The sequence below is a fragment of the Balaenoptera physalus genome (genome assembly GCF_965194825.1).
Source record: "Balaenoptera physalus genome assembly, chromosome: 1".
NCBI classification, from domain to species: Eukaryota; Metazoa; Chordata; class Mammalia; order Artiodactyla; family Balaenopteridae; genus Balaenoptera; species Balaenoptera physalus.
The window spans coordinates 80,951,831-81,073,726 of record NC_138882.1 but is presented as its reverse complement, the minus strand read 5'-3'; the positions used below and the strand labels follow the sequence as shown (position 1 = coordinate 81,073,726).

Here is a 121,896-nt window from a genome sequence, read left to right as displayed (position 1 = left end):
TCAGTAGTTGTGGCTCACGGACTTAGTTGCTCCACAGCATGTGGGATCTTCCCAAACGAGGGCTTGAACCCATGTCCCCTGCACTGGCAGGCGGATTCTTAACCACTGCACCACGAGGGGAGCCCCCTTTACAGGTAAATTTTAACAATTGACTTGTCAATTAGTTTTTACCATATATAATTTTTTCATATGAAAAAGAAGTGATCCCAATGAGTATACTTTTAATAAAAATATAAAGTTGGGAAACAATAATTTATTTAATTGTGGTCTTAGAATAATGAAATTAAATTGGCTTAATGGAATTTACTTGGTATACTTTCTCATAGATATTTTAATTTGAAGATTTAAGTAGAGCAACTCCCAAAAGCTGGAGGAAATAGGATTTTTAGACTACAAATGCAACGTAGAGATCTCATTTAAGGCTGACTGTAACTATGGGAAAAAATATGGAGGAAGTAACTCAGAGTCAGATAAAATCCTACACTTACAGCAAAGTCTTATTACAACGTTCCCCACATTAATGTAGTTTACTTACAAGGTACCAAATTGAGTTTGCCTACTCTTCTTAAAGTGGTGGGTTAAGATGTGTCCCAACAGATGAACAGCTCTTACTGCAGGTGACTGTCCACATCAGGCACTGGGGTTTTGATTCAGAATGGAGGGAAGCTTAGCTACATAGAATTTTCAGAAGAATTTCGTTTTAGACACCTGAGAAGCTGTAACTTGATGCTTGTGAATGTCTATATTTCACCACTAGATGTCACCGGGAGATAAGCAGTTACTGATCAGACTGTAGCTTATTGGAAGTTTTCTTATGAAAAAATTGATCGATTTTGTGAATATATTTTTTGTTTGTTTGCTCATAAAAACCTGGTAGTATCAGACACCTCTTATGTCCTGTGTCACATCTTCTAGCCCTCTATTTTTTCCCCAGCCATTGCTAAGGCAACTGGTTAGAGAGCCTAACTTGATCTGCACTGGGTATCTTGCATTTTTGCACTATGGCTTTTCTCATGATGTGGTTGGGACACCTGTGAGCAGCTGCTTATCACGTTTGGATGCTCAAAACTGCAAGTGTGTGAGAATTAACACTCCTCGGGGCAATCCTTGACGATTAGGGAACAGGGGTCATGGATATGTGCTCCCCTTATCTGCCTCAGGCTGATAACACAGAGCCACAATCTGCGGGATTCATCAGAGGGTTCCAGTGGGATCAGATCCTAGTTTTCCATAGTGGTGGCCAATCTGATAATACACCATTTTACTGGCTTTCTATCCTTTCCTGTTTTACTGAGTGTCCCACTCCTAATACCTGGCATCATGCCCCTAAATAAAGTCTTACCTATAAAGCTCCCTTTGTCATTGCAGTGTACTTTGACTTTCTCTCCTTTCCTATTTTAGATCTGCTTTCCTGAAGGGACATAAGCACAATCCACTACCCTGATAAAGAATATTTTCAGCTGCCAGAAATCTCCCTCTTGCTTCCACTTCCCAGTTAACATCTTTTAAGGACAACAAATACTCTGATCTCCATGTCCAGAGTTTAGTTTTGATTCTATTTTTGAACTTCATGTTACTAGAATCATACAGTAAGACTTATTTTGTGTTGGCCTTCTCTCACTCAACATTATTTTTGTGATTTTATTCATGTTGTGACATGCAGCAGTAATTTATTATTTTTCATTGCTGTGTAGTATACCATTGTGTGAATATACCAAAATTTATTCATTCTACTGTGGATAGACATTCAAATTATTTCCAGATTTTAGGTGTGTTGGACAATGCTGTTTTGAACATTTTTGTACATGTTTTTTGTGAACATAAACACTCATTTCTCTTGGAATATACATGTAAATGAAATCCTGGGTCACAGGTTATGTATAATTTTTACATTCAATAAATACTGACAAACAGGTTTTCAGTGTTTATACCAATCTACCTTCCAGCTTATCCACATCCTAATTCATATTTGATATATTAACCCTTTTAATTTTAACCCTTCTGGCGTGGGTGTAGAGCATCCAATTGTTATTTTGGTTCATGTTTCCCTGTTGACTAATTGTACTTAACATATTTTCATATGCCTTTGAGCTATTTATATACACTCTTTTGTGAAGTACCAGTTTAAGGTTTTAGCTATTTGTGTGGTGTGTGTGTGTGTGTGTGTGTGTGTGTGTGTGTGTGTGTGTGTCTATGGTGGGGAGAGGATTCAGTCTTTTAATTGTTGAATTGAAGTTCTTTATAATTTCTGTATACAAATCCTTTGTTGGATATGCATTGTGATATTTTCTGCAAGTCTTGGTTTACTCTTCACTCTCTTAAAGTTGTATTTTGATGAAAAGGATTTCTTGTTAATGGGATACAGTTTATTGACATTTTTCTTTATGACTCTTTTATTCTACTCTTGTAATTTATTTACCCCTACCCCAAGGTCATGAGATATTCTCCTTAATCTATGGTTCTCAAACTTGAGTGGACATCAGAATCATCTGGAAGGCTTTTTAAAGTGTATCTTGTTGGGACCCACCTCCAGAGTTTCTAATTCTTTAGGTCAGGGAAGAGGCCGAAGAATTTCCATTTCTTATGACTTCCAAATGATGCTGATTCTTCTGGTCTGAGGATCCCACTTTGCAAGCCTCTGTACAATTTTATCTTTGAGAAGCTTAACTACTTTACTTCTTACATTTATATCTATAATATACCTGGATTTAATTTTTGTGTACAGTATGAAATAGGGGTAAAATTGTATTTTTTCAATATTAGTTAATTGATTAATAACACTGATATGCAGTACCAATTGTGTTGTAATTTCAGTGTCCATATGTAAGTATATGGGTCTGTTTCTGGACTCCTTATTCTGATCCTTTCTTCTATAAGTCTTTCCTTGCACTAATGCAATGTAGTAAAGTAATCTTATTTACTCTAGGTTTATACTAAATCTTGATAACCACTAGAGTGACTCTTCCTACTTTTCTCTTCTTCTTTAAGTGCATCTTGTGAAAGGAGAGGAAAAATATAATGTTGATTTTTGGGCTTAATAAAGAAAAGTGAGACTTATTTCTACATGTTAAAAAACAGAGATGTCTATTTAAGTGTAAATACTGGGGTGACAATTATTAATAATAAAACAATACAGAATTATAGACTTTTTGGAAGTTAGAGGTTACTTTCATAAGCCATAGCAACAGTCTCTGAAGTCTAGATATCTATAGGACACATCTGTTAAAAAACAAATTTGAGGGCTTCCCTGGTGGTGCAGTGGTTGAGAATCTGCCTGCCAATGCAGGGGACACGGGTTCGAGCCCTGGTCTGGGAAGATCCCACATGCTGTGGAGCGACTAGGCCCGTGAGCCACAATTGCTGAGCCTGCGCGTCTGGAGCCCGTGCTCCGCAACAAGAGGGGCCGCGATAGTGAGAGGCCCGCGCACCGTGATGAAGAGTGGCCCCCGCTTGCCGCAACTAGAGAAAGCCCTCGCACAGAAACGAAGACCCAACACAGCCATTAAAAAAAAAAAAAAAAAAAAAAAAACTATTTAAAAAAAAAAACTAAAAATCAGTAAGACTTTGAAAAGTGAAAGAGGTAAAGTGAAGAAGATTTTGAAAGTGAATATATCCTGTGTTATGGGCTGAATTGTGTCTCCCTAAAATTCATATGTTGGAGCCTTAATGCCCAGCATCTCAGAACGCAGCTGTATTTGGAGAGAGGACCTTTGGAAAGGTAATTAAGTTAAGATGGGGCTGCTAGGGTGGCCCCTAATCTAATCTGAGTGGTATCCTTATAAGAAGAGGAAAGTCATACACACAAAGAATCAAGAGGATGTGCGTGCACAGAGGAAGGATGGTCTGAGGACATTGATGTGAGAAGATGGCCATCTACAAGCTGAAGAGAGAGACCTCAGGAGAAACCAAACCTGCTGACACCTTGATCTTGGACTTCTGGCCTCTAGAACACTGAGAAATAAATTTTTGTTGTTTGAGTCACTCAGTCTGTGGTAGTTGTTACGGCAACACTAGCCAACTAATACATCCCATGTTGGCAAAGTTTCTTTTAGGTGAGTAGCCATTAAGCAAGGTAGACAAGTAAACAAGCATATAACGACCATAGCAGGATAATAATTAAACTTTTAGGCAGCATTTTCAGAACATATGAGGGAAAATCAAAGTCTCCTTAAAATAGTTTTCGTAGAGGATGCTCTTAAGGAGAACTCTTGAGTAAACATATAGCAAAGAATGGTTTCACCTACTTTCTATCTGATTATGTGTCCCTACAAAATAAACTGGGAAAAAACGATATTAAATGTAATTGGCATGAGAGGAGGCACCTAATAGATGTGTTGACTATTATCCTTCTTATGTAGTGATTCTGAAACAGGTAAGAACCATTAAGCAGCATGGCCAAGAAAATGTTCTCTGACTGTCCAAGATTCTCATCGGCTTCTCATGGAAGAGTTAAAGTTGATATCTAACACACAAGGTGTTATATGGGTGCTCGTTATGTACGTTCAACCTTCTTGATATCTTCATCCATTTCTGAATTACAAACCACTTGAAATATTCTCATGGATATATAGTCTCAATGCCTCAGTCCTACGTGATTATTGAAGCCAATATTTGGAGGTCTGAGTGAGCAAGGCCATGTAAGCAGTACAAATATAGATAAAGTGGATTTAATGAGGCTCATTCCACCCCTGTACTTTCTCTCACAGTAGAATCATCAACCTCTACATTTATGGTTGGTTCACAACACTCTGCATTTATGGTTGGTTCACATGTTTCTTTTTCTAGAGTGTGAGCTTCTGTCTTCTACTCTTTCTCATCTTAGTGTTCAGCATGTCCCTTGGTATTTATTAAATATTGATTAAATTATTAAGAAAAAACTGAAATCTAAGAGAAAGGAACTTTGCTTTAAATTGATTTATGTTCTAAGTTACTTACATCTTTGAGCTGCTTTCTTCACTATAAAAAATTAAGATTATTTTTCAAATCATTAATTTGGAGCTTTTGTTTTTAATGAATCTAAAGATTTATGCCTTTTATTAATTCTGGAAAATTCCCAGCCATTACTTCTTCAAATATTTCCTCTTCTCATTATGTGTTTTGTCTCCTAATGAAATTTCTATTGGGCTTATATTGGATTTCATGTTAGTCTTCATATCTCTTAACTTCTTTTTTTCATAGTCAAGTCTTTAGTTCTGTATTGCATTGTGGGAAATTCTTCAGATATCCCAATCTAGATATATTTTAAAATTGCTTTCTCTCTCTTTCTTTTTTTTTTTTTTTTTGGCTGTGTTGGGTCTTTGTTGCTGTGCATGGGCTTTCTCTAGTTGCGGCAAGCAGGGGCTACTCTTCATTGCGGTGCGCGGGCTTCTCATGCGGTGGCTTCTCTTGTTGCAGAGCCCGGGCTCTAGGCGTGGGGGCTTCAGCAGTTGTGGCTCACGGGCTCTAGAGCGCAAGCTCAGTAGTTGTGGTGCATGGGCTTAGTTGCTCTGCAGCATATGGGATCTTCCCAGACCAGGGATTGGACCTGAATCCTCTGCATTGGTAGGCAGATTCTTAACCACTGTGCAACATGGGAAATCCAAAATTGCTTTCTCTTTTTGTTGCTTAATCCATGCATTGAGTTTTTAATTAAAGTGTTCAGAATATTTATTTCTGGAGGCTTAATATGCCTGGTAGTTTTTGGTAATGTCTCTTTCTCTTCTGGTATTATTCCTTTTATATCTTTAAGCTTTTAAAATAGAATTTCCTCTATGTGTGATTTCTTGAGGGATTTAAACTGTTCTTTGTTTGTTTGCCTACCATCCTTCATGATGGAATATTTCTTTCTGTGTTCTCTAAGTTTGGATTGTGGCCTCATGTTAGGAAAGGCTTTATGTGTGGGAATCCTTTGCAGCTTGTGTTGAAGGTGCTTCTCTTGAGATCATCTTTTCTTTAAATTTCACCAAGTATCACAGAATATTACAAACTTGAAATCACCTTTTATTTTAATTTGTTGGATTTTGTATTCCAGGATCACACAAGCAGAATATTTTTGAGTTCCTATCTCAGATTTGTGATCAGTAATTCTCAGAATGAGAAACAAACAAACAAGCCAATATTCAGTAAATACACAGGTAAGCTTTCTTCCCTGTATATTTAGGTGTAAATCTTTTCACTGAGATGAGAGTACAGCAGGAAACTCAGCTGCAAATTTCATTTTGTTTGCCTGGTCTCAAGGCCTTGTCTCCTGATCCAAGTAACCACAATAACCAAACCCCTATGGAACCCACATGATGTCTTGTATGCCCAAGTATCATTTCCTGTTTGCATCTCTGGGTTTCCATTTTTTCTATTTTTTGTTCCCTTATTTCATCATGAATGCAGCTATGTATTCAAAAAAGAATTAAAAGGCATTTTTTATCTTGAATTTCTGGCTCTTTTCAAGTTGTAATGTGACATTTTGCCAAAAATAGAATCCACAACTGTGTATTATGTATTTATACACAGGAATTCAAGAATCATATGGTAAAACAAGGCTTTAGATTTGCAAGTGAGGCAGAAAGAAAGGATTGAGATTAGATTGAATAGGTAAGGACTATGAGAAGATGGAGAGGAGATCCTGGGAGCTGAGATAAAGGCTTAGTGGAGAATGGCTGGGAAGACACGGAAGAGTGAGAAAGAAGGAGGGAGAAGCAGAGCGGGGAAGGAGGAGAACACACAGGTGGGAAGGAGCAGGAGCACAGTAAGGCACAAAAATGTTAGAGCCATTTCCAACGTTTAGAAATTCTCATATGAATTTCTAATTCATATTTGAAAATACTCAGTTCTTTCCACTCAGTCATTTTACAGATAAGGAAACTAAGGCCAGAATGCTGATATGATTTCTCCAATTCACTGTATCCAGCAGTTCATTTTGACTTTCAGACCAAAGCTCCTTTTAGTGGAAAAGATTTGCTGTGAGGGGCGAGAAGCACACAGACCAGATTCATGAAGCCAGAAAGGCAAGCGAAAAACTTGAAGCAGAGAGGGAGAGAAAATGAGGCCAGTAAAAGGCAAATGGTTATAAGAGGCAGTGGATTTCTCTAGCAGGGAAGTTGAAGTTTATCTTGGTGGGGAGGGGAATGCAAGATGACTGTGTGAGACCATGTGGGGAGGGGAGCTCACATCTGTGTCCTGGGGAGGCAGGAATTCAAGAGCTGTGATGGTGTTTGGAGGAGCACCAAGTAAGAGCTGTTAGAAAGAACATGAGAATGCTGGTGGCCTAAGCACCAATGAGTCAAGTCTTGACCAATGAGTCAAGAAGGATCCCCAGGCTGTCTGGTGACCCAGGGAAGAATGCTGGACACCCCTAGGATAGCTAGGGTATCCTGCCATCTTGAGTTCTTTTTTTTTTTATTAGTTTTTATTGGAATATAGTTGCTTTACAATGTTGTGTTAGTTTCTGCTGTACAGCAAAGTGAATCAGCTATACGTATACATATATCCCCTCTTTTTTGGATTTCCTTCCCATTTAGGTCACCACAGAGCAGAGTTCTCTGTGCTATACAGTATGTTCTCGTTAGTTATCTATCTTATACATAGTATTAACAGTGTATATAGGTCAATCTCAATCTCCTAATCCATCCCACCTCCCCTCCCCCTTGGTATCCATATGTTTGTTCTCTACGTCTGTTTCTCTATTTCTGCTTTGCAAATAAGATAATCTGTACCACTCTTCTAGATTCTACACATACGCATTAATATACAACCCATCCCAGTTTTCTCCTCTGGGGTTTCCTGATACAGGGAGCACATAATTATCAGTGACCTGTATAACAACTTCCTTCTCTCCCAATTCTTTTCTTTTTTTTTTCCTGGTCATGGTCACCTTCCCCCTGCCCACATTTTATCCCTTGATGTTGGCATCCAGTTCTGCTCTTTCTCAGCTCCCCGTGTTCTCAGTATTCCTCAGCCAGCTCCTGAGAAGGCCCTGTCTTCCCCTCCTTCAGATCTGTCCTTTTCCTACATAGCTGAGTGTACATTCAGGAGTGGAGCTGCCTGGGACGCTGCAAATCCACAGTGGGGTCACGACTCAAGTACCAGCTGCTTCCTGCTCCCTGATGAGGATCAACTCTGCCCACAGGAGCTGAGCTGAACAGCTTGTGGCTCTGCTCCACTTCTCTTTCCAGTCCTCCTCCCCCTCCCCTCCCAGCCTCTTCCCCTCCTCCTCTTCCTCTCCCGTGCTTCCTCCTCTCCTCCTCCGTCTGTTATGTCCCTTGGTGTCTCTGCACAGCTCCCAACCTCTTGGTTCCAGACTCCATTCCTCAGTTAGTTAACTCTCTTTTCTCTTCTTCCCACTCAGACTCAAACTGCCTTCTCCTCACTTTCCCCCAGTCATGGTGAAGGGTATAAGCACTGGTGGCTACATAATTTTGGGGACCTGTACAAAATGTAAATGTGGGGCCTCATATTTAAAAAGCAAGAAAAATGCTTTCAATGGTTCTAAAATATAAACCTATTTCCTTTCTTTTGAAGTCAGCTCCCTTCTCTCTCTCTCTCTCTCTCTTTTTCAACCTATCTTAGTGTACTTTTTTTCATTTGTTTGTTTTAATTGGCTAGTGTCACTGTCTCTTGGGCAAAAGAATTCATAGGGCAAGTGCAGACCCTCTGAGGCACCTGGGGGCTTCCCTCTCCTTGCTTTTTTTGTGTGTTTTTAATAACTTTTCATCCAAATGCAGACATCTTGTGTGCAACAATAGACACTGAGGTAAAGAGTGTTTTTATCTTTATTTTCTTGGCCTCAAAATGAACCTGTCTTTTTTTTTTTTTTGCTAAGCATCGAGTGTGTGGATTTCAGTCAATGAGTTAGGAGTTAACTGGGTTTGTGTGTTTTGTTGTTGTTTCAACAGCCTTCAAATTCCTCTGGCATTACCTTGTTTGTATAGCAGCGTTACTTGCTAAAGAGTTTTTCTTAATGTCTGCTTCACTCTCAGGCTTTGATATTTCCTTTGTGAGGTGCCTCAAGAAGATTTATGGTCATACTGCTGCTTCTCTTGCAACAGTAGAATGCTCCTATTACTCTATGCTTGCTCACCTGCTTGGGACGGGAAGTGGGAGCATTATCTTTATTCTCACTCAGTCTCATTATTAGGCATTGTCTTTCAGTTTTAGGGCTTGGGCCTCCTAAGTGTTCCTGCCTTCCTCTCAGCAGTATGGAACCTCTAATAGTTGAAGACAGGATGTTTCAGTGTCCCTTCCCCAATTTTTCCTCTTCCTCTAATTGCTGTGTGTCTTCACCTGTGTCCTGAAGACAATAGAGCTTTTTGCCCTCCCCCACTGTCCTCCCCTCCCTCACCAGGTTAAGGTTTTTTTCTGTGTGGGAGATAGTGGAGAAAGATCTGGTTGAGACTTCCTCCCTTTCTCAGATCTCAGGCCTGTACCACGAGGAAGGATTTCTCTGGCCTATATCCTTGTTTCCAATCTTTCAGGAGCCCCTGGTGAGGTCCATGGAAAAATCCTAGAGATATAAGTGAATTTCCCTTGTCTGTGACTCTTAGGGGTTCTATATACTTATGCTAGCCTTTAGGAATTTATTAACAATTTTAGCTGAATTATTCTTGCTGGCTTATATAGCATCTGGCATCTGTCCCAAGTAAGCAAGGGTTTGCAAATCCTATTTCCTTGGAGGAATCTGTCTTTCCTTAAATTTTGGGTTAGTTGGTTACCTTGATACTTCAGTGCTGTGATGGTTTCAAGAAAAGTTGTGATTTTGGTTATCCAGCTTTTAAAATTACAAGTATTCAAGTGAAGCTCTTTCCAGCTTTCTATGTTCTAATTTTAACTTCCCCCCAATTTTTCCCCCTTGAATTAGTCTGAGATAATTTCTGTTTACTTATGCACCAATAAATAACAAAATAAGTAGCCTAAATACATTTATCCGGGTGATAAATAGAATAAAAAAATATTTAAGACACTTTAAACAGTTATAAACACCATGAAAGAGGAAGGTCAGCATGTCCAACAGAGACCAGTGTACGATAAGGCAGGCATGGAACATTCAAGCAGGACCAATAAGAAGAGAATCTTGGATAAATAACCCCAGAATATTCTATTAACTTCACTTCCCACATATTCTCACTGGTTTCTTACTATAAATGTTGACCTAAAACAAATAGATGACCAGATATTTCTCCAGCAAAATTGGGTTTATTCAGGATGAGCAGAGAATTGCAGTCCGGCATCTGCAATAATGGCGAGCCACATAAAAGCTTGAGAGTCCCCACTTGGGGCCTCTGACACTATTCAATTGAGGTTTTTATTTATTAATTTTTTACATTAGTAATAGGACATTTACAGCAGGACCCTTTGTAAACTTCATGCTTATTAGCATATATTTTAATTCTAAGTAAAACTCTAAAGTTTCTCATTTCATCAAATAGGGTTACAAGTAATGCTTTCTGATTTTTTTAATCATCTTTATTGGAGTATAATTGTGTTACAATGGTGTGTTTGTTAGTTTCTGCTTTATAACAAAGTGAATCAGTTATACATATACATATGTCCCCATATCTCTTCCTTCTTGCATCTCCCTCCCTCCCTCCCTCCCTATCCCACCCCTCTCGGTGGTCACAAAGCACTGAGCTGATCTCCCTGTACTATGCAGCTGCTTCCCACAAGCTATCGGTTTTACATTTGGTAGTGTATATATGTCCATGCCACTCTCTCACTTTGTCCCAGCTTACACTTCCCCCCCGCCGTGTCCTCAAGTCCATTCTCTAGTAGGTCTGCGTCTTTATTCCTGTCTTGCCCCTAGGTTCTTCATGACCATTTTTTTTTTTTTTTTTAGATTCCATATATATGTGTTAGCATACAGTATTTGTTTTTCTCTTTCTGACTTTTCACTCTGTATGACAGACTCTAGGTCCATCCACCTCACTACAAATAACTCAATTTCATTTCTTTTTATGTCTGAGTAATATTCCATTGTATATATGTGCCACATCTTCTTTATCCATTCATCTGTTGATGGACACTTAGGTTACGTCCATGTCCTGGCTACTGTAAATAGAACTGCAATGAACATTTTGGTACATGACTCTTTTTGAATTATGGTTTTCTCAGGGAATATACCCAGGAGTGGGATTGCTGGGTCATATGGTAGTTCTATTTTTAGTTTTTTAAGGAACCTCCATACTGTTCTCCATAGTGGCTGTATCAATTTACATTCCCACCAACAGTGCAAGAGGGTTCCCTTTTCTCCACACCTTCTCCAGCATTTATTGTTTGTAGATTTTTTGATGATGGCCATTCTGACTGGTGTGAGGTGATACCTCATTGTAGTTTTGATTTGCATTTCTCTAATGATTAGTGATGTTGAGCATCCTTTCATGTGTTTGTTGGCAATCCCAACTAATTTTAGGAGGCACTATTTTCATTACACCAAAGCCAGCAAGAATTTTTCCAGGAAAAAAACCAAACCAAATATTAAAATAGTAGCCATTAGCAAATTTCATTTATGTATATTTACTCAGAAATATCTATAACTGACTCAAATTAAATACTTACAAATGGAAACAAGCACCACATAAAGTGGGATTTATCCAGAGAATGCAAGGTTTGTTTACCAATAAAAGTCACTTGATAGAATCCCTTACTTTAAAAGATTAAGGAAATAAAACCATGAAATCATCTCTAGAGTTATAGAAAAAGCATTTGATATATTTAAATATCCATTCTGATAAAACATTACTAACTCAGAACAAAAGGAAACTTCCACTGTATGGTCAAATGTAGCTACACACAGCCTGCTTGAGGTAAATTTAATTGTGAATGTTTAAAAGCATTCCAGTGAAAATCAAATACAAGTTGTCTGCCTACTATAATCTTCACCATTCAATAGAATACTGAGTCCTAGTTAATCCAATAAGGCAAGAAAAATAAGGAGGGATTAAAAGAGAAATTAAAGAAAAGATATTATTTGAAGGTCATGTGATTGTATATAAGAAAATAAAAAAAATAAGTAAAATGTTGGGAATAAAAAGAGAGCTCAGGAATTATCTAGATAAAAATTAACATAAATAAAAACTGAAAGGATTTCAAGAGAATAGGTATTCTTTCAGATGGTATGATTTCTACCTATAAAACTAATAGAATAAAAAGGAAACCATTAGCGCTAACATGAAAGTTTAGCAACGAATGTAGACACAAAATAAATATTAAAAAATCAACAAACTTTTAAAAAATATAAGTAACAAACAAATAAAATAAGATACCATTTATAATAGCATCAAAAACTATAAAATAGCTAAAAATTAGCAAAAGAGAGAATATACAAGTATTCTGCAGAGAGATTTTAAAAACTATTAAGATTATGAAAATATTTCTGATTAATAGGAGTTGTATGGAAGAAATTATTATTATAGGAAATTACAGTTCTCTTTATTCTATAACTTCAGTAAATTCCTAGTTAAACTTCTAGCTGAATTTTTCTAGGTACTTAGTAAACTTATTTTTTTATATTGTATGGAAGAATAAATGACTACATAGATCTAAATTATTTTTGAAAGAGAAGAGTAAAGGCTTATTCACAATGGAATAAAGTCTTAAATGCAAAAGGCAATACTAGAAAGCCAGCAGCATATAATATGGCAGAATATTGTTATGATCTATTAGTGCAGATAATTATTTCTTAAATTAAATTTCCAAACTGGAAAATCTAGAGCCTTGGGAGAATTGGCCTATGGTGGGTTGTCCCACCCCATTCCCTATCCCATGTATACATGCACAGTTCCAGTTAACCAGTGGGCCTTCGAGGGGGCCTAAGTGCTGGTGTCTTTCCCTCCCAGCCTTGACCCCTAAGGGCTTAGTCCCTCCCAGAGCCTGTAACTAAGTTAGGTCTTGCTGGGCAGGGGTCCTGTGTTCTCCACCTCTTGGGGGACAGGAATGGGCATGCCCAGGGTGGGTGGGGAGAGCATAGATGTTCCACTGTTTTGCCTATTGTTACTTCTGTATCACAAGCTGTATAAAATTGATGTTTTTTTGAAAAAAAAAAAAAAGATTAATTTAAACGTAAAAATTGTTGAATTTTACTTTCTAAAATTAAGGCTTTCTCTTTAATAAAGTATACACCTAACAAAATTAATGGGTGAAAAACTGAAGGAAGTATTTGAAATTTTTAAAACAAAATGTGTATATGTATTTTGTACATATATAAAAAGAGTAATATGTGAAGCTCTTTAAAAGAGTGCTGAGTGAACTACATTAAGAAATAAAGAACACATATAATACTATTTGTTGAAATTAAAGTTACACTTAAACTCATTGATAGAGAAATGCAAATTAAAACAAGATCTCATTTTATACCACTAAGTTTATAAAATTAAAAAGCTGCAGCAGCCCGGCGTTTGCAGGGTTGTGAAATAGATGGAAATCTCCATACATTGATGGTGATGACGTAATTCTGAAGAGTTTGCAGTAGCAACTTGTCTAATGACATACATATTGACCCTGCAATCCCACTTCTGAATATGTGTAATGGGAAATGTTTACCCAGCTCTAAGAGAGAACATATGTAGAGATGGTTATCACAGAGTTTTTATGGTAGTGAGGGGTTGGAAGCATGCTAGCTGTTCATCTCAATGGAAACACCTAAGTAAAATGCAGTATATGCACACTATGAGATTTTATGTAACAGGTATTGATAGAAACAAAAACTTGACACAGAATAATAGGGGAAGGTCTTTAAAAGAGTGCTGAATGAAATAATGTTAATAGGTGAAGCATATACAGTATAATACCATCTGTAGAAATTAAAGTTATAGACATCAAACAATACCACATTTTATAAGAACACCTAGCAGGATAACATATTTATACATTAGAATGTGGGGAAGAGAAGGATATGGGGATAAATAAATAAATATTTCACAAAGGAAGTCTGCTTGAACAAATGGTGTCCACGAGCCATAATGGAGGAGAATGATTAAGTCAACAATCTGCACTTAAGATTCCAAAGGTAAAACACAACATAACAAAATAAATATTGGAAAATGTTTAATGAGTGAATTGGGATGATGGGTTGCAGCATAAGTAGTTCCTTCTCAGGGAAAAAACATAAAAAATGGAATATCCTATAAAATACTTGTTTGTCTAAGAACAGAATCAAAATATCTGCAACATTAAAACACTGAAAACATGAGTTTTTGTAATCATCAAAGGCTACAGGATTGGGATAAGTTTCTATACTTTACCGCTGGGTGGCAGTAGAGACTAAAACAGTTTCAGCATTCTCATTATTATTCAAAAATTAGAAGTGTTAAGGCCCCCAAATCATCATACAGCTTACAAATCCATGCTTAAATTCACAATAACATGTTATCTCTAAAACTAATTGAAAACCACTTACAAAAACATGCACATAATATTAAAGACATATCAATGAAAATATAGGAATTGAATCCAAAGGAAGATATGGCCAGTAAGTAAGATGAAATTAAGAATGTAGTAAATTAAAAAAGAAAGTGTCATGACACCCTATACACCCTATACATGTGGGTCATGAATTATTGGAGGACTATAAAATGATTAAGGCAGGATCAATTACACATTCACAGTGTCTAGAAGAAACAGACAAACAAGTTGTTCAGGGAAGGTATCACTCTTCCTGGTCCTGAGGCCACAAGGAAAATTCTCCCATCAGTTCTTATAGAGAGTAAACTATTTGGTGCAGTGAAAAATGTTCTCAAGGAGTATTCTTTCAGTAAATTTTATGGGGTTCACAGGTCCGTTTTAAGTCCCTTAAAGTAAGGTGATCATGCCAGCCTAAAACAAAAAGTGGGGAAAGTAACTCTACACAACACGCAGGATCTGGTCCACCTGTGCAGCTCTCTGATGTTCTGGCAAACTCAATGGCAGATCTTATATAATCTACAGGAATGAGTAGACTCTAAGTCTCCCATAAATATTGTTTATGTTGAACTAATTTGAGTTTTTTTTTAGCAGCAGAGACTTTCAGATTATGTACTCTAACATACACCGTATATATGACAGTTTTATATTATCTGTTAAATGCAGAGCAATAACTTTAATAATCAGTGGAGTTGTAGGTGGAATTTGCAATTGCAAATTTCTTGTGGCTTTTGGAGATCTACTCATGGACTGTTGTTTGAATCTTAGGTTTGCTCCCGGGAGGCTGATAATATCTGCAGTGAGGACCAAGATTCTTCCTGAGATATAATTTAGTTCTGCTCTAATACAGAGGCACTTGTTGGCCTACCTACAACTCCATCCATCCTCAATGCACAACCTATTCTACTTCAGAGAGAATGCCAGATACAACTTTAGAAGGGAAATATTTAAAATGAGTATGAGCCCTAATTTGGGTATAAAGTGTCCTAAGAGAAACACTCATGGGCTTTGAACAATGTTACTTCCAGGTGACCTATTCAAGTTACCAACTATACATTTATGTACCTAAATAGACAGATGAATTACCAAATGGGGTTATATAGCACAGACAACTGGTTGTCTCCCAGAATCTATTTTGCACCTCCTCTAGAATAAATTAGCAACCAATTATTAGCTGGGCAGAATAAAACTACATCTCTTAGGGACCCTCTTAGCTGGCTGTGGTTATGTGACTGAGGTCTGATCAATGCAATGTACAGCTCCTGCAAAGTGGATCTGAGCAGTAGTGGTGGGGGGGTGAGTGTGCTTGGCTTATTCCTTTTTCCCTACTGTCGGCTAAAAGGTGGATTTGATGGAAGTACCTCTTGCAACCAACTCAGAGAACAGGATGACCTTTGGAATGAGGACCAAGCACGGCAAAGACCAAAAGAAAACAAAAAAAAGCAAAGACAAAACCCCCTAAACAAAAGAGGAAACTGGAACCAAATCCCGGACACAATGAGATGCCATAACAACCCTGAATTGCCTACTTCTAGTCTTTTCACAAGAGAGAGAAATATAACTACATGTTTTTAAAGATATTGTTCATTTGAATTTTTTCTGTCACTTGCAGCCACATTTGATCCTAACTAATGCAGGATGTTAGCTGAATATCAATTGATAACTTTGGCTTTCCTTTTGCCACTGTGGCCGTGAGTATGCTCAGGCTTCAGAAGAGGCTTGCTTCCAGTGTCCTTTGCAGCAGCAAAAAGAAGGTCTGGTTGGACCCCGTTGAGACTAGTGAAATCTTCAGTGCTAACTCCCGTCAGCAGATCTGGAAGCTGATCAAAGATAGGCTGATCATCCAGAAGCCTGTGACTGTCCATTCCCAGGCTTGAAGCTGGAAAAATACCTCGGCCTGCCAGAAGGGCAGGCTTATGGGCCTAGGTAAGTGAAAGTGTACTGCCAATGCTCGAATGCCCAAGAAGGTAACCTAGATGAGGAGAAGGATAAGAATTCCACGCCGGTTGCTCAGAAGATACCATGAATCTAAGAAGATTGACCGCCACATGTATCACAGCCTGTACCTGAAAGTGAAGGGTAATGTGTTCAAAAACAAGCAGGTTCTCACGGAACATATCCACAAGCTGAAGTTAGACAAAGCTTGCAAGAAGCTTCAGGCTGACTAGGCTGAGGCCCACAGGTCTAAGACCAGGGAAGCACGAGAGCAACGTGAAGACGGGTTCCAGGCCAAGAAGGGGGAAATCATCAAGGCTCTGTCCAAGGAGGAAGAGACCAAGAAATAGGTTCTCCCCCTCTTGTCTGTACATAGTGGCCTCAGCAATTACATAGATCACTCATTCAATAAAATGAGACTTTAACTGCCTAAAAAAGTGTTGATAGCTTTGGTTTATTTATTTTTTGCTAAGGCTAAATCAAAATTTTCACAGTAACACCCATGTTATCTGTATCTAGTTTTATTTTTATCTGTATATTTTTTAAGGCAAAGGAGAAAATGCAACCAGTCATTCCAAAATTTATACAAAAAGAAACATGTTAAAAATCAGAGTGAACTTCTGGGAAAATAGTAGAGAGAAATATTTCATAATTCATCTCACTGAAATAAATCCAAAATAGAAAAAGGAACTTCCTCTGTACTGAACCTAGAGAAGAACTGTAACCTAAAACAAAACCAAGGAAAGTCTATAACTTATAAACAAGGTTGGAATAAATTTTTAGCATACATTTTCACTCATTTTAAATGAAATGGAAGGTCGGTGGATGCCTGTAGTTTAGGATAATAAGTTGAATTCATAAGAGAATTAATAAGGGCTGCTGGGGCCTTTGTTAGTAGACAAGTACAGAGGGAAAAATTGTTATGGAAATGGAGAACAAATTAATCTGTGAGAAACCTTTGGCTTTAGAAATTAGGGAATGCCCACGTGAGTCTCTGGCCTCGTTAGTGTGTAGTGACCCATATGGTTCAACATGGAGCTTTTTTTTAATTTTTAATTTTTTAAAAAATTTTATTGGAGTATAGTTGATTTACAATGTTGTGTTAGTTTCAGGTGCACAGCAAGGTGACTCTGTTATACATATATATATATATCTCCAGTTTTTTTTAGATTCTTTTGCCATATAGGTCATTACAGAGTATTGAATATAGTTCCCTGTGCTATACAATAGGTCCTTATTAGTTATCTATTTTATATATAGTAGTGTGTATATGTCAACCTCAATCTCCCAATTTATCCCCCCTCACCCTTACTGCCTGGTGACCATAAGTTTGTTTTCTACATTTTTGACTCTATTTCCATCCTGTAATTAAGTTCATTTGTACCATTTTTTTAGGTTCCACATATAAGCGATATCATATATTTGTCTTTCTCTGTCTGACTTACTTCACTCAATATGATAGTCTCTAAGTCCATCCATGTTGCTGCAAATGACATTATTCCGTTCCTTTTTATGGCTGAGTAATATTTCATTGTATATATGTACCACATCTTCTTTATCCATTCTCTACATGGAGCTTTTTGTATGCCATGTAGTTGCCTTTTTATTGTTGTGGCCTGGGCAGGTTGTTGTAGGACTTTGCTTCTCATGTCCATTTGAGGGTTTACTGTGGCAATTTGCTGCTACTTAGGATGGATACTTTGTCCAAGTCAAGTGGCTATTTTTATACAGATGAGTGTCATAGGTCAGTTTCTAAGGAAACATACTTAGGTAGATGTCTGCATGCAGAAAGCTTGCTGGGGGTGCTTTCAGGAACAGCAGGACTGAGGAGAAGGGGAGGTTGAGCTGTGATGCAGTTTCAGTAGAGGATTTAGTCAAACTCACAGAGAGTTCTGGAGCAAGGGTGACCCTTCAGAGACTTCCTAAAACTAGGTAATGGGACTTAACTTTTTACTCACACATTTGGTATGTGCTCTCAGGGAAGGGATGTCCCCTTGGACAAAGCAACTCTCCCACTGAAGGCAATGCCTGGAGAGGGACATGTCTGTGAGCAGTCAGCAGCCAACGCTCCCTCAGGCTGAGGGAAACACTCATGTTTGTCCTGAAGGGGGTACACTGGTGGCTCCACAGCATCCACTAGAGCAAAAGCGTGTTTCTATGGAAGTAGAGATTTACTTGCCAAGACTTAAGTAAACACACAGGCCTCACAAACAAAGTTAGTGTTGAAAACACAGGTCACAAAGCAAATCTTAGGAAATGTGCATGAGATTCTATGAGCAATGACCTTCACCTAGGCTGCCTCAGGAGGAATGGCTGAGACAAATTATCTGTTAAAGGAATCAGAGACTCTTAGATACAGATTATTTTAAAGCATTAGGCAACAAAACAATTAGTGCCAGTTTTTGCCTTGGTTTTCAGTCTGGACTAGGTGTGCAGCTTAGATAAAATGCCTCAAATTTGGTTCCTCTCCTATATTATTTTGAACTGGCTTCATGGTCAAGGAGACCTGTGAAGAAATTCACCTTGAATTCACATGTTTTATACACATGCTCAGGGGTCACTTCCCACTATAGAGTCTCAACTTGCCTATACCAGCTTTGTTGTTGCCTAGATTTCTGAGACATAAATTGAGGCTCCACACATGAACGGATGGTAGGGTTTATTAATGAACAATTAAAAAAAAAAAGTAGAGGCCTTCTGCTTCTAGAAATGGTGGACTATCTAATTTGAACCAACTCTCTTGTCAAGGACAAGTAGAAAACGCAAGAAAATATAAAATAAAATCCGCCTGAAGACGTTGAAGAACAAACAAAGGAGAAATAAATTACTGGGTCAATATCTAAGAGAAGACAGAAATTCACAGAATGAGCCCTGTAGTTGGGGCTGCTTTTCCAGTAAGAGCATCTGCTGATTCCATGAGAGGCAGATAAAAACACTGAGAAGCTCAGCAAAGCTTTCACCAGACTTGCAAATCTTCAAAGATATCACTGGAGCCTGAACTTTACGTTATCATCTTAAAGGGCTGTATCTGAAGTAAGTGTGAAGCAGAAGGACAGCAACTTTGCATTCTATATACTTTGATCTGTGCACATTCTTTTTAAAATTTTGGTAGTAGAATATATAGTAAAAGCCTATCTATAAATAGTTTTAAAATATCATACAAGAATGGTACTATTACTTTTCAGTCTCCAACAAAACATTGGAGTGTATTGAAAATATAAATATGAAATTAAAACCATTGTTAAATATAAGAGAAGAAGTGCTAATGCCTTCATGGGATTAGGAATTCAATTTGTGGTAATCTTCAATACTTCTTTGGAAAATTTAAAGATATTAATAAAATTATGGGTTCCAGAAAACAAGCCAAATGTATACTTCCAAAAATATCCTTTAAGTTGATGGACTTAGTACTAGTTTGGCATGGCATTTTAGTAAAATTAATACCATAAGCAGAATGATATTAGAATCCCAATCCAATGTACTTAATTCCTTCCAAGCTTCAAAGGATTAAGGCATTCTTTAAAGAAAAATGAAGTGATATGTCAATAAGAAGATATTATGGATATTAACACATTATAATTTTTAAAATTTGACTCCAAATCTTACAATATAAGGTCAGTCTTTGCTTTGCATAGTAGTGTGGGACTCTAAAAAATGATCATGCAAGGTGAAACCAAGCAAAAGACCTAAATACTCAATGGGAAAATTATGATCATTCCATCACCTTTAAAAATTTTTGTCAAAACATTAAAAAACCCTCTTACTGTTGGTTATAAATACACAGTTGACCCTTGAGCAATGTGAGGGTCACAGTCATAAAATCTGTGTATAACTGTACAGCTGGCCCTCTGTGTCTGTGGTTCCATATCTGTGGATTTAACCAACTGTGGATTGTGTAGTACTGTATTTATTGAAAAAAATCCATGTAAAAGTGGACTCACGTAGTTTAAACCTATGTTGTTCAGGGGTCAACTGTATAGGGATATTGAAAAAAATAGTAACACTAGTATTAATTTAACATGTTGTCACTGAAAACGATAAAAATGTCCAGCCTTTAAATGTTTTATCTTCCTGTAAATATTTACCAAGAGCGGTTTGAACCATGCTTGCCTTATTCTCATTCTATAACTTATAGATATGGAGTATCTTTTCTATGCCTTGATGAATTTTCATAATTCTTTCTAAGATTGGGCCAGCTTCCAATTTACACTTTGAGTTTTTGATACATTGAGAGTTCTTTAAATGTGAAGTTTTCTGTAGGCGTCACTTCATCTGGGACACCTTCATCCTTCTCATCACAATTATTTTCCTCATTTATATTGATAAGTTTGCCTTCACTAAGTTCCTCTAGGTTCATATCCATAATTTCTCAACCAGTGGCAGCATCAACATTTCCCAGGTCTGCTATTTCTTCTATGACTTCATTTACATTCAATTCAAATCTCACTTCCAGCATTTTCATTTTCATCTTTCTTGGCCGATCCCCTCTTTCTATTATTCTTCATTTAAATGTCACATGGATTTATTATTGGAATACAAGGAGATAACGCAAGTACAGTTGACCCTGGAACAACGTGGGGTTAGGGGGGCCAACTCTTTGTGCAATTGAAAATCCACATGTAACTTTACAGTTAGCCCTCTGAACCCACAGTTCTGCATGTGCAGATTCAACCAACCTCTGATCGTGTAGTACTGTGACTGTATTTACTGAAAAAAAAAAAAAAATTCACATATAAGTGGACTCATGCAGTTCAAACCATATTGTTCAAGGGTCATCTGTACACATTTTGCTGTCCACGCGTGGAACAGAATTAACAGCCACTGACAAACTGTGAAAGAAGTGTTGTGATTGGTCACTGATGTCATTGGTTACTTACTGATTGCACTTTTATTATTTCCATAGTCATTCATAGAATGAAGAGTTACTAGTAAAGTTTGTGCTTTCTTCAATTACTAATCTTTAGTATACTGTGGCAACTGAAATTGAGCCATGTTGTTGGGGGATTGGCATTATTTAAATAAACCGTGGTAACTGAAATTTGTGTATACTGAAATTGTGCAAAGCAAGGACTGCCTATATTAGAAAAAAGAAGATTGTATTGGTCTTGGATCCCTAGAATTCAGGTTTGTGTTTGCTTCTGCCAAGTAACCAGTTTGAAACCAATTTTCTTTTTCAGTTGTAAGATACTTAGTATTTAAAAGACACAACAGAAATGACAATAAATTTCACTTTTTAAAAAGCTGACAAACAAGGATATATTGTACAATACAGGGAATATAGCCAATATTTTATAATAACTATAAATGGAGTGTAACCTATAAAAATTGTGAATCACTATGCTATATACCTGTAATTTATATAAAATTGTACATCAACTATACTTCAATTTAAAAAAGCTGACAAAATTCTAGAAATAACACATCATCCAGAGAAATAATTTAAAAATGATCATTTTATTTAGAGAACATGGAAAGATAATCCAGTCTGTTGTCTAGCATAAGTTGATCAGAATTGTTTTTCTTTTTTACTGATTGCTTAGAAAAAATTTTTATGTATTCTATGGGTTTGGGCAAATATAGAGTGGCATATATCCATCATTATAATATCATTTAGAGTATTTTCACCATCCTAAAAATCCTCTGTGCCCTACCTATTCATGCCTCCTCTCCTGGAACCACTTTTTTGATATTAATTTCTTGGATTGGGCATTCCAAATTAATTAGAGTATTTTCAATGCCAAACTCATGTGAGGCAAACCCGTGATTAAGAAATTTCATAAGAATAATTTAAAAAATTCCTAGGCAGAGCATAAGGCAACCATAAGTTTCCTTGTTATTTCCCTTTTCAGCTGGATGGATTTTTTTTTAAATTTCTTTTGGTCCAGTTTCACTGAGGGTGTAGTAGAAAGTCTCATGACAACTTGCATTTTTTTTTTTTTTGGTGGGGGGGGTGATCTCAAGACATTACCTCTTCACCCATGTTGCTACTGTAGACAAAAGCCTTGGGAACCAACCCTCGACAATGCCCTGGGAAGCTTCTATTTCCCACTCTTGTTTTCAATGTCTTATTTGATTTGCCTCTTGAAGACTTTCTTATCATCTTGTAAGGTCAGCATATGCATGTATAAATAATTTATAAAACTATAGCCTACCTGGTATATCTCTGTTTTGTGGTAGTTTTTTCTTGTTCATTTCTTGGCTTCTATTTTGCAAAAAAAAAAAGCATCTTGCCTGTTGTTAATATATTTACGCAAAGAAATCTAATGGTCTAATGATAAGGCAATGCTTTATGTTTCAAAATTTAGCCAAGGTGGTGAGCAGCACTTAGAATGAATGGATAAATTAGGGAGCAGTGGTGACAAAATAGAGATGAGACCTTGGGGACTCAGATTAAGGGTAAATAGAGAACATTATGGAGCCATAGAAAAGTAAGAAATGAGGCCCAGGAGGCACCAAAAGAAAAGACTATGTAAATAAAAATGAATGTGAACACAGACCGAGTCAAAGAATGTTAAAGTTGAAGCAGAATTGGAGAATGTCAAGTTCTTTTAGTCCAGTCATTTTACAGTGGGAGAAATTGAGACCCAGGGCAGTGATCAATGCATTCTAGTAAGTGATTTACCCTAGATCTCAGGGTGGGACCCTTCCTACTGCTGTAGGTGCGAGATGGGGGAGGACACAGAACAGAGGCAGGGACTGCTGCTGGGAGCCAGAAAGTGGAGAGAATAGCTTGAAGACGTGCTAATGGGGAAATGAAAGCCCCAGTAAAAGGCGTGTGGTTGTGGAAGGCAGCGGGGTTTCTGGAATAGGGAACTGTGCAGAGGGTGAGGTTTCTGCTGGCAGAGAGGGGATGAGGGGGTAGAGTGTGACACTGAGGCAGGGACAGGACACTGGAGTGCTGAGGACAGCGCTCTCTAGCAGGAATACCACCCACTGAGGTGACCTTGAGGGAGGGCCAGTTAAGAGCCCAGGGAAAGGCAAGCATGAGGATGCCTGTGGCCTGAGCACCAATGGGGTGAGAAGAGGGAACTTGGGGAAGACTGGTGACAGAGGAAGAGCACTGGGCTTCCCCAGGACAGCCAGGACCCTCAGCCAGGCTGGATTCTAATCAGAGGATGTCCCACCCATCTCAGATTATTCTTTGGGGGTCGTGTGTCTCTAGAGGGCCTATATAAGGGCCATCTCCTTCTCTCTCTATTGCATTTCATACAGATTTCAGACTCTTGCATTTATGTTCATAAGTGTTCACTGGTACAAATTGTCTTGTCAGTTTCCCTTTTTCACAGATCCCACTCCTTTCACCTCCCCCACCCTTTTTCTTGTGGAATGATATATGTATATATATATATATATATGAGCCTTTTTATATAAAATTGACATACATAGTAGGAGTTTGGATTATTTTTCATGAAAGTAATTGAAATATTTTAAGCATGAGCTTGACATGATCAGGTGTACATTTTTATAGCAATTCTGAACCAGAGTGCTGAACAGATAGGGAGAGGGTTTGGATTGCTTTGCACAGATAAGGGATTGTGGCAGTGACCTGGGTCACATATGATAAAAGCAGAACTAAATGATAGTGAGGTTAGAGAGGAAGAGGAGGATTTTATAAATTATGGAGAGAAATGCTGTGGTGACTATGAGGAGTAAAGGAAATTTAAGTTTGCAAAGAATGCAGGTTTCTAGGTTTCTGCTTGGATGATTGGATGGGTATTACTCTGTCAGGGGATGGGGCTGATACCTTCTAGTTCCCCTGAAGGAGAATTTTCCCTCCATATTTTTTGTTTCTTTTCTCAGTCTTATTCTTTCCCCTGAAAATAGAGTGAATTAGCTCACTGGTGAGTCCAGGAGAGAAACTGGGTTTGTGATATGTCTCAACAGTTTCTTCCTGCCCTTGGCCTCTGGAGCCAAGCTGGTCTCAGAAGTGTCAGTTCTGATCTCCTCCTCCATCCCCTGACTCAACCAGAAACAGGCCCTCCGGTGGGGTGCTTAGAAGTTTTCTAGTACTGCCCGGACTAGGTGAGTGTATTAGTCTGCCTGGGCTGCATAGCAAAATACACAGCCTGGGTGGCGTAAACCACAGACACATTATCTCACAGTTTTTGAGACTAGAAGTCCAAGACAATTTGATTTCTGGCGAAGGCTGGCTTGCAGACAGCCACCTCTTTATGTGTCCTCATATGACCTTTCCTCAGTGCATGTGGAGAGAGAGAAAGAGGGAGAGAGGGAGAGAGTTCTCTGGTGTCTCCTTATAAATTCCCACACTTAGGACATCATTTAACCTCAGTTACTTCCTTAGAGGCTTCATCTCCGAATATAACCCCACTGGGATTTAGGGCTTTAACATATGTACTTTGGGGCTCGCACAAAAAAATCAATTTATAACAGTGAGTAAGACCACTTCGATATTCAATACCAGCAAGATTACTTGGATTACACACTTAAGGGAAATTCTCTAGAAACTTTATTAGAAATAAAGTTGAAAATTTGATCCATACGTCTTATGCTGTATATCTTTATCTCATCTGGTTCTGAATTCAGGAGGTTGGAACTGAGCAGGACTCTGCAGGGCCTTTCTGGGGACAAACCCCCAGTGTTCTCTGCCTCTTGTTTGTAGAAAAACTTTAGCCTTCTAGGTCTCCCCCAAATTCCAAGGGACAAATTTAATCAGAAAAGTGAGAAAATGCAGAAACAAAGGAAAATAGTCAAGCAAGACAAGATAATAATAGTTTAGCCATAAAATGAAGTCAAGGACCTTTAATTCCTCCTCAAGGGACACAGATAATATCCTGAGCCATATCCTTGTGCTGTTTTGCAGATACTAAAACCTCTGTCAGGTGGAATAAGTTAACTGCATGCTGACCACCAGCACGTTAACCCCAGACTGGTTGGAACCAGATGGTTGATGATTTTTAACTCCTGAAATACCACCCAGTTATTTCACTGCCAACCCATCAGAAGGATGCACAAGCTGATGATGCATATGGAGACCCTCTCCCTCACCTTGTCTTTAAAAACCCTTCCCTGAATGCCGTCAGGGAGTTCAGGTCTTTTGAGCATGAGTTGCCCATTCTCCTTGCTCAGCCCCATGTTGGGCACCTTACAATAAACACTGTACTTTCCTTCACCACAACCTGCTGCTGGTAGATTGGCTTTACTGCGAGTTGGGCAAGTGGACCCAAGTTCGATCTGGTAACAATATTAACCAGTATAGCTAGTTGTGTTGCAGTTATAAATAAACTTGAGAATCTTAGAGGCTAAATACAACACAGTATATTTCTCATGTAGGCAAACTTCATGTAGGCCAGGCAGCCCTTCTCTGCCTGTATCTGCCATCTGGAACAGGTGACCTCCAGGGTGGCCCTGCATGGCAAGATGATCAGTTGCAATAGTTTACATGATTAGGCCTGGAGGAGGCTTACGTCTCCAGCACAACACATTCCATTGTCCAGAACTTAGTCACATGGCCCTGACCCAATTACAAGGGAGAAAGACTATAGCATTTTTAAGATAGGCCCATGGGCAAAAAAATGTGATAAACATGTAACATTATATCAGCCATAGCTTCCTAAAACCACAAACTAAGTGTTTGCCATTGGCAAGAAGATTCAGTAAAGATGAGATCTGGTGCCTGTGAGTGATTTAGATGGGGCTTAAACTGTGTATGGTTCTTGGATGAGTTTGTAGCTCATAGAAATTGCCAAATATCTGTGGCCATAACAGAAAGAGCTCATTGAGCGTAACTTTGAATTTCATTATAAATGTTGACAAATTTGAAAGACTAATACGTTCACCAAATACATTTTTGAGCCCTTTCACTTTCTCTTCTCCTTCTGGGACACCTACAATGCAAATGTTGGTACACTTGATGTCTCAGAGGTCACTTAAACTATTCTCATTTTTTATTTGTTTTTCTTTTTGCTATTCTGATTTGGTAATTTTATTATTCTATCTTCCAGATCACATATGCATTCTCTCTCACCTAGTCTGCTGTTAATCCCTTCTAGAATGTTTTTCATTTCAGTTATTGCATTTTTCAGCTCTGACAGGTTCTTTTTAATAATTTTTAGTCCTTGTTAAAATTCTCACTGTGTTCATCTATTCTTTCCCCAAGTTCAGTCAGCATTTTTATTACTAAGGCCTTGAAATTTCTATCTGGTAAATTATTTATCTCTGTTTCATTAGTTGTTTTTTCAGGTTTTTTTTTTCTTATTCTTTCAATTGAAACAAATTCCTCTGTCTTCTCATTTTGTTTAGCTTTCTCTGTCCTTATGAAATTAAGTGAACCAGTTACCTATTCTGGTCTTGAAGGGGTGTCCTTATATGGGAACATCCCTGTGCAGTTTGAATGTGCCCAGTGGCTTTGGTGGGAGAGCTTGATCTGAAGTGAGCATGGGTCACATCTCCCCCGAGGGTGTGCTGGCAGCTGTCACATTTTTGGGAGGTTGGGCTGGAGATGGAGGGGCTAGAGCCAAAGCCAGGTGTGGGCTGTGGCTTTTCTTATGTTCAGTGGCTGTTACCTCCCTATGGGGAGTGGGGTTAGATTCCAAGGTGCTGGAGCAGAAGTTTTAAGTTTAGGGTCCCAGATGGTTCTCTTCCCTCTAAATGTGCACTTCTCCCCTTCCAGCAAGGTTAACTTTGCCTCAGAGGGGAGTGGCACTAGAGCAAGTGTGCACACAGTGGGGGCTTGGGCATGTGCCAGGATGGTCCTGGCACGCCAGTCAGAGCTCGAGACAGCTCTTGATCCACCACCTCTGTGAGTGCCAGCAATGACTGTCTGTGCAGATGCAGTGGCGGTCAGAGCCGGCTCTGTTCCCCTCATCTGCATACTCTCCCCAGCAAAGGCACGGACAGCCTTCATCCTAGTGGGGAGCTGTGCTGGAGCTAGAGGGGCTGGGGTGCACGATGGGGCAGTTGCAGGAAACTGGCCAGAGCCCTGGGTGTTTCAATCTGCTTCCACCACCTTGTTCCTGGGAGTAAGCAAGCATGCTTGAGCTCTTCATGAGCAGAGCCTAGGTTTCTCACAGCCCTCCTCTAAGTCCCAGTGGTTTTCACATCATTTAAGAGCACTGGTGTTCCTGGTGTCAGACCCCAGGGCTGGGGCGCCCAGTATGTGGTTCCAACCTCTCCCTCCCAGGGAAGATCTCTGAGCCTGTGCAATCACCCTCCTTTCCTGTGTGCCCTCTTAGGGGCTTAGGTCCTGACCTGGTCACTTCTCTTCCCTTTCTACCTGATTTTGTGTGGATTTTGTTTTACAGCCTTGGTTGTAGAAGAGTCTTTCCGCCCATCTCCAATTTGTTTTCAGCTCCACATGTAGATGTATTTTCAATGTGTTCTTGGGGGGGAGGTGAGCTCAGCGTTCTCCTACTCTGCCACCTTGATCTCCTCCCCTGTATGTACTCTTTGTATTTGCCCTTTCCCTGCTCCAGCATATGGTTATAAGTCACCCATGTTGTTTATCAGTGTATCAGCAGTCTATTCCTTTTTATTACTGAACAGAATTCCATGTATGTATATACTGTATTTTGTTTTTTTATCCATCCACTCTTTGCTAGTCATATGGTTTGTTTCTTGTTTGAGGCTCTTCAAATCCATCCATCATTGTTTTGTTTGTTTTAATTTTTGTGTTTTTTTTGTTTGTTTATTTTGTTTAGTTACCTGCCTGGACTAATTCTGTAGATTCTGGCTGCTCTGCAACCAGAATGCTGATGTCTCTGCTCATTTTTAAAAGATATCTTTTCTTTCCTTTCTTCCTTCTTTTCTCCTCCTCCTCCTCCTCCTCTCCCTCTCTCCTTCTATGTATCTTTCTGTCACCCTTCCTGTCTCCCCTTTCTTTCTCCTTCCTAGTCTTCTAGGAGTCATTCTTTTTTGTTTTTGTTTTTTTTTTTTAGTTATCTGTGAGATATACATTTTAAAGTAATAACTAGAATTATGACTTATAACATTATACCAGAACATGTAAGATTTTCAGAAATTTCATGTAATGCCTGAAACATTTATATTAACATATTTCTATACAAATAACCCAAAGAAAGTTTAGGATTAGTTGTTTTTTTGTTTGTTTGTTTGTTTGTACTGCAGGTTCTTATCAGTCATCAATTTTATACACGTCAGTGTATACATGTCAATCCCAATCGCCCAATTCAGCACACCACCATCCCCACCCCACCACGGTTTTCCCCCCTTGGTGTCCATACATTTGTTCTCTACATCTGTGTCTCAACTTCTGCCCTGCAAACCGGTTCATCTGTACCATTTTTCTAGGTTCCACATACATGCATTAATATACGATATTTGTTTTTCTCTTTCTGACTTACTTCACTCTGTATGGCAGTCTCTAGATCCATCCACATTTCAACAAATGACTCAATTTCATTCCTTTTTATGGCTGAGTAATATTCCATTGTATATATATACCACATCTTCTTTATCCACTCATCTGTCGATGGGCCTTTAGGTTGCTTCCATGACCTGGCTGTTGTAAATAGTGCTGCAATGAACATTGGGGTGCATGTGTCTTTTTGAATTATGGTTTTCTCTGGGTATATGCCCAGTAGTGGGATTGCTGGGTCATATGGTAATTCTATTTTTAGTTTTTTTTTTTTTTTTTTTTTATTTTTAGTTTTTTAAGGAACCTCCATAATGTTCTCGATAGTGGCTGTATCAATTTACATTCCCACCAACAGTGCAAGAGGGTTGCCTTTTCTCCACACCCTCTCCAGCATTTGTTCTTTGTAGATTTTCTGATGATGCCCATTCTAACTGGTGTGAGGTGATACCTCATTGTAGTTTTGATTTGCATTTCTCTAATAATTAGTGATGTTGAACAGCTTCTCATGTGCTTCTTGGCCATCTGTATGTCTTCTTTGGAGGCTAGGAGTCATTCTTAAGTCAAAACAGCTTAGTGGTAGCCAATGATTAATCAGAGGTAGTGCCTTTACATTTTAATCAGTAAGGCTTCCACATTTTACTGAGGGGATGTGTGTGGACTGGAGCACACATTTACCATTCAAGCAGTTTACAAATCTACCCTGGCTTCTACTTTTTCTTTGTGCAAGGTGTCATGTTTGGTGGGGGAGAAGTAGTTAACTGTGGTCCTTTTTGGTCTCTCCTTAGTTTGTGTGCAGCTTCCAAACCTCTGGGAATAAGTGGGAACTTATCAAAGTCCACTATGGCTGTCTCACTTCCCAAGTGTCTTTGTTAAATTTTGTTTGGTCTCTTCTTTGCCTCAACCATCATTGCAGCCTCAGGCAGCTGTACTGTTGACCTTTGATTTTTGCCACCAACTGCTGTTTTCTACATCGTACCTGGGCATGGGTCTCTCTATGGAGTTCTAAATCAGGTGTACCCTTCTGGTGACAGCAAGACTACTGGTCCTCAGCCTATGGCATCACCAAGTCAAGGGAAGTATGGGAATAGCCCCATGTTAATTTGTCCCCATAGTTCTTGCTGAAGTTCAAGTAGTTCTTCTTGAATAAGCTCTTCTCAATCTGTTGTATGCCTTTGGTCATTTTTCCAGAATTCTGAAATTGATTATTTTGAAAATTTTGTCCAGTATTATCATTGATATTTGGAGAAAGGATTTGCTGAGATCATTACTCTGACATTCAGGATGTCCTGCTGCATGTAGACATTTCATAACATTATAAAGCAAACAAACAAGAGTTTCAATTCCTAAAAATTAAAGCAAAATGCAGCAAGGAGCTTAACCACTTATAAAGTTTGTGACACACCAGAAGTCAGGGACGATTTCAAGTGACTGTAAAGCTTAGAAATTTGCTTGTCTCCAGGGGATATACTGTAGGGTAAGAAAACAAATCTTAAATTACCAAAAATTATATTGTTACTGGTAGTGTTTTTATTGTTATTCTAAGACTATTATGTATGTATAGTCCAGTGAGATACAGTGTATAGTGGGATAGGTGGATAGTATAGAGTATACTGTACAGTAGGTTAGGTGAATACATAATTTTGTTGATTCGTTGGGAACCAGGATTTTCTGTGTGGGAGAAGGGAAGTTGATGTGAGACAGATGAGTAAAACTCTGTAGTTTTAAACTAGAATTAAAAGTATAAATATCAAATCATGATATTTAGCCTTAAAAAAAAAAAAGGTCCTGATTACTTAAAAAGCCCAGAAACCAAGACTTAGGACTCAGATTATGGCTTCCACATAGTATTTTCCCACTAAAAGGAAGCAAAGCACCTTGGAGAAATGGCTAATTTCTAGTTTGGGGCAGGAAGTTTCTACAAGAGTCTGGAACAACTTTGCCATGTCAGAAGGTAAAGGAAAGCTCAACGATAAAGGCATGTTGAAAGAATTCATAAGCAACTGGCTTGAAAGGATCCCATGTCACAGATGGGACAATTTCAGCCTCAAGAAAAACAATGGTTAGGATAGATTCAAGCGTTTCTAATATGCTGAAATTCATGAGTATGCAATAATGCAAAAATTAACTCACTGGAAGCTGTATAAACAATTCATTCTCTCAAAAACTGGTAAATATATGGAAATAATCAAGTACTTATTCTGTCTTTGGTTATCTCAGGGTAATGAGATAGTTATTTAGGAGAATGTATCTTTTTTAGAAATATTCTAACTTAGAAAGAAGATGTGATACCTTTACATATCCCCTAAAGAAGTACCAGATCTAGGCCAGTTGTTCTCAGGGTGTTTTCAGGGATACCTGTGGATTTCTAGAACCCTTTCTGAGGGTCAATGAGTTCAAAGCTATTCTTATAACAATATCAAGATGTTATATTTTAGTGTACAGTGTTTTCCAGAGACTATATGACATGTAAAGTTGCATGAGATTGTATTTGGAAGCAGATATGAAAATATAGCTTTCTTCTACTAAGTCAAATGTTAAGGAGAAATGCAAAAATATTTAAAACATTCTCTATTATTAGTTTATTTTTAAGTAGTTAATAATACATATATAAAAATACTAGTTTCTACTTCTAATATAGCATGTGCCTATCTCTCTATCTATCTATCTAGAATTCCATCTCTCACATATTGCTTGTGGGAATGTACAACTGTACAGGTGCTATGGAAATCTGTTTGGATGTTATTCAAAGTTAAACACTGAGGTAACCATTTGACTCAGCAATTCCACTTCTAGGTATAACACCCATGACGGGTGAATATAGATGTTCAAACAAATATTTGTACATGGATATACATAGAAGCCCTATTCACAATAGTGAATAGTGAATAGTAAATAAGAGGAAACACACAAATGTCCTTTCATTAATAAATGAATAAACAAAAGGTGGCATATACTTACAATGGACTATTATTCAGCCAAAAAAGGAACAAAGGAGTAATACATAATGCAACCTTGACGTACCCCCAAAACCGTATGCTAAGTGAAAGAAACCAGACACTAAAGGACACACAATGCATGATTCCATTTATATAAAGTATTCTAAATAGGTAAATCCAGAAAGAAGATTATTGGCTAGTAGGGGTCTTAGGTGAAGGAGAAATGGAAGGTGATGACTACTTAATGGGTATGGGATATTTTTGGGGTGATAAAAATGTTGTGGAAGTTGTTAGAGCTGGTGGTTGCACAACATAGTAATGTACTACATGCCACTGAATTGCACACTTTAAAATGGTTAATTTTTTGTTATGTTTCACCTCAGTAAAAAAAATGGATAAGCAATTATGAGATACTCACACTATAATATGAAACTCCAGAGTCTAAGATGTTCCATTATAAAAGAATGGAAGAAAAGATGGAAAACCTTTAGAGAGAAAAAAATTGCCTGCAAAGTAGTAACAAATAGACTGGCAGAAGTTTCCTCATCAATAGCAGATACAAGCAAACAATAAAATAGAATTTGATACTAGAACTTGAAATCCAGATTTACCTGAATGTGTATCTATTATTCAGCTATAAGGATCATATGAACCTCACTCTATGCACTCTTAAAAGATAGAGAACAGCAAGAAGAAAAGTAAATGCACAGGAACAATGTCATATTAAAAAAAAAAAAAAAACTGAAACCCAAAATCATCCAGTTTGGATTGAATGGTCAATAAGGCAAAAATGCAGTGGGTTTGCCAATCAGTCTGTGTCAGAAGTTTAAATCTCTCTGTGTCCAAGTAACTGGGAAAGCAGGTAAATTTTCACTGAAAAGATGTCCCTTACATATCAACTTTGAGGTTTTCCCAACATTTAAGAATCTATGGATCCTAGGGCTTCCCTCGTGTCACAGTGATTGAGAACCCGCCTGCCAATGCAGGGGACGTGGGTTCGAGCCCTGGTCCGGGAAGATCCCACATGCCACAGAGCAGCTGGGCCCGTGGGCCACAGCTGCTGAGCCTGCGCTCTGGAGCCTGCAAGCCACAACTACTGAGCCCACGTGCCACAACTACGGAAGCCCGCATGCCTAGAGCCCGTGCTCTGCAACAAGAGAAGCCACTGCAATGAGAAGCCCACGCACCACAATGAAGAGTAGCCCCCACTTGCTGCAACTAGAGAAAGCCCACAAGCAGCAATGAAGACCCAGTGCAGCCAAAAATAAATAAATAAAATAAATAAATTTATTAAAAGAAAAAAGAATCTATGGATCCTGGACAAGACTAAGCCAAGCAAGGTTCCTGAGCTAAAAGGAAGTCTGTGAACTCACTTCCAATTTTGGAACAAGGTAGGATGGGTGATGACAATTTGAATGGTGAAGAGGTAGTTCAGAGCTACTGCAGGTGCAAACAGTAGGCACTCAATAAATACTTGTTAAAAAATGAATGCGTGTATAAATAAATAAGTAGGTCAAAATATACTTGTCATTTTTGGGTCTATTGTTAACTATTAGCACTTGGTTAAAAATCACAAAATTAAAAACAAAAAGTAATACCACAGTCTACTCATGTGCTTCAGTTTTCTCTCTTTAGTTTAACATCTTGTCAAAAATCCAGAAATAGCAAAATTAAACCCACCAAATCAATAAGTAATATTTAGTAAGAGTTTATTGTACATATAAAAACAGTTCACAAACTGGGAGCTTTCAAATTCAAAGCTCGGGAACGTGAAGTTATAGAATGACTTACAGAGTAAAAATGAGGAAGTTATTAATTTTTACAACGATTGGTTATTACAGTGGAGGTTTCCAGATGGCAGGGGATTGGTTAAAAGTGATAACCTCATGCCATTTTTAGGAAGATGACTTATGTTTCTTTTATGATTGTCAGAGCCATTTACAAAAAATAAACTAGGTTGAGCTTCATGAAATGAAATACTTTCATTTACATTCATGAAGTAAGCTGGATTTAGTTTTTCTTACATGGCTTAAATGTTTTTGTCTGTTCAGGAAATTCTTAAATCCAGGCTCCATTTGTATTTAATTTTAATAATCTTAGGTATTGTGACCACCACTCAGACTGTATAGGATTGCACAGAGTAGCAGCTCTCAGGCAACCGTTAGATACCAGCTCACTTGGGCGGCTGCCTTGTACTTCAGTGGAAGGTCCTCTGTCGTCCTGCAGAAATCTTATTTCTGGGCCTGATGTGTGTCTTCCTTGCTTTTGGAGTAGACTTAGGATATTTGTTGTATTTATTTTTGTAGGGAACTTAGGGAAATCAGAGGTAAATTTTCACATTTTCAACCCTATCCTCTCACTCTACTTTTCACCAATAAAGGCAGGACCTTTTCTTCTGAGCCTCTTCATTGGAATAATCGGGATTTTGAAATATTTGTTTCCACCCAGGCTTTTGTTTTGGCGGCGTGGGCCATTGAGAGAGGAGTCTTTATAGTATTAGTGTGGAGTGGCTTGTGAAAAAATTAAGTTCTGAGTGCCCCTTTTCCTGGCTATCATCTTCATGTCCCAGTGAGTGTTTCAGTACCTTTAGTCAAGTTTCAGCCAAGCAGGGGATAATAATGGTGATGGCAACAATGGTATGAAGAGCACAAGTGCACTTTTTCATTGTCGGACTCCCTGAAATGGGGGCTGGAGTTCTCAGAATCTCCCTTTCTCTGGTGCTTTTCAATTCTCAGATCATGTCTCTCTGTGAACGTACACCAAAATAGTGTGGGCACTCACACTGATCCATTTGGTATTCTTTCCAAGGCTACCTGCACAACCTCTCTTTTGCTGCCACACACTGTCAGTGCTATATTTGCTGTGTGAGAGAATTAATCTACTCATTATGGCTGCACATCGCCAAGTTCTTAAAGTTTGTTCTTGCCAGTGAATGTACAGTATATCGTATAAACTGAATCTTGGGTGTCCTACCCCAAACTCAAAGCTTACAAAGTAAAAAAAAATGATACAGTGTCATGATGTACAGGCAGTTAATATTATGTCTCTGCTGTTGTCTGTGGCCGTTACACAAGAAGTGGATTAGATTATACTATGTACTGGATTCTGGGAATATTGTTCAAACTTGAATACTTTGGAATTTGAAGAGTTATTCTGGAGCTTACAATTAGTCAGTGATAATCTTAAATGAAGTCTATTCTGATTTGTTTCTAGGAATAAAGAATGTTACATTACTCATTTTGCATTTTCTTATCTATGTAAATAGGATCAATTAGTGAAAACCTCTTACACTTAAGATGTTTTACTATCACATTTCTGCTAGATGATACATATCTGCAAATTTGGAATTCTTTTCCTGAGTGGAGAAATCCAAGAATTTTCCTTAACGCTAACATATTGCTTAGAGTCCAATTGTTTCACTCAGTGGATGCTAAATATATTGCTAAAACATGCAAAGGGCATACAAAGAGAAGATAAGAGATAACATCTTAGGACAAACATCTCTGAACTTTTGGTGAAAAAATGCCAGGCTACTTGCTCACCTAGCAATGCTTTATTTGGTGTTAGGAAAGACCAAAATGTAGATCGAGATTATAAAATAATACAAAAGAAGAAGGAGGTCCTACCGCCTACTACAAAAATTATCTTTGACTTGGGCTGGAGCCACACATAACTCCTGAAGCTTTACTTGTCTCATGAAGATTTGTTACTGAAAGACCCAAAGGTCAAGAACTACTGAAAAGAAGTTCATATACCAGTAGCAAATGTAATTTTCATCTTCAAAAATTGCTATGGTGTAAGAGAATTTTGCTCAGAATATAAACTGCAGTATTTATCATATTTAATTCTGGCATTTGGGTCCCAGAATCAAATACGATAAAGCAGTGATTTAAATGCTTTGCTGCATGTAAATGATTGTCAACACACACCCACACTCAGAAACCATAATGTGGGTTAGAGAGACCAGGTAAGAGGGATGAGATAAGAAAGAGGGGCCATTGAGAACGTTGGGAAGAGGTAATGACAAAGTGCCAGAGGAAAAGGGCAGTGAGGAGGGAGGTCCAGTTAGGTGTATAAACCAAAGGAATTCTTCTAGATTAAAAGAGACTCGAAGCAGAGCAAGTGTTTAATATTACCCTCTTATTTAACAGATGTGGAAATAAAGGATTAGGGAGGTGAAATAACCTTTTAACATCACATGGGAGCTTTTCCGAAGTAATAAAAATGAAGGAAGCTGAGGTCAAGGAGAACAGCTGGAAGCCAGAGACATTAAAAAAAATCTACAAGTCAAGGGCTGGAGCGGAAATGAGAGGCAGAGTGGGAGCACAGAGCTGTAGAAAACACAGTATTTCTGTGACGTGCGGGTGTGGGTGTGGGTGAGGAAGAGATTTGTCAGTTGAAAGAGAGAGGAAGTCACTATAGAGTATTGAGAAAAAGGTTTGCTGAAATTAGAGATCAAACACCAGCTCTGAGGGTCAGAAGTTCTACTTCCCAGTGAAATGCTGCTTCTGCCACTTCTATTGCTAGCAGTTGTCGTCCCAGGTGGTGACAATGAAGACGGTAAGAGTAACTCTGGCAGTTCCCAGAACAGGTGCAGGGGGTCTGGATGAAAGCATGCTGCACCTATCACTAAGGGTCAGGGCCCTCCTGTCTCCAGCCCTCTCCCCCAGTTCTGGAGGTTGGGGATGGAGCTAGAAGCCTTGGGGCAGGCAAATGTCTTAGGCTCTGTGTTGTTGTTCAGACTCTGGGTTCTTTATCATTTCATCCTGATTCTCTCTTCCTCCTCACTCTTCTTATGCTTCCACCACCCACAGCCTTCCAGGGGCCAACCTCTTACCATGTTATCCAGATTTCGACCTTTGCCAACAGCACCTGGGCACAAACTCAAGGCTCAGGCTGGTTGGATGATTTTCAGATTCATGGGTGGGACAGTGACTCGGACACTGCCATTTTCCTGAAGCCCTGGTCCAGGGGCAACTTCAGTGATGCGGAGTTGATTGAGCTGGAGGACCTATTCCGAACCTACTTCATTGGATTCACTCAGGAAGTGCAGGACTATGCCAGTAAATTCCAGATTGAATGTGAGTACAGTCCTCTGCTCCGGGGAGATTCTCAACGGTTTTTCTCTCTCCTGGTTAAGGCTATTACTCTCTTGCATCTTGGTCCCGTCCTCCCACTTTACCCAACTGCATGCACACACTTCTCCAGAGTAGTCTCCAACTCTGACTCCACACCTCCACTAAGTATCCCAGATTCTTCCTGTTTCTTGCACTCCAGTGTGATAAATGAAGGTCCCCCTTTGTAACCATCTCCTGGTTTGTTTGTGCATAACTGGCTTCTCTCTAACCCCAAGGACAAAGCCCTCACTTCTCCACTCTGTGCCTGAGTGAACTGAAGTGTGACTTCCTCCTCCTCCAATCCGTCTCCTCAAGCATCTCCTGCCTGATCCCTTCTCTCAATGTAACTCTCCCCTTCACCCTGGAATGCTGCACTCCTGATTCCATCACATGCTGCTCTCCTTCTCTCCTCATGCCCACCCTACAGCCTTACAACAGACCATCTCCACCATTTATGACATGCATACCTCTCCCCAATGCTCTTCTTTCTGAAAAGGCTCTGAATACTGCAATTGGTTTTTGAGTCATCTCACATCTCAGACCTTTCTCCCACCCCCCAAATCCAAAGCCCCACATCCTCTCCCCATACCTTTCTTTCTTGTTTGCTTTTTAGTAACTTTGTCCCTGTTTTCCTTATATCCAGACCCCTTTGTGATCCAGGGTATAGCAGGTTGTGAGCTGCATTCTGGGAAGTCCATAAGAAGCTTTTTGAGGGGAGCTTTAGGAGGACTGGATTTCATGAGCATTAAGAATCATTCATGTGCACCTGCCCCAGAGGGCAGCAGCAGGGCGCAGCAGTTCTGTGCACTCATCAGTCAGTACCAAGGCATCTTGGGTATCATAGAGACGCTCCTCTCAGAAACCTGCCCTCGGTATCTCCTTGGTGTCCTCGACGCAGGGAAGACTGAACTACAGAGGCAAGGTTTGTTCTTTTCTCTCCACAAGACTTTTCTATTTCACGTCCTGCCACCTTCTTTGAATTCAAGAGTAGGAGGTACCTAAGGAGAGAGGGGCTTAATCAATAAATGATTTGGTTCCCATAGGAGTAGAAGAGGTCACTGTCCAAACTTGTGGGTTTCTGAATGCCTATGCTCTAGGTTAGAGTCATAATCTGACAGTCTCCCTGCCTCTTCCTGCCCCAGTGAAGCCTGAGGCCTGGCTGTCCAGTGGCCCCAGTCCTGGGCCTGGCCGTCTGCTGCTGGTGTGCCATGTCTCAGGATTCTACCCAAAACCCGTGTGGGTGATGTGGATGAGGGGCGAGCGGGAGCAGTCTGGCACTCAGCAAGGAGATGTCTTGCCCAATGTTGACTGGACTTGGTATCTCCAAGTAACCCTGAATGTGACGGCTGGGGAGGAGACTGGCCTGAGTTGCCGAGTGAAGCACAGCAGTCTAGGAGACCAGGACATCATCCTCTACTGGGGTGAGTAAGGCATGGGTCCCAGCTGGGAATGGGAGGAGATGGTCCTCAAGCACAGAGGGAGGGACTGGGAAAAAGGAGGGATTTGATAGATGAGATAGGGAGGGACAGGGGGAGAAAGGAATGGAGAGAGGGATGGAGAGAGAGACAGAGAGTCAGAGAGAGAAAAAGAGACAGAGAGACAGAGGTTGAGATTTATTCCTTGGGACTACAGTTCCAAGAGGAATGAAAATAGATGATCTAAGGTATAGAAGAGATAAGAATGAAGGACTTATAGACTGGGTAGGATGGGGTAAGAGGGAGAGACAAAGGGTGGCTGTGAATATATGATATCCAGGAATATGAGAGAGAGAATCACAGATGCCTATGCATCAGAAGCAGGTAATGGTAGTGCTGACACTCAGGTGGGTAACAAAGCCAGGAGAACTAGAGAATGGGTTTGAAGTGACATCCCTGTGTCCTCTCCCAATTGCCAGGTCACCGCACCTCCGTCAGCTTGATATTTTGGGCAATATTAGTGCCCTCCTTGGTCCTTTTGATATGTCTTGCATTATGGTTTTTGAGGCGCTGGTGAGTTTTCCTTTTTAATCTTTCTTTTTTGTTCATCCTCTCACTCTTTCCCTCCATTTTATCTATTACATACTTTAGCCTCCATATTTCCAACAGACCCTTTCCCCTTTCTTCCCCACTCCCATCTTTAGGTAAATCTATTTTTAAAAAATATTTATTTATTTATTTGGTTGTGCTGGGTCTTAGTTGCAGCAGGCGGGCTCCTTAGTTGCAGCATGTGGATTCCTTAATTGATGCAGGTGGGCTCCCCAGTTGCGGCTCATGGGCTCCTTAGTTGTGACATACAAACTCTTAGTTGCAGCATGCGTGTGGGATCCAGTTCCCTGACCAGGGATCGAACCCAGGCCTGCTGCATTGGGAGCACAGAGTCTTATCCACTGTGCCTCCAGGGAAGTCCTGATAAATCTATTTTTAAAAAGTCGTGGTAAAATATACATGACGTAAAAACTTACTGCATTAGCCATTTTTAAACGTACAGTTTAGTAGTATTAAGTACATTCACTTTTTGTGCAACCCATCTCTAGAACTTTTTTATCTTGTAAACTAAAACTCTGCCCATTAAACCACATTCCCCATTCCTTGCTCCCCTAGTCCCTGGCAACCACCATGCTACTTTCTGTCTATATGAATCTGATTACTCTAGGTACCTCATATAAGTGGAATCATCACTATTTGTCTTTTTGTGACTGGCTCATTCCACTTAGCATAATGTCCTCATAATTCATCATGTGATGGCACGTATTAGAATTTCTTTCCTTTTTAAGGCTGTTTTGTTTATCCGTTCATCTGTCAAGGGACATTTGGGTTGATTCTACCTTTTGGCTCTTGTGAATAATGCTGCTATGAACATGGTGTACAAATATCTCTTATGTAGAACGATTTTTTGCTTGTGATCTTAACAGGTCCTATCAGAATATCTCATGAGCCCTCATCATGTCTCCATTTCCATTTGGGATCAGTAACCAGGAGTCCAGAAACTCAATTTGTCAGCCCAGGAGTCAATCTCATCATATTTCATCAAATAATCATCAGATTTGGACAAATCAGAGTGCCCATAGTTTGTAAGATAAATCATAATTTATATACTAGCAGAAAAATAATTAAAAATTGTTATTATGAGACAATATCAATAGTAGGATCCACTCAGATTTCATAGATGTGAGGTGAGAAAGAATGTACCTCGGAATAAGTGAAATGATGTCCATGACTTAACAGTGACATCCCTTTGGCTTCTTATTTGAACTTTTTTTTTGTGATTCTGCTGAAATATCATTTGTTAAAGTGAGCTAGCTATAATTATGCCGAGATAATTGTATTTGCAGAGATGCTGAACAATTTTAACATACTATCTCTGTCTCTGCTTGGATGATTTTCTAACCATGAGGGCCAGCTGAGCAGCTTCTTTCTCCAGGAAGCCTTCTTTAGTGCTACAGTGGAAGTAACCCTCCCTTGTGTGGTGTCATGCTGAGATCCACATTACTCTGTACCCACAACATTGCAGGTCTTTTTGTTTTTCTTTTCTTTCTACTTATAAGTTCCTTGAGAGAAAGGCTTGCTCTAGGTGGATCCCAGGCAAGATCTCTCACTCGCATATGTATTTGTTTAGTAAAATAATCTAAGTTGTTATAACTGCCACATTAATGGTCTTTTTTTTTTCCTTTTTCAAAATTATCTCCTTCCTTTTTCTCCTCTTTAGTTGATATTCTAGATTTTCCTCTTATTGAGATATTCTCACATAGCAAAAAATATCATACTCTCCTTGTTTCTGCCCTGAACTCCTCTGGAGAAAACCACTTCTGCCCATATTATAACTATAGTTTACATATAAAGATTAATCAGAAAAGGATCCTGTTTCTCATTTTCCAGTGAGAATGCATGAGAGGCAGGATGGGTGAGGGATAATAGTGCAGATGGGTTGTTAAATATTCAAGCAAAGAGTCAAGAGGGCTTTTCTTGCTCTCAGGGACTTTGATATCTGTGGTTTATCAAGTCAGTTATATTGTTGACTCTTGTTTACATTTATCGATTCTTTTGCTTATTCCACAGTTTTCTAGAAACCTCATTAAAAAAATCCAAACTCATTTAATTAAAAGAGTAGGAAGGGGGAAGAGGGGAGAATTTGGGTATATATATATATTTTTTTTTTTTTTTTAATTTACTGTTTGTGTTTAATACACATCAATTCCATAACATGAGAAGTTACTATGAACCAAAGCATAAATACACAAACACAATATACAATCCAAAATAGATGTACAGCATTCAGGTATGAAACAAAAGAGAAGGTTCGTTCACACACATAGTAGCTTGAGATCTGTTGGATATGGTTGTTCCAGTGTAGATTTATAAAGATGGAAAAAAAATGACTTTGGTTATCAAGACTATTGTGGCCATATTAGATTTGGAACATCTAAGAATCAGTGTGTGATCATGGGAACAAAAGACGTAGATAGTGTCTATTTTTAAAAAGGTTTCCGTGCATCAAGGCAGTTGTGAAAAGATTTACTTTCCAAAATCAAACCCACTTTAGGCTTAGGACCAGATTCTAACTATCTAAAAATATTGATTGATAACAGAAAGTGTTCCAAATGTGGCTATTCTGATTCAGTTTAAAAAAAAGTATTTACAGAAAAGAGTATAAAAGTTTTTCTGAATTTAATGTAAGCAAGCTTCCAGTCTTCCCTTGCCAAATATATTTGATTTATAGTTTAGCTCCTTCACATATTTGCTTTTTTAATTTCAAGATTTGTCAATCTTACCTGCAAAACAGATCATTTTTTAAACTGTAAAAAGTATTCGACATATGCAGAAATAAAAAGCATTTTGAAATTAGTTGAGATCCATGTAATTCTACTCTTTGTTATCTGTTTAGCTAAATGAATCTAGTGCTCTTTTTGAATAAGAATAGTTGATAAGTATAGAAGCAAAATGTACTCATTATGCTTGGATTTGGGGTAGATTCCAATCCATCATTGCCCTGGTACATATCAATGACTATATAAAAATTCAAAGGCAATGTCAAACCCAAACCCCAAGGGAAAGATTTCAGTTCCCAAGAGAACAGTGATAGCTTAACATAAAATTTTCTCTAGGGTACACCAGCATTAAATTAGTACTGCTGAAACAACACATTGAGGATTTACAGTAGCACCTGGAAGTTCCTTCTAATGTACATATAAATAGAATCACAGAAGCTTTCTGTTTTACCTCATTGTTTTATGGCCCTATAAATTTAATGAGCCAAATGAAAACTGAATCTCTGTTCTACATCCCATTCTTTATCTCTAAGTAAGATAAAATCTATTCTCACTTTCAAGGTAGAGTTTTATGTGTCCATACTTCTTAAGCCACATTTAAGGAAAACATCTCTTAACTAATTTTGGATGTTGTCTCTCTTCATCTTGTACAGGAAACTCCAGCAGATTTAATATTAGCATTCATCATCTAGGCAAACGCTTCACATGCTCTTCAAACCAATCAAATTTGGGATCCTCAACAGTTTCTGTCAATAAAATAAGGTGTGGAACTAGCAGATTAATTCAATGAAGACCTGTTTTTTTTTTTTCCCTTGTCATACTGGATGTCTGGATGCCATCTGAATTGGGTTTAGAGGATGGGGAAGTGTAGATGTTTCTTGGCCTGAGTCTCTTAACAGTAGAGATGTAGAAGGGAGATGGAGATCTCCAAGAGACTGGCTGTTGACTGCAGAGCACAGTCATTTGCTTTGGTGGTGGCGTTCGCTGGATTGGGGGCAGTTGAGGTATGCTGGGAGGAGTTACTTGAAGGTGTTACAACAGTTGTTTGATTTGAATAAATCTGCGTAGGTAAGAGCAGTGTCAGAAGCAGCAGCCCCAGTCTGAGCCTGGCCACCATCTCTCTGCCCATGTCCACTCTGCCGGTGCGCAGCGCATCTCACTGGATGCGGGGTGCGTGGAGGACCGCTGGCTCCAGGCGGGCGCAGGCAAGGTCTGGGTATATTTTTTGAGGGATTTAGGAAGGGAGGTCAGAGCAAGTGGAATTTTTCAGAAGCCAGGAGTACTAGAAGCGGTTCTCCCACCTGGACATTTTAGAACAACATGGACTTTAGGATTTGGGCAGGGTAGGAAATGACTGAAGACATAGTTTTTTTCTCTCTGCATTAACACAGCTGGTTATTTCTCCAGGATGCATTAAACTCCAACTCATCTTATAGAGCCGACATGCTGTCCTATGCTTCACTGCTCCCTCAGCTACAGGCCAGGACCCTGATTAGAATGTTTCTTGGAGTGTTGACTATGGACCACCAGCAGGAGTAGTACCTGTGAGCTTGTTAGATGAAGACATTTTCAGGCCCCACTCTAGACTTACTGAATCAGAAAATCCTGGAATGGGAACTAGAATGCTGTGTTTTAATTAGCCTTTTAGGTTATTCAGATCAACATTTAATTTTAAGAAACTCTTGTGTAAAGATTTCTCAGGCTTTGGACTGTTGACACTTTGGGATGCATAATTCTTTGTTATGGAAGGTTGTTCAATGCACTGCAGGAGTTTTAGCAGCATCCCTGGCCACTACTCACTGGATGCCAGTAGTACCTCCCCAGTTACAATAACCAAATATATCTCCAGACATTTCCAAATGTCCCTCAGGGGCAAAATTGACCCCAGATGAGAACCAAGGTCTAAGATAATGAACAGAATTTCACCTCCCACCTCAGCACTTAGTTGGAATAATTGGTGATCCCACTTAAATAAAGCAATAGTTTATAATTGGTGGTTGAGGAAGGAGGGACTCTGTCTCAGGGGTATGATGCCTTCAAAACTCCAAGTTGCTATAGAATTTTGTTCCACAGGTAAAGCTGGCCCAGGAATGAAGTTCACAAATAGAACAGAATGATGACAGAGCCAAAGACCACATGTGGAGACTGACCTACCTCTGGATATTTTAGTTATATGAGCACAACAGATTTCATTCTTCCTTTTAAAAGAACTGAGTTAGAATATTTACTTGCTTAAAAATTCTGATATTACTATGCTTTCTGATGTCTTGTAACAGCTTTTCCACATTGTTATTATCTTTCCTTGTTTTCTTTACTCTTCTTATTCTCTTTCCTCCCCCAAGTCATCATCCCTCAAAGGTGGTTTCTTGGACTTGTGATTTTCCTCTGTGTCCTTACCTTGGAAAACCTTAATTTACCCATGACTTTAACTATGACCTCTGGATGATTGACTTTCAAAAACAGATCTTCAGTCTCAGAATATAAGGGCTTGTCAACTCTTTTTATATGAGAGTTTGTGTGCATGTGTATGTGTTTGTGTGGTTTTTGCTAATCTATAGGAATATGTTAAAAAATATTTTGTCCTTGTTTCCAGTATCTGTGTTAAATTAACTTATTAAGTTTAATATTTTATCTGTAGGTCCTTTTGGATTTTCTATGCATACTATCATGACAGCTCTAGGTATGAAAATTCCAGTTGTTTCTTTTCAATCCTCATGATCTCTTTTATTGCATTTTCTTGCCCAATGGCACTTGTTATGAACAGCAGTACACTGTTGAATAGAATTGACATCTGGCATTCTTATCTTTTTACTTGTATTGGATAAGAATTATTCAAGAGTTAATATTAGCTATGATAATTGCTGCAAGTGTTTCATGTATACTTTTTATTAGATTAAGAACACTTTCAAAGTTGCTAAATGTTTTTTATTATCATTATTATTATGGCTGGCTACTGAATTTCATTAGGGCTTGAAATGACAAAATCTTTTACATATTTTTTTTTCCTTTTAATGTTGTGAGTCACACTTATTGACTCTCAAATGGTAAAACAAAATTGTGTTTTTGCCATTTATCTGTCTTGTTCATAAAGTATTTGTGGATTCAGTTTGCTAATATTTTGTTTATAATGTTTTTTAGTTCTTATAATTTCTTTGGTATTTTGAGGGTTTTTAACCTCCTAAAACAAGTCAAGAAATCTTTCCTCTGTTTTTATTCTCTGGGAGAGTTTCTGTTATATATTTATTTTTAAAATAAATATTTGGTAAAATTCAGTAGTGAAGACTTATGTGTTGGGAGTTTTTTGGGGGGGACGGAGTTTTAAATTTCAGTTAATTTTTAAAAATAAAAATAATGGGGCTTCCCTGGTGACACAGTGGTTACGAATCTGCCTGCCAATGCAGGAGATAACAGGTAAAAGCCCTGGTCCAGGAAGATCCCACATGCCATGGAGCAACTAAGCCTGTATTCCACAACTACTGAGCCTGCTCTCTAGAGCCCACGAGCCACAACTACTAAGCCCGTGTGCCACAGCTACTGAAGTCCGCATGCCTAGAGCCCATGCTCCCAAGAAGAGAAGCCACCACAATGAGAAGCCTGTGCACCACAATGAAGAGTAGCCCCTGCTCGCGGCAACCAGAGAAAAGTCCACGTGCAGCAACGAAGACCCAACGTAGCCAAAAAAAAAGTAAATAAAATAAAATAAATAAATTTATAAAAAATAAATAAATAAAAATAACTCTTTTCAAATTGTCTATTTCTTTGTGTCCTCTTTGGTAAGTTATGTTTTTAAAGGATTTGTCCAAGTTGTTCAGATTTCTAATTTACTGTTGGCTTGTGCATAATATCTTCTTTTTATCATGTTAATGTCTATAGGGTTCATAATTATGTACCCTGCCTTTTTTAACCAGATCTTAGAAATCGGTTCTCTCTCTCTTCTTTGTTTTCTCTCTCTGATCTTGACAGGAGATTATCAATTTTATAATTTTTTCAAAAACTATGTTTTGAGTCGTTGATTATTTCGATGATCATATCATTTTCTTTATTATCTCCTTCCTTCTACTCTCTTTGCATTTATTCTGTTGTGATATAAGGACTCTGATCACCCAGTTCCAATGTGTGAGGGAGGGGGTTTCCCCACACATCCAAGAAGCAACACTTTGGACCAGCTTGGGTGTCTTATAATTCAATTCAATTCTGACACTATCTACCTGGATATAGCATCAGATTCCACAGTTTAAGGGTTCAGACCTACAAGACTGTGGGGGGCAATCAGGCTTGCCAGTCACAAATAGATTGGAGGTTCCCATGACCTCCTTCTTAGATTTGATTAATTTTCTAGACTGGCTTACAGAATTTAGAGAAACATTTACTTATTAGATCACCTATTATAAAAGGATAGTTAAGAGCTAGATGGATGAGATGCAAAGGGCAAGAAATGGGGTAAGGTGGTGGCGCTTCCATGCCACTCTAAGCCTGCTGTTCTCCTGACCTCAATGTGTTCACCAAACTGAAAGCTCTTAAAGCACCATTCTTTTGGGTTATTTTTGGAGGCTTCATTACATAGGTAAATTGATCAAATCATTGGCTATAGGGTTAAATTCAACTGCTAGTCCCTCTTACCTCCCTGGATGTCAGAGGGTGGGACTGGAAGTTCCAACCCTCCAATCACATGATTGTCTCCACTGACAACCAGCACCCACCCTTAGGTTATATAGGGGTTTTCCAAAGTCACTTCATTAACTAACAAAAGATATCTTGATTGCTTTCAAAAGTTAGGAAATTCCAAATGTTGTAAGAACTCTCTGCCAGTAGCGGCAGCTCCAAAGGTCAAGAACTACTGAAAAGAAGGTCATATACCAGTAGTGTTACAGAACACAAGTTTGTGTGCCTGATGCACAGTGAGGCCGAACAAACTGAAACGTCAGAGTTCGGAGCAGAGAAAGATTTATGCAGGGCCAAGCAAGGAGAATGGGTGGCTCATGCTGAAAAACCCCAAACTACCTGATGGTTTTTGGGGGAAAGTTTTTATAGGCAAAATTTGGGGTGCAAGGTGTGTGACTTTCTTCTGTTCAGTGGTGAGGTAACAGGGCAGTGTTCCAGGAATCTTGTGCTCAGTCTGAAGTTGCCATCCTCCACCTGGGGTGGGGGCCTTGCAGAAGAACTTAAAGATATTTTTATGTATATTACTTGAGGCAGAACCAGGACACTTTCCCAAGGCTGCCCTATTGCTTCTTGCTTGCGCCTCCTTTGTTTCTGAATTCTATCCTTTCCCTGATTAACAACTGTTTGAATCTGCTTTCTGGAATTCATCGAGGGTCAAGGAGCTGAATGAAACGTAATTTCTACAAACAAGAAATGGGGGCCAGAAAGGCTTTCATGCCCAGGAGGCCCAGGGTCCTGCTCAGTTTCAATCCCCCTTTTCTTTAATACTTCTCAATATTGAAGAGAACAGGTGTTGGATAAGAAAGGGAATAACATATTGGGTATAGAGGTTAATCATAAACTCAGCAGAGGAACTCAGGTGTAGGGGGACTTGGTTTCCAATCCCACCTTGTCTTTCAACCTTCCCCAAATCTTTCAGAGAACATGAGGACAACCACTCTGGGGACTTCCTGCTGAAATGGGGCGTGGTCCTGCCTCAGTTTGGGGAAGGGACACCAAATTATAAATATCCCTGAGTTCCAAGTCCTGGATTTGAGTTTGGTATGATTAAGACCTCAATCCCTTGGTCCGCCAGTTTGGTGCAACAGACCCAATTCAAACTAACTTTAAGAGAGAAAACAGATCTCATTCCCTGAGGAAATCAGGAGAATAAACCTGAAACCTAGTCTGGACCCAGCACCTTGGGGAGACTTGTAGCCAGATAGCCAGTCTTTTATCTAAGTAGGTTTTAACTTCTGATGTTGTATTAACATATACACAATAGGAGCTATTGGCCGCTACACAGTCTCCTTTTTTTCTGCCAACATCTGATCTACAGAATCTTATTGTCTAAAAATTTAATTGTTACAAGAGGAAACCTTGAAAATGTAAAGCTGCAGCTACTAGCTGCCAGCAGACACTGCTTTGAGAATGGCTAGTGGTGTCCCCTAGTCTGACACAGCTCAGAAAATTCAGCAACCCAGGAACATATCGGAGGTCACATCCACAATGGCCACCTAGTATTACCTTGGATGTCTGAACCATGGTTACTCTATTTTGACTTTCAAATGCACTTTTATCCTCAATGGCCAAAGTAGGTGTACAATGCATGTCTGAAAGGTCACAAAACAGGCTACTTTGGTCAGTAAAGTTTAAGTTAAACCATATATAAGCCAGAATGACTTCCCCATACTTCAATGTGTGCAGATTCTTCCATCATTTTAACTTTTGATTGTAAGTCTTTCAGTAGAAAACTTTGATGATCAAAATATCCATTCCTCAATGCTGGGGTGAGTCAGCTGCTTGCCCCAGCCAGCAGCTGGGGTCCTAGGCCTCCTTTATATTTGCCTAGTTATCCACATTGGGGGAAAACTGATCAGATATTGTGAACAATCTCAGAGGTATGTTAATAGGGAAACATTTTAGAGGCTATATATATATATATATATATATATATATATATATATATATATATGTATATATGTATATATATATATTATATCTATATCACCCATTTGTCACACAAGCATTTGTACATGTGCTTTTAGCAATAGACTTAAAGCAAGCAGTGTCATACATCATGAGTAGTTATACTCTGTGATAACTCTACTAGGTAATTTTCTTGTCCTCCTGAATATTAAGGCAAAAGTGTGCTTAACACAATAGCTTTAAGAGAACTAGAATTTAATATCTATTGAAACATATTATTTTTCTCCCTAATTACCCTCATCTCCAACAAACACAGCCAAATCAAGACTAATTTGTTTCCAAAATAAGTCCAGTCTATTGACCACATAGGCTCCTCCACACTGGCTTTGGTGGAACTCCTCAGGAGTCTCAGACTGAATTCCCACAAAGGCCTCTCAAGGCCAGGAAATCCATGCCAAAGGCCTGCCATCAGATTCTGCCTCAGTGGACTTCTCTTTTCTAGAGGTCTCCAAAATATCAAAATTCTTGCACATGCCAGGAGATAGTTTTTCCCATTCACTTGATAAGCCTCCTCAGAACCCAAGACTCTCCTATTTCTGGAGAGACCAGGCAGAGAGAAAAGAATAGCATTTCAATTCTATCCATAGAGGTGTAATTTACCCAATTGCTGTTAAGTCATAGTAGCTTGAAGGGAAGGGCTTCCCTATATCTGGAAAACATAGATCAAAACCAGTAATATTCCAGACAAAAACCCATAAACATTATAACTATATTCACCAGTTCACTCAGTAACTAATCCTTTTGTTAACTTTTTATGAAGCCACCAGGTTTTCCATCAGGATTCTTTAATTTCTTACCCAGTTCAGTGGTATAATCTGAAATTTATCAGAGACTTGTACTTGTCAAAATTTTCTTCCTATGAATCTTCTTGAAGATAAAGCACTTTGGCAAAAGCATCAGAGTACAACAATAACTGTCTTTAAATGACAGAAAGATTTAAAAGTCATGGTTAAACACCTGATTATGATGTAATCAGTAAAGAAACTTGGTTACAATAACCAGAATTATGACTGGTAACATTTTATCAGGACATACCAGATTTTTAGGAATTTCATGTAATTTTTAGAATATCTGTATTAATAACATTTATCCATACAGTATAACCTGAGAAGGCTTATCATTCATTTGACAATGCTTTCCCTGTAATTTAACACACCAGGTAATCAGAGTTAATTTAATATTTCTCTGAGATGCCTCAGGGCTACTTTGAAGCATCTCAAAAGTAGCTGGAGGTCAAACTTTTAGAATCTGGCAGACAATACTTATTCACTTAACCAAAGTGAAAAGATTTCAAAAGCAAATACAGATCACTTAAAGGCAAAGAAATTCACACAATTTGTTATCAAAAGCAGCATTCCAAGAAAACTTTGTTCTCTTAACAGAGAAACCAAATGCAAACCAAATCCAAACAGCCCACTTACAACAAAATCCATTTACCCAACTAAATTTAATCCAATCTTAGAGAAACCTGAGATTCACAGCTCTTCTCAGTATTCCCTTTCACAAACATTCTACAAATTTCTGTATCCATATCACCTTGTCCCTTATTTTCTTTTCCATTCAGAAACCACCAGCTGTAGGAGAAAATTGCCCTTTTTCCCTTTAACAAAATGCAGTTCCATTCCTCATACCTTCTTTAATTGAAAACATGAATCTTCCTTTCCCGGCACACTGAAATATTTCCCTTATTTAGTAGCTTTAATTACATGTTTAAATTAGAATCCTCAACTCTAAAAACCTTAATTTCTAGTGAAAACTAACAAGTAGGCAATTATGAACTGTCTTTCATATTAGCATTCTGTAGATTGCTAAACATAAATACCAACAATAATTTCTCAAAATGTGCTTTCTTATAGAGAATATCTCAGGGTGGCACCAAACATATTCATCAATTGTCCCTTATTTTCTCTGCAAAGGGAAACCAATGTTTGTTATTAATGTTTCAGTATCTTATTTTATTTGGAAGTGATCTAGCTATTCAATAAACTTCCATCATTTAAACTCAATGTGGGTCCAGAAGCAACCCAAACAGTAAGAGTCCTTCCTCTCTTCATACCATTTACCCTGTTTTTTACATCAACAAGAAGATCCCTTCCTTGTTTCTGAACATCCATGCTGTCTTTCTATAGCAAACCATGCCTACTTGCCATCATTTCTCTGGTCTGGACCTAGGTTTCTGATCAGAGCCCTGAAGCATTAAGGGTTGACTGGCCTGCCAAAAATGGGCAAACTTTGGTTGAGCAAAAGTTTTATAGGCAAAATCTGGGGGGAGGGATGCAGGGTGTGTGACTTTCCTCTGTTTGGTTGTGAGGTAGCAGGGCGGTGTTCCAAGAATCTTGTACTCAGCCTGAAGTTGCCATCCTCCACCTGGGGTGGTGGCCTTATTTCCTGCAGAAGAAGTCAAAGATATTGTTATGTATATTCTTTGAGGTGGAACCAGGACACTTCCCCAGGGCTGCTCTATTGTTTCTTGGCTGCTCCTCCTTTTTCTGCATTCCCTCCCTTCCCTGATTAGCAACGATTTGAATCTGCCTTTTGGAACTCTGCGAAGGTAAAGGAGGCTGAATGAAGCCTATTTTCTACAAACAAGAAACATGGGACGAAAAGATTTTGTGCTCAGGAGGGTATCACAGTGTCCTGCTCAGTTTCAGTAGAATGTAATTTTCAACCTCAGAAATAGCTATGGTATGAGAGAACTTTTCTCGGAATATAAACTGCAGTATTTGTCATATTTAATTCCGGCATTTGGTTTCCAGAACCAAATACACTAAAGCAGTGATTTAAATGCTTTGCATGCATGTAAATGATTGTCAACACACAACCACACTCAACAACCATTAATGTGGGTTAGAGAGAAAAGTTAAGAGGGATGAGATAAGAAAGAGGGGCCATTGAGAACGTTGGGAAGAGGTCATGACAAAGTGCCAGAGGAAAGGGGCAGTGAAGAGGGAGGTCGAGCTGGATGTATAAATCAAAGGAATTCTTCTAGATTAAGAGACTCGAAGCAGAGCAATTGTTTAATATTACCCTCTTATTTAACAGATGTGGAAATAAAGGATTGGGGAGGTGAAATAACCTTTTAATATCACACGGGAGCTTTTCCAAGGTAATAAATATGAAGGAAGCTGAGGTCAAGGAGAACAGCCGGAAGCCAGAGACATTAAAAAAAATCTACAAGTCAAGGGCTGGAGCGGAAATGAGAGGCAGAGTGGGAGCACAGAGCTGTGGAAGACACAGTATTTCTGTGACGTGCGGGTGTGGGTGTGGGTGAGGAAGAGATTTGTCAGTTGGAAGAGAGAGGAAATCATTATAGAGTATTGAGAAAAAGGTTTGCTGAAATTAGAGATCAAACACCAGCTCTGAGGGTCAGAAGTTCTACTTCCCAATGAAATGCTGCTTCTGCCACTTCTATTGCTAGCAGTTGTCGTCCCAGGTGGTGACAATGAAGACGGTAAGAGTAACTCTGGCAGTTCCCAGAACAGGTGCAGGGGGTCTGGATGAAAGCATGCTGCACCTATCACTAAGGGTCAGGGCCCTCCTGTCTCCAGCCCTCTCCCCCCATTCTGGAGGTTGGGGATGGAGCTAGAAGCCTTGGGGAAGGCAAATGTCTTAGGCTCTGTGCTGTTGTTCAGACTCTGGGTTCTTTATCATTTCATCCTGATTCTCTCTTCCTCCTCACTCTTCTTATGCTTCCACCACCCATAGCTTTCCAGGGGCCAACCTCTTACCATGTTATCCAGATTTCGACCTTTGCCAACAGCACCTGGGCACAAACTCAAGGCTCAGGCTGGTTGGATGATTTTCAGATTCATGGCTGGGATAGTGACTCGGACACTGCCATTTTCCTGAAGCCCTGGTCCAAGGGCAACTTCAGTGATGCGGAGTTGATTGAGCTGGAGGACCTATTCCGAGCCTACTTCATTGGATTCACTCAGGAAGTGCAGGACTATGCCAGTAAATTCCAGATTGAATGTGAGTACAGTCCTCTGCTCCGGGGAGATTCTCAACGGTTTTTCTCTCTCCTGGTTAAGGCTATTACTCTCTTGCATCTTGGTCCCGTCCTCCCACTTTACCCAACTGCATGCACACACTTCTCCAGAGTAGTCTCCAACTCTGACTCCACACCTCCACTAAGTATCCCAGATTCTTCCTGTTTCTTGCACTCCAGTGTGATAAATGAAGGTCCCCCTTTGTAACCATCTCCTGGTTTGTTTGTGCATAACTGGCTTCTCTCTAACCCCAAGGACAAAGCCCTCACTTCTCCACTCTGTGCCTGAGTGAACTGAAGTGTGACTTCCTCCTCCTCCAATCCGTCTCCTCAAGCATCTCCTGCCTGATCCCTTCTCTCAATGTAACTCTCCCCTTCACCCTGGAATGCTGCACTCCTGATTCCATCACATGCTGCTCTCCTTCTCTCCTCATGCCCACCCTACAGCCTTACAACAGACCATCTCCACCATTTATGACATGCATACCTCTCCCCAATGCTCTTCTTTCTGAAAAGGTTCTGAATACTGCAATTGGTTTTTGAGTCATCTCACATCTCAGACCTTTCTCCCATCCCCCAAATCCAAAGCCCCACGTCCTTTCTTCATCCTTTTCTTTTTAAACAATATTTTAAAATATAAATTTATTTATTTATGTATTTATATATTTTTATTTTTGGCTGTGTTGGGTCTTCGTTGCTGAGCGCTGGCTTTCTTTAGTTGCAGAGAGTGGGCGCTACTCTTCGTTGCTGGTGCCTGGGTTTCTCACTGTGGTGGCTTCTCTTGTTGTGGAGCATGGGCTTTAGGCATGCAGGTTTCAGTAGTTGTGACACATGGGCTCAGTAGTTGTGGCTCACGGGCTCTAGAGCGCAGGCTCAGTAGTTTTGGCGAACTGGATCAGCTGCTCTGCAGCATGTGGGATCTTCCCGGACCAGGGCTCGAACCCGTGTCCCCTGCATTGGCAGGCAGATTCTTAACCACTGTGCCACCAGGGAAGCCCCTTCATCCCTTTCTTTCTTGCTTGCTTTTTAATAACTTTGTCTCTGTTTTTGTTGTATCTAGACCCCTTTGTGATCCAGGGCATAGTAGGCTGTGAGCTGCATTTCTGAGAAGTCCATAGGAAGCTTCTTGAGGGGAGCTTTAGGAGGACTGAATTTCATGAAAATAAAGAATCATTCATGTGTGCCTGCACCAGCGGGCAGCAGCAAGGCGCAGTGGTTTTGCACACTCATTACTCAGTACCATTGATCTGGGGTACCATAGTGATGCTCCTCTCAGAAACCTGCCCTCGATATCTCCTGGGTGTCCTCGATGCAGGGAAGGTGGAACTGCAGAGGCAAGGTTAGTCCTATTCTCTCCCCAGAACTTTTCTATTTCACTTCCCACCACTTTCTTTAATTTCAAGAGTAGGAGGTATCTAAGGGAGGGGCTTAGTCAATAAATTATTTGGTTTCCAAAGGAGTGGAAGAGGTCACTGTCTAAACTTGTGAGTTTCTGAGTTCCTATCCTCTAGATTAGAGTCATAACCTGACACACTTCCTACCCCTTCCTGCCCCAGTGAAGCCTGAGGCCTGGCTGTCCAGTGGCCCCAGTCCTGGGCCTGGCCGTCTGCTGCTGGTGTGCCATGTCTCAGGATTCTACCCAAAACCCGTGTGGGTGATGTGGATGAGGGGCGAGCGGGAGCAGTCTGGCACTCAGCAAGGAGATGTCTTGCCCAATGTTGACTGAACTTGGTATCTCCAAGTAACCCTGAATGTGACGGCTGGGGAGGAGACTGGCCTGAGTTGCCGAGTGAAGCACAGCAGTCTAGGAGACCAGGACATCATCCTCTACTGGGGTGAGTAAGGCATGGGTCCCAGCTGGGAATGGGAGGAGATGGTCCTCAAGCACAGAGGGAGGGACTGGGAAAAAGGAGGGATTTGATGGATGAGATAGGGAGGGACAGGGGGAGAAAGGAATGGAGAGAGGGAAGGAGAGAGAGACAGAGAGTCAGAGAGAGAAAAAGAGACAGAGAGACAGAGGTTGAGATTTATTCCTTGGGACTACAGTTCCAAGAGGAATGAAAATAGATGATCTAAGGTATAGAAGAGATAAGAATGAAGGACTTATAGACTGGGTAGGATGGGGTAAGAGGGAGAGACAAAGGGTGGCTGTGAATATATGATATCCAGGAATATGAGAGAGAGAATCACAGATGCCCATGCATCAGAAGCAGGTAATGGTGGTGCTGACACTCAGGTGGGTAACAAAGCCAGGAGAACTGGAGAATGTGTTTGAAATGACATCCCTGCGTCTTCTCTCAATTGTCAAAACACCTCCCTTCCCTCAGCTTGATATTTTTGGCAATATCAGTGCCCTCTTTGCTCCTTTTGTTATGTCTTGCATTATGGTTTTTGAGGCACTGGTGAGTTTTCCTTTTTAATCTTTCTTTTTTGTCCATCCTTTCACTCTTTCCGTTAATTTTATATTACATCCCTTTAGCCTCAATGTTTCCACCAGAACCTTTCCCCTTTCTTCCCAACTCACATCTTTATGTAAATCTATTTTTTAAAAATTGTAATATATGCATGACATAAAACTTAACCATGTTAGCCATTTTTAAACGTACAGTTTAGTAGTAGTACGTACATTCACATTTTGTGAACCAATCTCTAGAACTCTTTTCATCTTGAAAAACTAAAACTGTATACTTGTTAGACCACATTCCCCATTCCTTGTTCCCCCAGGTCCTGGCAACCACCATGCTACTTTCTGTCTATATGAATCTCACTAGTCTAGTTACCTCATATAAGTGGAATCATCACTATTTGTCTTTTTGTGACTGGTTATTCCACTTAGCATAATGTCCTTATAATTCATTCATGTGGTGGTATGTATTAGAATTTCTCTCCTTTTTAAGACTGTAGAACACATTTTGTTTATCCATTCATCTGCCAGTGGGAACTTGGGTTGATTCCACCTTTTGGCTATTGTGAATAATGCTGCTACGGACATGGGTGTACAAATATCTCTTATGTAGAACGATGTTTTTTTTGCTCGTGTTCTTTTTTAAAATTTTATTTTATTTTTAAAATTTTTATTGGAGTATAGTTGATTTACAATGTTGTTTTACTTTCTGCTGTACAGCAAAGTGAATCTGTCATATATATATATATATATATATATATATATATATATATATATATATATATATATATCTCCACTCTTTTTTTGATCCTTTTCCCATGTAGGTCATTACAGAATATTGCGTAGAATTCTCTGTTGTATATAGTAAGTCCTTATTTTATATATAATAGTGTGTATATGTCAATCTCAGTCTCCCAATTTATCCCTCCCTCCCTTTCCCACTAGTAACCATAAGATTGCTGTCTACATCTGTAACTCTATTTCTGTTTTGTAAATAAGTTTACTTGTACCATTTATTTAGATTCCACACATAAGTGATATCATACGATATTTGTCCTTCTCTGTCTGACTGCTTGTGTTCTTAACAGGTCATTATCAGACTATCTTGTGAGCCTTCACCATGTCTCCTTTTCCATTTGGAATAAGTATCCAGGAGCCCAGAAGCTCAAGCTGTCAGCCCAGGAGTCAATTTCATCATCTTCCATCAAATAATCATCAGATTTGATCAAATCAGAGTTCCTATAGGTTGTAAGATAAATCATAATTTATATACTAGCAGAAAAATAAATAAAAATCATACGTTTATTATGAGACAATATCAGTAGTAGGATCCACTCAGATTTCTTGGATGTGAGACGTGAGAAAGAATGTACCTCAGAATAAATGAAATGATGTACATGACTTAACAGTGACATCATTTTGGCTTCTTACTTTAAAACTTTTTTTTCTCCTTCTACTGAAATATCATTTGTCAAAGTGAGCTAACTATAATTATGTTGAGGTAATTGTATTTGCAGAGATGCTGAGTATTTTTAACATAATTTCTCTGTCTCTGCTGGGATGATTTTCTAACCGTGAGCATCAGCTGAGCAGCTTCTTTTCTCCAGGAAGCCTTCCATAGTGCTGCAGTGGAAGTAACCCTCCCTCGACTAGTGTTATGCTGAGGTCCACTTTATTCTGTACCCACAACATTGCAGTTCTTTTTGTTTTTCGTTTCCTTCTACTTATAAGTTCCTTGAGAGAAGGGCTAGCTCTAGGTGGATCCCAGGCAAGATCTCTTACTTGCATATGTAGTTGTTTAGTAAAATAATGTGAGTTGATATAACTGCCACATTAGTGGTCTTTTTTCCAAAATCATGTCCTTCCTTCTTTTTTCCTCTTTCGATATTCTAGATTTTCCTCTTACTAAAATATTCTCACATAGAAAAACATATCATGCTCTCCTTGTTTCTGCCCTGAACTCCTCTGGAGAAAACCACTTGTGCCCATACTGTAACTATAGTTTACCTATAAAAATTCATCCATAAAGGACTTTTCCTCATATTTCAGTGAGAATGAATGAAAGGCAGGATGGGTGAGGGGTAATAGTGCAGGTGGGTTGTTAAATATTCAAGCAAATGAGTCAAGAGGGCTGTTCTTGCTCTCAGAATCTTTGATATCTGTGCTTTATCAATTCAATTATATCTTTGACTTTCATTTACACTTATTCATTCTTTTGCTTATTCCGTAGTTTTATAGAAACTCCATTTTAAAAAATCCAAACTCATTTTAGTTAAAACATCAGAGGGTGAGAATTTGAGTATATTTTTTGTTGGACTTAGAAAGGGAAGTCAGAGTAAGCGGAAGTTTTGGAGAAGCCAGTGGTACTGGAAGCCGTTCTGCCACCTGGACATTTTAGGACAATATTGACTTTAGGATTTGGGCAGGGTAGGAAATGACTGAAAACATAGTTTTTTCTCCTCTGCATTGGCACAGCTGGTTATTTCTCCAGGATGCATTGAACTCCAACTCATCTTATAGGGTAGGCATGCTTTTCTATGCTTCACTGCACCCTCAGCTACAGGCCAGGGCCCTGATTAGTATGTTTCTTGGAGTGTTGACTATGAATCAGCAGCAGCAGTAGTACCTGTGAGCTTGTTACACAAAGACATTTTCAGGCCCTACTCTAGACCTATTGAATCAGGAAATCCTGGAATGGGAACTAGAATGCTGTGTTTTAATAAGCCTTTTAAGTTATTTGGATGCACATTTAATTTTAAGAACCCCTCATCTAAAAATTTCTCAAGTTTTGCAGTATTGACAATTTGGGTTGGATAAATCTTTGTTATGGAGTGTTGTCTACTGCATTGTAGGATTTTTAGCAGCGTCACTGACCTCTACTCACTAGATGCCAGTAACACCTCCCCAGTTGTAATAACCAATATATCAATATCTTCAGACATTTCCAAATGTCCTCTAAGGAACATGTCGTCTTTTTAGCATTATTGAGGTATAACTGATGTACAAAAAACTGCACAAATTTAAAGTAGACATCTTGATGAGTTTGCACATGCATCCATGCATCCATGATACCACCACCACAACCAGGGTACTAAATATATCCTTCACCTCCAAATAGTTCCTGTGTTGCTATGTGTGTGTTTTTGTTTGGTAAGAACACTTAACATGAGATCTATCCTCTTAGGATAAAGTGCACAATACCATACTGTTAACTATAGGTACTATATTATACAGCACATCTCTAAAACTTATTCATCTTGCTAACAGAAAATTTATATATCCATTAGAAGACAATTTCCCATTTCTCCCTTCTTCTGTCCCTGGCAACTACCATCTGATTCTCTGCTTCTATGGATTTGACTATTTTAGATACTTCATATAAGTGGAATCATGCAACATTTGTCCTTCTGTAATTAGCTTCTCTCACTAAGCATAATGTCTTCCAGGATTTATTCATGTTGTTGCAAATTGCAGGATTTCCTTCTTTGTAAAGGCTGAATAATATTCCATTGTATGGATATACCGCATTTCTTTATGCATTCATCTGAATAAATGTTTCATGTGTACTTAAAAATTATACATATTTTTCTGTTGGTAAATTTAAAAAATGTGAGTATGTCAATTGTCTTATTTATTAATTTTCATTTATTCATTTATTTTAACATCTTTATTGGAGTATAATTGCTTTACAGTGGTGTGTTACTTTCTGCTTTATAACAAAGTGAATCAGTTATACATACACATATATCCCCATACCTCTTCCCTCTTGCGTCTCCCTCCCTCCCACCCTCCCTATCCCACCCCTCCAGGTGGTCACAAAGCACTGAGCTGATCTCCCTGTGCTATGCGGCTGCTTCCCACTAGCTATATATTTTACATTGGGTAATGTATATATGTCCATGCCTCTCTCTCACTTTGTCCCAGCTTACACTTCCCCCTCCCTGTGTCCTCAAGTCCATTCTCTAGTAGGTCTGCGTCTTTATTCCCATCTTGCCCCTAGGTTCTTCATGACCATTTTTGTTTTTGTTTTTTTAGATTCCATATATATGTGTTAGCACACAGTATTTGTTTTTCTCTTTCTGACTTACTTCACTCTGTATGACAGACTCTAGGTCCATCCACCTCACTACAAATGACTCAATTTCGTTTCTTTTTATGGGTGAGTAATATTCCGTTGTATATATATGCCACATCTTATTTATCCATTCATCTGTTGATGGACACTTAAGTTGCTTCCATGTCCTGGCTACTGTAAACAGAGCTGCAATAAACATTGTGGTACATGACTCTTTTTGAATTATGGTTTTCTCAGGGTATATGCCCAGTAGTGGGATTGCTGGGTCGTACGGTAGTCCTATTTTTGGCTTTTTAAGGAACCTCCATACTGTTCTCTATAGTTGCTGTATCAAAGTACATTCCCACCAACAGTGCAAGAGGGTTTGCTTTTCTCCACACCCCCTCCAGCATTTATTGTAGATTTTTTGATCATGGCCATTCTGACCAGTGTGAGAGGATATCTCATTGTAGTTTTGATTTGCATTTCTCTAGTGATTAATGATGTTGAGATTTCTTTCACGTGTTTGTTGGCAATCTGTATATCTTCTTTGGAGAAATGTCTATTTAGGTCTTCTGCCCATTTTTGGATTGGGTTTGTTTTTTGATACTGAGCTGCATGAGCTGCTTGTAAATTTTGGAGATTAATCCTTTGTCAGTTGCTTCATTTGCAAATATTTTCTCCCATTCTGAGGGTTGTCTTTTCATCTTGTTTATGGTTTCCTTTGCTGTGCAAAAGCTTTTAAGTTTCATTAGGTCCCATTTGTTTGATTTGTTTTTATTTCCATTTCACAAGGAGCTGGGTCAAAAAGGATCTTGCTGTGATCTATGTAATAGCGTGTTCTGCCTATGTTTTCCTCTAAGAGTTTGAAAGTGTCCGGCCTTATATTTAGGTCTTTAATCCATTTTGAGTTTATTTTTGTGTATGGTGTTAGGGAGTGTTCTAATTTCATTATTTTACATGTAGATGTCCAGTTTTCCCAGCACCACTTATTGAACAGACTGTCTTTTCTTCACTGTATAGTCTTGCCTCCTGTATCAAAGATAAGATGACCATATGTACTTGGGTTTATCTCTGGGGTTTCTATCCTGTTCCATTGATCTGTATTTCTGTTTTTGGGCCAGTACCATACTGTCTTGATTACCGTAGCTTTGTAGTATAGTCTAATGTCAGGGAGCCTGATTCCTCCAGCTCCATTTTTCTTTTTCAAGATTGCTTTGGCTATTTGGGGTCTTTTGTGTTTCCATACAAATTGTGAAATTTTTTGTTCTAGTTCTGTGAAAAATACCAGTGGTAGTTTGATAGGAATTGCACTGAATCTGTAGATTGCATTCGGTTGTATACTCATTTTCACAACGTTGATTCTTCCAATCCAAGAACATGGTATATCTCTCCATCTGTTTGTATCATCTTTAATTTCTTTCATCAGTGTCTTATAATTTTCTGCATACAGGTCTTTTGTCTCCTTAGGTAGGTTTATTCCTAGATATTTTATTCTGTTTGTTGCAATGGTAAACGGGAGTGTTTTCTTAATTTCACTTTCAGATTTTTCATTATTAGTGTATAGGAATGCAAGAGATTTCTGGGCATTAATTTTGTATCCTGCTACTTTACCAAATTCATTGATTAGCTCTAGGAGTTTTCTGGTAGCATCTTTAGGATTCTCTATGTATAGTATCATGTCATCTGCAACCAGTGACAGCTTTACTTCTTCTTTTCTGATTTGGATTCCTTTTATTTCTTTTTCTTCTCTGATTGTTGTGGCTAACACTTCCAAAACTATGTTGAATAATAGTGGTGAGAGTGGTCAACCTTGTCTTGTTCCTGATCTTAGTGGAAATGGTTTCAGTTTTTCACCACTGAGGACGATGTTGGCTGTGGGTTTGTCATATATGGCCTTTATTATGTTGAGGAAAGTTCCCTCTATGCCTACTTTCTGCAGGGCTTTTATCATAAATGGGTGTTGAATTTTGTCGAAAGCTTTCTCTGCATCTATTGAGATGAACATATGGTTTTTCTCCTTCAATTTGTTAATATGGTGTATCACGTTGATTGATTGTGTATACTGAAGAATCCTTGCATTCCTGGAATAAACCCCACTTGATCATGGTGTATGATCCTTTTAATGTGCTGTTGGGTTCTGTTTGCTAGTATTTTGTTAAGGATTTTTGCATCTATGTTCATCAGTGATATTGGCCTGTTGTTTTCTTTCTTTGTGACATCTTTGTCTGGTTTTGGTATCAGGGTGATGGTGGCCTCATAGAATGAGTTTGGGAGTGTTCCTCCCTCTGCTATATTTTGGAAGAGTTTGAGAAGGATAGGTGTTAGCTCTTCTCTAAATGTTTGATAGAATTCGCTTGTGAAGCCATCTGGTCCTGGGCTTTGGTTTGTTGGAAGATTTTTAATAACAGTTTCAATTTCAGTGCTTGTGATTGGTCTGTTCATATTTTCGATTTCTTCCTGGTTCAGTCTCGGCAGGTTGTGCATTTCTAAGAATTTGTCCATTTCTTCCATGTTATTCATTTTATTGGCATAGAGTTGCTTGTAGTAATCTCTCATGATCGTTTGTATTTCTGCAGTGTCAGTTGTTACTTCTCCTTTTTCATTTCTAATTCTATTGATTTGAGTCTTCTCCCTTTTTTTCTTGATGAGTCTGGCTAATTGTTTAACAATTTTGTTTATCTTCCCAAAGAACTAGCTTTTAGTTTTATTGATCTTTGCTATTGTTTCCTTCATTTCTTTTTCATTTATTTCTGATCTGATCTTTATGATTTCCTTCCTTCTGCTAACTTTGGGGTTTATTTTGTTCTTCTTTTCTAATTGCTTTAGGTGCAAGGTTAAATTGTTTATTTGAGATGTTTCCTGTTTCTTAAGGTAGGATTGTATTGCTATAAACGTCCCTCTTAGAACTGCTTTTGCTGCATCCCATAGGTTTTGGGTCATCGTGTTTTCATTGTCATTTGTTTCTAGGTATTTTTTGATTTCCGCTTTGATTTCTTCAGTGATCTCTTGTTTATTAAGTAGTGTATTGTTTAGCCTCCATGTGTTTGTATTTTTTACATATTTGTTCCTGTAATTGATATCTAGTCTCAGAGCATTGTGGTTGGAAAAGATACTTGATATGATTTCAATTTTCTTAAATGTACCAAGGCTTGATTTGTGACACAAGATATGATCTATCCTGGAGGATGTTCCATGAGCACTTGAGATAAAAGTGTATTCTTTTGTTGTTGGATGGAATGTCCTATAAGTATCAATTAAGTCCATCATGTTTAATGTATCATTTAAACCTTGTGTTTCCTTATTTATTTTCATTTTGGATGATCTGTCCATTGGTGAAAGTGGGGTGTTAAGGTCCCCTACTATGATTGTGTTATTGTCGATTTCCCCTTTTATGGCTGTTAGTATTTGCCTTCTATACTGAGGTGCTCCTATGTTGGGTGCATAAATATTTTCAATTGTTATATCTTCTTCTTTGATTGATCCCTTGATCATTATGTAGTGTCCTTCTTTGTCTTGTAATAGCCTTTGTTTTAAATTCTATTTTTTCTGATATGAGAATTGCTACTCCAGTTTTCTTTTGATTTCCATTTGCATGGAATATCTTTTTCCATCCCCTCACTTTCAGTCTGTATGTGTCCCTAGGTCTGAAGTGGGTCTCTTGTAGACAGCATATATACGGGTCTTGTTTTTGTATCCATTCAGCCAGTCTATGTCTTTTGGTTGGAGCATTTAATCCATTTACATTTAAGGTAATTATCGATATGTATGTTCCTATTACCATTTTCTTAATTGTTTTGGGTTTGTTATTGTAGGTCTTTACATTCTCTTGTGTTTCCTGCCTAGAGAAGTTCCTTTAGCATTTGTTGTAAAGCTGGTTTGGTGGTGCTTAATTCTCTTAGCTTTTGCTTGTCTGTAAAGGTTTTAATTTCTCCATCAAATGTGAATGAGATCCTTGCTGGGTAGAGTAATCTTGGTTGTAGGTTTTTCCCCTTCATCACTTTTTGTATGTCCTGACACTCCCTTCTGGCTTGCAGAGTTTCTGCTGAAAAATCAGCTGTTATCCTTATGGGTATTCCCTTGTCTGTTATTTGTTGTTTTTCCCTTGCTGCTTTTAATATATTTCTTTGTATTTAATTTTTGATAGTTTGATTAATATGTGTCTTGGCATGTTTCTCCTTGGATTTATCTTGTATGGGACTCTCTGTGCTTCCTGGACTTGATTAACTATTTCGTTTCCCATATTAGAGAAGTTTCAACTATAATCTCTTCAAATATTTTCGCAATCCCTTTTTTTTTCTCTTCTTCTTCTGGGACCCCTATAATTCGAATGTTGGTTTCTTTAATGTTGTCCTAGAGGTCCCTGAGCCTGTCCTCAATTCTTTTAATTCTTTTTTCTTTATTCTTCTCTGCAGTAGTTATTTCCACTATTTTATCTTCCAGGTCACTTATCTGTTCTTCTGACTCAGTTATTCTGCTATTGATCCCGTCTAGAGAATTTTTAATTTCATTTATTGTGTTTTTCATCACTGTTTGTTTGTTCTTTAGCTCTTCTAAGTCCTTGTTAAACTTTTCTTGTATTTTCTCCATTCTATTTCCAAGATTTTGGATCATCTTTACTATCGTTATTCTTAATTGTTTTTCAGGTAGACTGCCTATTTCCTCTTCATTTGTTAGGACTGATGGGTTTTTACCTTGCTCCTTCATCTGCTGTGTGTTTCTCTGTCTTCTTATTTTGCTTAACTTACCGTGGTTGTGGTCTCCTTTTCGCCAGCTGCAAGTTCGTAATTCCCGTTATTCTTGGTGTCTGCCCCAGTGGCTAAGATTGGTTAGTGGGTTGTGTAGTCTTCCTGATGGAGGGGACTAGTGCCTGTGTTCTGGTGGGTGAGGCTGGATCTTGTCTTTCTGGTGGGCAGGTCCACGTCTGGTGGTGTGTTTTGGGGTGTCTGTCTCCTTATTATGATTTTAGGCAGCCTCTCTGCTAATGGATGGGGTTGTGTTCCTGTCTTGCTAGTTGTTTGTCATAGGGTGTCCAGCACTGTAGCTTGCTGGTGATTGAGTGGAGCTGGGTCTTGGCATTGAGAAGGAGATCTCTGGGAGATTTTCACAGTTTGATATTATGTGGAGCTAGGAGGTGTCTTGTCGACCAATGTCCTGAACTTGGCTCTCCCACCTCTGAGGCACAGTCCTGACGTCTGGCTGGAGCACCAAGAGCCTGTCATCCACATGGCTCTGAATAAAAGGGAGAAAAAAAAAAGAAAGAAAGAAAGAAAGAGAAGATAAAGTAAAATAAAATAAAATAAAAAGTTATTAAAATAAAAAATAGAAAATAATTATTAAAAAATTTTTTTAAAGTAATAAAAAAAAAGAAAGAAGAGAGTAAACAAACGAAAAAACAAATCCACCAATGATAACAAGTGCTAAGAACTATACTAAAAATAAGAAATAAAAAAAAAAAATGGAGAGACAGAACCCAAGACAAATGGTAAAACCAAAGCTATACAGACAAAATCACACACAGAAGCATACACATACACACTCACAAAAAGAGAAAAAGGGAAAAAAAAATATATCATTGCTCCCAAAGTCTACCTCTTCAATTTGGGATGATTCGTTGTCTATTCAGGTATTCCACAGATGCAGGGTACATCAAGTTGATTGTGGAGATTTAATCCGCTGTTCTTGAGGCTGCTGGGAGAAATTTCCCTTTCTCTTCTTTGTTCGCACATCTCCTGAGGTTCAGCTTTGGATTTGGCCCTGCCTCTCCGTGTAGGTAGCCTGAGGGCCTCTGTTTCCACCCAGACCAGATGGGGTTAAAGGAACAGCTGATTTGGGGGCTCTGGCTCACTCTGGTCAGGGGGCGGGAGGGGTACAACATGCGGGGTGAGCCTGCGGCAGCAGAGGCCAGCGTGATGTTGCAACAGCCTGAGGTGTACCATGTGTTCTCCCAGGGAAGTTGTCCCAGGATCATGGGACCCTGGCAGTGGCGGGCTGCACAGGTTCCTGGGAGGGGAGGTGTGGATAGTGATCTGTGCTTGCACACAGGCTTCTTGGTGGCTGTAGCAGCAGTCTCAGCATCTCATGCCCGTGTCTGGGGTCCGTGCTGATAGCCACTGCTCGCACCCGTCTCTGGAGATCCTTTAAGCTGTGCTCTTAATCCCCTCTCCTCGTGCACCAGGAAACAAAGAGGCAAGAAAATGTCTCTTGCCTCTTTGGCAGCTCCAGACTTTTTCCTGGACTCCCTCCCGGCTAGCTGTGGCACACTAGCACCCTTCAGGCTGTGTTCACGCAACCAACCCCAGTCCTCTCCCTGGGGTCTGACCTCCAAAGTCCGAGTCTCAGCTCCCAGACCCCACCCACCCCAGCGGGTGAGCAGACAAGCTTCTCGGACTGGTGAGTGCTGGTCAGTGCTGATCCTCTGTGCGGGAATCTCTCCACTTTGCCCTCTGCACCCCTGTTGCTGCGCTCTCCTCCATGGCTCTGAAGCTTCCCCCCTCTGCCACCCGCAGTCTCCGCCAGTGAAGGGGCTTCCTAGTGTGTGGAAACTTTTCCTCCTTCACAGCTCCCTCCCAGAGGGGCAGGTTCCATCCCTATTCTTTTGTCTCTGTTTTTTCTATTTTTTGTGCCCTACCCAGTTACATGGGGAGTTTCTTGCCTTTTGGGAGGTCTGAGGTCTTCTGTCAGCGTTCAGTAGGTGTTCTGTAGGAGTTTTTCCACATGTAGATGTATTTCTGATGTATTTGTGGGGAGGAAGGTGATCTCCACATCTTAGTCTTCTGCCATCTTCAGTTGTCTTATTTATTAATTATGTTGTTCAAATCTTATGCATACTTGTAGATTTGCCTTTTCTATCACTCAGAGAGGAATATTAAAAGAAATCTCCACCATTCTTTTTTTAAAAAATAAATTTATTCATTTATATATATATATATATATATATATATATATTTTAGCTGTGTTCGGTCTTCGTTGCTGCGTGTGGGCTTTCTCTAGTTGTGGCCAGTGGGGACTGCTCTTCATTGTGGTGCATGGGCTTCTCATTGTGGTGGCTTCTCTAGTTGTGGAGCATGGGCTCTAGGTGTGTGGGCTCAGTAGCTGTGGCTCACAGGCTCTAGAACGCAGGCTCAGTAGTTGTGGCGCACGGGCTTAGTTGCTCCGCGACATGTGGGATCTTCCTGGACCAGGGCTCTAACTCTTGTCCCCTGTATTGGCAGGCAGATTCTTAACCACTGCACCAGCAGGGAAGTCCTACACCATTCTTAAACTTAAAAAAAAGATTTTAAAAAAATCAGGTTTTACTTTATAATTTTGAGAATATATTCCTAGATGCATAAATGTTTGCAATGTTATAGCTTCTTTGTGATTCATTTCCTCCTTTATACCTTATAATGCTTCCTTACCTCTAAGGCTACTTTGTCATAACTTAGTATATCCATACCAGTTTCCTTTTGGCTAGTGTTTTCATAGTATATCTTTTTCCTTGTTTCATTTTTATATCTTCTGTTTACTTACATTTATGCTATTTCTCTTGTGAGCATAATATAGTTAAGCCATTTTCTATTTGGTTTAGCAACTTTTGTCTTTTAATTATTTAGTTTACATATCTTCAGCATAATTACTGATATTTTGGGTTTAAATCTACCATCTATCATCTTACTATTACTTCCTTCTTTTCCTGTCTCTTTTATATTCTTTCCCCTTCCTGAGTTTCTGCCTGTTTTTTGGGTTAAATATTTTTAATTATATCATTTTCCCATTTATTAACTTGTTGGTTTCATGATCTTTTACTATTTTATTGTTTATCCCAGAAAGTTTTACATGCTTCCTAAGCTTATTAAATTCTAATATAAATTAGTATTTTACCACTTTATGCTAGTGCAGTGATCCTAGAGCACTTTAATTCCATTTATCCTTCTCCCGACTTATATGCTACAGTTCTCATATATTTTAATTTATTTATACAGCAAATTTTAAATGAATTTAAATTTAAATTTATTTAACACAGCTAATATGGATTTTGATTTATTTACCCTTTCCATTGCTTAACTTGAAGTTAGGGTTGGGGGTTAGCAATGTCAGTTGACCTAATCAAATCAGGAATTGCAATTATTTGAGTGTGAATTTCAGTCCCTGTGAGGGCTGCTCTATCTTTTCTATTTCTGATTTACTTTTACTATTAAGGTACAGGGCTTTAGAATGCCAAGTTTTAGAGTTTTAACTGAAAGCTTGTGGTGTCTACCAGGGCTTCTGTTTCCATGTAGGCCCCCAATTCCAATTTTTGTCTCCTTAGCCCCATGACTCTGGAAGGTTCTGCTCAGCCTCTTGGTTTCTCAGGCACCACTTTTGGAGGTAATGGATGCCTGTGGGTGAAGGGAATGTGGTCCCAAATGCTGGGTTCCACCTCTCAGGACTTCCTTCCTTTTCTGGATCATGGCCTCTAATTCCTCACTGTCTTCACAGTTCTCAGACATCTTCAAATGGATGATGTTTTTCAAAATCTATCTAGCTGATCTCAGCAGGATAGTTTTTCCTAAAGGATCTAATGTACCATTGCAAAACTGAAATTCCAGTGTTATTTTAAAAGTCAATAAAATTGGTTAAGATCATGATCTTGAAAGTTCAAAGATTTATTAGTAATTCAGGGAGGCAGATGGAAACTTTAACCCATGACATTAGCACATTCAGGAGCCATTATGAGGGAGACATTATTGTTTCCTCAAGTTACAGAGGTCATCTGTGGTAATAATAGTAATGATGAGGATGGTGGTGGTGGTAGTCGTTCTAATGATACAAGGAGTTAATAATGTTTAAATGTTTCTTGTGTGCTTTTTTATACATTTCTCATTTAATTCTCACAATAGTCACATGAGGAAGGTAATATAGTTGTTCTCATTTCACAGCTGTGGCTGCCACAGCTCACAGAATTGTGCAATTTGTTCAAGCAATATCCACATAAAGCAAGATGACCTAATAATACTCTTGTTTCAATTCTTCTTTTTTGTGTGATTCTAAGGGAAAATAAGAAGTTAGAATATTTTCCATATAGTATTAGAACAGGGATACAGATGACTTTGGAGTTTGAAAGTGGGCCTTAATTTGGAGAGCTTATTTACAAGGAAAAGTTAAGGAAATGAATGGCAGAGTTAGGAGTGGTCACTGAAATGGTTAGGAGAAGAGATGATAGCAGGTCCTAAAAATCTTAGTAAAATCAAAAGTATAAATGAAACAAATATAAGCCCACACAAGTATAATAAATAATGAATAAATTAAAAATGGGGGAAAGGGACAAATCTTCCTTACAGAAGAATTCCAGACTATCTATGTAGGAACTCACCTTCCAGGATGTGGTGTTTGATTCCCTGCCCTTGAACGTGGGCTGGACTAATTGTCTAACTTCTGGTGCATAGAGTGTGAGAAGTAAAGTAGTAACTTTAGTGGAAAAACCTGGCAGACACAAGCTTAGCATAGTGATCTGGATTATCATTACCAGTCATAAATCATGTTGCTATCATGTGCCTCTAACATGATGTGATGAGAAGGGCGTGTCTTGTATTCTTGCCTCAAACTCACAACCCCAAACTAATCATGAGAAAAATATCAGACAAACCCAAAGTGAGGGAAAGTCTACAAAATATGTGGCCAGTGCTCTACAAAATTGTTCAGGTCATGAAAACGAGGAAAGATGGAGAAGCTGTCACAGATTGGAGAAGACTAAAGGCCTTATCGTGTCTCTTTAGAGACACGATAATTAAATGCAGTGTGATATGATCTGACCAGCAAGCTGGTAAAAGAACTAAGTTGGCCCCTGTAGCAGTCATGGACAGAGTCTCCTTAACCATCTCAAGTCCCAAGCTGGCCCCTTTTCCTGCTTTACCAACAGAAAAATTCACATCATCCTATTGTCAACATTGACATAGTCCAACAAGTTGCCTTCATTTAGAGAGCTGAGAGAAAAAATGATAAGCACTTAAAAAAAAATGCAGTGTGATATCCTGGATGGGAACTTTGAAGAGAAAACATGAATTAGTGGAAAAATTGGTGAAATCTGAACAAATCCGTACTTTAATGATGATGTACCAATATTAATTTCTTAGTTTTGGCAAATTTACCACAGTTATGTAAGATGTTAATTTTAGGAGAAACTGTGTAGAACTTTCTGTACTATCTTGCATCTTTTCCTTAAATCTAAAATTATTCCCAAATAAAAAATTATCTTAAAAAGTCTTAGTAAAGTCTAAAAACAAACAAAAAAACCCAAAAAAGTAGCCAGAGTTCATAAAGTATGTAAACTGTTAAGATGGCCTACACAAGTGTGTGCCACATGAAATAGTGCTTAATCTGAGGGTCTACACTCTATGAAATAAACTAAGAACAACTAAAAAGAAATTCATCTGGGTGAGAGCAGTGAAAGAAAAATTTAATTTAGGAATGCATGGACAAGATGTCAATTTAATAGGAATGAAAAATGTAAAAGCTGAAATTCAGTATTACATCTTCTATTCAAATATTTTTCATTGAAAGCCTTCATGAACCTATTAAGAAGGGTTAACTATCCTGGCTGGAGATGATCAGTGTAAAGATCCTCAGGCTAATGAGAAACCAGCCTTATGCAATGACCACTCCATCTTCTGCTGTACTTCACTAATCAGTGCAAAGAATTAAGAAACAGTGATTTTTAGCCATAGAATATAAGATATCATGAACTCAGTAGTGTGGATGCAGAAGGGTAGGTTGTTGTGATGATGGATCCTCCAGACTCCCTAAATGAAGCACTGAGGTCAGCATGCAGGTGTGTCAGGGGTTCCAGCCTGGGCTGAACCAGGATTCAGACATGATGGAAGGTTTGGCAGATCTGTGGGCTGAACACATTTGAATCACAGAAAGCCATAGGGATATGGATAAAAATAGAAAGTTACTGTTTTCAGTTTCAACACTAAAACTGCTCTTTCCAAAATTAAACTAAATTAAATTAAATTAATTACTATACCAAACATCATAGAATAGAACATTTCTATCATACAGGTAGTTTTGTTAGGCAGCACTACTTTAAGATGTGGTTAGCATAACTCAAAACTCCTTAAGCTACATAACAAAAATGTAACCAAAAGGGGGGATAAAGACATGGATTTCCATTTGGAATTAGCACTTTGAGGGCCTCAGAGCATACTGTACTACTTTAGATCATACGGACCCGGTTCATATCAATACCCATAAATATAGTGGTGCATGACACACAATGACTGAGGACATGGAAGACAGAGCTGAGAAACTTGCACACAGGTTTTCAAAAGGTGGGAGCTGGATGGACTCATTGGTAAGTTCATGGAAGAATCACAAAGGTGCTCTTAGAAATAATTATTTAAGACTTTGGGGAGTCTGAAGGTAATCCAATAAGAGGTTAAGGGCAATGATCATGGCAATGTGGATTAGTGTTCTAATCCAAAGAGACCTTTTTTTAAAATTATTTATTATTTATTTATTATTTTTATTTTTGGCTGTGTTGGGTCTTCGTTTCTGTGTGAGGGCTTTCTCCAGTTGCGGCGAGTGGGGGCCACTCTTCATTGCGGTGCGCGGGCCTCTCACTATCGCGGCCTCTCTTGTTGCGGAGCAGAGGCTCCAGATGTTCAGGCTCAGTAGTTGTGGCTCACGGGCCCAGTTGCTCCGCGGCATGTGGGATCTTCCCAGACCAGGGCTCGAACCCGTGTCCCCTGCATTGGCAGGCAGATTCTCAACCACTGCGCCACCAGGGAAGCCCCCAAAGAGACCTTTTTGTACCCTGTTATTGTGGTTATCTGGGACAACATTGGCTTCATAAATTCACACGAATGGAATTGTTATCTAAATGGAAATCTCTCTGAAAAAGAATGAGACCTCAGAGAGAAAATGTCACTGAGCTTTAGAATTAGATTTGGAAGGAAAAGAGCTGGAATATATAAACCTCCTGGAAATTAACCATAGGCAGGAGTTGGCTGTGTGGGCAGAGTTGGAAGATTAAACAATTGCTGAGTAGATGAATGAAGCTTAGAAATGGCCCGTGTGATCATATTGGACTGTCTGTGAATATTCTCTCCTTTTTCCTGCACCTTTGAAAAACGGGCAACACGTTCAAATTGAAAGATGAGATTTTATTATATGGTTGACTATTGAATGCTTGAAGTTTCTTCTTCTCTATAAATACATTTAAAGCTATATATAATAGAAGTTGATGTTACTTTATACCTTCTGTTAACGTTTTATTAAATTGGTACTGCTTATTCTAATATCATTAAACTTGTAAACCAGACTTCATTGGAGGAAATACAGGAAGGTCCCTAGATGATTACAGAGTTTTCAATAGCAGCAGATTGAATACTTCCTTACATTTATACAAATGTGTTCAAGGATACTATTTTAAATCATTTCTAGGCAATTTCTCCCCATCATTTCCTCGCTTAGGAAGATTTCTTTGTCTAAAGCGACATCTTGTCATATGTTTCCAGTGAATTTTTCAGTTTTGGCAAGAAGGTAAACAAAAGGAGATCTGTGAGTGTGATTGTGGGCCAGCCCCTGAGCGAAGCAGAGGACGGAGAATTTCTTCTTAAAAGAGACCTGGCCACAAACAGTAAACAAGAAAGGAGGAAACAATTATACCATATTAAGTACCAAAAATTAAAGTTAGTTAAATATTTTTTCCTTTGGAATTTATCTTCAGGATTTTAATTTAGAAGAAATGTTATGATTTTTTAAATTGTTGTGGGGCTGTTATCAGAAATTTCTTGCTGCTTTGCTCAGTCATTGTTGTCACTTGTGGCTTCAGTAACCTCAAAATTGTAAACTGGTGTGTGGTTATTTCACCCATGTGACAGTGCAATTTCTTGTGAAATAGTAAAATTACTTTCTTCTCCAACATTTTTGCTTTATTTTATTTTGTGAATGATTCTACAGTTCTCCAAATTAGTAAGTTACTTGTAGTATGTTTAGCATATGCCATTTGGATCTTTTGATGATGCATTATGTTTTTTTTGTAGGATAGTATGTATTCTCTTCAGTATCTATCTGTGTCTATAGACCATAATGGTATTATGAAACCAAGGTAGATTTACAGAGCTATATATAGCTTTAAATGTATTTATAGAGAAGAAGAAATGTTGAAAATAAGTGATCTAGACATTCACTCAATGACCAAGTAAAGTGAATCAAAAAGTGAGGAAGAAAGGAAGTAAATATAAAGGCTGTATCATTAAAATAGAAATTAAAACATATTATAATAGAAACTACCAAATGAGACATAGACAGCTTTTTTGAAAAAAAAATTAATAAAATATAAAAGTAAACTCTAGAAGGAATGATAAAAAAGATAATACACAAATAAAGAACACTGGGATTTAAAAAGTGGGTGTTAATGGATGCAGTAAAGAGTAAAAATTAATAAGAGGAAACTATGTACAACTTCATTTCAGGTCATTTGAAGTCAAAATGAGATGAAAAATTTTACTGAAAGTTATAAATGATTCAAATAAGACCCAAAAGAAAAAGAAACCCTAAGTATATCAGTTACCATAAAAATTGAAACTGATGGCAAATTTGTGACTAATCCAAAAGGCTTCAGGCTCTTAATGATGTTTCAAGGTATATAAAATAATGGAAAACAACGGAAGTTATTTCATGAGGCTAGAATATCACAACACAAAAACTCAGCAACCTGACAAGAATACTTGAAGATAAATAAAGCAAACAAAAAAACAAAGCAAACAATGGAACCGAACACCCAATAGCTATTATCCAATTTCACTTAGGAATTTAAGTAAATTTAGATACAACATGTAGAGTTTTTACCAGGAGTGTAAGAATAATTGAACATTAGAAAATCGATTAATGTGGTTGTCTATATCATCTTACTACAAGTCTGATAAAACCCTCAATAAAGTTAAACATACACTGATGAAAAAATATGTTACCAGTTTTGGAATAAAAGAGAACTTCCTTCATATGGCTTAGTTTAGCTATAACCAACGTGTAGCAAATATAAGAGTAACAAAAATGTATAAGGTTTAACATTAAAATTAGGAAAAGGACAAGGGTGTCTGCTATTGCCATTGTTATTCAAAGTGGTATTAAAGTGGTAATTTCTAATCCAGTGTGTAAATAAAAATAAAAGGTATAAAGAAAGATGTGATTGTCATTATTTGTATATGATATGATTTTCTCTACAGAAAAATTAAACAATAGAGAAATTAACTTAAAAAAAGAATTCAGTGATTTATCTGGACAAAAAAATCAACAGGCTAAATTAATATAATACTAAAGTACAAATTTTTCCATTGAGTCCCACTTATCCAAAATGATATGCAGCAAAAACAGAACAAAAAATAAACAGAAAAACACTTTATTGGCAAGAAAAACAAGATGAATTGTTTATGACACATGTAGATCTAAAATGAATACAGGTGTTACATTTTTGCTGATTATATTCTTTTATTTGTTATTAATTATTTTTGATGTTACTGTGAATGCATGAAATGTTTCTCCATTTATTTAAATCATTAATTTCTTTTTTGGCCATTAAAAATGAATTTAATTTGCAAGCCATCATTACTAGATAATAAAGACCCATTGCAAAATGTACAAGAATATTTTGTGAACATGTGAAAAAAACTAGTTATAAATCTCATTGAGCAGATGACTTTCTGTTACATTAGCAGATAAAAATGTTGAATGGATGTTTCAGGATATAACGAAAACCAGCAAGTAATGGAACAATTGGTTTGCTTAATTTCTTTTGGGAGGGAGGGGGTGTCATAAATTTTTTTTGTTTGTTTTTTTAAGTGGGGTATAATTGTTTTACAATGTTGTGTTAGTTTCTACTGTACAGCGAAGTAGAGTTCCCTGTGCTACACAGCAGGTTCTCATTAGTTATCTGTTTTATACATAGTAGTGTATATATGTCAATCCCAATCTCCCAGTTTATCCCATTCTCTCTTTCCCCCCTTGGTGCCCATGTTTGTTCTCTATGTCTGTGTCTGTATCTCTGCCTTGCAAACAGGTTCACCTGTAACATTTTTCAAGATTCCACATAAGTACGTTAATATACGATATTTGTTTTTCTATTTCTGACTTACTTCACTCTGTATGACAGTCTCTAGGTCCATCCACATCTCTACAAATGACCAAATTTCATTCCTTTTTATGGCTGAGTAACAGTCCATTGTATACATGTACCACATCTTTATCCATTCATTTGTCGATGGGCATTTAGGTTGCTTCCATGACCTGGCTATTGTAAATAGTGCTGCAATGAACATTGGGGTGCATGTGTCATTTTGAATTATGGTTTTCTCTGGGTATAGGCCCAGTAGTGGGATTGTTGGGTCATATGATAATTCTATTTTTAGTTTTTTAAGGAACTTCCATACTGTTCTCCATAGTGGCTGTATCAATTTACATTCCCACCAACAGTGCAAGAGGGTTCCCTTTTCTCCACACCCTCTCCAAATTTATTGTTTGTAGATTTTTTGATAATGGTCATTCTGACTGGTGTGAGGTGATACCTCATTGTAGTTTTGATATGCATTTCTCTAATAATGTGTCTCTTGGCCATCTGTATGTCTTATTTGGAGAAATGTCTATTTAGATCTTCTGCCCATTTTTTAATTTTATTTTATTTATTTATTATTTATTTATTTATTTATGGCTGTGTTAGGTCTTCGTTTCTGTGTGAGGGCTTTCTCTAGTTGCAGCAAGTGGGGGCCACTCTTCATCGCGGTGTGCGGGCCTCTCGCTATTGCGGCCTCTCTTGTTGCAGAGCACAGGCTCCAGATGCACAGGCTCAGCAATTGTGGCTCACGGGCCTAGTCGCTCCGCGGCATGTGGGATCTTCCCAGACCAGGGCTCGAACCCGTGTCCCCTGCATTGGCAGGCAGATTCTCAACCACTGCACCACCAGGGAAGCCCTTCTGCCCATTTTTTGATTGAGTTGTTTGTTTTTTGGATATTAAGCTGCATGAGTTGTTTCTATATTTTGGAGATTAATCCTTTGTCAGCTGATTTGTTGGCAAATATTTTCTCCCACTCTGAGGGTTGTCTTTTCATCTTGTTTATGGTTTCCTTTGCTGTGCAAAAGCTTTTAAGTTTCGTAGGTCCCATATGTTTATTTTTGTTTTTATTTCCATTACTCTAGGAGGTGGGTCAGGAAAGATCTTGCTGTGATTTATGTCAAAGAGTGTTCTGCCTATGTTTTCCTCTAAGAGTTTTATAGTATCTGGTCTTACATTTAGGTCTTTAATCCATTTTGAGTTTATTTTCGTGTATGGTGTTAGGGAGTGTTCTAATTTCATTCTTTTACATACAGCTGTCCAGTTTTCCCAGCACGACTTATTGAAGAGACCATCTTTTCTCCACTGTATAGTCTTGCCTCCTTTGTCATAGATTAGTTGACCATAGGTGTGTGGGTTTATCTCTGGGCTTTCTTAGATCATTAATTTCTCTTGACAATGTTTTTTGGTTTTCAGTCTATACGACTTGCATTTCTGTTATTAAATTTGTTCCTATGTATTTTATTCTTTTTGAGGCTTTTGTAAATGAAATTGTTTTCCTAACTTCATTTTTGGATTATTTATTGTTAGTATATTTTGGTATATTTATATTTTGTCCTGCTAGGAATTTATTGTACAGTTTCAGAATTTCCATTTAGTTTTTTTAAAATTTTCTATTTCTTTAATGATATTCTCTGCTTGATGCCTCATTTTTGTCATACTCTCCTTAATTCTTAAACATGAGCTTTACTCCTTGAACTTATTTAATGTTCATTGTTTACCAGTTTGAAGTTTTTCTATGTCTAAAACTTGAGCAACATGAAAGACAATTTCTGTTGATTTCTTTTTTTCCGCTGTGTGTAGTCACACTTCCCTCTTCTTTTCATGTTTCCTTTTTTGTGTTGAAAAATGGATATTATACATTATATATGGGTTCTGATCTCCCCATGTTATTCCGTCAACTCTTTGTTTCTTCATATTTTTGTTTAATGACTTGCCTGTGCTAATCTATACAATCTGACTCTTCCATAGTATTCGGCCACAGATTTCTCTAATTTTCTTTTCTCTTTCTTTATTTTATTTTATTATTATTATTATTATTATTATTTTTGGTTACTCTTGTTTTTCTTTTTAAGCCTGGTTTCTTAGAGATCCCTCCTATGTCAGCATACTTAATAAGGTCGTGCTCAAACACATTGAGCCAATATAGCTTCTACTCTTTGCCAACGGATCTCCGTTTGAACTGGGGAGTGTACTCAAATTTCAGGAAGTTTGCAAGTCAGCCCTGACTTTCACTTTCCCCTCCACTTTCTTGTGTCTCCTCACAGCATGTGTACAAGCCTCGTCTTCATCCAGGGACCTGCAGAACATTGGGGTTGGTTGTTTCTGGCTCCTTTTGAGCGTGCATGCAGTGTTGCACGTGTGTGCATCCTTCCAGACCAAGGATATGTGGCAGATTATCCATGCCCAATAAGGACATCTTACTCATTGGTATCTTTTAAAATTTTCTGGCTAAAGTGCGGGTTTGTTGCTCTATCTAGTGTTATATCCTTAGACTAACTGGGAAGTTAACATTTTCCATCTGTTTGCTTTTGAATTTGCTATTTCAGTGATGCCCCTGGGTTTGGGTATTGTCCTTTCTTCTCTCTAAATCAAGTTAGCCATCTTCAGCAGGGAAACTTCTGATGTTCAGGGCTTTCCCTGCCCTAGTAGAACTGCATTGAAGGTACTGGGCATGGGAAAAAGATGGGAGCAGCCCGGGTTATAACCACACCTGTGCTTACTCCAGGTTCAAGAGTTTTTCTAGAGTAAACACTTCTTAATTTGTTGTATAACTTTGATCCATTTCCACAGACTCAGCATGGTTGTTTTTGAAAATATTGTCCAGTTTTATCATTGTTTTTGGGGAGAGGGTTAGCCAAGCTTGTCAACCCACCATTCTGGAAGTTCCCCATACTAGAGAAATTAGGGGGTATGAACTGCTGCAGCACCTCTTAGACTTCATGGTATTAAGATGCATTCTGATTATTCCCACTTACCTAAGGGGGTTTGGTGTTATGCACAGAAGCAAAAAACTTCAACAGAGGCCTAGCTGGATGTTTAAAAGAGCTTTGGTTGTACAGCAGAAATTAACACAATGTTGTAAATCAACTATACTTCAATTTAAAAAAAAAAAGAGCTTTGGAGGCCTCCTGAGTGGTGGTGGGTATAGCATAAGTGAAATATTCAAGCTTTAGCTCACATCTGCTTAACATGGTGGGGGTGGGGGAAGAAGTCCCTATGTTACCCAGACATTACATAAAAGGCTGTTATTCTGAAAGTGTTGGCTGACCAGCCTAGATGTAAACATGGTACAACATTTACTAGTGTACACTCTGGGATTCAGTGCATAATCACGTCCACATTTTTTTTGTACATTTTTCAGGAAAACATATATTGATATTTAAATCAGAGAAGTAGATTTTAATGATATTTGAGAAATTTTGTGTTACAAAATACATGTGAATTGTGGCCTTTTAGTTTCTCAGATGGGATATAATCCCTCTATGTACCCGGTCTTTGCATGTACTGTGGTTTCTTTTCAAGGTTAATGTCTGTTCTTTCCTCAGAATGCAGGTGTGTTGTCACTTTCTGGGAATCCTCCCTTGATCTCCCTGACTTCGTCCATTTTTCTTATCATTTCTTACCATAGCACTGTGTACTTCTAAATTCATTGTTTATGAGAGCTGTGCTTATCTATTCATCTGTATTCACACTAAGCTCCACCAGGACAAGGACTATATCCCTCCTTCCTTACTCTTTTCTTGCTCTATCATTATATTGTCAGCTCTTAGTAAAATGTCTGGCATATAGTTAAGTTCTCAATAAATATTTAATGAGTAAAGGAAAGAATGAATAAATAAACAAATTCAAGAGACTTGAACATTTTCTGTGACACAGATAATATTTATTAAATTTAACTTAAATATATAATTTGAAAGAGAGGGACAGATTTACAGTTTTCTACACTTCTTTCTATGATACCATGTGCTTGGCAGGTTCTGTGTTATCCATAACACCTCCTTGCAACAACCCATGTGCCGTGAAACACCTGAATACCTCCCACTGGAGCCTTAATCCAACATGACCCAATCTGAACTGTGCGTCTCCATGCCATCCTTCCCAAGCTTGTGCTGTGTACCTTCGTGAATGGCCCCACTTTATCTCCTCCTGGTCATACTTCTTTGCTTGATTACTCCTGATGACCTCCAAGCTATCTTTTGTTATTTCCACACCTCTCCATTCTCACTGCTACTACCTTTGTCCAGGTCACTAAAGTCATCATCCATCGTAGTCTCATCACTCTCTGGTACAATCTCCAGTGAATCTCCTTGGGATTAAGGGAATTTTCCTAAATGGCATTTTAACCACAAAACTCTCATGTTTAAAATCCTTCACTTGCAAGAAAAATGAGACAGTTCTTCAGTATGGCTCACATATCAGGTCTTACCAACATCTCCTGCTACATCTCTTTTCTTTTCTCTGGTCCTTAAGCTCTAAAATCCACTTTTCTCTTATGATACGTTTCTACACATCTTCCACCTGTTTTAGCACTAACTGTCTAGCATGTTTTACTTTGTGGTAAGGCAAATACTCCCTTCATTATTCTTTAGCGAAAAGAGGTAGGATCCTAGGATCCTGTGCTTTAATTTTTTCAGATAAAGTTGAAAATAAATGTTTCAAATCTACCTGAACTTTCTGTAGAACTAAGTGGCTACTACTCAAAATATACCCTTGCCTTCCTCTGCTTTTCTGTGCAGATGATGCAACTGATTCTTCAGTTTGTAGCATGAACAAAGGAGGTGGTATTGGAGGTCTAGTTGCCCTAGTCCCTGATCTACTTCTCCTGCAAATACACTGCCTGTTTTCAGGCTGGAATATCTCCCTAGGCAAACATATCACTCTGCTAATAGAGAAGTTCTTGGGTTATTGTCATATGACAAAATGTCTTGCAGCCTGAAACTCAGTAAAACCAGTGGTAATAAATAATCTACTTAATTACCATCATATTTTGTATGTTTTCATTTATATTTATAGCATTTGCAGGCAGGCATCCTCTTCTATTAGTATTATTTTCCTTCTGCATATGTTTTGGGCTGTGGATTTTGAAGCCATTTCATCTGCTTTTATTTTTGAAGGGCTTCTTTAAAATTTCTCTTCAGCAGTTGGATCCCTTCACTGTTTTCCAGCATGATAATGGATTCATTCATCTTTTATTAGCACACATTTTAAAACATTTTAATTGTTTTAGAGATATGAGCTAACTGTGTTCTCTGCCACCTTGATTTAAGGTAGTTTTCTATAAACATCATAATTGAAATAATTTTTCTAATTGACTCCATTTTATATTGTGCTCTTATGGTCTATATAATATGATTTGAAATACAGTAATCCTTATTTCTCTCCTTTCTTTTCATCTCCCTTCCCAAGTTTTGATGAATTAATATGGAATTTAATTCTTCAACTATTATTAATTTTTTCTGAAATATTAAACAAATGTGTTAAATTTTACAAGTTAATTTTAAATGCTTATTTAGAGTTAACTATATATTTTATAAATCATTTTATACCCGTATTCTTGTATCATTTCTTGAATTCTTTATTGAGGAAATTTTCTGGTTTTACTCAGATAATTTGTTTCATAAAGGGAGTTATGTGGCATATTGTTTGACTTTTTGAGTTCAAATATGGATTAATTTTGCCCTCATGGGAGAATGAAAATTTGCCTGAATGAAGAAATTTAGAATTATCTCATTACCTCAGAGTTCTGAAATATTTCCCTACAGCATTGCATATGAAATATCTGAAGCCTGTGTCGTTCTCTTCTATGTAAGTAGCCAGTATATGTATCTGAAAGTTTGTGAGGTTTTTTTTTTTTTTTCTCTTTAGAATTCAGAAACAATAGCAGGATAAGACTGAGTGTGGATCTTTTTCAACAATTCTGATCACTATTCTGTGAGCTTTCTCTATAATAAAAGTAGAGGCTTTATGTTGGGTTTTGTTTTGTTTTCACTAAAGAAATTTTCTCTCTGAAACCTTAGTGTCTGGCAAATTTCTTGGCACCCAGTGAGCATTAACTAATGTCACAAACAAAGGTATGGTGTTTCAACTGCCTTGAGGCTGCCACAGCAAACATCAATGAAAGGAACCCAAATAAACACTCAACTCAGTTATTAATTCTCCCGTGCACACTCCAGTCCCCTAGATTCACTTTCCCACCTCCAGTGGAACTCCTCTCTAGTCAGTGACCACCAACAGGACACCAATGCTCCCAGGCCATGAACTGTGAGGGGAAGGCTGCCTGCCCACCCCTCATACACAGAGTGAAGCTTGCCCACTGACTTGTAGACACACTCAACTCATTTGGTGTAGGGGCGAGGATCCAAGGCCCCTGTATACTGACCCCAGATCAATTCACACAACATGAATGGAAATCCACCTGCCTGCCAGCTCACCACTTCCAGGTTAAACCTGGTAATAGACCCTTCAACAGTGACAACTGGTCTGAGTGGGGAAACTGAGCAAAAGGGCATTTTCTATAGATTATCTGATAACCTGTACTGTCATTGTTGTTTCTTTTCCATTATGGATTATGACATTTGCCTGTGGATTGTACCACTACACTCAAAATGCCTCGTGTCTTCTGATAATGATTTTGAGAAGAGCAGAATGAAGGGACAAAGGGGGACTGAGGGGGGACAGGGAGAACAAGCAGGACAAGTGAGAGGAGTGAGAATGGACTCCAGAGGGAAAACAATGGGTCAGTAGAGGAAGACAGGGAAGACCAAGAAGAGGGGGAAAGGGAGCCAGGGAGCAGACAGGAGGAGGAGACCACAGAGGGATAAGTGGTGGGGAGACTGCTGGAAAGGCCACTGGGCATCACTGATCACCTTCCATCACTTCTTCTCACAGAAGAGGACATTGAGAACCCAAGTGTGGACTTGATTTCTCTAAGACTAAAAGACACTAAAATTTCCAGCCAGACCACAGACTGCAGCCTTTGCCATGAGCCAGGACTGGGTGCAACCGAGAGGGTCAGGACGATGCAGGCAAGAGCAGGAAGAAAATCTGGACCGGACAGTGTGAGAAATGGAGGGGAAATGAGAGACTGTGTGGGAGGCCTGTGACTGCCGGAGGCTGTAGGGTTTCTCCGACAAGGAAGTGGGCAGAGGGAGAGGTTTTGTGCGTTGGTGTGCCAAAGGAAGTCAGATGAGAGGGAAAGAGGGTTGAGAGGGGAACTGTCTCTGAATTCTGAGGGCAGCTTGCCTGCGGTGGCATCCTTCACCTAACAGAGCTTCAATGCTCCTCCTCCTGCCTCTGCTCTTCAAGGGACTTCTCTGCCATGGGGCAAGCAAAGTGGGTAAGCTGATCCCAGGTGGAAAGATACCTGTGGTTGTGCACTGCAGGATGGAGAAGTTCTGGGGAGGACCTGGGGGAAGAGGGAGTAACGCTCCTACAGAATGCCCTTGGAGTCTGCCCGCCAGGCTAGTTCCAGGCAAAGTATCCTTGGCCGTAGTCTCAGTTAATCTCTCTGATTTTGGGGTGAGGATGCTGGCCCAGGGGGGAGGGTGTGAGACTATATGCAACCTGTTTAACCATATCCATAAAGAGCCCCTTTATGGGGCTCTCTTCTCCTGTCCTTTCATTCCCTCTCTCAGCTCCACAGGTCTTAGGACCCCGTCATTCGGCCGCAGAAGAGCCCCTCTCCTTCCACGTGCTCCAGATCTCCTCCTTTGCCAATCGCAGCTGGACACACACCCAGGGCTCAGGCTGGCTGGGTGAGCTGCAGACTCATGGCTGGGACAGTGTCTTGGGCACCATCCGCTTTCTGAAGCCTTGGTCCCAGGGTAACTTCAGCAAGGAGGAGCTGAAGAACATCCAGGCATTCCTGCGGTTGTACATCCATAGTTTCCCTCGCGAAGTGCAGGCCTTTGCCAGTCAGTTTCAGTTTCAATGTGAGTTCTTTGTTCCAAGCTAATGTTTGCCTGAGGGCTCCGACCATCTTCCAAAGGGTAGATGGCTTATGTACCCTGACTGTCTTCCAAACTTCCTGATCTTGTACTTGTCCCCTTTTGGTCACTCTCTTCTCTGCTGCACCCTTCACCACCATCCCCACTCTATCCCCCTCCTCTACCCCCATATACACAGCTCTCACACTCCTGAATATACCCTCATATTCTAGACCTTGAATAGTTGTCTCTTCTTGATCTTCTGCCCAGCACTCCTGGTCAGCCTTTCCCAACCAGGATTCTGCCCTCCTTTCTTCCTGGCCTGAGTGTTTACAGGATTCAACCTGTACCTAACCACTCCCCAGTCTGCTCTTCCAGACCATCTTCTGATTCTCTAACAGTCTTCCCATCTAGCTCTTCCCCTTCAGTATTTCAAAATACCTTTATTATCTCAAAATTTTATTCCCACAAATTTCCTCCTTTTTTCCTGCCACATCTCTAGTCTTCCATGTGATCCCCCAGCAAGTTTTCCTTCCCTGTAATTCTTTCCATATTGATTCTCTCTTTCTTGTCCACCCACAGACCCCTTTGAGCTCCAGGTATCATTTGGCTGTTTAATTCATCCTGGGAAGGCCTCAGAAAGCTTCTTAAATGGGGCATATCAAGGATCAGATTTCCTGAGTTTCCAAGAAAATTCCTGGAAACCGTCTCCAGGAACAGGGAGTCGAGCTCAGAATGTCTGTAATGTGCTCAACCACTACAAATTTATTAAAGAAATCATTCAGAGCCTTCTCAGTGACACCTGCCCTCGGTTTCTGGCAGGCCTCCTTGAAGCAGGGAAGTCAGAACTGCAACGACAAGGTGAGCCCAACTCTCTCTCCCCTCTTATTTCTAGTGTTTCAACTCTTGTATTTGAGTTTTCTACCCTTTATCAACTTTTTGAATCACATAATAAGCTAGAGGGTGAAAAGTATGGGTTTAGAATTGCTTCCAAGAAAAGAGAAAGAAGTGATTACTCAAACTGCAAAGGGACCCTAAGTCACTGAGTTGTGGCCTAGGGTACCCTCCTAAATTTCATTTCTCCTTATCTTCTCCTTTCTAGTGAAGCCAGAGGCTTGGGTGTCCAAAGGCCCCAGTCCTGGGCCTGGTCGTCTGTTGCTGATGTGTCACGTCTCTGGCTTTCATCCAAAACCCGTGTGGGTGATGTGGATGAGGGGTGAGCAGAAGCAGCCAGGCACTCAGCAAGGAGATGTCTTGCCCAATGCTGACGGGACTTGGTATCTCCAAGTAACCCTGGACGTGGCGGCTGGGGAGGCGGCCGGCCTGAGTTGCTGAGTAAAGCACAGCAGTCTAGGAGGACAGGACCTAATCATCCATTGGGGTGAGAAAGAACTGGGGCCCAGCTGGGAGGTGATAGTTTTCTCATAGTCCAAGGGCTAATGAGTGAGGAGCTTAGGAAGTGGCTAGGATGCTATGCACAAGAGGATACAGGTGGGGGAATCCAAGTAAAGAAGGATGGAGCATGACAGCAGCTAAATTTCAAGAAAATGCAATTAGATTAGAGGTACTAAAGAGAAAAGAAAGATGGACCTATTGATTTGGTGAAAGAGAGAGGGAGTGGGCAGAGCAGGGACATAGACTCAGGAAGAATTGAAATGAGAGTCCTGGAAAAGACAGAAGAAAGCTCTGGGGAGGTGCCACTATTGTGAAATGAGAAGCATTAACTGTGGTAGAATAGAGAGTACTTTATAGATTGACTTCCTTACTTTATCCCCAACTAGTTGGATACTCCTACCTTCTGATATTGATCTGTTTGATGGTAATAGTTTCCCTGGTCATGTTGGTTATAGTTGACTCATCATTTAAAGAACAGAGGTGAGTCTTTTCTTGTTTTGGCTCTTCAACTTCTTATCAACTCATTTGTCTTTCCTCTATTTTCTTTTTCCCTTTCCCCTTTCTCTCTGATTTCCCTTATTTGAGATTAAGATCCCATTTTCCCCCACAGCTCAAATCAGAACCTCTTCTCTGCCCATGTCTCCCACCCTGCCTTTCCACAGGAGTCGATACCCAAGACCCCAGGGGTTCAAGACATCAGCTCTGCTTGGCACAGGAATGGTGGACCAAAAACAGACTCTTAAAGAAATGAAAACCCAACTCTGGCGTCATTAATTTTACCTTCCACATAAAATCCCTTTCTGATTTTGTTTAAACATGACTCATAGCTATAAACAAAGCATGATTTTGTTAAAGCAGCTTGTTCTGGTAGAAATCCTCATCCCTTTGGAAATCTGTTTGTTTTCCCCCCATCTTCCAGCAATATCTTTCTGCTTCGGCCACTCCTTCATCACTATTGATCCTTCAAACTCTAATTCAGATGCCTCTCTCTTAAGAGCTTCCCTGGATCGCCCAGTTGATGGCTCTTCTCTATGCCCCAAATTGGACTGTTCTTCCTAAATACACTCATCTCTTCCTACTCCAAACAATAATTTTTATGTTTTTGTGCTTTTTTCTCATTTGCTTGAAAGCAAGATTTATGTGTTTGTATTTGTGTCCATGACCAAAAGCCTTACCTGGACTAGGGCCAGCTTCATGGGCAGGTGACCTGTGCAGTTGTTGCCATCTTGAAATCCTACTCATTTTTGAAGGGGAGATACTGCCTTTTTATTTTATACTGGTCCCACAAATTATGTAGCTTGTTTGGCTTGAAAGGGATATTTCTCAATAAATGCTGACTGAAATAAATGTATTGTCAAATAAAATGTCTTAATCCCTTTCCTCTTTGGCATCTTTGCATCATTTGGCTGTGTTCTTATTAAAACTCGTTCTCTCTCCCTTTGTCTCTCATCAGAGGTGAAGGAGACAGGTACGTGCTTCAGACTTCATAGCCATTGGGAGATTCGTGCACCTTCAGAGATATTTAAAGAAAATAGTAACACATTAGAGTGTCTCCTGTCAAAGAGAGGATGGGGTTGGACTGACATTCCTGATTCTTTGAGATTGTGTGTTACTATATGTGTCTTTGTGGATATACATATTCAGGGGATAAATTCATATTTTGGGAAGTTAGGAAGAGAACATGGGGATTGAGGATAATTTTCATGGGCAGAGCCAAGCAATGAAGGAATAGATTGATCAGATGCCAGCTAGTTATATGTTTACTGTTCTTTATTATTTTGATTTATGATTATCATTATTACTTATACTTTGTTGTCTCCTTAATTTTTTAATATGGATTTAAAAATTATCTAATGGCTTTAATTGAGATCCATTTGATTGAGTCTGTTGGAGAGCAGGAAGCTGTTAAGGTGCAGTGTTCATACTGATGTCCAGGTGACATCTTCCCTTAAATGAGATAATTGAGCAGATTGTATAGATTTATTAGAGGGAATTTAATATTCTGTATGGGATATTTCAAGTGAACAGATGGGGTTCTACGGTCACTTATCCAGGCTGTACTCTCACACATGAACAAAGTAATGGGGCCAGCACTCTCCCTATCGAGAGTTCATCATCTACTGAATGCCATGTTCAGACAGCCTATCTAGGGGCAGGCCACCAGAGTCCAGAGAGCAAGGCAGAATTTTAAGGGCTTTTGGAACAATAAATAAAGTCTATATAAGTACCACACGCTAACCGATTGTGCTACTGGAGCTCCACTTAACAACTTTTCCTTCAGTTTCAGTTGTTTGGCCAAATTAGCTAGTTAGGACCTAGCAGCAAATGAAATCATATAAGTTGCAAAGAAGTCACATAAACTCAATTTGAACTCAACATGTTAAAAGACCTAAAAAGTATTCTCAATCTCTGTCACTATTAAAAGTGACCCAAACACTATTGGCAGCATATTTGTTTACCACTAAAATGTTATATGTGCCACAGAACCCAGATTCTACATTTAAAGAAATTCCTTTAAATGTAGTTGTCAATGTATAAATTACTTTAGGGGAGGTAGTTGTTTCCATTTTCTGTCAAGAAATATCTAGGCTACCAATATTTTTCAACTGAAGAACAGCAATGATTCTCAAAATATGAAATAAAGTATTTAGTTACAAAGCAAAAGATGTGTGAATGTTATAGTATATGTTTAATTTTTATTGCTTTTATTAAGTAGGAGTGTTACGTACATACCACACATTTTATTAATTATACTTTCATTCGTATGCGTGGCTATTTGTAAGCAGGCAAGACTAAACAGAGGAGATAAGCCAAGTAATCACAGAAAAAGTACACATTGAATCAAATATAGGAAAGATTGTTTACCAGAAATCATCATATAATAATAACCAGGTGGAAAAGGGGTCTTACAGTTAATCATCATAGATGGTTACACATAATAGCCAAATACAAAGTTCAAAAGTGTGTTCCAACATGAATTAGCCAAATATTTTAGAAAGAAGAATTAACTATGCAAATTAAATATTCATATCCTAAGACATGTATATTTTAGATGTCTCTACTAATTATATTAAATACATTGTGTAATAATGTAATGGATACCATAATATACAATCTAATGGACTAAGTAAACACAACATAATGATAGTATAATCGCTCAGGTAATGCCAGCTTCTCACAAGATAAAAAAATGATAATTTCTGGAAAGACATGATGTTTAAAAAAATTTTAAAAAATATATAGAAGATATAGACTTAAAAAGTCCATGGTACAATACTTAGAATTTTATTCTTGTCGCCTGAGAACTTGGGTTTGCCTCTTGGTGGGTGTTGAGCCAAAAGACACAAACAAGCCAACGATTGGGAAAAAGAAGTATTCATTACTTGCAGGAAGTAAGGAGGACACCAGGGATCTTTCCTAAAGCAGCGTCTCACTGAACAGCAAAATTGGGGAAGTTTTAAGCTAAGAGTACATGTACATTCGTAAACGGACTTGGGCAATTGAGAGTCCAAGCTCTAGTTGATTGAAGTCAAGAGGGTTAGAAAAGGTCAACATCATCTTCCCTTAGGTTCCAGTTGATCTGGTGGTTGAGGGGGGTTTAAATTCTGCAAAACAGAAACACAACTGGGAATCTTTACAACTGATGTGTTACTTTGCTATTGTTGCTTCTCTTACCTGGTAACAATTTGTTCTTTTGTTCCCTTAAGATCATTATTACTGAGACCTGTTCAAGGACAAGCATTGTGGCCAGGCTTAGATCACAAAATGGCTTAGGCCAAAAATGGCTTCTCTTACGTCAAGAAAGCCATGCCTGGTTCTCTTTCTCTGGGGACCCCCTACCTTATCTGCTTACATTCTCAAATATACTCAGCTGAATCTTCATTACTTTAATCCATATCCTTATTCATATAAACTCCCATTAAGTTTTCACCTAGGTTTTGCCTTCCTAGTGTTTCATTGATTTTTACAAATTTCACATATTCTAGGCTTTATAATTAGCTGTATATTTAATGCCTGCATGTATAGAAGGATTGTGAGGGTTTAATGTTTGAACATATTCAAGTTTTATTACTGAAATGACTTTAAGCCAGCAAAAATTTTAGTGAGTTTTCCCATTGACACACAAAAGCCTCATTGGACCTGAAAAATATACATCAACAGGTTCAAATTCAAATTCTGAGATGCCAGCTGTGCAGACATTAGGTCAGAAGAAAAAAAATAAATAAATGAAGCAAACAATAGAGATACAACTTTGTCTGAAGTTGAAATAACATGTTTTCACCCCCCAACAACTAACGTGAAAGCATAAAACTGTGTCAAACAGAGATCTGAAAGAACACAGAAGATCTGATTTTCAACATTGCCAGGGGATTGCCAGGGGATTTCCCCCTTGCCAAGCTGTAAACAAAGCTGATGACCCAGTTCACCCATTTCTTACTTGGGGGATGATTTATTTTTTGACACAGAGAAGAGTTTTGGCAGGAATGAACTATGATGTTGTCATTTTAGAGAGGTAACTGGGTCTGATGTAGAGAATGGATTTAAGAGGTCAATAAAGAGATATTTTCAGTGATTCCTCTGTAAATTGAGAAAGAACTGAACTAAAGCAAGGAGAGAAGATTAATCCTGGCTGCATAATCTAACCTAAATGAGAAGTTAAACAACATCACTGGAGAAAAAAAAAAAAAGAAGCCAGTCTGTATCAAGACAAAGAAGAGTTACTTTCTATGGACTTTACCTTCACACTTCCTTGAAACTTGCCAGAAATTTTGTCAATAGTTGCAACATAGTCCCAGCAGTCTCTGTGATGGAATTCAGGGGATGCTCAGAGCCTCTATTGGGCCCACAGTAAAGTGTGCCTCAGGACTATCTTTATGGGATGAGAACTATTGAAAAAAAATTGTCTTTAGGGGCCCTAGGATAACAGGCTTGAAAGTATCAATAGAAGCAAGAGAAAGTTAAAGATGATTAGGGATTTTTTCTGGTTAAGAAAATAGAGAGGGTAATAGAAAATTTTCCAATTACTTCAGTTTAAGCGTTGCTTGTGATAAAGAAGGTGGCCCCTATCCTTAAGGAAAGTAAGAAGGGTTTCACTAGAAAAGTGATAACATTTAATAAATAACCTGTTGGTAATAAATGCGTCTGAGGAAAATGGGAGAAGAACTAAAGACATTTTAAGTATTTCAGCTAGAAATTAAAGAATATAAAACATTGAAAGAGAACTGGTTAAAGTAATTAATATTATTGTAAATGTCTACCTTTGTCAAATATATGACAAAATTTTAGTTTTTCTCCAAGAAAGAGGTTGTATCCACAATTTAAAAATGATCACCCCCCAATAAATGGGTCCCAGGGCATGGACTTTTAGTGTCTGAATTAACCTTTCCGTTACATGGAGTTTTCTTCTAAATGAATTTTCAGTTCATGAGATGCTTCCTATTAACCTAAGCTGAAAGCATAATATCTATCTCTATTAATTAATCTGCCTGAAATTATGTGTCTGAAATGACCTATGGAAGAAATGTAACTCACAGGAACAGAAAGTAGGATGGTCGTTGTCATGGGCTAGAGGGTGGGGGAAGTGGGGAGTTTCTGTTCAATGAGTACAAAGTTTCAGTTATACAAGATCAAAAATTTCTAGGGATCTGCTGTACAACATTGTGCTTATAGTTAGCAATACTGTACTGTACACTTAAAAATTTGTCACAAGGTTAGATCTCATGGTATGTGTTTTTTTAATCAAAAATTTAAAAAACAGACACATGCATAGAAGGTGTCTATAAAAGTGCATATTGTTTGTTGCATCAGGGTAGTGTTATTGTAGTGAATGCATGTGTTCACCACACTGCAGTGCATATAATACACTATGTAGAGACACAAGAATGAAAGATGTTTCTAATAGTCATAGCTGTGCATATGAATCAGAACTGTCCTATTTCAGTGGAAGATGTGTTCATTATATTGTGATGTATGTAATAAACTATGTGAAAACACATGTTTAAAGAAAGGATACCAATGGTTATGGAGCAGGATTTGGGATGCTTTTTCTTTTCTTTTCTTTTTTGAGTTAATTTGGTCCTAAATGGTTTTTGAGTATAAAGACTTATTTGATAAAAATGCATGAAACTTGACTACAGACTAATTTTTAATGAGAGCCAATTGTACTTACAAAATATTTTATTACCATTCACAGACATGCTTAATATTTTATTTTATGTGTTATTTTGTTCTGCTATTAATCACAAAATGGCCAGATGAGTAGAAGAGTTCATGTGGGGAGTGTGTACATAAGGAGAAAACATTATTTTTGTTTAGATTTTAATTTATATTTTATTGTGGCCACATGGTTTTATAATGCATGTTTAATATTTTATCACTAAGTAAGATGACTCGTGTGTGTGTGTGTGTGTGTGTGTGTGTGTGTGTGTGTGTGCATTTAAAATTAGGGGAGGCTGAATGTCCAAGATGACAACTAATAGGAATTTGCCAGGCACTTTTTGAGTGCTGAAAATAAGTTTTAGAAAAGGGGTCTGTGATTGTGAGGATGAGGCATGAGGCAGCCTTAAAAAAGGCATGGAAGTGTCATTTCTTCCTAAAATCTATTTTGTCACACACACACACACACACACACAAACAAACAAACAAACCCTGGGAACGTGAGACCAGTGGGCCTTAAACATAGCACGAGGGAATTAAAACTGGGCTGCATGATGTATAAACGGAGTCTGAAGTAGACAATTAATTTGCTGGGATATTTTAATTTGAGGTGAGAGTAATGATTATTAGTGGACTAGAAATTTATGTTGAGCTCTCATAAGTTAATTATTTGTATTCTCCTCAATTCTCTAACATAATGTGGATACAATCATATCACAATTTAATATTGGAGTCACAGTCATGGAGTATTTAATTGATTCCTTAATTGACCTATACACTCACATCATAATGGAAATGAATGACAGCATCCTCACTGATGGTAGAATGCACAAGCTATTTGAATGTTTGACTGTCTGAGTTTAGATGAAAACTAATTATAGAAAAGCCAGCTTCCCAATACACAGGCTCATGGGGACTTGAATTTTCAAACCTTTTGTGCTCAGGTAGAAAACCAAGTTTTGATTGAGAGTTATAAGATTTACCAGATATGAACACAGGATGCAAAACTATATTTGAATTCCAGATAAACAACAAATAAATTTTTTAGTACATCCTACATGATATTTCAGGCACTCATATTAAGTCATTATTTGTGTTTATTTGAATTTAAAATTAATGGGGCATCCAGTAATTTATCTGGCAACCCTATATGATCCCACAAGAATTAGTATTTATTTACTTATTTGAAAAAACCTTTTTATTTTGAAATAATTATGCATTCACAAGACATTGCACAGAGAGGTCATCCTATTTCCCCCAATGGTTACATCTGACATACCTACAGTACAATATCAAAACCAGGAAATTGATGTTGTACAACATGTGTATGGTTCTATGCCATTTTCACATGTATAGGTTTGTGTAATCATTTATTGCCCTTTCTTCTGACTCTAGCAATGTAAGATTTTTTTTAACATCTTTATTGGAGTATAATTACTTTACAATCGTTGTTAGTTTCTGTTTTATAATGAAGTGACTCAGCTATACGTATATATATATATCGCCATATTTCCTCCCTCTTGCATCTCCCTCTCACCCTCCCTATCCCACCCCTCTAGGTGGTCACAAAGCACCAAGCTGATCTCCCTGTGCTATGTGGCTGCTTCCCACTAGCTATCTATTTTACCTTTGGTAGTGTATATATGTCAGTGCCACTCTCTCATTTCGTTCCAGCTTAACCTTCCCCCTCCCTGTGTCCTCAAGTGCCTTCTCTATGTCTGTGTCTTCATTCCTGTCCTGACCCTAGGATCTTCAGAACCATTTTTTTTTTTTTAGATTGCATATATATGTGATAGCATACCATATTTGTTTTTCTATTTCTGACTTACTTCACTCTGTATGACAGACTCTAGGTCCATCCACATCAGTAAAAATAACTCGATTTCATTTCCTTTTATGGCTGAGTAATATTCCATTGTATATATGTGCCACATCTTCTTTATTCATTCATCTGTTGATGGACACTTAGGTTGCTTCCATGTCCCGGCTATTGTAAATAGAGCTGCAATGAACATTTTGGTACATGACTCTTTTTGAATTATGGTTTTCTCAGGGTATAAGCCCAGTAGTAGGATTGCTGTGTTGTATGGTAGTTCTCTTTTAGGTTTTTAAGGAACCTCCATACTGTTCTCCATAGTGGCTCTATCAATTTACATTCCCACCAACAGTGCAAGAGGTTTCCCTTTTCTCCACAACCTCTCCAGCATTTATTGTTTGTAGATTTTTTGATGATGGCCATTCTGACTGGTGTGAGGTGATACCTCATTGTACTTTTGATTTACAGTTCTCTAATGATCAGTGATGTTGAGCATCCTTTCATGTGTTTGTTGGCAATCTGTATGTCTTCTTTGGAGAAATGTCTATTTAGGTCTTCTGCCCAATTTTGGATTGGGTTGTTTGTTTTTCTCATATTGAGCTGCATGAGCTGCTTGTAAATTTTGGAGATTAATCCTTTGTCAGTGGTTTCATTTGCAAATATTTTCTCCGATTCTGAGGGTTGTCTTTTCGTCTTGTTTATGTTTTCCTTTGACATGCAAAAGCTTTTGTTTCATTAGGTCCCATTTGTTTATTTTGTTTTTATTTCCATTTCTCTAGGAGGTGGGTCAAAAAAGACCACTTAGTTAGTTAGTTAGTTAATTTCCACTAAGAGTTTTATAGTATCTGGCCTTACATTTAGGTCTTTAATCCATTTTAAGTTTATTTTTGTATATGGTGTTAGGGAGTGTTCTAAATTCATTCTTTTACATGTAGCTGTCCAGTTTTCCCAGCATCACTTATTGCAGAGGCTGTCTTTTCTCCGTTGTATATTCTTGCCTCTTTTATCAAAAGAAAGGTAACCATATGTGTGTGGGTTTATCTCTGGGCTTTCTATCCTGTTCCATTGATCTATATTTCTGTTTTTGTGCCAGTACCATACTGTCTTGATTACTGTAGCTTTGTAGTGTAGTCTGAAGACAGGGAGCCTGAATCCTCCAGCTCCATTTTTCTTTCTCAAGATTGCTTTGGCTATTTGGGGTCTTTTGTGTTTCCATACAAATTGTGAAATTTTTTGTTCTAGTTCTGTGAAAAATGACATTGGTTGTTTGATAGGGATTGCATTGAATCTGTAGATTGCTTTGGGTAGTAGAGTCATTTTCACAATGTTGATTCTTCCAATCCAAGAACATGGTATATCTCTCTATCAGTTTGTATCATCTTTAATTTCTTTCATCAGTGTCTTATAGTTTTCTGCATACAGGTCTTTTATCTCCTTAGGTAGGTTTAGTCCTAGATATTTTATTCTTTTAGTTGCAATGGTAAATAGGAGTGTTTTCTTAATTTCACTTCACAGATTTTTCATCATTAGTGTACAGGAATGCAAGAGATTTCTGTGCATTAATTTTGTATCCTGCTACTTTACCAAATTCATTGATTAGCTCTAGTAGTTTTCTGGTAGCATTGTTAGGATTCTCTATGTATAGTATCATGTCATCTGAAAACAGTGACAGCTTTACTTCTTCTTTTTCAATTTGGATTCCTTTTATTTCTTTTTCTTCTCTGATTACTGTGGCTGAAACTTCCAAAACTATGTTGAATAATAGTGGTGAGAGTAGGCAACCTTGTCTTCTTCCTGATCTTCGTGGAATTGATTTCAGTTTTTCACCATTGAGAACAATGTTGGCTGTGGGTCTGTCATATATGGCCTTTATTATGTTGAGGTAATTTCCCTCTATGCCTAATTTCTGGAGGGTTTTTTATTATAAATGGGTGTTGAATTTTTTTGAAAGCTTTTTCTGCATCTATTGAGATGATTATATGGTTTATCTCCTTTAATTTGTTAATATGGTTTATCACATTGAATGATTTGCCTATATTGAAGAATCCTTGCATTCCTGGGATAAACCCCACTTGATCATGGTGTATGATCCTTTTAATGTGCTGTTGGATTCTGTTTGGTAGTATTTTGTTGAGGATTTTTGCATCTATGTTCATCAGTGTTATTGGCCTGTAGTTTTCTTTCTTTGTGACATCTTTGTCTGGTTTTGGTATCAGGGTGATGGTGGCCTCGTAGAATGAGTTTGGGAGTGTTCCTCCTTCTGCTATATTTTGGAAGAGTTTGAGAAGGATAAATGTTAGCTCTTCTCTAAATGTTTGATAGAATTCACCTGTGAAGCCATCTGGTCCTGTGCTTTTTTTTTTTTTTTTTTTTGGAAGATTTTTAATCACAGTCTCAATTTCAGTGCTTGTGATTGGTCTGTCTATAGTTTCTATTTCTTCCTGGTTCAGTCTTGGAAGGTTGTTCTTTTCTGATAATTTGTCCATATCTTCCAGGTTGTCCATTTTATTGGCATATAGTTGCTTTCAGTAATCTCTTACAACCCTTTGTATTTCTGCAGTGTCTGTTGTTACTTTACTTTTTTCATGTCTAATTCTATTGATTTGAGTCTTCTCCCTTTTTTTCTTGATGAGGCTGGCTAATGGTTTATCAATTTTTGTTCATCTTCTCAAGAACCAGCTTTTAGTTTTATAGATCTTTGCTATTGTTTCCTTCTTTTCTTTTTCATTTATTTCTGATCTGATCTTTATGATTTCTTTCCTTCTGTTAACTTTGGGGTTTTTTTTTTTTTTTTGTACTTCTTTCTCTAATTGCTTTAGATGTAATGCTACGTTGTTTATTTGAGATGTTTCTTGTTTCTTAACGGAGGATGATATTGCTATAAACTTCCCTCTTAGAACTGCTTTTGCTGCATTCCATAGGTTTTGGGTTTTCGTGTTTTCATTGTCATTTGTTTCCAGGTATTTTTGATTTCCTCTTTGATTTCTTCAGTGATCTCTTGTTTATTAAGTAGTGTATTGTTTAGCCTCCATGTGTTTATATTTCTTACAGATTATTTCCTGTAATTGAAATCTAGTCTCATAGCATTGTGGTCGGAAAAGTCTCTTGGTACGATTTCAATTTTCCTAAATTTACCTAGGCTTGATTTGTCAGCCAAGATATGATCTATCCAGGGGAATATTCCATGAACACTTGAGAAGTCTAAATAAATTTCATTTATTATGTTCTTCATCATTGTTTGTTTGCTCTTTTGTTCTTCTAGGTCCTTGTTAAAAGTTTCTTGTATTTTCCCCATTCTATTTCCAAGAATTTTAACCATCTTTACTATCACTACTCTGAAATCTTTTTTAGGTAGACTGCCTATTTCCTCTTCATTTGTTTGGTCTTGTGGGTTTTTACATTGCTCCTTCTTCTGCTGTGTATTTCTCAATCTTCTCATTTGTTTAAATTACTTTGTTTGAGGTCTCCTTTTCTCAGGCTGCAGGTTCATAGTTCTCATTGTTTTTGGTGTCTGCCCTTAGTGGGTGAGGTTGTTTCAGTGGGTTGTGTAGGCCTCCTGTTGGAGGGGGCTGGTACCTGTGTTCTGGTTGGTGGGGCTGGATCTTGTCTTTCTGGTGGGCACAGCCACGTCTGGTGGTTTGTTTTGTGGTGTCTGTGAACTTAGTATGATTTTAGACAACCTCTCTGCTAATGGGTGGGCCTGTGTTCCTGTCTTGATAGTTGTTTGGCATGGGGCAGCCAGCACTCGATCTTGCTGGCTGTTGGGTTGAGCTGGGTCTTAGTGTTGAGATAATGATTTCTGAGAGAGCTCTCTCCAATTGATATAACATGGGGCTGGGAGGTCTCTGGCGTCCAATGTCCTGAACTCAGCTCTCCCATCTTGGTGGCTCAGGCCTGAAACCAGGCTGGAGCACCAAGACCCTGTCAGCTGCACCGCCACGTGTGTGGGGATTTTCTTGCCTTTGGGAATTCTGAGGTCTTCTGCCAGCATCCACTAGGTGTTTTGTAGGAGTTGTTCCACTTTTATATTTTTTTTGATGTATTTGCTGTGAGGAAGGTGATCTCTATGTCTTACTCGTCCACCATCTTGAAGGTCTCCCACCCAGGTCAATTCAACATGGAGGTTTCTTAAAAAACTTAATATAGAGTTACCATATGTTCCTGCAATCCCACTCCTGGGCATATATCTAGAAAAGACAAAAACTCTAATTCAAAAAGATACACACACCCCAGTGTTTATAGCAGCACTATTTACAATGACAAAGACATGGAAGCAACCTAAATATCTATCAACAGTTGAATGCATATAGAAGATGTGGCATATATATACAGTGGAATACTACTCGAGCCAGAAAAATGAAGGAAATAATGCCATTTGCAACAACATGGATGGATTTAGAGATTAGCATTCTAAGTGAAGTAAGTCAGACAGAGAAAGACAATAGCATATGATAGTACTCATTTTTGAAACCTACCTGAAAATAAGTGATATAAATGACATTATTTACAAAACAGAAACAGACTCACAGATTTTAAAAACAATTTTATGGTTACCAAAGGGGAAACGTAGTGTGGGAGAGGGATAAATTGGAGTTAACATATACACACTACTCTATGCAAAATTGTTAATCAACAAGGACATACTGTATGGTACATGGAACTCTACTCAATATTCTGTAGTAAGCTATATGGGAAAAGAATCAGAAAAAGAATGAATATATGTATATGTATAATTGAATCACTTTGTTGTACAACTGAAACTAACACAGCATTGTAAATAAACGATACTCTAATAAAATTAAAAAAAGAAAGACAAATATGTGATATTACTTATATATGTATTCTAAAAAATAATACAATTGAGCTTATTTACAAAACAGAAGTATACTCACAGATATAGAAAACATATTTATGGTTGTCCAAGGGGAAAGGGGGGAAGGGTAAATTGGAAGTTTGTAATTAACATACACGTACTACCATATATAAAAGAGATAACCATCAAGGTCCTACTGTATAGCACAGGGAACTATACTCAGTATCTTGTAATAACCTATATGGAAAAGAATCTGAAAAAGAATATAAAAGAATATATATAACTGAATCACTTTGCTGTACACCTGAAACTAACACAACATTGTAAACCAACTATACATCAATAAAAAAGAGTATATTAAAAAACACAAAAAGAAAAACAAAATCTGAGGAATGTTTAGTAACCAGAACTCACCAAAGAAAATCTCAAAGGACGTTCTTAAAATTGAAATAAAATGATTGGCAAAGAAAACTTGGATCTCCTTGAAGTAATGCAGAGTTCTGGGAATGGCAAACATTTCAGTAAATACAAAAGTTATTTTTTTTTAATTGGAGTATAGCTGCTTTACAATGTTGTGTTAGTTTCTGCTGTACAGTGAAGTGAATCAGCTATATGTATACATATTTCCCCTGTTTTTTGGATTTCCTTCCCATTTTTAAATATAACAGTTTTTAAAGCTAACCAAATACGTAAAGAATAAAATCAAATACAACATAAAAATGTAATATGAGGTTTATAATATTTAGAAGTACAATATATGAAAAAATAACACAAAACTCAAAAGGGGTAAATGAATGTACAGTGTTGTAAAAGTCACATTATAAAGTGTTACAATTTTTTTTAAAGTTTGACTGTGGTAAGTTGAAGATGCATATTTTAGGAAAAAAACAAAAACAAAGATATTGCTAATAAAACAATAGAAAAAATGAAACAGAATACTAAAAACATTCTGTTAACCCAATGGAAGTCAAGAAAAAGGGAAAACAGGAACAAAGTTCTGATGGAAGAAAGATATCAGAAAGCAAGATGATACACTTAAAAACCATCAATGAAATGAAACATATCAAGAATAAATTATCTAAATGCATCAACTAAAAGACAGTGATGACCAGACTTTGATAAAAAAATAAGATTCCAATTACATGTTTTCTGCAAGAAACTCATTTAAAATATAAATTTGCATATAACAGTAAGAGTTTAGAAAAAATGCACAAAAATTCTAATCATTAGAAAGCCAGAGTGACTATTTTAACATCAGACAAAGTGTATTTCAGCATCAAGAATATTAACAGTAGTAAAGGTGACCATTTTTAATGATTAAAAATTTGAGTAAAAGTTCTAATGGTTAAAAATGAATATGCATTTTACAACAAAGATTCAAATTCCAGGAAGGGCCAAAACAAAAGCAGGCAATTCCAAAATTGTAGATAAAGATTTCAAACTTCTCTTTTTGTAATTGATAAAGATTGATAAAGTATAAAAGACATAAACAGTAACACCAAACTTTATTTAATTGATATTTATAAAACTCCACATCCAACAAAAGTAGAATATCATTTTTCTTCAAGCCTATTTGCAAAGGGAGAACACTTCCTGGGCCATTAAATATATGTTAAGTGATTCCTGGACTCAGAACAAATCAAGGATATCTACCTTTTTCACTTCAATTCAATGTTGCATTGAGAGTACTAGCCAATGCAACAAGGCAAGGAAAACAAATAAAAAGCAGCCATATTGGAAAATAAGTAAAACTCTATTCACAGAAAATGTGATTATTTACGTACAAACTGCAAAGCAATCAACGTAAAAAGCTAGTAAAACATTTTTAGTTAAAAAAAAATCCTGGTAAATGAATTTAGCAAGATTGTAAGATATGCAAAGACTACAAGGTAATAAGTTGATGTACAAAACAAAACTGTATTTCTTTACAATACCAACAAAAAATGTGGAAACTGATATTAATTACAATAGCAATATAAAATGCCATCAAAACCATGAAATATTTAGGTACAGTAAAAATTAAAAAGAAAAACTACTGAGAAAAAACAAAGTAGACCTAAATAAACGTAAAGTTGTAACATGACCATAGATTGAGAGACTCAAAATTGTTAACATGGCAATTATCCTCAACTTGATTTATTGTTAAACACAAGTACAATACACATCCCAGCATGCTTTTCTCTAGAGATTGACAAGTTGATTCTAAATTTTATATGATAACGCAAAGCACAGAGAATAAACAAAACAATTTAGAAATAGATGAAAACATTTAAAATAGATGAGCACAATTTAGAAACAGATGACCCAGATTTCAAGACATACTGTAGCACAATGTTGACCAAGAGGTATTGACATAAGAATCGACAGAAATAAGTGACAGAGGTCAAGAGGTACAAACTTCCATTGACAAAATAAATGAGTGATGGGGATGAAATGTACAGCATAAGGAATATAGTCATTTATATTGTAATATCTTTGTACGGTGACAGATGGAAACTAGATATAATATGGTGATTATTTTGTAATGTATAGAAATACCAACTTGCTATGTTGTACACCTGGAACTAACATAGTAGTTCAATTATACTTCAGTTAAAGAAATATGTGGACACTGGGGGGAAATGCATCCAAATTGTAATAATAGTTACCTCTGGGGAAGTGGGGAACATGGGTGACTGTTAATTTTTAACTTATGCTTTCATGTATTTCTAGTTGTCAGCAATGAACATGTATTGCTTGTAAAATTAGAAAGAAAATAAATATTAAAAATGAAAAGAAGTGTAGACACATGAATCCATGTAACAGAAAGTACAATATGGACATAGTACCATGAATATAAGGTCAATAAATTTTCAACAAAGTTGTGAAGGTATTTCAATAAGGAAAGAATAGTCATGTCAACATACTGTGGATGGAAATACTGGATGTACATATTAAAAAATATAAACCTTGACTCTTACCTATTCTCATATACAAAATTTTAGAAATATCAAAACTACACACATTTCATAATAAAACATAGGAGATAATCTGCAGCTTGGAGTAGACAGATATTTATTAGAGAGGAGAAAGACCATGTGAATAATAAAAAGAACAATATGATAAATTGAACTATATCAAAATTAAAAACTTCTGCTATCCTAAATAATGATTATGGTTACACAACTCTGTGAATATACTAAAAACCACTGAACTGTACACTTTAAAAGTGTACGTTTTATGGTATGAAAATTATGTTTTATTAAAACTGTTATAAAAAAGGCATGATTAATAAAATGGAAAAATAAACTACATAGTAGGAGTACATATTTTTAAAATGTATATCTGATAAAGGACTTGTATTCAAAATGCAAAAATCACGCTTACAAAGAAAAAAAAAACAAGTTAGTTAAAACATAGTATAACATGTGAATACATACTTCACAAAACAAGATGTACAAATAGCCAGAGCACATGAAAAATGATCAACATAATTAATATTCAAGAAAACACATGATAAAAGTGCAATGAAATATCACTATACATTTAAGAAATTTAAAAGACTGACTACACCAAGAGTTGGCTAGGATGTGCAAGCACTGGTACATGCATACATTGCTCATGGAAATTATTTATGATACAACCTCGCTGAAAAAGAGTCTGGCAGTTTATAAATAGTTAAACAGCCATTCCATTCATAGGTACTCATCAAAGATAAATGAACATGTACTTCTAAGCAATGACTTAGAAATTAATATTCATAAGAGTTTTATTCCTAATAGTCTCAAACTGGAAGTAATGTAAATGTCCTTCAACAGTCTGACAGGTGAATAAATTGTGATGATTAGGGACTTCCCTGGTGGTGCAGTGGTTAAAAATCGCCTTCCAATTCAGGGAACACGGGTTCGAGCCCTTGTCCGGGAAGATCCCACATGCCGTGGAGCAACTAAGCCCATGCGCCACAACTACTGAGTCTGTATGCCACAACTACTGAAGTCCATGTGCCTAGAGCCTGTGTTCTGCAACAAGAGAAGACACCATAATGAGAAGCCCGTGAACCACACGAAGAGTAGCTCCCACTCACAGCAACTAGAGAAAGCTGGCACGCAGCAACGAAGACCCAATACGGCCAAAAATAAATAAATTTAAAAAAATTGTGATGATTAATAAATGGAATACTCTTAAGCAGTAAAATGTAAACTAAAAATTTAACAATATGAATGAGTCTCCAAAACATTATGGCAAATGGAAAAAAACAAAACACAAAACTGAGTATATGGTTTGATTCCATTTATATTAAATTCTGGCAAAGGTAAAACCATATCAACAGAAAGGAAGATAATTAGTTTTCTTGTGCTAGGACTGAGTGGGACTGACCACAACGGATAGAAGGAAACTCTTTAGGTTTGTAAAAATATTCTATAACTTTATTGGATGGTTGTGGCTTTTATGTATGCATTTGTAAAACTCACCAAACTGTACATTTAAATTGGGAACATTTTATGGTATTTAAGTGAAACCTCCAGAAGGTTAATACAATTAGTTTTTGATTCACACATCTCATTTATTTTAAGCTTTAAACTCTATTTGTAAGATAACAAGTAACTTAATGATAACGCTCAACTAGACATAAAATACTTGTTAAAAGTTAGGTTTTTGTAGATCACCCCAATAATCCTGACTAGAATTTTAATGAACAAGAATCTCATAAGACGAATTTGTAATTAAGCCCTACTTTGGCTCTTATAAACACTAAAGGTGAGAATCCCTGCATAAATACACCAATATCCGAACGTAAAATTCAATGAAAAATGTCCACTTGGTCTGCTGTATTACAGACTAAATCATGGTGATTTCTCTTTCAGAATCCATCACAAATGGACTGAACTTCCAATTCAGACTAATTATGTTCATAGCTCCTGCTCCCCAGGTTCCTCAGCTAAGGGTACCCTGAGAAACTGGAAACATTATTTTTCCAAAATAAACTTGACTTCTAATTAACCCCAAGACAAAGTCTTTAGGGCAGTAGATCAAGCCTCAGGAGTCCAATAATCACAGTATGTGTTTCTAATAATCACTTCCCATGTGATACTAAGAACTGCATGAACCAGAACGTCTCAAGATCGTGACTTCGGCTGGACAAGCTGAGAGTCCTGATGGATAGGGGAGGCTACCTCTGCTGATGCAGATGAGAGCTTCCGTCTCAAGGCAGATTCACTCTCTTCTGCTGCTATTTCCTCAGGTTCTGGTCTTTGGCTTATTCCTAGTGGGTTCCCAGATACTGAATACCTGCTTCTGTCTGAATTGAAAGGAGGAGAGCAATGTAGGTACTTGCTGAGCAGTGGGAATATTGATCTAGTCTGGGGCTTTGTGGGGTCTAGACCTGAATGAAGGCTAGTGCTTGTTAACACTTTCCCTCATTACAAATCTGGCAAGTGGCAGGGTTAAGAAGCAGAACCAGGGGCTGCTTTTAACTCCAGGTACTAAAAGTGATTTGGCATGCTCCATGTTGTTCTCTGAATTTTTCTTCATGATTATACTGGGTCATTTTAGCTCCCAGTTAGAGTTTCCTTTCTTCTTTCTTTCTTCTTTTTCTTCTTCTTTTTCAAGATTGGTTGATTTATGCATCAAATGAAATAATACTTATCAAATCTCTACTTCTCTTTCTACTGTCTACTCATGGATGTATGATTTTAGCTATATATGAAAACTGATGCAGTTTTTAAACTCCATTTTAATAAGGCAAAATCAGGATGTTCATGTGTACTTAAGAATATAAAAATTCCACTTCTTTACTATCTGAGGCTGCCTACATAATTTCTCCCAGCTAATAGATTGATGCTTTTCTTAAGATAAATTGAATATCTCACAAGTATTACACCTGAAAAACATATAGATTTGCCCGCTTTTGAGGTACACAGTATCCTCAAATATTGAGTCACTATTTAAATCTAAACTACATAAAATCCCTGTGGAGTATCTAAGAAGTTAGAAAAATAAGTTGGGAAATGTCATCTCTAAGGATCATAACCTGAATTCCATCCACAGGCTCTAGAATATTATAAGGGGACTTTCAGGGTCATCTAACTAGAGAATGTTGGAGTCCATGAGTTGAAAATGTTCTTGAAAGTCAGTACTCAGCTGTTACCTTAAGTCAGATCCCTTTCTGTAGGATATCATGCAAGGAGCCTCTTCTTAAATACTTTCCATGCATCTTAACAGTTTTTTACAGTTATTGACCTGTCCCCTTTAATTTTAAAATAAGGAGACGGAATATCCAAGTTAAGTACTTTGCCCAAAGTCACACAAAGCTAGACCTAAAATATAGATCTTCTCAGTCCAAATTGAGGGATCTTTTACTTTAATCTTATAGCCTGTGGGTATTTGGCCGGAGGATCTTTTTATTCTTCTGCTCTTATATCTTTCTATCCATAGTACTGATATAACACACTGTGGTGGTCTTTGATGTCTTCTTGAGCAGATGGGGGCTGCCTTCTCAGGTATACTGTGCCAGTGAGTCTCCATACACCACGAAAAGGGCAAATATATCAATCATACAACTCATTTAGATTGTGGGGTTATATTAACAGTATGTAGAAATCCACTTAACTGAAAAAAGCTGCCCACATGGGTCTGAGTGACAAAAACTCCAAACAGTTCTTTTTTTTTTTTTTTTTTTTGGTATTGGGTAGATCCAGGCACTCTTTCAGAATCAGGTAATTCAAACTTCTGTGGTCTACTCTACAATTCATAGTCAGTGGAGTGAGGATATAGTGGGGATTAGACATGGGTTAGTTGAAAGGAGATCCAGAAAAATCTTGGAAAATTGACAAGACAAGGATAAGCAATGACCATAAATTTAGATTTCCCTCAGTGTCTTGGAGTAGATGGAAATTCATATGTCCAGGTGAAAGTGTTATATAGTGAAACTGTCTCATTAGTCTGCCTTTCTTGATATAGAAAACATATAATTAGTATACATATACATATGTATATAATGGGGATATACATGGTATACACATTCTTTATATTTATATATATAACAGAAATATCTTTATAGTTACAGAGTGAAAAATTCCTATTATTTGTGTTAAAGAGTTTTAAAACAAGTGTATGTGAGTATCCTGATACTAACTTCAAATAAATGAATACTTATAACTACTAAGTTGAGGACCAGTTTCTAGTAATTAAGAAAGAAAAAAAATTATCTCTAAATTCTAGGAATAGATACAAAGAGGGTCAGAAATTTCCAATCATTTAACTTAGGGTCTAGAGAACTAAGGTTTGCTATTGACTAGAAAAATGCAAAAAAAAATCTGTGGTAGCAGATTCAAATAATTCTTCAACACAAAGTGATGTAAAAGTTATACAAATATAGTGAAAAGTATATAAACAAACACTGGACACAACCAATACATGCTAGATGATTTTGTATCCAGAGAATACTTTCTTACTTCTTAGGCTTGCTCAGTGGGAAACACACGCATGAAAAATTATCTTATATAAGGCCTAAAAATGACTTTACAAATAATCCTTTCTAGCAGTTTGCAAACTGTATTTAGCAGCAGAATATTCAAAAGGAATTTTATTGACATAATAATATATAAAAATTATAAAGCTTATGGTTTATGTCAGTGGTAGGAATTTCGAAAACTGCCCAGTTTTCCCCTTCTCTCTCGCTTTCTGTGACAAGGTGTTGGTCATTTTTTGCAAAACTATTTTTCTGAGTTTCTCTGAGGCATCTATAATGGGGAAAGTGAAGGGTGTTGTAAAATGTCACAACGTTAATGAGTCTCTCTCTTTTTTTAAACCAACTTAGTGACTCTTGTCTTCCTGAAAAAGAATAATTTTTTAAACTAATGTTATCATCTGTTCTATCCTTGGCTCAGTGCTCTAGTTTGTGGATCCTCCAGAAGCGTTTCTAATTGGTCTATCGTTGGTCATTCTGTTAGAAATAACACTAAAAGTTTTTTTCTTTTTTCTTATTATTTTGGGTATTGACATAAAATTGTTGTAATGAATATTGACATAAGGTATATGATATTCTTACCACATATGTTAGCATATACTAAGTTGTCAATTAATACAGATCCCTTCACACTTTTGTTCAGCGATCATCTAATTCTTCCTCTCCCTCCCCATTTTATGGTTGATAAACTGAAGTTCACATGCTGTATCTGAACATTACTCATTCTTTCATTCCACTTTCTGATCATGCTTAGGTAGCTGAAATTAACCATATTTTTCACTTTTGGAGAGCTGGTTTCCTTAGGCTTGTAGTGAGCAAGAAAATCAAAATAAACCATAAGTAAGATACAAAGGAAAATGATCAGATAATGCCTTAATCCTTGGCTAGAGAGATAAAATGTCCTTGGTATTGGAATAAAGTCTGCTAATTGGTTGTCAGTTATTCTGTTCCATATTTAGCCTTAATTCTTATTTTGGCAGATATATTTGGAGGAAATGAATGAGTTCCACCAAACATCTGGAAATGTCTGCCACCTGTAGGCTTTGTGCTGAGTTCCCTGTCTATTTCTCCCTCCCTGGACTCTGGCCTCTGGCTCTGGCTCTGGCTCTCCTATATAACAGTAGCCATGGAGTGGGTCAATGAAACCTCGGTGAGAGAGTTTTTCTTCCTTGGCTTCTCATCTCTGGCTGGGCTGCAACAGCTGCTCTTCGTTGTCTTTCTGCTTGTTTACCTGTTCATGCTGGGCACCAATGCCATCATCATTTCTACCATTGTGCTGGACAGAGCCCTCCATACCCCTATGTACTTCTTCCTTGGTGTCCTCTCCTGTTCTGAGACTTGCTACACCTTCGTCATTATACCCAAGATGCTGGTTGACCTGCTGGCCCAGAAGAAGACCATCTCCTTCCTGGGCTGTGCCATCCAGATGTTTACCTTCCTCTTCCTCATCTGCTCTCACTCCTTCCTGCTGGCAGCCATGGGTTATGATCGTTATGTAGCCATCTGTAACCCTCTGCGTTACGCAGTGCTCATGGGTTATGGGGGGTGTTTGGGACTTGTGGCAGCTGCCTGTGCCTGTGGCTTCACTGCCTCAGTGGTCATCACCTCCCTGATATTTCACCTGCCATTCCACTCCTCCAACCATCTCCATCACTACTTCTGTGATATCTCTCCTGTCCTCAAGCTGGCATCTCATCACTCTCGCCTCAGTCAGTTGGTCATATTCATGCTTGGTGTATTTGTCTTGGTTATTCCACTGTTACTTATCCTGGTCTCCTATATGCACGTCATCTCTGCCATTCTAAAAATCCCATCCTCTGTTGGAAGATACAAAGCTTTCTCTACCTGTGCCTCCCATCTCATTGTGGTAACTGTTCATTATGGTTGTGCCTCTTTCATCTACTTAAGGCCCAAATCCAATTACTCTTCAAGTCAAGACACCCTAATATCTGTGTCTTATACCATCCTCACTCCATTGTTCAATCCAATGATTTACAGTCTGAGAAGTAAAGAATTCAAATCAGCCCTTCGAAGAACAATGGTCCAGACTTCATGTCCTATTAACTAAAAAGCCACTTTTTCACTATTCAGTTAACTGTATGCATTTTACGTGCCAGGTAACATGTGTGCTTTCACACAGTTTCTCATTTAAGTGTAGAACTCACACTGTACCATGAAGATCTTTTACATATTAGGAGAATGAGGCTCAGAGAAGTTAAGATATTTTGAGTTTCTACCATCAGTGATCTCTTAGAAGGTTATGCAAATGTAGGAAAGAATTACTCATTTATGGAACAAAAATTTCATTAAATTTCACTGCTGTAAAGTTTGATTATTCAAAAACATATATGTCAACAGAGGAGAGCAAAGATACATCCAAGTTCTTTGAAACAGAATAAAGGAAACCTCATTTAAAAAAAAATTTTTTTTGGCCTCGCCTCGCGGCTTGTGGGATTTTTGTTCCCTGACTAGGGATTGAACCCAGGCCCTTGGCAATGAGATTGCGGTTTCCTAACCACTGGACCACCAGGGAATTCCCAAGGAACCTCATTTTTTGACTGAAGTATAGTTAATTTATAGTGTTTTGTTATTTTCAGGTGTACAGCAAAGGGATTCAATTATATATTGTGTTGGTCAAAACGTTCATGCAGGTTTTTCCGTACGATGTTTTATATATATATATATATATATATATATATATATATATATATATATATATATTTAAGTAATATATATTATATAATTCAGATTTTTCCCATATAAATTATTACAAAATATTGATAGTTCTCTGTGCTATACACTAGGTCCTTGTTGGTTATCTTTTTATATACAATAGTGTGTATATGTTAATCCCAACCTCCTAATTTATCCCTCCCCTTTCCCCTTTGATAACAATAACTTTGTTTTCTGTGTCTGTGAGTCTGTTTATGCTCTGTAAGTTCATTTGTATCATTTTTCTTAGATTCCACATATAAGTGATATCATATGATATTTGTATTTCTCTGACTTACTTCACTTTGTATGATAATATCTAGGTCCAACTATTTTGCTGCGAATGGCATTATTTCATTCTTTTTTATGGATGAGTAGTGTTACATTGTATATGTGTAAAACATCTTCTCTATCCATTCATCTGTTGATGGACTATTAGGTTACTTCCATGTCTTGGTTATTATAAATAGAGCTGCTATGAACATGGGGGTGCATGTATCTTTTCAAATTTTGGTTTTCTCTGGAAATATGCCACAGGGTGGGATTGCAGGATCGTATGGTAGCTCTATATTTTGTTTTTTAAGAAACCTCCATACTGTTCTCCATAGAGGCTGTAACAGTTTACATTCCCACCAATAGTGTAGGAGAGAAACCTCATTTAAAATGGGTTGGACAATAAATGCTGGAGAGGGTGTGGAGAAAAGGGAACCCTCTTGCACTGTTGGCGGGAATGTAAATTGATACAGCCAATATGGAGAACAGTATGGAGATTCCTTAAAAAACTAAAAATAGAACTACCATATGACCCAGCAATCCCACTACTGGGCATATACCCCAAGAAAACCATAATTCAAAAAGAGTCATGTACCACAATGTTCACTGCAGCTCTATTTACAATAGCCAGGACATGGAAGCAACCTAAGTGTCCGTAGACAGATGAATGGATAAAGAAGATGTGGCACATATATACAATGGAATATTACTCAGCCATAAAAAGAAACGAAATTGAGTTTTTTGTAGTGAGGTGGATGGACCTAGAGTCTGTCATACAGAGTGAAGTAAGTCAGAAATAGAAAAACAAATACCGTATGCTAACACATATATATGGAATCTAAAAATAAATAAATAAATAAATAAAATGGGTTGGAGGCCAGAAGTGAGAGTCTTCACACACTACAACTTGACATCACTTACAGACCCCTATAGAAAGGCAGCAACTACAGACCCCAATAGGAAGAATTCTCATAGCCCGGCAACAAGCACAGCCAAAGGGAAGTGTTGCACTGTCCTAAACTCTTACTTTCCTTCAATGTAATTTCATTCAAAACAACCCCTTCCAACTTCCACTCTTTTCTGTACAAAGTATTGTTTAACTCATTTGTTTGTTAGACTTGCCTATAGTTTTTGCTATAGCATGCTTGTCCTAAATTGTAGTTCTCTGCTATTCTCAAATAAATCCATTATGCTGGTAAAATAACTGGCTGCTTTATTTTTTAGAACAACACTGTCTATTTCCATGGAACAGTAGAAGATAAGCTGATTGTCTATCCTTACCCCTCCTCCTAGCAATGTTTTATTTTCATGAAGAAAACAGGCAATCTTGGTACCCTTCACTGTGCAGCTATCCTTGGTGACCTTTTTTGGTCCCTGATCCACCCACCTCGACCTACATATTGAAATGTCTTTGCTTGCCTTGGGATTGTTTTGTTCTTCCTTTGTTTGAGGTTGGAACCTCATTATGGAGTCTCCTTCCTATATGTATGCATTTCCTTCCCATACTCTCCTGTCTTCGCCCCCACATTCACTCCATGCACATCATATCTATTGCTTCTCTTCCAGGAAGCTAGTAACACTGCATATTTGCTGAAGTATCTCAGGTTATCTAAGCAAAAGGATTGAGACAATATAATAAGGTAGAGAGCTAGTCTTCCCTAATGACTAGAAAATCTGCGGAAATATATTCAGTGACTTCCCTTGCCCTATAGAATAAAGCCAAGAATCCTCTGTTAGCAAGAATTTATCACCTAGTCTCTGCCTACCTCTCTGACATTATTATTTCTAAAGTTATTATTATCCATTTCTCATAGTTGTGCCCTCTGAAGCTAATCAACCATTTGCTAGTCCTCAAAGTGTCATTCTGTATTCTGCTGTGTTTCCTCATGGGCTCCTTCTTCTCTGTGGAATAGCTCCTCCCCTCTGTTTAAACTGCATATTTCAAGATAGCCCGAGCTACTCTCTCACTTTCTCTGTAAAGCCTTCCTTACCTCCTTATTGCAACCTGCTCATGATAGTAGGCTCTGCCTTGTGTTCTTATCGTCATCAGGATCTATTTTTATTATACCATTTATTATTTCAACAAAAATAATTATTCTTTGCTTAATATATGCAAAATACTCTTTTAGCAGCTTGACATCAACGATAAACAACTATGTGTGGTCTTTGCCCTCTGGAACTATGTTCAAGTTTGAGACAGTCTCAGTAAAGAGGTAAAATCAGGGAAAAATAATTTACCACATGTTGAACTGTGCTTTTTAAAGGAAAAGTATTTGTAGGTGCTAGGGGAGGAAATATTAAAGTAAATCTAATTCAGATTGAATAATGTGGAGATGACCTCTCTAGGAAATTGATGTATAACCTATAAACTGAAGGGTAAGTAGGAGTCACCAGGTAGAGGGGATTATTTGAGGAGATCCTTTCACACTTAAGGGGCAACATGTACAAAAGCCCTGAAGCAAGAAAGAGCTAGATGAGTTGAAGGCAAGTAAAGAAGTTTAGCATAACAGGTTTTTGTTTTTTTTTTGTCTCTTTGTACAATGAATATGAATTTCCTGAAGGCACAGATTTTATATTAAACATAACCTTGTCTACACTGTTCCTGGTATAGTGCCTGGTGATGTCTGTGCTATGAATAGCCTTGTCTATTCTGTCATCTTCTGCTGCCAAGCTTGCTCAGCCATGTTCATGTCCTGTCTTGGTGAATGTCAGCTCATCCACTCTGGTAGCCACGCACCTGAATGTGATTTCACCACTCTTTTTTTCTCTTTTTACACCACACATTAACTCATCCACGAAGTCCTATAAATCCGATGGATTATGATATTTTCAGTCATATCCCTTCTCCATTTCCACAGTCTCATTCTGTCTCCTTTGAATCACTTCGAGAACTTGAAAACAGCAGTAAGCGGGTTAGCTGGAATTAACACAGCTCTCCAATTATTCTTTTTTTTAACATCTTTATTGGAGTATAATTGCTTTATAATCGTGTGTTAGTTTCTGCTTTATAACAAAGTGAATCAGTTATACATATACATATATCCCCATATCTCCTCTCTCTTGAGTCTCCCTTCCATGCACCCTATCCCACCCCTATTGGTGGTAACAAAGCACTGAGCTGATCTCCCTGTGCTATGCAGCTGCTTCCCTCTAGCTATCTACTTTACATTTGGTAGTGTATATATGTCCATGCCACTCTCTCACTTCGTCCCAGCTTACCCTTCCCTCTCCCCGTGTCCTCAAGTCCATTCTCTACATCTGTGTCTTTATTCCTGTCCTGCCCCTAGGCTCTTCAGAACTACTTTTTTTTTTAAAATTTAGATTCCATATAGAGGTGTTAGCATATGGTATTTGTTTTTCTCTTTCTGACTTACTTCACTCTGTATGACAGACTCTAGGTCCACCACTTCACTACAAATGACTCAATTTCATTTCTTTTAATGGCTGAGTAATATTCCATTGTATATATGTGCCACATGTTAGTTATCCATTCAATTGCCGATGGACACAGAGGTTGCTTCCATGTCCTAGCTATTGTAAATAGAACTGCAATGAACATTGTGGTACATGACTATTTTGAATTATGGTTTTCTCAGGGTATATGTCTAGTAGTGGGATTGCTGGGTCATATGTTAGTTCTATTTATAGTTTTTTAAGGAACCTCCATACTGTTCTCCATAGTGGCTGTATCAATTTATATTTGCACCAACAGTGCAAGACGGGTCCTGGGCTTTTGTTTTTTGAAATATCTTTAATCACAGTCTCAATTTCAGTGCTTGTGATTAGTCTGTTTATATTCTCTATATCTTCCTGGTCCAGTCTCATAAGGTTGTGCTTTTCTAAGAATTTGTCCATTTCTTCCAGGTTGTCCATTTTATTCCCATATAGTTACTTTTAGTAATCTCTTGACCCTTTGTATTTCTGCAGTGTCAGTTGTTAATTCCCCTGTTTCATGTCTAATTCTATTGTTTTGAGTCTTCTCCCTTTTTTTCTTGATGAGTCTGGCTAATGGTTTATCAATTTTGTTTATCTTCTCAAAGAACCAGCTTTTAGTTTTATTGATCTTTGCTATTGTTTCCTTCATTTCTTTTTCATTTATTTCTGATCTGATCTTTATGATTTCTTTCCCTCTACTAACTTTGCAGTTTTTTTGTTCTTCTTTCTCTAATTGCTTTAGGTGTAAGGTTAGGTTGTTTCTGTGATATGTTTCTTGTTTCTTGAGGCAGGATTGTATTGCTCTAAACTTCTCTCTTATAGCTGCTTTTGCTGCATCCCATAGGTTTTGGGTCATCATGTTTTCACTGTCATTTTTTTCTAGGAATTTTTTGATTTCCTCTTTGATTTCTTCAGTGATCGCTTGGTTATTTAGTAGTGTGGTTATTTAGTAGTGTATTGTTTAGCCTCCATGTGTTTGTATTTTTTACAGATTTTTTCCGGTAATTGATATCTAGTCTCATAGCGTTGTGGTTGGAAAAGAAACTTGATACGATTTCAATTTTCTTAAATTTACCAAGGCTTGATTTGTGACCCAAGATATGATCTATCCTGGAGAATGTTCCATGAGCACTTGAGAAGAAAGTGTATTCTGCTGTTTTTGGATGGAATGTCTTTTAAATATCAATTAAGTCCATCTTGTTTAATGTATCATTTAAAGCTTGTGTTTCCTTATTCTTTTTCATTTTGGATGATCTGTCCATTGGTGAAAGTGTGGTGTTAAAGTCTTCTACTGTGATTGTGTTACTGTCGATTTCCCCTTTTATGGCTCTTAGCATTTGCCTTACGTATTGAGGTGCTCCTATGTTGGGTGCATAAATATTTACAATTGTTATATCTTCTTCTTGGATTGATCCCTTGATCATTATGTAGTGTCCTTCTTTGTCTTGTAATAGTCTTTGTTTTAAAGACTATTCTGTATCATATGAGAATTGCTACTCCAGTTTTCTTTTGATTTCCATTTGCAAAGAGTATCTTTTTCCATCCCCTCACTTTCAGTCTGTATGTGTCCCTAGGTGTGAAGTGGGTCTCCTGTATACTGCATATATATGGGTCTTGTTTTTGTGTCTATTCAGCCAGTCTATGTCTTTTGGTTGGAGCATTTAATCCATTTACATTTAAGGTAGTTGTCGCTATGTATGTTCCTATTACCACTTTTAAAAATTGTTTTGGGTTTGTTATTGTAGGTCTTTTCCTTCCCTTGTGTTTCCTGCCTAGAGAAGTTCCTTTAGCGTTTGTTGTAATGCTGGTTTGATGGTGCTGAATTCTCTTAGCTTTTGCTTGTCTGTAAAGCTTTTGATTTCTCTGTTGAATCTTAATGAGATCCTTGTTGGGTAGAGTAATCTTGGTTGTAAGTTTTTCCCTTTCATCATTTTAACTATGTCCTACAAATCCCTTCTGGCTTGCAGAGTTTCTGTTGAAAGATCAGCTGTTAACCTTATGGGAATTCACTTGTATATTATTTATTGTTTTTCCCTTGCTGCTTTCAATATTTTTTCTTTGTACTTAATTTTTGATAGTTTGATCAATATGTGTCTTGGTGTGTTTCTCCTTGGATTTATCGTGTATGGGACTCTTGGTGTTTCCTGGACTGATTGACTATTTCCTACCCCATATTAGGGAAGATTTCAACTATAATCTCTTCAAATATTTTCTCAGTCCCTTTCTTTTCTCTTCTTCTTCTCAGACCCCAATAGTTTGAATGTTGGTGCATTTAATATTGTTCCAGAGGTCTCTGAGACTGTCCTCAATTCTTTTCATTCCTTTTCTTTATTCTGCTCTGTGGTAGTTATTTCCACTATTTTATATTCCAGGTTACTTATCCGTTTTCTGCCTCAGTTATTCTGCTATTGATTCCTTCTAGGGAATTTTTAATTTCATTTATTGTGTTGTTCATCATTGTTTGTTTGCTCTTTAGTTCTTCTAGGTCCTTGTTAAACGTTTCTTGTATGTTCTCCATTCTATTACCAAGATTTTGGATCATCTTTACTATCATTATTCTGAATTATTTTTCAAGCAGATTGCCTATTTACTCTTCATTTGTTTGGCCTGGTAGGTTTTTAATCTTGCTCCTTCATCTGCTGTGTCTTTCTCTGTCTTCTCATTTTTCTTAACTTACTGTGTTTGGGGTCTCCTTTTCACAGGCTGCATGTTTGTAGTTCCCGTTGTTTTTGGTGTCTGCCTCCAATGCCTAAGGTTGGTTTTGTGGGTTGTGTAGGCTTCCTGGTGGAGGGGACTGGTGCCTGTGTTCTGGTGGATGAGGCTGGATCTTGTCTTTTTATTGGGTAGGACAGCATCTGGTGGTGTGTTTTGGGATGTATGTGAGTTTATTATGATTTTAGGCAGCCTCCCTGTTAATAGGGGGGTTGTGTTCCTGCCTTCCTAGTTGTTTGGCACAGGGTGTCCAGTGCTGTAGCTTGCTGGTCATTGAGTGGAGCTGGGTCTTAGCATTGAGATGGAGAATACTGGGTGAGCTTTCACTGTTTGATATTACATGGATCCACTAGTTCTCCAGTGGACTGATGTCCTGAACTCAGCTCTCTCACCTCAGAGGTACAGGCCTGACACACCACCGGAGCACCTAGACCCTGTCAGCCACACAGCTCAGAAGAAAAGGGAGAAAAAGAAAGAAAGAAAGAAAACATAATACAATAAAATAAAGTTATTAACATAAAAGAAATATTATTAAAAATAAAAAAATTAAAAAGTCATAGTAAACGAAAGAATGAAAGAACACAGCAACAGAACCAATAAACAAATCCACCAATGATAACATGTGTAAATAATATACTAAAAAAAAAAGAAAAACCCAAATCTGAAAGACAGAACCCTAGGACAAATGGTAAAAGCAAAGCTATACAGACAAAATCACACAAGGAAGCATACACATACACACTCACAAAAAGAGAAAAAGGAAAAAAATATATATCTATATATATAAAGAAAGGAAGAGAGCAACCAAATCCATAAACAAATCTACTAATGATAATAAACACTAAACACTAATCTAAGATAAACATTAAACCAGGAACAGATTAGATGCAGAAAGCAAACCCCTTGTCTACAGTGGCTCCCAAAGTCCACCACCTAAATTTTGGGACGATTCATTGTCTATTCAGTTATGCCAGAGATGCAGGGTACATCAAGTTGATTTTAGAGGTTTAATCCACTGTCCCTGAGGCTGCTGGGAGAAATTTCCCTTCCTCTTCTTTGTTCACACAGCTCCTGAGGTCAGGTTTGTATTTTGTCCTGCCTCTGTGTGTAGGTCGCCTGAGGGCATCTTTTGGGAAGTCTTCCTTTGGAGGTCTTCTGCCAGCATTCAGTAGGTGTTCTGTAGGAGTTGTTCCACATGTAGATGTCTTTCTGATGTATTTGTGGGGAGGAAGGTGATCTCCACCTCTTACTCTCCTGTCATCTTGAAGGTCTCCCAACATTGATGTATGTATGTCTTTTTGAATTAGGGTTTTTGTTTCTTTTGGTTATACACCCAGGAGTGGAATTGTTGGGTCATATGGTAGTTCTTTTTTTAGTTTTTTGAGAAACCTCCATACTGTTTTCTGTAGCGGCTGCACCAAGTTACATTCCCACCAACAGTGTACAAGGGTTCCCTTTTCTCCACATCCTCACCAACATTTGTTAGCTGTGTTCTTTTTGATGATAGTCATTCTGACAGGTGTGAGGTGATATTTCATTGTGTTTTTGATTTGCATAACCCTGATGATTAGTGATGTTGAGCATCTTTTCAGGTACCTGTTGTCCATCTGCATGTCTTCCTTGGAAAAATGTCTATTAAGTTCTTCTGCCACATTTTAATCAGGTTGCTTGTTTTTTTCATGTTGAGTTGTATGAGCTGTTTATATATGTTGGATATTAACCCCTTATAATATAATATGCTATAACAATTAGGGGTATACATTTTTTCCAGAAAATTACTTTGCAATGATAGAAGAATGACCATCTTGGCCACTCTTACATACTAGTTATGGATTAATTACATCCATAGTTACATAAAAGTACAATAAAAGATAAACCTGAATTGGACATCAGTCCCCTCCATTTAGTGCTTCTAAGGTGGGATCCTCATGGAGATGGGTCCTGTGCTAACTTAGAAACTAACGAATTTCCCAGTCAAAGGGGCCAATACCTACTTTTCTCCATCTATAACCCCATCCCTATCAAAGTATCCTTTCATTTCCACCTATTTCATGAGATATTTCTTTCCTTTCTTCAAAAAACCATAGCAATTTAAGCCTCTCTTATGCTTCTTACTGTGTTATGAATTGTTTAGGCAGTTATGTTCCTATCTTATCTTCTCGTATCTCCTCTACCAGATTATCAGAATATGGGGGGAAGTACTTTGTCATACTCATGTATTGAACCCTCCCATTATTATCTATTTCAGTGATACAGTATGCAGCATGTAGATGACTGATAAATGTCTCTCAACTGTATTTGAATAAATGACTGCTCTATCTAGCTAAATGGAACACCTAAAAGTACAAATGAAATATTTATGTCCCCCAAAACTTAGTGATTTAAAACAACAATTATCATTTAGTTTGCTCATAAATTTCCAATTTGGGGAAGGTTTGAGGATACCTTGTCTCTGTTCCATACAAAGTCAACTGAGCAGCTTGACTAGGTGGAAGGACCCACTTCTAAGATGGCTCAGTCATGGCAGACAAGATGGTGCTGATTGGTGGCTAAGAGCTGATCTAGAACGGTAGACTGGGAGCCTCATTTTTCTCCATGTGGCCCTCTTCATGGAGTTCCTCACAACATGGTAACTGGGTTCAAAGAGTAGATATTCTAAAATTTAGGAAGTGGGAGCTGGTAGTCTTTTATGGTGTAGCACCATTATGATGTATTTTATTGGTCAAGCAGCCATAATTGGGACCACAAGCAGTTATAATTACGATATTCAAGGGGAAGGTACATAGACCACGCATCTCATTGGGAAAAGGCTCAAAATATTTGTTATTATGTTTAATTTTATAGTGTTCCCTTTGATCATAAATTATTTACATCCTTACCATTTGCAAAATATACTCACCTTCTTCCCAAGGCCACTCAAAATCTCATCCAATTACAGCATCTGGCTAGCTCTCTCAAGGTCCAGGATCTTGTGATCTAAATCAGATCCACATACATATGAGTTGTTTTAACTGAAGCTTCTTCCTATCTGAAGTTCTAAAGGAACTAAAGATGCAGGTTATCTGCTCCTGGCACACCCAAAATGCAATGGAGAGATAGGCTTAGGATAATTGCAATAGACACTCCCTTTTGAAAAAGGGGGAAATGAAGCACATAGCAGTCATTGGTCCATAGGAATTCTCAAATCCAGCTGGGCACATGTTGACCCTGATTAGGACCTGGTCCTATGTCCTGGAAATGATTCTCCACCTCTCTTAATTCTAACCTGTGGAGTCTTTTTTCCATTCTCTGATCATTCTTCCTTATCCATAAGACATAGCCAATATTTGCAGATGAAAATTTTCTCAGTCTCATTACTCTGTACAAGAAGTTTGGGGGTCCTAATATCTCTTTCCATTTTTATTGTCTCTGTCAAATTTAGCACAAATTGATATGATTCCTTTAAAAAAACGTTGTGTGTCTTTTATGTATCAATTTATAAAATTAATTTCATTAGATTAAAGTCAAAACCACATTCCTTTCTTTATTATGTGCTGCCTATGAGGATGATGTATGACAATTCCATTAAGATTATTAAAAATATCTATTGTTTAACTTAGAGAATGTATACCTTTAGTTTACTTAGAAATGTTACTTGGCATAGACTTTAATATTTCTGAGTTATAACAAAGAGGCTTTTTTTAAAATCTGATTTTGATTTCTTTTTCTTGAATTTTATTTTATTTTAATACAGCAGGTTCTTATTTGTTATCTCTTTCATACATATTAGTGTATATATGTCAATCCCAATCTTCCAATGCATCCCACCACCACCAACCCCCCGCCCCGCTTTCTCTCCTTGGTTCCCATACATTTGTTCTCTACATCTATGTCTCTATTTCTGCCTTGCAAACTGGTTCATCTGTACAGATTTCTAGATTCCACATATAAGATATTTGTTTTTGTCTTTCAGACTTACTTCACTCTGTATGACAGTTTCTGGGTCCATCCACGTCTCTACAAGTGACACAATTTCTTTCCTTTTTATGGCTGAGTAATATTCCATTGTATATATGTACCACATATTGTTTATCCATTCATCTGTTGATGGAAACTTAGATTGCTTCCATGACCTGGCTATTGTAAACAGTGCCACAATGAACATTGGGGTGCATGACCTTTTTTGAATTATGGTTTTCTCTGGGTATATGCCCAATAGTGGGATTGCTGAGTCATATGGTAGTTCTATTTTTAGTTTTTTAAGGAACCTCCATACTGTTCTCCATAGTGGCTGTATCAATTTACATTCCCACCAACAGTGCAAGAGGGTTCTCATTTCTCCACACCTTCTCTACCATTTATAGTTTGTAGATTTTCTGATGATGGCCATTCTGACCACTGTGAGGTGATACCTCATTGTAGGTTTGATTTGTATTTCTCTAATAATTAGTGATGTTGAGCAGCTTTTCATGGGCCTCTTGGCCATCTGTATGTCTTCTTTGGAGAAATGTCTATTAACGTCTTCTGCCCATTCTTTGATTGGGTTGTTTGTTTTTCTTTAACATTGAGCTGCAGGAGCTGTTTATATATTTTAGAGGTTAATCCTTTGTCCATTACTTCATTTACTAATATTCTCTCCCATTCTGAGGGTTGTCTTTTCGTCTTGTTTATAGTTTCCTTGGCTGTGCAAAAGATTTTAAGTTTCATTAGGTCCCATTTGTTTATTTTAGTTTTTATTTCCATTACTCTAGGAGGTGGGTCAAAAAAGATCTTGCTGTGATTTATGTCAAAGAGTGTTCTTCCTATGTTTTCCTCTAAGAGTTTTAGAGTGTCCAGTTTTACATGTAGGTCTTTAATCCATTTTGAATTTATTTTTGTGTATGGTGTTAGGGAGTGTCCTAATTTCATTCTTTTACATGTAGCTGTCTAGTTTTCCCAGCCCCACTTATTGAAGAGACTGTCTTTTCTCCATTGTATATCCTTGCCTCCTTTGTCATAGATTAGTTGACCATAGGTGCGTGGGTTTATCTCTGGGCTTTCTGTCCTGTTCCATTTATCTATATTTCTGTTTTTGTGCCAATACCATATTGTCTTGATTACTGTAACTTTGTAGTATAGTATGAAGTCAGGGAGTGGGATTCCTCTAGCTCCATTTTTTTCCCTTAAGATTGTTTTGGCTATTTGGGGTCTTATGTGTCTCCATACAAATTTTAAGATTTTTTGTTCTAGTTCTGTAAATAATGCCATTGGTGATTTGATATGGATTGCACTGAATCTATAGATTGCATTGGGTAGTATAGTCATTTTCGCAATATTGATTCTTCCAATCCAAGCACATGGTATATCTCTCCATCTGTTTATGTAATCTTTCATTTCTTTCATCAGTGGAAGCTCACTCTCACTTTTTTAATTTAACATAACATTGGCAGTTCTAGCCTTAACAATCAGACAAGAAAAAGAGATACAAGGCATCCAAGTTGGAAAGGAAGAAATAAAACTGTAATTAATTGCAGATGGTGTTATACTATATATGTACACACATATATGAAAGCTTAAAGACTCACCAAAAAACTATTAAAACTAACAGATAAATTAATTAAAATTTCAGGTGACAAAATTAATATAAAGAAAAGTGTTTCATTTCTATACACTAATAACAAACTATCAGAAAAAGAAATTAAGAAAACATCCCATTTACAATTGCATCAAAAAGAATAAAATACCTAGGAATAAGTTTAAGCAAAAGGGTGAAATATCTTTACTCTGAAATCTACAAGACATTGATGAAAGGAATTAAATACGACAGAAATATAGGCATACCTCAGAGATACTGCAGGTTCAGTTCCAGACCACCTCAATAAAGCAAATAGAGCAATAAAGCCAGTGAGATAATTTTTTTGGTTTCCCAGTTCATATAATAGTTATGTTTTCAGTATACTGTAGTCTATTAAGTGTACAATAGCATCATGTGTAAAAAATGTACATCTCTTAATTTAATATACTTTATTCCTAAAAGATGGTAACTATTATCTGAGCCTTCAATGAGTCATAATCTTTTTGCTAGTGGTGGGTTTGAAACATTTGAGAATTAATAAATGTGACACAGAGACACAAAGTAGGCAACTGCTGTTAGAAAAATGATGGTGATAGCCTTGCTCAAAGCCGGGATGCCACAGATTTTAAACTTGCAAATAATGCAATATCCGTGAAGCACAATAAAGGCAAAGCACAATAAAACAATGTATGCCTATGATTGGAAATATATACATTGCTCATGAATTGGGAGAATTAATATTGTTAAAATGTTCAAAATACCCAAACAATCTGCAGATTCAATTCGATTCCTATTAAAATACCAATAACATTTTCCACAGAACTGGAAAAAATAGTACTGGAACAAAAGAATTTGTATGAAACCACAAAAAACCCTGAATAGCAAAGGCAAACTTGAGAAAGAACAACAAAACTGAAGGTATCATGCACCTTGACTTCAAACTATACTACAAAGTTATCATAATCAAATAATATGGTACCTGCACAAGAACAGACAGATAGATCAAAGGAACAGAATAGAGAGCCCATGAATAAACCTATGAATATATGGTCAATTAATCTATGGAAAAGGAATCAAGAATATACAATGAGAAAAGACAATCTCTTCAATAATGTATTGGAAAAACTGGACAGCTACATGCAAAGAATGAATCTGGACCACTATCTTATACCACATATGAACTCACAAAGGATTAAAGACTTGAATGTAAAACCTGAAACCATAAAACTCTTAGAAGAAAGCATTGGGAGTCAGATTTTGTCATAAATCTTAGCAGTATTTTTAAAAATCTATCACTTCAATAAAAACAAAAATAACTAAATGGGACTATGTCAAACTAAAAAGCTTTTGCACAGTGAAGGAAACTATCAACAAAACAAAAAGGCAACATACTTAATGGGAGAAGATATTTGCAAATCATATATCTGATAAGTGGTTACTATATAGAATATAGAAAGAACACATACAACATAATAAAAAAACCCACAATCTGATTGAAGAATGGGCACTTGAAGAGACATTTTCATTTGTGGTCAACAGGCACATGAAAAAGTGTTTAATATCTCTAATCATTAAGGAAACACAAATTAAAACCACAATGAGATATCACCTCACCCCTGTTAGAATGGCTAATATAAAAAGCAAAAAATAAACAAGTGTTGGTAAGGCTGTAGAGAAAAAGAAATCCTCATTCACTGTTGGTGGGAATGTAAATTTGTACAGGTACTATGGAAAACCCCAAAACATGCAGTGTGGACTGAAGGGCCAATAAGGCAAAAATTCAGTGGTTTGCCAATCAGTCTGTTTCAGAAGTTTAAGTCGCTCTGTGTCCAAATGACTGAGGAGGAAGGTAAAATTTTGCAGGAAAAATATTTCTTACAGGTCAAGTTTGAGGTTCTTTACAACTCTTAAAAATCTGTGGATCCTAGACAAATTTAAGCCAGTCAAGTTTCCCGAGCAAAAAGGGTCCCTGAACTCACTTCCAAGTTTTGAATAAGGTGGGATGGGTCATGACATTTCATTGGTGAAGAGGTAGTGAAGAGCTTCTATAGGTGCAAGCAGTAGGCACTCAATTGATAAGTAACTATTGAATGAAAGAACAAATGCATAAACAAATAAGTCAAAATATACTTGTCTTTTTTAGATTTATTGTTAATGTTTATTACTTTGTTAAAATCACAGCAGTAAAAAAAAAAAAGAGTAATACCATGGGCTACTCATTTCCTTCAGTTTCCTCTGCCTAGTTTAGCATCTTTAGGTACTGTGACCTTCTGTAATGTTTGATAGAATTTGCCTGTGAAGCCATCTGGTCCTGTGCTTTTTTTGTTCTTTGGAAGATTTTTAATCACAGTCTCAATTTCAATACTTGTGATTGGTCTGTTTATAGTTTCAATTTCTTCCTGGTTCAGTCTTGGAAGGTTGTTCTTTTCTAATAATTTGTCCATTTCTTCCAGGTTGTCCATTTTATTGGCATATAGTTGCTTGTAGTAATCTCTCACAATCCTTTGTATTTCTGCAGTGTCTGTTGTTACTTTTCTTTTTTCATTTCTAATTCTATTGATTTGAGTCTTCTCCCTTTTTTTCTTGTTGAGTCTGGCTAATGGTTTATCAATTTTTGTTTATCTTCTCAAGAACCAGCTTCTAGTTTTATAGCTCTTTCCTATTGTTTCCTTCTTTTCTTTTTCATTTATTTCGGATCTCATCTTTATGATTTCTTTCCTTCTGTTAACTTTGGCGTTTTTTTTGTTCTTCTTTCTCTAATTGCTGTAGATGTAATGCTACATTGTTTATTTGAGATGTTTCTTGTTTCTTAACGGAGGATGATATTGCTATAAACTTCCCTCTTAGAACTGCTTTTGCTGCATTCCATAGGTTTTGAATTTTAGTGTTTGCATTGTTATTTGTTTCCAGGTATTTTTGATTTCCTCTTTGATTTCTTCAGTGATCTCTTGTTTATTAAGTAGTGTATTGTTTAGCCTCCATGTGTTTATATTTCTTACAGATTATTTCCTCTAATTGAAATCTAGTCTCATAGCATTGTGGTTGGAAAAGATTCTTGGTACGATTTCAATTTTCTTAAATTTACCTAGGCTTGATTTGTCAGCCAAGATATGATCTATCCAGGGGAATAGTCCACGAGCACTTGAGAAGTCCAGAGAAATTTTAATTTCATTTATTATGTTCTTCATCATTGTTTGTTTGCTCTTTTGTTCTTCTAGGTCCTTGTTAAAAGTTTCTTGTATTTTCTATTTCCAAGAATTTTAACCATCTTTACTATCACTACTCTGAAATCTTTTTTAGGTAGACTGCCTATTTCCTCTTCATTTGTTTGGTCTTGTGGGTTTTTACGTTGCTCCTTCTTCTGCTGTGTATTTCTCAATCTTCTCATTTGTTTAAATTACTTTGTTTGAGGTCTCCTTTTCTCAGGCTGCAGGTTCATAGTTCTCATTGTTTTTGGTGTCTGCCCTTAGTGGGTGAGGTTGTTTCAGTGGGTTGTGTAGGCCTCCTGTTGGAGGGGGCTGGTACCTGTGTTCTGGTTGGTGGGGCTGGATCTTGTCTTTCTGGTGGGCACAGCCACGTCTGGTGGTGTGTTTTGTAGTGTCTGTGAACTTAGTATGATTTTAGACAACCTCTCTGATAATGGGTGGGCCTGTGTTCCTGTCTTGATAGTTGTTTGGCATGGGGTGGCCAGCACTTGATCTTGCTGGCTGTTGGGTTGAGCTGGGTCTTAGTGTTGAGATAATGATCTCTGAGAGAGCTCTCTCCAATTGATATAACATGGGGCTGGGAGGTCTCTGGCGTCCAATGTCCTGAACTCAGCTCTTCCACCTCGGGGGCTCAGGCCTGACACCAGGCTGGAGCACCAAGACCCTGTCAGCCGCACCGCCACGTGTGTGGGGATTTTCTTGCCTTTGGGAATTCTGAGGTCTTCTGCCAGCATCCACTAGGTGTTTTGTAGGAGTTGTTCCACTTTCATGTTTTTTTTTGATGTATTTGCTGTGAGGAAGGTGATCTCTATGTCTTACTCGTCCACCATCTTGAAGGTCTCCCACCCAGGTCAATTCAACATGGAGGTTTCTTAAAAAACTTAATATAGAGT

General features: G+C 37.9%; 4 protein-coding genes and 2 pseudogenes across 6 annotated transcripts; 5 read left to right on the top strand and 1 right to left on the bottom strand.

The window, feature by feature from the left end:
* Positions 1 to 13,888: 13,888 nt before the first annotated feature.
* LOC309644701 (large ribosomal subunit protein eL19 pseudogene) lies at positions 13,889 to 106,970 on the top strand (annotated as a pseudogene). The gene is made up of 2 exons (XR_014268562.1): positions 13,889 to 17,694; positions 106,095 to 106,970. The product of XR_014268562.1 is annotated as a large ribosomal subunit protein eL19 pseudogene (transcript).
* On the top strand, positions 25,859 to 40,760 carry LOC309643042 (T-cell surface glycoprotein CD1b-2-like). The gene is made up of 6 exons (XM_082425421.1): positions 25,859 to 36,129; positions 36,384 to 36,650; positions 37,330 to 37,608; positions 37,829 to 38,107; positions 38,581 to 38,674; positions 39,577 to 40,760. Exons 1-6 carry the CDS (start codon positions 36,069 to 36,071, stop codon positions 39,596 to 39,598), a joined length of 1,002 nt encoding a protein of 333 aa, XP_082281547.1. The 5' UTR covers positions 25,859 to 36,068; the 3' UTR covers positions 39,599 to 40,760.
* LOC309645082 (signal transducer CD24 pseudogene) lies at positions 41,096 to 42,648 on the bottom strand (annotated as a pseudogene). The gene has a single exon. The product of its transcript is annotated as a signal transducer CD24 pseudogene (transcript).
* On the top strand, positions 51,271 to 65,410 carry LOC309654924 (T-cell surface glycoprotein CD1b-1-like). Its single transcript, XM_082449536.1, is given in 6 exon segments — positions 51,271 to 51,511; positions 51,766 to 52,252; positions 52,384 to 52,583; positions 53,157 to 53,387; positions 53,605 to 53,771; positions 53,775 to 65,410. Coding segments are annotated over 6 exon segments (1,263 nt in total). The 5' UTR covers positions 51,271 to 51,450; the 3' UTR covers positions 53,892 to 65,410.
* Positions 65,457 to 89,530, top strand: CD1E (CD1e molecule). Its single transcript, XM_082430187.1, is given in 8 exon segments — positions 65,457 to 80,916; positions 81,215 to 81,511; positions 82,088 to 82,366; positions 82,608 to 82,837; positions 82,841 to 82,886; positions 83,287 to 83,380; positions 83,511 to 83,557; positions 83,560 to 89,530. Coding segments are annotated over 8 exon segments (1,146 nt in total). The 5' UTR covers positions 65,457 to 80,855; the 3' UTR covers positions 83,652 to 89,530.
* On the top strand, positions 100,800 to 105,200 carry LOC309642980 (olfactory receptor 10K1-like; the record flags this gene model as incomplete). Its single annotated transcript, XM_082425230.1, has 2 exons — positions 100,800 to 100,987; positions 104,113 to 105,200. Exon 2 carries the CDS (start codon positions 104,259 to 104,261, stop codon positions 105,198 to 105,200), a length of 942 nt encoding a protein of 313 aa, XP_082281356.1. The 5' UTR covers positions 100,800 to 100,987; positions 104,113 to 104,258.
* Positions 106,971 to 121,896: the final 14,926 nt, after the last annotated feature.

Bases quoted from the DNA above. Each gene is read 5' to 3' on its own strand.
- LOC309643042 (XM_082425421.1), top strand. From the start codon at position 36,069: ATGCTGCTTCTGCCACTTCTATTGCTAGCAGTTGTCGTCCCAGGTGGT. The intron at 36,130-36,383 runs GTAAGAGTAACT...CACCACCCACAG, and splicing joins AGGTGGTGACAATGAAGACG to CCTTCCAGGGGCCAACCTCT. The intron at 36,651-37,329 runs GTGAGTACAGTC...CCTTATATCCAG, and splicing joins CAGTAAATTCCAGATTGAAT to ACCCCTTTGTGATCCAGGGT.